The 144,179-nt window shown below is 42.2% G+C and overlaps 1 protein-coding gene and 1 pseudogene across 2 annotated transcripts; one reads left to right on the top strand and one right to left on the bottom strand.

Moving 5' to 3' along the window:
• Positions 1-44,346: 44,346 nt before the first annotated feature.
• On the bottom strand, positions 44,347-65,307 carry ETAA1 (ETAA1 activator of ATR kinase). Of its 2 annotated transcripts, XM_074989436.1 has the most exons (7): positions 64,913-65,048; positions 62,477-62,628; positions 60,710-60,847; positions 60,337-60,413; positions 55,822-55,940; positions 53,281-55,475; positions 44,347-45,284 (listed from the first exon to the last, which is right to left on the bottom strand). In XM_074989436.1, the coding sequence occupies exons 2-7, from the start codon at positions 62,481-62,483 to the stop codon at positions 45,169-45,171; spliced, it is 2,652 nt and encodes an 883-aa protein (XP_074845537.1). In that variant the 5' UTR covers positions 62,484-62,628; positions 64,913-65,048; the 3' UTR covers positions 44,347-45,168. The 2 variants fall into 2 exon arrangements, with proteins under 2 accessions (XP_074845537.1, XP_074845536.1); XM_074989435.1 differs by lacking the exon at positions 62,477-62,628 and having other exon boundaries at positions 64,913-65,307.
• On the top strand, positions 65,098-121,646 carry LOC142010130 (protein FAM200C-like; annotated as a pseudogene).
• The last annotated feature ends 22,533 nt before the right edge of the window (positions 121,647-144,179 follow it).

Raw genomic sequence — 144,179 nt, 5'->3', positions numbered from 1 at the left:
CTTCACTATGATCATGAATACACCAACTTAACTCATGGGTTTAAAAAGCTTTAAACTCATGAGCTTTAAAAAGTCATGAATTATGCCTCCAAGCCAGCAGTAATTTCAAACTTTTCAAAACATGGGAACCAATGCAGCTGCTGAAACACAAATTTGATCACATTGAGCTCAGTGGATCAAGGTTTCATTTTCAGTGCACTTTAACTTCTGGTGTTTGCACAGTGAGTCAAGTTCTTGATTGGTGAACTGATATAAAACCACAAAAGCACCATGACAGAAAGTGTGAACTAGTGGAATCTGACTCTCCACTTCATTGCCCTTTGTACAATCATTGTAAAATGGATGTATAATGCTACCACTAGTGTAAGAAGAATTCTAATTTGATCACACAGTGTACCCATTCTGCACAGGTATAACTGACTACACATAGAGCCAAGCAATGGAAGATCAGGCTCAAGAAAGTGAACAAATATAGGGTCCAGCACCTCAACTAGTATAAGTCAATGCAGCCTAATTAAAATCAATGGTGTGGCCTATAGCGATTTATACCAATTAGATGGGTTCTGGGATATCTCCCATATCTGCTGTTGATTTGCTTTTTGGCCTTGAGTGAGTTTCTTCTCTGTCTCTGGACTTGATTTTCATTTACACTAAAGCCACTTTACACAATTCTGAGACTGAAAAGAGAGCTTAAAGCGCGAATTGAGTATATTCATAACCATTTCAAGGGCTCTTTATTTTCTAGAGTTGGTGTAAAGTGACCTTAATATGAATGAATCCCTCTATGGAATACTATAATAGGCCTTTTCTGCCTCACAGGGTTTTGTGAGGAATGATTAGCTAATGTTTTCATGGTGATTTGAAAATAAAGGCCATGTACAATTATCTATCACACAGGACAATGGAGAAAAATGCCTTCTTAAGCCATCCTCCAACATATCAGAGACTGAGGAAGAAGTTCCATGTTCACGGAGCCCCTAAACACCATGTCCAATACCCCCCACAGTAATATCAGGGAGCATAATAGTTTCTTCATTTGTTTAAAGATGTAGTGTAAATCCGCGTGCTACAGGAAATAAGCCAACCACCCAATGACATAGGAAAAAATATATCTTGGCAGGACATTCCAAAATTTCCTGCTATGGAATGTTTTTCCAAGTCTCTGAAGCCTCAGGTACTGACCTCCATCAGATGCAAGATACTGGTTTCATCTGGTTTCTATAGCATTTCCCGTGCTCCCTGATGATGGGGAAAACTTTTTAATCCCCCACAATTATTTGGATTTTCTATCAGCTGGGAATTCCCAGTTGGAAGTCAAATACCAAGTTTCTCAGTGGCCCACCTGAGGCAGATCTTGGAAAGCTCAAAAGAAAGCATATGGTTTCTTGTGTCTTTGCAAAATGCTTGAAGAACTATCTCGTACTTTGTTCCTAGAGATACATATTGTTATTCTGAAGTTTGACTTCAGTGAGAAAGGATGGAAGACTTCATCTGGCTACAATAATTAATATGGATAATAATACATTTGTACCAGAGTTGTAATGGCATTTATACCAACCAAGCGTAGGTTTAATCAAACCCCAAGATTCAGAGTTTAACCTGAGTCCAACTGCAGGACTCAGGAAGAAATTCCTTCCCCATCATAACTACACTTGAGCTGAGTTGCACAACTGGCTAAATCAGAGGCACTCAAACTGTTCATAATGTGGACCACAATTTAATAGAGGGGTCTACAATATATGGACATCTTCTGTTCAGAATTACACAGATCACTTCTGACGATGTGCCGACCTACTCCGGGTCCTGTGGGTGCGCGTGGGGTTTGATACCACGGGGGGAGTAGGGTGGCCCGAGACCGACCACCCCACCTTTATAGCAGCCTTATATAGTGTAGCAGAAATATGTGATTCAGTGTATCTACTTTAAAACCTAGGCTTCCACAGTATTATGAGCACCAGGAACAATAACCCTCCGATTGTGAACACCACAATGCCCTGTGGCTGTTCTAAGTCCCAATAATTCTCTATACAGCCCCAGCTAGTCCAGCTAGTGGTATTTACCGATAGTGATTGATTCATTTATTCGTAACTACAATTACTTAACACCTGTCTTACATATATATATTTGGCATAGGCTAAACACTAGGTTACATATAGCTGTATATAATTACATGTGACTTACCAATAACATCCAATACTCCCACATCTTGCCAACAACTACATTACAGCGGCCCTTCAAGTCAGAGATATGGCTTGGTTGGGACCTTTTGTGGTGGTGACGTCCAGGTGATCAGGCCAGCGTCTGCTGTCTGGACTGGAAGTTGCTAGCCTCCGCCTTGTGTCCAGGAGCCCACACCCTTATTCCTGCTTTATCACCTTTTATACTGTTTCTTACTTGGGGGTTCAATACCTGGCCAATTAAAGTGTTTGTTACCTAATTTAGGCTTTCTATCCTCCCGGCCTTTCAGAACATGTTACAAGATTTCCTCTGTCCTTGGTCATTTTCTGAACCTTCCCCCTGGGACCCTCTGATGTTGCACAACCAAGATGTTTTCTTTGGGGGGCTTCCAGCTACTTGCCCCAACTGTTCTCTTTGGGGACTTACTATCTGCTTGTCAGGATGTTCTCTTTGGGGTCTCTCCAACTACTTGTCAACTTTCTGATTTCTTTCTCCTGGCCTGGCTTCAGACCTTCCCGCCATTGTAGGACAGCGTTCCAAGATGGAGTGTATGGTCATTCTGCCTTGCGAGTGAGGCCCAGCCACCAGGTGCTCGTGCTCCCACAACTTCATGTCCCATTTGTGAGTTGTGACAACTCTAGCAACTATTTATATGAAAAAGTAACCTAAGGATACCGATGAATTGTTTTTAACTGTGTATTATGTATTTTAGGAGATGAAAACAAAATTAGCATGATGGCATAGCTGGTGTCTACAGACCACCAGGGACTACTGTGTAGTTTACAATGGCCTATAGATGAGATACTGGGAACCACTAGCCCTGTTACATTAGCATCAGAAGGTTCTTTCAATTTCATCTGAAGTATCAGCATATTTGGGTCTATGGACCAGGAGATTACTATAGCTATGTCTACACTACAGAGATCTTTTCAAAGAAGCCTTTCTGGACGATCTCTTCTGAAGGAACTTCTTTCAAAAGAGCATATCCACCACAAAAAAGCAGATCAAAAGTGCGATCTGCTTTTTCAAAAGAGAGCATCCGCACAGCCCCCATTCTTTTCAAAGAATGGGCCAAGGATTGAAAAATCAGGCTCCATGAGGACTTTCCAAAAAAAGGGTCTGTGGAGCATCTACCCACATTTTCTTTCAAAAGAAGATTTTGAATGGGGTGCACTTCCTGAAATGGGAAAGGAAGAGCAATTTTGAAAGGAGCACTGTATTCTTTCAATTTACTTTTGAAATAACACGTTTTGGCTATGTCTACACTGCCCTCCCTTTTGAAAGGGAGATGGTAATGAGACACTTTGGGATATGCTAATGAGATGCTGCAATGAATATGCAGCACCTCATTAGCATAATGGCAGCCACGGCACTTCGAAAGTGCTGCTTTCAATCACCATGGCTTGTCTACACGGGATCCTTTTTGAAAGGACCCTGCACACTTTGAAATCCCCTTATTCCTATTTGGTTATAGGAATAAGGGGATTTCAAAGTGTGTGGGATCCTTTTGAAAAGGACCCTAGGTAGACGAGCCATGCACGATCAAAAGCAGCACTTTTGAAGTGCTGTGGCCACCATTATGCTAATGAGGTGCTGCATATTCATTGCAGTGTCTCATTAGCATACCCTGGAGAGTCTCATTAGCATCCCCTTTTCAAAAGGCAGGGGCTAGTGTAGACATAGCCTGTGTGTGTAGATGCTCTGCTGGATCTTTAGAAAGAGCCCCTTTCTTTTGAAAACACGTTTGAAAGAACTTGCTATTGTAGATGCAGCCAGTGGGCTCAATCCAGCTCTCAGTTATTAGAATGCAGTCCCAGTAGAGTTTGCCCTAAGTAACTGATGATAGAACATTTCTAGAAAAGTCATGAAATGTCCTTGTTATCTAGTGACATCAAAGACAAGAACATGGTGTTTTTTCTCTTATTTCCGAATCACAATGAAGTACCAAGCAAGAAGAATGGTAAAGACAAATTTAATTGCCATTTGGACCTACCATCTACTCTCAGTGCAATAGGAAGCACTGTATTCCAGATGACAAGCAATACTTTAGCCAATTCTATTACCATATTTCTGCAATGATTACAGTGCCATTTATTTTACATACACTATGCTTTTTCAGTCACTGGTGATAAAGTTCTGAAAAAATTAAAATGAAAACATGAAGAAGGAAATATTGGATGGAATTTTAAAAGGTTGTGTGCACTTAAAGCTCAGAGTGACTTCTGTGGATATTGTGCATGCTTTTCTCTCAAAATAAGGTATGTATATTCTGTTATGTAATATTAAAATGCATTGTATAAAATACCAATACCCCCACCAGGTGAAAATACTATTCTGGTTGCAAATGGAACAACCAACATATAACAGAGTTAAGGTTGCCTACATGCCCTTAACTCTAGCCCTGTGCATGTATGTTTTACAATCCAGTCTTTTATTATATGATCACTTACTTTTTTTGCACGGACCCCTCTGCACAATCCAAGGGGACTGAGACATTTAACCAAATACTTAAGCATTTCTTGTATTAGTTCCTTAGCATGTTTAATGGAATGAATGTGTCAGATGGAAGGTGCTCAATGAACAAAGCAACTATTTCAAGGTTCTCTACATGCTCTTCATCCAGCATATACCCTTATACCTCACTTGTTACCGATCATCCAAACCTACTGTAAATAAGGAATTCATTTTTTCCTTATAGATGTTTCCATGATGTCCTTCTGTGTAATATCTACATATCCAACAAATATTAATGCATTTATCCTGCCTTTCATAGATGTGAAACTAAGACTCCATGGGGCACATTTTCAAAAGCTTCCTAATGACTTACGCACCAAAGTCCCATTGAGTGACAGGATTCCTGGACATCAGTTCCAGAGCCTCAACAATAAGAGAACTTCTCTTCTTCCAGCAGCCACCTTCTATCATTACATCCCACTGAAAACCATCCTTATTCTCGACATACCCTATAACAACTGCTGCAAATGAACAGAAGTATGCTGGACCCTAGTCACTTAGCAAGCAACTTTTCTTCTCTGACCACCTTGCAAAAGAAAAAGCAGTCTAGTAGCATTTTAAAGACTAACAAAATAATTTATTAGGTGATGAGCTTTCATGGGACAGACCCACTTCTTCAGGTCATAGACATACCAGAACAGACTCAATATTTAAAGCACAGAGAACCAAAAATAGCAATCAAGGTTGACAAATCAGAAAAATATTATCAAGGAGAGCAAATCAGAGAGATTCTGCCCCTCTGCTCTCTGATTTGCTCTCCTTGATAATATTTTTCTGATTATCTCTGTGCCTTAAATATTGAGTCTATTCTGGTATGGCTATGGTCTGAAGAAGTGGGTCTGTTCCACGAAAGCTCATCACCAAATAAATGATTTTGTTAGTCTTTAAAGTGTTACTGGACTGCTTTTTTGTTTTGATATATATGTATAGACTAGCACGGCTATCTGTGTTCCTGTTCACCTTGCAAAAGTGAGTCATGGTCTGGCGGAAAAAAGGAACCTTGTCATATCACATATATACACAAGAGGCACAGTTAAGATTGCCCAAACAGCCTTTATTTTGTCATTTCCAGACTGTGGAGGGCAACCTAAACTTATTTTGGCCCAGAGTCAACAAAGTACTTTGGCACATGCTAAGTTGAATGCAAATGCTTAAATACTTTGCTGAATTGAGATGGACTTAAACACATGCTTCAATTCAACAGAGCCAAAACAGAATTTCCCTTTTCTCACGAGCCCTCTGTTGAATCGTATGTTTCTGACTGTTTGATATACCATCTTGGATATAGTCTGCTGTCATCTCATATTCAATGCTTAAAGTCAACCATGTGCTTTGTGGTATTAGACCCTTATAAGCAGATGGAAATGTTTCTTCGGAATGCAATCACTCCGCAAGTCACCTTAAATCATTTTTTTTCTTAACAAAACAGAGACCTGCTGGATTCTTACAATAAAAAAAAAACCCTCATGGGATGTTGAACAGATATGGAAAGTTATATGTAATGGGTTAAATAAGTCAGTGATGAATTTGGCACAGGGCATTTGAGATAGGATAGGGCTGTTTTTGTAACACTTATGAGTGTCTGTTGGGGAATCAGTTATCTCTGCACCTGCTAAGCAACTGCACTGGTGCTAGTTTCCACTACATGTACCTGGACTATAATTTGCAGAGTACTCTTTATGCAGACCCTTAAAGAAACAAAATCAAAACAACCCACATATGCAGTTCCTAATATAAATTAGCATAACTACATTGACTTCAAGAAAGTTATGCTCAGTGATATTATTCAAGATGAGAATCTGGCCCAATATCTGTTCACAGCACAGTAAATTCTTGTGGCAGAATACAAAATGGCACAAAAGTCCAGGCACTGCCAGATCAGATCAGATTTAAACCACCTGCCCCTGAGATTAACTGTGTCTCTTCCTCCAGCTTTGCTTTGGTCCAGCATCTGTCCAAAAGTAGGCCATTCAGAGAATATAATAAAGTGCCACAGTCAGAATATGAAAAACAAAACCAGGTGTTTCTTGTGAAATCTTCTAGCAGTAACAAAATAGAGGAACGTGCTGCACTTTTATTTTTCAGATGAGCTATGTGAATCAGCTGTGTATGGTCAAGAAGGGTCAAGAAAAATGGCCTGAATCACTTCAGTGAAGTATCATGCTCATCTATTATTTTGCTACATTGTTTCTATCTTTCTCTAGGGCCAGATGCTGTTACCTTTCTTATATTGAGTAGTATTTTATGTCACAAGCAGCCCCACTGATTTCATTTGGACTTCTCAGTGAAGTAGTGCTCAGCATGAGTGTGTCAGAATCTGTCTTATGAGGAGTGTATTTTGCTGCTCCAATACTTTAGTCCTTACACACACACACAAATGGTACATGCTGAACCCCAGATCAGAACAGCTCAAAGGGGGAATATATATATGAAGCTACCTACCTCAGTAGTAGCATGAATTATAATCCTGGATCTGAGCATCCCCAAGTGCTGAGGTATTTAAAATCTGAATACTGCATGTTCAGCCTAGGCCCGTTCCTACAAACTCTTTGTGAGGAACACTCTGCACTGAAATCAAAGAACTACTTTATAAGTATAAGAGGTTGCAAGAAAACATTTTATAAATATATTAGAACCAAGAGGAAGACCACGGTCAGGGTAGGACTCAATCTAGAGGGAAAAAATAACAGAACATGTGGAAACAGTAGAGTGCTGAAAGACTTTGTTTTAGTTTTTGCCAAGAAGCAGTTACCGGACACCAAGTACAGTGAATGCTGTGGAAAATGAGGTAGGTTCAGAAGTTAAAATAGGAAAAGAACAAGTTAAAATGTACTTAGAAAGGGTAGGTGTCCTTAAGTCACCAGGACGTGGTGAAATGCATCCTTGAATACTCAAGGAGGTGATTGAGGAGCTATCATCTAGGAAAAGTCGTGGAAGACAGGAAAGATTCTAGAAGACTGGGAAAGGGCAAGTTTCATTCCCATCTATAAAGAGTGAAATAAGGACAACCCAGGAAAGTACAGATGAATCAGTTTAGCTTCTGTGCTAGGAAAGATAATGGAACAAATAATTAAGGAACCCCTTTACAACATCTGGAAGACAATAAGGTGATAAATAACAGTCAACATGTATTTATAAAGAATGAAGTATATCAAGCCTACATGATGGCTTTCTTCGGGAGGATTACAGGCCTTGCAGGTAAAGGGGAAGTGGTACATCTGGTGTAGTTTAGTAAAGCATTTGATATAGTCACATGTGACCATATTATAAATAAATTATCGAAATGCGACTTAGACAGGGCTGCTAGAAGGTGGCTGAATTACTATTTGGATAACCATTCCCAGAAAGTAGTTATCAATGGTTCACAGTCATGCTGGAAGGACATAACAAGTGGGGTTTCACAGAGAACAGTTTTAGGACAGGTTCCATTAAATATCTTAATCAACGATTTAGATAATGGTATAGAGATATGCTTCTAAAGTCTGTAGATGATATGAAAGTGGGAGGGGCTGCTAGTGCTTTGGAGGATAGGCTTATAATTCAAAATTATCTGGAAAAATGGTCTGTGGTAAATAGGATGAAATTTAATATGGAGAAATGAAAAGTGCTCCAGGTGGGAAGGAACAATCTATTCCATGCATACAAAATGGAAAATGACTGCGTAAGAAAAGGAACATAGGGATCATCGTGGAGCAAAATATGAGTCAAAAGTATGACACCATTGCAAAAAAAGCAAACATCATTCTGGGATGCATTAACAGGATTGTTGTTTGCAAGACACAAGAAGTAATTCTTCCTCTCTACTATGTGCTGATTAGGCCTCAGCTGAAATATTGTGTCCTGTTCTGGGCACCACATTTCAGGAAAGATGTAGATAAACTGGAGGAGGTCCAGAGAAGATCAACAAAAGTAATTAAAGGCTTAGAAGACATGACCCATGAGGGATGATTGAAAGAACTGGGTTTGTTTAGTCTGGAAAAGAGAAGGCTAAGTGGGGACATGGCAACAGTTTTGAAGTACATAAAGGGCTGTAAATGGAAAAAGGTTTAAACTGGACATTAGGAAAAACTTCCTAACTGTCAAAGTGGTTAAGCCCTGGAATAAATTACTTAGGGAGGTTGTAGACTCCCCATCACTGAAGATTTTTAAGAGCAGGCTGCCCAAACATCTGTCAGGTATGGTATAGATGGACCTTGGTCCTACCATGAGTTCAGGGGACTGGTCCCTTCCAGTTCTGGTATTTGATGACTCTATGACTGGGTCCTCCATCTTATAGAGATCACTGGGAATAATGTGAGAACACAAAATGTATGATTGGACCGTTATAGCAGAATCTCCTTTGCTTGTTCGCCTATATGACCACTGTGGATTGATGATAATGGATGTGCAACTGAGTTGCCGGGATTCAGACATTTGTTGTTGTCAGCCAAGGATATTTGTGAAATCATACATTCATTTACACCTTTTTTCCTTATGTAAAAAGGGGACTGTTTGGGGTGCCAAAATCTTGTCTTGATAGTTTGTGGACATAATGGTTTTATAAACATGCAACAAAAATAGCAGCATAAATGCTACTGGAAACTTTATATCTGGTTTCAGAATGTATAGGATAAATTGAACTGTAACAAATAACTGTCGTACACAAAGATGGTCCGCAAAATGCATCATATGAAACAGATTGTTCCCTATAGTAATCTGTTCTCCATATTTAATACACAGTCAGCTTTCCCTGAACTCAACTGAGTTGACACCCATAGCAGTCTTGTTCCCTTATGTCATGCTGTGTGGTAATGAAATCTGGAAGTAAGGTTGTCAGTGGACTCGGTGAATGGTAGACATCAGCCATTGCGTGATGGGCAATCATCAGTCATCCACTGTCAGTTATTTCTGTCTCCGTGAGTAAGCCTTTATTTAGAGCATACATGAAGAATGTTGCCAGACCACAGGAGCAAGCCCTGAGCTGTTTGCAGGTGCTGCTATTCACAGCTGCCTGTTAAACCCCTGACATTTCCATAATGGCCAAGAGGCAAAGTGTATGCACTTGATAGAAACATTTTTTTCTAAAATTAATCTCAGCTTATCAATACACTTTTTTTCCTGAACTACCTACAATGTCCTGCTTAGCCTATTGTTTGTTAGCTGTAGAAAGAGAAATATGAGGTAGAAAGAAGCTAGTGCATTCACTTGCCCAGGACATACATAGAGTAGATGCCAATGGCATATTTTGGCTCTGAACTGGGGAGGGATGGCATCTGTGCAAGAAATAACACCTTCAGAAGAAAACTGTGCACTCAGTCATGCACACACTCATTGACACTGCTTAAAACTTGAAATTGGCCTAAATCAAAATACAAAACAAAAGCTAGATCCTGCAAAAGATTTTTCTCACTCAGCACTTCTCTGGAGATGTCCCAGTAGATTCATTTGCACAATTTCACCCAGAACCGTGGTGCTAAACTTTGAAAATGTGTAGATCCACATATGAGCTCTGAGCATGGGGCCCATCACTGCCAAAAATATATCTTAGCTTTATCCAACCCATACAGAATATAAAAATAATAAAAATCCAGTACCTTTTAATACATGCATTATTTTCTTTTGACTGGGAATGAAAACATTGTGTCAGTTCAACTTATTAAAGACATTTATCAGTACTTGCTGCAAATATATCTTATAAATGTAATTTTTATGTGTACTCCACAAAAATTGCCAGCTACCAGCAAACCATTTTTTTCAGAAAAATATTTTTATGGAAAAAATTATACATTTCTACAGGAAAAGTAAACCACCTCCTATTGCTATCTGACATTTACAGTTTGGAGGACATAAAACTTGTCTGAGGCCCCTTTATTTTTTAGTCTCAGCTGTTTATAGTTATTCAGGAGTGTGTTGATCTGTAAGTAAATACAGAAAAAGAAAGAGCCGCATTCACATTTCCAAGGAGATTTCATCACATTCTGACTCCTTTACTCCATTTTGCTGCAAAGTCTAAGTGAGTCCAAAACAAAATGAGAAATTAGACTCAGACATTTTAATACTGTCCTCTCTGCTCCTCGTGGTACTTCTGGAAGGAAGCTTCATTCAGACTTGGTGACTTTTGGTTTATTACTTCTAACTTGTAATTAAGCCAGTTTAAAGCATTTCATGCCATATTGAATTAAATTAATTTCTGATGCCAGCATACTTCTATTATAAGTACATGTTTTGACCTATTACTGAGGTCTATGTTGATTAAGTTTGTGATTTTTTGCCAATAGTTTTATGCACAAAAGCCCTAACGTAAGTTCTCTTTGATGAACAGAAAAACCAATACTTGCATAAATAATCTTATCAGCAAAAGATCTAGACTAAAGGACTTTGCCGTTTTAATTGGCCAACATAGCTAAAGCAGAAAGAAATTTAAGTGCAGACAAAGCCTCAGACTCCATTACCAAATTTCCCCTTTCTTTGTGCTCGGAGCTTCTGTTATTATATCCTTTGAAATCCCCTATTCTTACAGATTTCAGGGACATCTGTTGTAGAGGGCACCTGGGAGTTCCTACTGAACTCAGCTGATGACTACAGCAGGTGATTCTGTTTTTTCATGACAATAATTTCCTCCTTTTGCTCAGTCTCTAGAGGAAAAAATCGGCATGATTGTGAACCAAAAAGTGAGTCTTCAAACATCAAAAAAAGATAATTGCAATCCAGGTAATAACTCTCCAGATTCACTGTGTTGGCGTGTGAAGTGTCAAACTACCATGACATGTAAATTCTTTCTTCGTAACTTGCCTGTTTTCTTCTAAAACAATTATAAGTATTGTAAAAGACTAGATTAATAAAATAAAGTGAATGAGAATAAAAGACAGAAATCTTTGATGGGCAGATTCTTCTCTATGGCTGTTTCTACACATGTCACTTTCTCCCACAGTAGCATGCTAATAAACAACCTGAAATATGCTAATGAGGCACATATGTAAATTCCCAGTGCCTCATTAGCATAAGTCCACATGATTTGGAGTCCAGAAGATGCTCTTCTGGACTCCAAAATGGCATGTAGAAGCATGGCCCCTGGGGGCCTTCCGGAAGGAAGTCCTTCTTCCACAGCCTCCTTCGCTGTGCTTCTACACGCCCTTGTGGAGTCCGGAAGAACATCTTCCGGACTCCAACTCACATGACCTTATGCGAATGACTCACTGTGAATTTACATATACGCCCCATTAGCATATTTCAGGCTGTTTATTAGCATGCTACTTTGGGAGAAAGTGACAAGTAGAAACAGCCTATGTGTAAGCCTGGGACTAATTCCATTGAAGAGACTTATTTTTATGATTTCACAGTGATGAAAGTAGAAGTAACTTCACTGAAGTCAATGGAGCTTTTAATAAAATGAGGCTCAATGACATCAAAATTAAGACCCTCCAACTATGGCTACACTGCAATTATCTGTCAAGAGATGTTTTAGTCAGAAGAGATTTTTTGACAAAATGTCTGTCCACAGAGTATGCCAAACACCAAAACAGATCAAAAGAGTGATCCACTCTGTTGAAGGAGCAGCCAAACTGCCCACACTCTCTTGACAAAACAGCCAACTGGAACACAACAGACAGGGCTGCCCATTTTTCTGGATGAAGGCCCCGCCGAGTGTCCACACAGCTTTTTTTGTTGACAGAATCTGTTAACGAAGGTGCTCTTCCTCATCTGGGAGAAGTGGAAGGTTGTTGGCGGAAGTGCCGAGTTTTGTCGACAGACTAATGGCAGTGCGCATTTTGCGTGTGGATGTGTGGTGAGTTTTGTTGACAGAATTCTGGTTTTGTCGAAAAAATGCTAGTGTAGCCCTAGCCTCTGTGTTTGATTAAAAGGTACTGTTAAAATGTAATTTACACCCATAATGCTGAGTTTCTTTGTTTCTTTACAATGCAATAGTAAAATAATAAGAGGAATATTCTGTCATGGAAACAATATGTAACTGTAGTAAATAAAAACACTACGGTGGATGGGATTTACATTGGAATGGGATCTGGGTGTGTAACTCCCATAAATTCCTTTGAAAAATCCCAGCTGGAATATTAATCTTTACAAAACAATGTGGTTCTAAATATAAAGAAAATTGGCCAAATTATGCTTTCTCAGTCAAAATCCTAATTATGGTCTTGAACTAGGAAAACACTTATGCATGTGCTTAGTTTTAAGATCAGGAGTAGTTCCCCTGAAATCATTGGTATTACGGTATTACTCATGGGCTTAAAATTAAGCATGTATTGAAGTGGTCTCCTGGATCAAGCTCTATGAATTGCCATGGGACTGGGGTTAACTTTTTGTTCTGTGTGATCACCATGTCAGGCATAATGGGGTCCTGGTCTAGGACTTCGGCTCATCAGCTTTATGCAAATACTAAAATACGCAAATAAAGGAATAATGGTCAATGGAGTCAATCCACATTTACGTTTGTGCAATAGAGAGTAGCACTGGGCAAGGAATGTGGCAGTCAAGGAGAAAAGTCTTTATCAAAAAGCGACTGGTGTTGCTTCCTCCAGTACTGGCACATTTGGTGAGTACCACTATTCTCTCTTGCGTTCCTATTTCTTGGAATGCCCAGTTATGATATAGTGTGCTGGCAAGAAAAAAAAGTAACAACTTTTACACTGCCGAGTCTCATCAGCAACTCCATGTCTCTTGCGGTTGTCTTCATCCGTGGCTAACTTGTATTATTATTGGCACTCTTAGCATTGGGATGGTATGTTTCAGACGTTTTTTAAAGCTGAAACACACAAGCTCTTTTATTTCACTTCTGCCCAGGAAGATTATTTCAGCTCCACACATGCAAAGCCTCATATTATGTAAGATATTAATCATATCAGCGTAAAGTAGCTACTGAAAAATTGCCAAACATCATAAACATTGGTCAAAATGCAGGCCAGCCATTCGCACACAGAGTAGTTGAAGCTGTGGATTCGCTGGAGCAACACGCAGCTTCTCAGGATGAATTATAAAGCTTTTCAAACACAAAATGATAGCTGAGAGGATTGCATTATCTAAAAGGTTTCGATAAGCACAGAAAAAAATGTTAAAATATGCAGAGAGATTAATCACTCTCTCTGGTTACTTATACCATGTGGTGTCACACATATTCCCTGATATATGTCTCCCAGCCTTGCCTAATCCCATTATTTCCCTCAACAGCATAATATGAAGGACCTGATCCTCAGCAGCTGTGAATCAGCATAATTCCAGTGAAGTCAACTGACCTTCAGTGATTTACACCAGTTGAAGATCTGGCCCAAGAAGTGACAAAAATGTAATGCTGTATCTTATTTACAGGTCTAAACCAATAATCCTAGTGGAAGCAGATGTTCTACGACAACATAGGAGGCTTATGAATTGCAATTCTGGAGACAAAATCTACTCACAGTGGTCAAGTAAGTCATGAAGCCTGTTGTGAACTTTAGCTGAAATCTTGCCCTTTCCATCATAGCCTTCATTTGGAGCTGACTAACATTGCTTAAACTGCTTTGCAGCTGTCATTGACCTTAAAGAAAGAATAAACTGACATCTTAGATACTGGAAGAATGGAGACAGCCCTCCATTGGCCTCCCAGTACCTACCAAAATTGTTCTTCACAGAAGGGGTTTTTTCACTAAGGAAATTTCCATCTGTAACACATCAAGCTGTGCAGAGAAAGGCAATTATGGAAGATTTTGCCTTTTCAAAAGTTGGTTTCATTTGGATTTGGAACAAAAATTAGAAATATCGAAAGTCTCAGTGCGAGGCAATGAAAGCCTTTGTTCTGCAGCAGTTGATGTGGTAGGGTACCCCAGACCTATGGACCCTGCAGTCTATGACTTCGAGATAGTCTGGTGGGCTATGCCAGAGACACGTATTCTGAAGGCCTTTGCGACTCCACTCCTATGCAGGCTGCCTGGCAGGCTGCCCTGGAGCAGTGGACTCTGGAAGCATGGACTGCAGAGAAGCCAGATGGGTTGAACTGGCAGGAAACCAACAAGACCCCTGCCTGGTTTCTGGAGAAACTTCACTGAGATTGCACCATCTCTTCAAAACATTTTGCTTTTGCCAAATCGGCAAACTTAGGCCAGAAGGAAAAAAAAAGGTTAATAAAGTTTGCTTGGAATTTTCCTGACTAATTCTAGTTACAAAGCTATCTCGCTAGCTAGGGATTGAAATTCACCCTGTGGGATCTTCACAGACACAAAAAACCAAATCTTACTTGTGTAGTCAATAGAGCTGTACTGTTTTACACCCAGCCCAGAAAGGTAAAGGGCAAAATCCTCCCCACTCCCCCAGCCCATGTGCTCCAAACCCATGTATTCAGGCTGGGCAGACAGAGATGGAGATTAGTCTGAAGAGACTACTAATACAATCTCAAGGATTCTACCATGTCAAGCCTCTGCTTCTACTGTTCTCCTATTTTGCATGGAGCAATGGCCAGTGGATATGGGTTGCGGGTATTATATTGGTACTCCAATGCTGCTCTGATCCTGCTCTTATCTCACCTATAAGCCATCTTCAGCCATTGCCATGCATGGATGTGGAGAAACCCTGTAGAAGATTGTGCAGCATACCAAGATACTGAACCCCCTACCCCAAGCCGTAAATAATCCTGCCCCCTGCATCTAAGAGGGAGGTGATGGAGTTCTCCACAGCCGTAGAGAAGAGAGGAAAAATTTTCCCTAGCCCAGCAGTAAGAGGATATCACCATTGCCCAGCATGAGTAAGAGAATGGAACAGGAACTGTAGAGGGAATGGTTGTATGTCATTGACTATTTTATCCTGGAATGGCTAACATCAGTTGTGATGCAGCATACTTCTCCAAGTATAATTTGCCAGAGTTAAAAAAAAAAAGGTGACGACAAAAAGGAGGGAATTCACAGAAGAGCAGCAAAATGTACCAGGGACTGGAAGTTTTCGGTTGAGAGTAGAAATGAAAAGAACTAAATATGTACAACTGGGTCAGAAATAAAGTACGGGAGAATACGTCAGCTGCATAATATCCCCTAGAGGGTAGAACCACACCCCGTGGGGTGTAATAGGTTAAGGTGTTCCAGTGAAATAGAGCTCAAAGTGTGGTGATGAAATGAAAGGAAAATGTAGGCTGAATATCAGGGGGAAAGAACTCTCTTATCATGAGATCTGTTTAAACTGGGGAATAGTTCCCAAGAGAAATACCTAGCCTTGTTATCTGAGTTATGTCATACCAGAGCCTCAAAACACACAGCAGAGAAAAAAGGTTTTCCTTGGAAGTGTGTGGGAGCGTAGGGACTATGTTCCCACTAATCACAAAGGGTAAATTTCCACTGACTTTTATAGGAGTTAGATCAGGTCATGTATGACCTAACAGGTCTTTTCTCTCTTTAATGTCAATAATTGTATGAAATGACACCACCTAACACATACTAACTGGCCTTCTTTTTGGCTGCTGTCAGAAAAAATTAATATATGCTGTCAAAATGAACATGGAAATATTGACATAAAAACTGACTATAATTGATTATAGAGCTGATCCTCCTTTATTGATGTAAACAGTGTTAAGACCCAAAATACTGGTAAAATTGTTTTTAAAGTTTTGTATTGTTAAATCCCTTAGAACTGCAAGGAAATGATGCCAAATTGCTGTTTTATCTCTAGTACCTATAGAACCAGTCAACAAAAATTATTAGGGCTTCGGAATGGGTGCCATAGGAAGAGAGATAAAAGGGCTTGGACTTTTCAGCTTATAGAAGAGGACACTAAGGTGGATATGATAGACGTCTATAAAATCATGATAGTCATGGTGAAAGTGAATAAGGAAAAGTTATTTACTTGTTCCGTAACATAAGAACTAGAGGTCACCAAATGAAATTAGTAGATCGAAGAATAGAATTGATAAACAACACAAAGTATTTCTTCACTCAAGGCACAGTCAGTCTGTGGAACTCCTTCGAGAGGATGTTGTGAAGACTAGGATTTTATCAGGGTTCAAAAAAAGAATTAGATAAACTCATGGAAGTTAGGTCCATCAATACTTATTAGCCAGGATAGGTAGGAATGGTGTCCCTAGCCACTGTTTGTTTGAAGCTGGAAATGGGCGACAGGGGAGGGATCATACGATGTTTACCTGTTTTGCTCATTTCTTCTGAGGCATCTGGCATTGGTCACTGTTGGAAGACAGTATACCGGGCTAAATAGATCTTTGGTCTGACCTGGTTTGGCCAACCTAATATTCTAGTGTCACTGCTTGATAAACTTTTGCTGTTGTCATGACAGGGGGCTGATTCTGTGTATTTGATTTGCTTTATTTATCTAACACTGGAGAATTCTTTGGCTTGTGATTACTAACAAAGCAGCTAAATTTTATAACTGTTTTTTTTAAAAGTTTAAGAGAAGTGGGGTAACATTTTTGTGTACGCCTGGGTGACTTTCTTCACAAGTTTGCAACTACCTAACAGCAGACTTCACTTCATTCTACACTGGTCTAATTCATCTGACAGGACTAGAAACTTGCTTTTCCTGTTCATGCTTATTATTCATCTCTTCATAATGCCCTGTAGGGAGTATGACGCACAATCAAGCAGTATTTACCAAATCCCTGAATGCTAAATCCACCTTTTAGGCTGACTCTGCACAATGCCAGCACTGAAAAGATCTGATGAAAGGGCAGCCAGAGAAAAGTGGCATTTGCCAGAGCATTGTCTATTTAAACAACACCAGCAAGTCTTGAGCAAGGAAACTGTCTTTTCCTCCACTCCACCCCCTTCAAATTCTACAGTGGGCTCTGGAGATTCCAATTTATTCTTACTCCGTCTGAAACCTTTGCTGTAGCCAAAGCAAATGACAGAGCGATCATAGGCAGTAAGATATTACGTTAGCTCACATAAGCCACTGGGGTAATTTCATACTGGCATATCTTTTAACCTTTCATCACCTGCATTAGGAACATCGTAACACAACATAAAACACATCTGAGAAATCCATTGGTGACAGGAACTCAGAAACATATCGGGTAGAACTAAGAGCAGTAAAAGACATTTTGAGAAAATATTGAAATTGAATGATAAGTTTACAAGTACCTAAAATAGTGTTACAAGGAGGAGGGAGAAAAATTGTTCTGCTTCACCTCTGAGGATAGGACAAGAAGCTTAAGCTGCAGAAAGGGAGGTTTAGGCTGGACATTGGGAAAAAACTTCCCCATTATGAGGGTGGTTAAACACTGGAATAAATTGCTTAGGGAGATTGTGGAACCTCCATCACTGGAGATATTTAAGAGCAGATTAGATAGACATCTATCAGGGATAGTCTTAATGGTGGTTGATCATGCTGTGCAGGCAGGGGTCTGGACTCAATGACCTCTTGAGGTCCCTTCCAGTTCTTGTGTTCTATGATTCATTTTAAAGATAATTCCCATTACAAAAGAGGACTTCTTACAAAGAAACATGCTTCTTTGTACAGTTTAGTGTACGGCTTTGGTCATTTCATATTTGAAAATATAAGGAGTTATGGGGAGAAATTTCCAAAGGTATTATTAGCACTTGGGCCATACCTTCACTGCCAACACCCACACGCTGTTATGTGGAATATTATCCCCGACTACAGCTCACCCACTTGGCATCCAGGCCAACCAAAATCCAACGCTGGGGTGTAGTACTGTCACTTGGGCACCTAAAATCGTGGGCAGACCTATGTACGAGCTCTTCAGAAAGCTATACTCCAGGAGCTCTGACTTGCCATTTTCTGAGCTATCCCCTGCATGTGCCCAGCTTGGCCTATTATATGAAAAAAAGAGAGCAAGGTATGGCCTTTGATGTATTACATAAGAAAAACGGCTCCTGAAACTAATTAATCCTAGAACAGATCGTTTGATCTATCTCGTTGTTAGCAATTCATTTTTAATTGTTCATTTTAGTCAAGCATCATTTGAACACAAGTCAATTTGCAATTTCATTAGCGTACAGAAACGGCCTCGGGTATATTCCTGGTAAAAAGCAAGAAAAATCTCTGGCAAAATTTCATAAAGGATGTTAATCCTCTAATTAATTTTATGTATCAAGAAAGAATTAATGTGTCCTGCTAGTTAAGCAGAAGTCATTTTGCCAAGAAGTGCATTTTGTCATACCTACCCCTCCAGGAAAACCTTTTCATAAGCTTTGTGGCAAAATGTGCTGGCAACTAATGACTAGCTTTGAAGCAACATTCACAGACCATTTGCTTTGATGACATTTGGAGCTTTTTCCCCTACTCATTCCAAAGTCTGTTGTGTGCATAGTACTCTCACTGCACAGCCTTTGAAAACTAATCAATACTGTAAGATTTGTCATGTTGCAGCTGAGGAACATCACAGCTTTGAACTCCTTTCCTGGTTGCCTTACTGTACACATTTTTAAGTTAAACCTTATGAAGAAGGTTGTATAAATTATACTTACCATATTCATAGGCACACAAGTGTGACCCAGCTTTTCTTCCATGTTTTAACTTCAAAAGCTCATAATCTTTCAGTTAACCTTCCATAAAACTTAAATTATATGGTCATCAGACAATAATCTGGTGATTAATTGTATCTGACATAAATAGTGAATAGTTTGTCACACTTGTGAAAATTAGGACACTGTAGAAGAAAACAAAAAGAACATGTTCAGGCAAGCAATTTGTGAAACAACCAATATGATTCTGAGCCCACACTTCTCGATGTGCATTCAGGGTGACTGCAGTGACCCCAGTCAAGCCAATCTAAATTTACAGCAGCATAATGGAGATTAGACTATGGCCCTTGGAGTTTTATTTTTATTGTAACTTTTAACTCGCCTTTAATCAATGCTAAAATCTTTAGGTCTGAGCTCTCATTTCAATGGCTTGTGTAATGTGTCTCAACTATGCCTCCTCTAATCTAATAATATGCAAGCTAAGGAAGTACTTAAGTTACTTATCAAAGGTTTCAGATGACACATTATTATTATACTCAGAAGTCAATATTTGCTAATCATGTTAGTATAGGAACTGTTCCAGGTCTGCAATTCTTAGACTGTGAAGACTTTTAAGATGACTTGAACCTGCCTCACCCGCCCCCAACTAGCAGTGAACTCCATTTGCCTGTCTCTTAGAATGGCCCGATCAACACCACCCTAGAAAAAAAACCTGTCTTGTCCACAGAGTCACTCTGAAAAGCTGTTAATATTCTTAACACTTTTTAAGGTCATTTGTGTGGACTTGATCCATTGACTGTAATGGGAGCTCTGCACCTTTCAGGATCATGGCCTCCTGTCTCTCACTTTAGTATGATCTCAGACCAATAAATCATACCTTTGCACAAAACACCAGTTGAAATCATGGGAGTTTTACACATGGAACAATAGCAGACTGCAACTGTAAAGGGATGTGTCCGTCCCTCTCTGTGGCTACGTCTACACGTGCACCCAACTTCGAAATAGCTTATTTCGATGTTGCAACATCGAAATAGGCTATTTCGATGAATAACGTCTACACGTCCTCCAGGGCTGGCAACGTCGATGTTCAACTTCGACGTTGCTCAGCCCAACATCGAAATAGGCACAGCGAGGGAACGTCTACACGCCAAAGTAGCACACATCGAAATAAGGGAGCCAGGCACAGCTGCAGACAGGGTCACGGGGCGGACTCAACAGCAAGTCGCTCCCTTAAAGGGCCCCTCCCAGACACACTTTCATTAAACAGTGCAAGATACACAGAGCCAACAACTAGTTGCAGACCCTGTATATGCAGCACGGACCCCCAGCTGCAGCAGCAGCAGCCAGAAGCCCTGGGCTAAGGGCTGCTGCCCACAGTGACCACAGAGCCCCGCAAGGGCTGGAGAGAGAGTATCTTTCAACCCCCCAGCTGATGGCTGCCATGGAGGACCCCGCTATTTCGATGTTGCGGGACGCGGATCGTCTACACGTCCCTACTTCGATGTTGAACGTCGAAGTAGGGCGCTATTCCCATCCCCTCATGGGGTTAGCGACTTCGACGTCTCGCCGCCTAACGTCGATTTCAACTTCGAAATAGCGCCCGACGCGTGTAGACGTGACGGGCGCTATTTCGAAGTTAGTGCCGCTACTTCGAAGTAGCGTGCACGTGTAGACGCAGCTTGTCAGTCCCAGAGAGAGAGCATTCACCCTTGCAGTTGCATCTCCAGAAAGACTTTCATAAAGGTTAATTAGCATCCTTGGAGGCTCTGATCCTTTAGGCAGAGCCAAACATTAAACAATCTAGGGGTTCAGGCCTTCAGGTGACAGATCATGCTGACACATAGTCTCACCATACTACCAGCCTATTCTGTAGTTTTCCTGGGCTACTTCTTATGATTCCCCTCACCGGGTACCTTCACTTCATGAGCCACCACCATCACCTTGGAGTACACAGCTAGTTCCAGCAGCTCTTCAGTGTCATTGTTGACTGGCAGCCTCTTTGAGTTCTTGGTGTCTTGAATTCTGCCTCAAGCACATGGCCAGAAATGGATAAGAGGCATCTGTTTCCTTCACCAACTCCGGCCCAATAGAGCTATAGGGTCTTTTCTGTCCTGGGGCTTGTCTACATTACCTCCCTACTTCAAAGGGAGGATGGTAAGTAGGGTGTTGGAAGATTATTAATGTAGCGCTGCGCTTCATATGCAGCACTTCATTAAGCTAATTCTCCCCCACAGCAACTTCGAAGTGTTAAACTTCAAAGTGCCAGCTCGCGTGTAGCCGCAGCTCACCTGCTGGTACTTCGAAATGCCTGGACAACTTTGAAGTCCTTTTGATCCTCAAAATTTTGAGGAGTAAAGGGACTTCGAAGCTGCCCAGGCACTTTGAAGTACCGGTGGGTTAGCCATGGCTACACGCAAGCTGGCACTTCGAAGTTGCTTCGGGGGAGAATTAGCTTAATGAAGTGCTGCACATGCAGTGCAGCACTTCATTAATAATCTTCCAACTCCCTACTTACCATCCTCCCCTCGAAGTAGAGAGGTAATGTAGACACAGCCCTGATCTTCCATTTCCAGAAGGGTGGGAGTGGCTTTCTGGGCTCCAACTTCAGTGGGTTTCTCCCTGTCAAACCTCCAGGGAGTCCATGCCTCTTCACTACAGTGACTCGATGCTGTGAAAGTGTAACTGCCCACAGGGGCTGGGTCTACACGTGCCCCTTCCTTTCGAAGGGGGCATGTTAATGAGCGGGTTCAAAAGATGCTAATGAGGCGCTGCAATGAATATGCAGTGCCTCATTAGCATAATGGCAGCCACAGCGATTTGAAAGTGCGGCTTTTTGAATCACATGATGCTCGTGGCGACGGGACCTTCCCAAAGGACCCCCCCAGTTTTTGAAAGCCCTTCTTCCGATCTAGTGATCGGAAGAAGGGCTTTCAAAAACTGGGGGGGTCCTTTGGGAAGGTCCCGTCTCCATGGGCGGCGCGCAATTCAAAAAGCTGCGCTTTCGAATTGTCATGGCTGCCATTATGCTAATGAGGCACTGCATATTCATTGCAGCACCTCATTAGCATCTTTTGAACCTCTCATTAACATGCCCCTTTTGAAAGGAAGGGGCATGTGTAGACACTGGGAGGGGGTGCATGTACACTTGCATTCCTTTTTTGAAAGAGGTATTCAAATGAGGTAAATAAAAATGCAAACAAGTATAAATTTGCATATCTGAAACCTTATTTGCATACTCTAACTTTGAAAGAGCTTTCGAAGGAAGAAAGCCAGTGTAGATGCTGCTTTTTCGAAAGTACGCCCATCTTCAAAAGAATCCTTATTCCCTTTATTTAAAGGGAAGATGGATTCTTTCAAAGATAGGGTTTACTTTCACAAGAGCAGGGTCTACACTGGCTTTCTTCTTTCGAAAGAAGCTCTCTTGAAACTAGAATATGCAACTGAGATCCCACACATGCAAATTATACCTCATTTGCATTTTCAATTTACCTCATTTGCATAGCTCTTTCAAAAGAGGGATGCAAGTGTAGACGCACCCAGGCAGACTAAAACCTGGGACCCCTGGAGCTTAGTGCAACCACTTCTACAGCTTGTGCTAAAGGCCAGCTGGCTCTCAGCTTAGGCTGTGAAGGGCAGTTACTGTTTCTCTGTGATGTGGTCTAGGTACCACTACATGGGACAGTTAACCACACTTTCAAAACTGGAGTAACAAAGTAAGTGATAAAACTGGAGAAATGCAGAGGTAAATCAGGCCAATGATATCTGGACTATGACCTTATACAGATTGCTCAATCTGACTATGAGTGCCTTGGTTTTCTTCCAGAGGTATAGAGTGCACCATCAAAATTAAAATCTCCTTTAGTTCGAGCATTGTCCTGTCCAGACTATTAAAATACTCTGATGCTTATTTGACCAAACCAAAATGACACATTCTGTTTAATACTGCAGTTACTGGTGAACTGTTAATCTGAATATGTTCGTGGTGACTGTCTCATAAGCCTAGCATCTTAAAGCCTCTAAGCAGTAATTCATTATCCTGAGGTCATATTTTTGTATTCATTCAATTTAAAATATGAGGCACTTTTCACGTTAAAGTTTTTTTAATTAAACATTATTTTATGTGCCATTTTAAACATACTAATTGATTCATTTAGCTCTGCCCTTTACAGAGCAAGTTGCTAATTCCTTTTATTATAGGTCAATGGTTAATAATGATGCCACTTTTAATACATTGTGGAAACACTTTTGAAATACAATTGCATGCATGTATTTACTTGCTTCTGTCAGTTTTGAATCCAGGAAATTATGTACTAACTTTTAAACAGTCTGATGTGTCCTTATCAGAATATACAAAGGTCTGGATTTCCATATCACAAGTGTCACCTTTGAAATTAGAACTAATTGGCATTTGGGTTGGTAGTTTCAATGGAGAAGCTGTGCAATTAATGGACATACCAGATAAAAACCTGGCTCTGTTAGAGGCAACAGGGTTTTAGTCATCGGTTCAGTGGAGCCAGGATTTCACCCAGGGGATGTCTGCACTGCAATTAACAACACACAGCTGGCCTGTGCTGACTTACTCGAGCTTGCTGGGCTTGGGCTGTTTTAATGCAATGTAGACTTCCAGCCTTGGGTTTCAGCCTAAGCAGTCGGACCCTCCCACCTCATAGGGCCTTGAGCTTAGAAGTGGCACTGGACATCCTAGAAGTGGATTATCCTTTTATGAATCTTCCTGGAATGTTGCCTTCAAAACCCATATATGTAGCAGTATGTGACAATATACTTGGCTGTGCGTGTTGATACGGGCTCCTGATTCCACTCAGGTAGACCCCTCTACCTGTAGACCACTCATCCGTCTTTACAGGATAAACTCAGAGACACAATGTGAGACGAAATATGCATGTTGAGATGCAGTTGGGTCTTTTCACTTAACTATGAGTTGTGAACTGAGACAGAACATGGACTTCCTTCTCAAATAAATACAGGGCACTTTTTGGGGGGGAAAAAAAAGGAGCCTCCTTTCCTATGCCTACAACTCTTGTGCATCTGCCTAACTGTAAGTACAAAACCCCAGAGTGATACAAGCGAAAATGGCAAAATGTGGCCTAACAGCTGGCTGGGCACAGCCATGGCACACTTCATTGGATTATGGAGGAAACTAATCCTCCATCTCCAAAACCACTGAATAACGCCCTTGAAGGGCCAGGCCCCAGGCCAACTGCTCCCTTGTCCCTCCCCAGCCCTAGTCAGCAAGGCCCATCCCAACCCTTACCTTCAACCTAGCAAACCCACCTCTTCCTCCTGTTGGAATAAAGTCTGGACACTATGTGAAGCAACAAAGGTTTATTACAACCAGCTTGTGGACTGATTCTGAACTTGGTTGAGTTTCAGATGCACTGACAAGCATCAAGTTATGAGTGATTATATAGAGAGCTGATAGGCAGAGAAAAGAAAGAATAGGAGCAGGCAGTAAGGAAATGAGCATGATCAACGAGCAATCCAGATGAATTAAACGATTTGGAAGTTTCCGTGGGCAGTTTACAGAGCATTTTATCTATAAACAACAAGTCCTTTGAAGAGTGCAGTCATCAACACTGATGTGTAAAGCAGTGATATCTCCTCTGTAATACACTGATGTCTCGTCTGGCATCTTCACACGGACATGACCATTCGCGTTATCTCTACAGAATCAAAACAAGTGGGCAATGCAGGTTCTAAGCAGAGGTAAGTGAAAGAATCATGTCAGTCCCCCTTAACTATAGTCCAGTTCCCCTCCCCACAGGGTCCCTTCCTGGAATGTGGCTGCCTAGGGACCTACTTACACCAGCTGGGATGCCGTCCCCAGATGGCTGGGGTGTGGGGGCTTACCAGACTCCATTTTAGAACAGTGGTTCTGGCCTCCTTCAGAATTTTATCCTATACTCCCAACCCCTTACCATGTCACAGGATGTTGGAAACACTCCTCCACCCTTCAGTGCAGCCAGACTCAGTGCTGCACAAGAGGTATCTACCCATTGTTCAGCTTCTCCACATCCCAACACTATTTGTTCTATGGAAACACATTTAAAGGAAGCAAGATCTTAGTCCAAAAATTCCTGTCAACACACACAAATGGAAGGCTGCACAAAGACTGTGGGCAAAATGCATAATATCCTTTAGAAAAAAGGATCTCTTCACATTCGTGTGCTTTCCTGATGTGAGTCAGAGCAATAAAGCGCAGCAAGTGCTTAACAAGGTGACTGGATGCATGCTTGTGACTTTTTCTGCAAGAAGGTGACAAATCTTGCTAGATAGCCCTCTTTTATCAGAAGATGCATTTTTAAAGATGACCAACATGAGTTCATGGAACAGATATGAACCATTACAGTACCTTTCCTCCTCTGTCACTGCCCACTGACAGGATCTAGCAGCTTCTTCCAGAGCAAGACCTCTGTTTCCCTATCCCATTCCTTTTCTTCCAATAATTCCACCCTCTTTTCCTTCATTCTTGTATCTGATTCCAATTTTTCTCATCTACTATATGCTCTTAACCCCACCCTTTGGCCTGTTTCCTTGAACTTCACTTTATTTCCTATCGTCCCTCTAATGACTCCCTTACCCTTAATTGCTCTCCCCCAGCTAATATTTCTCTCCCTTCAAACTTAGTGTTTTCTCTGTCTTGAAAGAGCCTTTCCTCAGTTTCAGTCTGCCTCTCAGCTAGCTCCTTATTTCCTCCTCTCAAGATTATTAGAGCATGCTATTTCCTTCCATGGTCTTGACTGCCACTAATTTTGCTCTTTCCTTTATCCCTATCCAACTCTTCACTTTCCACAAAACACAACATCAGCGAAGTCCTAAATCAAAAGGCCATTCCTCCATCTTGTTTTTTAATCTCTTTGCTGCCTCTGAAACTAAAATCCACTTTCTCTTCCTCTTTGGCTTCTGTAATTCTGTGGTTTCCTAGTCCCAACCCTCAATGTGGTGACAGCATCCTCAATGCCTCCATTAATGGCTTTTGCTCTTCTCTGCCTGTGCCCATCTTGCATTTGGACTCTGTCCTCAGTCCACTCCTTTTCTCTCTCAACTTTACCTGCGTGGATTTCAGTTACCATCTGTTTCAGATTTGCCTCTACTCAGGCTGTTCCCTCTTCGTCCAGTCTCTCATCTGCCGCTACCTGTCTTACGTCTCCTCCTGGATATCCAGCTACCATCCCAAAACTGAGCATCTCCAGTGCTCAGCTTCTTTTCTCTTCAACCTTTTCTACTTTCCTTTTTTATTTCTTTGTTAACTCTGTTATATTTACTGTCTCCTAGGCTTGTATTCTCTGACTACTTCCCCCTCATATTGGTCTCCTACTAAGTCCTTTCCTGGCTTGCTCTTTAATATCACAAACATCGCTGTTTCCTCACTGTCCTTACTGTTGAAAACCCCTATTCGCCTTGGGTCACCTGTCTTCCTCATTGCTAATGGTAGCAAATATGTCCTTCATCTCTCCAGGCTCTCCATCATGTTGCTTGCTAAAATAATCTTCTTCTCTCTTTCAACAAAACTTCTGTTGACAGATCATTGCCAGATCACCACACAGATTGAAAAAGTGATCTGCTCTGTTGACAGAGAGCAGCCAGACCTCCATCAGCAAAATGGCCAACCGGAAGCACAGCAGACAGGGGGCCCCCTGGAATGTCCAGACTAGCATTATTCCTCATGGTGAGCGGCGTACAGCTGTCGACAAGAGTGCTGCATTGATAGAAAGCCCTTGGGAAGCTGGACGCTCCGCCAACAAAATCTTCTAGACATAGCCTCTCTGGTTCTGATCATGTCATTCACCTGCTTCATTGATTGTCTCCTGCCACATCAAAGTCAAGCATCTTCAAAGCCTTACTTAATCTCCACTGGCTTGAATTGCTATCCTCTTTTCTCCCTACTCCCTCCCTTGCACCTTACTTTAACTCCCCTTTTCTTTTTCCTTCTTCACTTTCATGCATGCTTCTCCCTGTAAATGGAATAGTTGTCTGAAACTTATCCACCTAAGTCCCCCACCTCTTCATGAAATCTCTCCTTAAAACTCATCCCAATTTCAAACATGCCAGCAGCCTTTCACATTTATGAGTCTTATGCCCCATGCCTCCTGATCAGTTGTCCAATAACATCCTGTGCCTTTTGTGTCCTGAGTCTGAAAACACTCTGAAGCAAGAAAACCATTATTAGTCAAAGCCCTGATCACATTATTTGCTCTAAGTTTATGAACACTTGTGTCCAAATAATGTCCCACTGGAGCTAATGTGGCTGTATAAAGATACACAAATGGTTTGTTGATTACAAGTAGTATTAATAAAAAAGCTGGCTAGAGTGTTGTAAGAAAATTGAAAACCTTATAATCGGAAGCAGAGCTTGAAGCAGAAGTTTCTAGCCAACTTCTAGCTTTAGTGACAAAACTCCTGTTTGCATTCTGAAAAAACTTCAGGGGAAGAGTTAGCTGAGAGGAAATGGGATACACACAGCAACTTATTTGGATTTCAGAAAGCTGTTGAGACATAAGACTTTTAGTGTTACTGAGTGAAGTTTTATGGGCTCTGTTATTTGGGAGGTCAGACTACATAGTGGTCCTTTCTGGCCTTGAAATCTATCAGGCTTGCCTAAAAGTTTCTAGTCTAGTCTGTAAAATTTTCCATAGGGTGAGGCAAAAGGATGGAGGGGACACTGAAAGCAAGGTATACACAGATGTAGCAACAGACGGGATGCAGAGAAATGGCAGATAGAAAGTCACATGGATTAGCATTATGACTCATTGTAGGCCCCAGTCCTGCAACTGGATCCTGATAGCAAGGGGGAGATTCTCTGACTTAGAATCAGAGAGCTAGAAGGAGGAATGTTCAGGAAAATATCAGTTAAAAATGACCCATATGAGGAGGAAAGCAACCAAGTCAGAATTACCTGACTGGAGTTAGAGTAAGGGAACACAAGGAGCTTAAGTAATTTAGTGTAGAGAAATATAATGAGGCTATCAATATTATTCAGAGATTTTTACCTTAAAAGGAAATTCCACACACTGTAATAATAGTTCAAGAGAAGTCTAAAAAGATCAGGACAATCCTTAGAAGCAGTTTGGTAAATTACTACTGTGCACACATCTGAGGAACTCATTATAGCACTCAGAAGAGGACTAGTTCCAAATGGTGGCTCATGCTCTTCTAGGCACAATCCTGTTTCTCTGGTTTGACTGGTGCCACCACATGCTGCCCGATACCAAGGCCCTACCAAATTCATGATCCCTTCTGGCCAATTTCATGGCCATGGGATTTGAAAACTGGTAAACTTCACATTTTCAGCTGTTTAAATGTGAAATTTCATAGTGTTGCAACAGTGGCGGTTTGACCCAAAAGGAGTTGAGGGGAGGCACAAACCTGTTGTAGTGTGGTCATAGGATTGCCACCCTCACTTCTGAGCTGCTTCCGATCTGGACTCTGAAGGTGGCAGCAGCCACAGAGCTTCCTGCAACTGCAGGAGGTACAAGAGGTAGAAATGGGTCTGATCTCAGTGCTTCTGGGAGCATCCCAGCCAGGGGATCCTGAGTGCTAGTCCTGGTTGGTATGGGAGGTTCAATATCTGCTCTATTCTGCACAGCTGCAGAAAGCGCTGCACGCTCTGTCTCACTCTCAGCTGCAGAAACCTCAGGCTGCTGGCCACTCACAGAGAGTGCCCTGCAGCAGGGAGAGGCACCCAAAGGCAGATCTCTCTCATCTCTCCTCATCCCAGGCAGCTAGGCAGGAGATGGACAAATCCTGTCTCTCCACCGCCCAGTTGGAGCTAGGAAGCCCCCTTTGATGGGGGAGCTTCCACCAGCACAAGGAAGATACAATCCAACTCAATTAATCTTCTCAAGCTGCAGGAAACTCAGGCTGCAGCCTATTCCTGGAAAGCATTCAGCAGCAGGGAAAGCACCCAGAAGTGAGTCATGTGTGGTACCCACCTTCTCAACAGAGCTGTTTGTAGGGGAGGAACAAGTCCTGTCCTTCCCCTACCCACCTGGAGGTAGGAATCCTCCTTTGACAGGGTGCTTCGAGGAACAAGGGAAGGGTTTATTTCACAGTTTGTGACACATTTTTCATGTCCACCAAATTGATAGGGCCCTACTCATAGTCAATGCTTAGGACAAAGCAACAAACTAAACCTTAATGCAAGAAGAGAGGTCTACATGGATAAACAAAACTTCCAACTCATACAGAGTTTAAGCAGGCTTTGGATCAGGCAAATACTTCCTGTGTTATTATAGTGATAGTGGATTTGGATCATTGTATTGTTTAGGCTAGATTCAGAGCTGAGGGAATTCCTATGGAAAATCTGCATAAAAATCAATGGAAGGAGATGGACCTTTGTGCTTAACCCATCCTTTTACATCTGGGCTGTGTCTACACGTGCCCCAAACTTCGAAATGGCCATTTGCATGGCCATTTCGAAGTTTGGGGCACGTGTAGACGTTTCCAGCCCTCCCGGTGTGCTAATATCCAAACTGTTCCATAGCTTCCTGCTACAGGAGGGTGGCTTAAATGACATTAGTGGTGGGTTCTCCATTTAATTACAGTGACTCCATACTGCCTGCTATACACGATTGAGAATTCATATTTTCTAATGCAAATGGCATCCTTCCGGGCTTTCCATTTTTCTGCTTCAAACCCTCCACTAAAGTCCCTGCATCATGGCAACCCAGCCTTCCCTCAAATGAGATGGAAATCACTTTTTGGGAGCCTGATATGCCAACCCTGGGTCATAAAGATCCTGCCAATGATGTAATGCCTCACTCCCCTCTGAAACAGGGCCCCCAGTTTTCATTGTCTCACATACAGAAGGGACAAGCTCAGTGCCCCAGCATTACCTCTTATGTGGCAATCATGACACTGGACAATTTCTCTAATCTGAGTCTCACCATCATACCTGTATTTTATGTGTGCGCATTTACATTATTGTTTTCTAAACTTGAAACAACCTAGAAATCATGGTTTTAAAACTGCCTGAAGAAAACATCCACCCATTTGGTGCCTTTACCAATCAGGTCCTATAAGCACTGCAGCCCTACTGTGTATGCCTGTGCAATGTGTATGTATTTATGAAACTTTGAAAATCTGTCATACTCACAGGGGCAGATTAAGAACAGGTGGGGACCTGGGACAACACAGGCACAAAGGGCCCCCCCCCACTATATTGAAATATTAATATAACATCATTATTTATGCTTTAAAATCTATTCATGCTTATTATTACTCGTGATGCATAATGAAATTACACTTAATTTTTAAAAATAGGAATGTGATACATTTGTTCCATTAAAGAAAATTGTTAAAACCAAATGGAGTTATGGCACCTCAGGGCCCCTCATGCCTGAGGGCCCTGGGGCAACTGCCCTTATATTAATCCATCACTGCTTACTCACCCAATACTGCACCAGTCAGTAACTATAGGCACACTTAAAAGATGCTGGAGGAGGGATTTAAACAATGCATTTCTTTTACCCAGTCTACCACTGTAAATACCCATCTTGACTAATAAAGAGTGAAGCACACCTGTGGGGCCAGAGTGAGAAATCCCAATGAATGGAAAGGAAAATTCACAAGTTTCCATGGGGCATGCGCACTTCGCATTTCAGCATTATATCTTCAATGGGATGGATCCTCCACAGGTGTAAAATGTCAAAGTTCTACAACAGTGCTATGATAAATTACACCAGCTGAGGATCAGGCTCAGAGAGCTTTGCTATGGGTGTTCTTGACTCAGCCTCTAGCAATAGTTGCTCTGGAGTGCTTATGGCACAGTATGCTGTGTCTCTTCTTAGCTGATGTTGAGTAGATAGTAAATACTGCGTCAGTCATAATATAGAGACTTTCTAAAATGTATGCAAGGAATACTGTTACAAAAGGTCTGTGTCATGCTCATCCCTATTATAAGTATGCCACCATTTTGACTCAAAGATGTGCAACTACAAGTAAATTGCAAGAAAAAAGGGGTGTATGGGGTGTCCAGGGAAGGGTAGCACCTCTGGTGTGGGGATCTGTCATGTCTCTTCAGGGCAGTTTGTGCACCTTCGGTCTCCATCTGGCACCCAGCTCTCACCTGTGGCTCCAAGAAGCTGTAGCATGCAGCAGCCACACCCCAATAAACTGCTTTGACAGGTGGGCTAAACTAGGTGAGGGTAGCCAGCAGGTCTGAAACCTGCAGTGAGATAGGGAATTGCCTGTCCCAGCATGCAAAGTCAGTCCCGGCAGACTGGGCAGATGAGATCAACAGCAAGATTGAATGACCAGGAAGGCAGTTCTGCAATGCTCTGTGGAGAGCGAAAGGCATGACAAGGCACCAAAGATGACATGGCCATCCACTGCAGCCTAGGAAGTCCCAGCTGTGACGATTTTTTGTACCACTGGAACCAGGCTTCTGAGGTCGAGAGAGTGGAACTGCCCCTGTGCAACAGCTTTTCCACTTTAAACATTCTCCTGCACAGGTTCTTTGCACATTCTCATCACTTCTGTCTACCTCAAAGTCCTACAGCAATGGTGGAGGAGCGAAGCGACAGGTGGAGGTGACCACTGGGAGTCGCAGCTCCAAAGGTGCATGTAGGCAGCCTGTGGACTTTGGTCATTCGACTCTGACCCCAGGATGACAGAGGAGTTCAGCAGCATCTCAGGTGACTGAGCAGTGAGATGATCTTGGCTTGAGTTATCCACAACCATCTGATCACCAGCATCTCAGAGGAGAACCTACTAGAGGCACAGTGTGGTTTTTGCCCAGGCCGCAACACCATTGACACGATCTTTGCTGTTTGTCAGGTCAAGGAAAAGTGCATAGAGTAGAACTTGGATCTGTATGCTATCTTTATAGACCTGACCAATGTGTTTGACACCGTCAACAGAGAAGCCCTGTGGATTATCTTGTCAAAACTTGGCAGCCTGAGAAGATTTGTTAACCTCATACACCTGTTCCATGATGACATGACTGGCTGTGTTCTTTCAAATAGTGAGTCCTCAGATACATTTGAGATATCCAATGGTGTGAAGCAAGGGTGCGTGCAGGCCCCAGTGTTATTCAACCTCTTTTTCAAGTGCATCCTCAGCCATGCAGTTAGGGACCTGGACCCTGGTGTCTACATAAAATAGAGACTTGACGTGTCACTTTTCAACCTTCGTCGTCTGAATGCTAAAACCAAAATGCTTGAGAGGCTCATCCTTGGAGCCCTTTTTGCTGACGACTGTGCACTTATGGCACACAAGGAATCTGAGCTCCACCTCATCGTCAACAAGTTTGCTGATGCCACTCGCCTCTTTGGTTTGACTATCAGCCCAGGAAAGACCGAGGTGCTGTTTCAACCTGCTCCAGGATCTGCTGCTCTCCCTGCTTCAATCTTTATTGAAGGAACAGAGTTAAAAAGAGTAGAGGAGTTCAAGTACCTTGGCAGTGTGATGCCCCCACTGTCAACGCCCATGCCATTCAAAGCTTGGACTCCTCAGCCATAGGTGAGTCCACAACCGATGAGCTTGTTCAAGCTCAAGACGTCATTGTTGGACACAACGGACTACCTATATACATAGCAAGAAAAAAAGTTGCTGCCAATGGTAATTAGACAATTAAAATAATTTTTATTTAATTTGTTGAGACTTGATTTTGCCATCCTTACTGACTCTGGACAATAGCCTATAAATAGTACCACTGATGTCACTGAGACTAACTGCAGAATCAGGTCTTGGGCCAGATCGACAAAGGGATTTAGACACCTAAAGATACAGATGAGTATCTAGTGTCATTTTCAAAATCAGGTCCTAGGCTGGTGCTTTAAGAGTTTGCTAGATATACAGTTGAGCACTGGGCCCCTTGGTAAACCTGGCCCTCATGTCTACATGAATGAACTGTACTGATTTTACTAGACTGTTTCAGAAAGGACTTTTGTCAGGTAAGTAATTGACATAGGTTGAAGCTGCTCTTAAAAGTGTTGTTTCAGTTTAGCTGTGTCTATACTTGTATTCCTCTTTTGATAGAGGCATGCAAATGAAGAAAATTGAAAATGCAAATGAGGCACCAGATATGTAAATCAGTGCCTTATTTGCATGTTCTCCTTGCAAAAGAGCTTCTTTTGAAAGAAAAAAAGTGTAGATGGGGTTCTTTCGAAAATAAACCTCATCTTTGAAACAATCTTTGTTCCTGAAATAAAATAGGAAGAAGTGTTCTTCCAAAGATAGGGTTTATTTTTGAAAGAGCCCCATCTACGCTTTGAAAAAAGATCTTTTGAAAGGAAAATATGCAAATGAGGTGCCAGATATGTACATCAGGACCACCTTTGCATTTTTGATTTCCTTCATTTGCATGCCTCTTTCAAAAGAGGAATGCAAGTGTAGACACAGCTAAACTGAAATAATTTCACACAATTTAGATAAGTCAGCTTGTAAACTGATTGAGCTCAAATTTCTCACATAGAGATGCTGTCACAGATTAACACTGATTTATCAACTCTTATTTAATATAGGCTGGAATAAAAGTCAATTACTTTTTTCAAAGAGAAAGATTCAGAATTGTTGTGATCCTCCAGGGCTACCATCCACACTAGCCCAAATCTTCTAAATGGCCATAAGATTACTAAGGAGGCACTGAAATGCATATTCAGTGCCTCATCAGCATGCTGGCAGCTGCAGCTCTTCAAAACTGCTGCTTTTTGCTGCCGCATGGCTCGTCCAGATGGGGCTCCTTTTTCAAAAGACATTGTCGACCTCAAAATCCCCTTATTCCTATCTGCTGATTTGTATGGCCATTTCAAAGATTTGGGCTAGTGTAGATATGGCCCAAGTATCCAGGAAACACCTAGTCACTCCAGATAAGAACTGAGTTTGGGGACGTAAAATTTCAAATGAATGACACAGGCATAAAATGCAATAAGGCTGCAGGATCAAGCTGATTTGGAGTAACGGCCCAATCCTGCTATATATTTGCTACCAAATGTAAATTATATCTGGTTTTTATACAGTGCTTCATCTATGGATCCCAAAGCAGCTTTGAAAGGTGGTAGATAGCTCTATTTTACAGATGGGGGAACATGAATGTTAAAAATCACCAATGTTCCTTCTAATCTCTTCCATCCATGTGTGGATTTTTCCATCTATGTGTAGAATAATTTTATGTGCACTGAGGCATGTCAAGTGTGCTCCACCAAGTCAAACACAAAACCTAGCTGTAGGTGATTTGCTGATCAGCTAGGTGCATTTGAATTTCTCCTGAATGGCTACACGAGCGCAGAGCTTACAGGGAACCCTGAATATCCTCCTGACAGCCACTGATAGAGCAAGGCCTGGGGAGCAGGTGTTCAGGATCTCAGTCTAGCCTCATACTCACTGAGCCATTATATTTTAAGTCAGATTTTTTTTTTGGGGTGGGGGGGGAATTAAATGGAAAAAGAAGGAGACACCAAAACAAGGAAAACAAAAAACCCCTGGCAATGTTTAGCTTTTTGTTTGCAATGCATTCCAGAACAGCTTCCCTGGAGTATTACTGTTGTTCATTTACACTAATACACATGCAGTTACAGGAAGCCTACATTAGCACTGTAGGTACAGTTGGATTCAATTTTGAAGAATGTGCTCCATTCATAGACATATGACCAATGTTGGTGATGAATCCTGGTCACACGCAACCTGAGGCACATTGTACACATGCTGAGAAGGAGACAATGACCTTTTAATTTAAGGCCAGATAAAGAAGCAGAATAAAAGTTATATTCTAGACTACATTTAAAAAAAAAACCACTGTGCATCCATATAATCTATATGGATATGTTGACACTAATTTCTTGTTGAAAGCTGTCATTAAATTGCACTAAATATTGAAGCTGGAATTATTTTTAAGTTAGATTCACTTTTTGACTGTTAAAAATTCTTCTGGTGGTTTTTTTTGGGTTTGTTTTGTTTTTAATTTATTTCTAACACTGGGATTTCAGTGCTCACAGATACCCAGACTGACAGACTATCTACAGACTACAGCACACCAATGATTAGTGAATAAATAGCAATTATTTTCAAGTAACTTTCATAGCTGTGTGAAAATAGCAAAATTAACCAATATTTAATTAAAAAAATACTTTGGCTTCATTTGCACCCTATTTTTAATAACTCATGTCCCATGAACATGAACTTCAGTTTTAGTACCACAAATGGTGGCAGAAATCAAGTTTTATGTTCACACAAGTGAATACTAGAGAAAATATAGAAACATCTGGGGTGCCTTTACACTAGGAAGTAACTTTGAAGTTAGGCACTACATCAAAGTAGCGGGCAGAGAGTCTACACACATTTTCCATTACTTCGAAGTTAAAGGAGCCCAACTTCAAAGTCCTTACTCCATTCCTGGGAGTAAATTTAACTTCGAAGTAGGGTGTGTGTAGACGCTCTACTTCGAAGTTGCTGACTTCAAAATAAGCAATTTCAAAGTTGTTTTTGTAGTGTAGACACAGCCCTGGTGAAACAAGGTTCCTATTCAATGCCAAGCACTGTAGTTCTTACTTTAAATAGAAAAAAATTAAATTAGAAAATTTCAGTGGATAACTTTGAGAGAGAAAAAAGAGAGGGGGCAATCTGTTCATGACCAGTCTCTGAGAAGAAAAGAAGAGGTGAAAAACAACCACTGAATTATTGATTGAACTCTTTTTACTATCAAGCTAAGGGAAGATTTTCAAATAAAGGACCTCAAAGTTCATTTCCTCAAGTCATATGTAGGCACTTGCCTGATTTCCAAAAGTGCTGAACACTCAGCAAATTGCATTGGTGTTTTAAGAAACTAGCTTTAGGTTTCAGGTTCTGAAAATCTAAGCCGAAGGACAGAAGTGAACTAGAAACCTTGAAGTGAAATGCTTCTTATCCCATTGGCCATACCTAATCCATTCAAATATACATTGCTGCATAATGAGGAATCACAGAGAACCTGCTTGGATTTCCTTAAAGAGCTGTCAAGGCTGAGGAGAAAGGTTCAACTGAAAGATTGATATCTCCAGATACTGAGCTTGGTGGCTCCAGAATTTTGCTAGGATTGACCTAGAATCAGGCTCAATCTCTCAGGAGGTTCCCTCCCTGCCTGAGCCACAGGCTGCTCCTGGAAGTGGCCAGTACTTCCCTGCATCCCCTGGAAGAAGGAAAAGGGGCTCCATGCATAGTCTCTGCCCCAGTGCTGAATCTGCTTTTCCTCTTGGCTAGGAACTGTGGACAACGAGAGATGCAGGGGTGGAGGGTACCTGCAGGCAGGGCCAGTGCATGGAGACCCACTTCCAGGAGCAGCACAGGATGCCCATTGCACTGCTGACTGGGAGCTGCCAGAGGGAAGCACTGTCAGACCACAGCCTGCTTCCTTCACCCCTCTCATGCATCCCAATCTCCTGTCCGGTTCTAAGCCCTCTTCTGCACCCAACCCCTCTTCCAGAGCTTGTCCAGCACAGGGCTCACTCCTGCACCCAAACTCCTTCCCAGATCCTGCATGCCACACCCTCTTCTAAACCCCAACCCTCTGCCCCAATCAGGTGAAAGTGATTGAGTAGATGGAGACAGCAATCAAAGGGTGGGGCGGGTCTGGAGTGAGTGAGATGGGGCCTAAGGACAAGGATGCTTGGGTTTGTTGGAAGAGAGTTGAGAAGCCTAAACACACACTTAACAGTAAACATACAAATATCCCATTGGCATCAATGGGACTCCTGCTTTGGTTAAAGCATATATTTCAGTGCTTTATGAGATCAGGGCTTAGATTTCAGAAGATAAAAAGAGTTCCTTTTACTGAAAATTTGAAGAAGCGGGGAGACAAGGAGGGCTTTACATAAATCAGCAGCACCTTCTAAAATGCAACGTTGAGCAGAGCATGAAAAACAGCAATTGTTTCCTACTACCTTCTTACCACTATAGCCTTTTAAACAAAACACTATTTGCTTATACTTGTTAAATGGCACAACCCACAATGCAAGAGGTGAGCCAGAATGGTTTCTACTTGGAAGGCAAACAGGTTTTCACTTAAAGCATGTATTTAGCTGAGACTAACACATGGTGTGACATAATCATTAGGTCATCTCAATGCATGGAACCTAACTTTTCTTCAGGCCTTTTGAGAGCTTTTCCCCTTATTTTATGTGTTATCTTTTCTCAGGTCAATGAGGGTTCAAGGAGACCAATTATTAATGGTAGGCAGAATCTTTTTGCTCCAATGGTGCATAAGACAATTTCTGGCTGTGGAGAATGTTGCACCCATGAATCTTATTTTGCATTTGTCTAGAACAAGTGCAGACAAATTGCTGAGATAACAAATTTACGGTTGTAAAACATTCTTTACCTAGAATACTTCTTCCAACACACTCCCTCCTTGGAATTTTTCAGTGGCTGCATGTCAAAGTACACACTCCAAGGGCCTAGTTTCACATTTTGTATATAGTGTCATCATAATGGACAAGCATTTACGAAGTTGTGTCCCACACTTACCCAATAAAATGAAAAAACTAGTTTGTTTTCACTGGTATTTTTTCAAACAGTTTTCAAACCTCTTTTCATTCATCATCTCAGTGCTGTCTCTGTAAATTGTCTTCCCGTTTGTTAGAAAACTATGTAATTTAATTGTCAGTTTTTTAACTGGTTCCCAAGCCAGTATTAAACATGTCAGTGAACTGAACTCTGGCCCTTAAAACTTCTGGAGTTAGTGGGTTAGATAAGTATTTAAGATATATGTAGAAATGAGTATAAACTTCAGGAACATAAAAGATAACACCTGTCCTTTAAAAAGTTTGAGTGCCATATAAAGTCCAAGAGGGCATGCTTAAGAGCTTCTTTCTCTCGTAATAAGGGCACACCCAAGACTTTGAGAGCTTACAATTCAGAAAGGTGAACCACCCTGAGGAGTTTTGAAAAGCTTAAATGTCATTTGGATTGCAGCATCTTCTATACAAATTCCATTAACGCATTTGTTAGTCCAGTGGTTCCCAAACTTTTTGGCATCACGCCCCCTTTTGATTCCTGAGAAACCCTCATCCCCGCTCCTTTTACCATCATCCAACCCCCTTTTTAACAAAAAATTCAATTCTTAATTTAAAATAAACACAAAAAATTAATATAAAATGTTATTTAAAATTAAAAATAAGCACAAATAGTTTTTCTTGGCCCCTCGTGGGCACCCGGTGCAGCTCCAGCAGCCTGAGCCCCATGACCGCCTGAGACCTGAAGTTCCAGAGCCACCTGTCTGAGCCACCCAAGCCCCGCACTGCTGGGGCCAGCTGCCCACCTATCCGCCCGCCAACAAGGCCAGACTCCTGCTCGCCCACCAGGGCCAGCTGCCTGAGCCCCATGCTGCTGGGGCTAGCTGCCCTCCCGTCAGCCACCCGAGCCCCACACCGCAGGGGCCAGCTGCCTGCCTGAGCCCACTGAGTCCTGCAAGCTGGACAGCTGAGCCCTGCAAGCCCAAGCCGGACACCGGAGCCCCTCCCCTCCCACAAAGCCAGGCACCACCAGCCTGCCCCACTCTTACCCCATCCCCAACCACCTCACCCAAGCTAGGCACCTGCAGCCCCCCATCTAACCCCATCCTCCTCCTTCCCCCCATCCCACACTCATTCACCTTTCCAGGAGGCAGCTAGTTCCATGCGAGTCTTCGCTGGCTGTCCGCTTTTCATAGCGGCTGCACTGAGTCACCCACACAAAAAGACAGGGGCTGAGAGCTGGAAGCAAAAGCTGGGTCTTTCTTTGGATGGGGGGATGATGGGTGGGGTTTGGTCACCTCACACCTGCTCCCCCGAACTTCCCACCTCCCCAAGGGGGCACGCTCCCCAGTTTGGGAAACTGTCTGTTAGCCTATAGAAAATGTCTATAGAAAATGTTGATCCATGAAGACATGGAAAATTAGGATTGTAGTCCAAGTACTCTTCCATCAATGGCAGTACTCAATCAGGACGAGATGAGTAGCCAGTGTTAATGGGAGGTGCAACCCCAGCTCACCATCCTGCACACAAGATGCTGTGATAAGTAGATCATGCAGATTAGCTCGATGGAAGGGATTAGTCCAGACAAGACCTCAGTTTAAATATGGGAGTAATCCCTTTTCTATTCACCTAAAGTGTTTAAGTGCTATGCTGAAATGGAGTCTAAAATTTCACTTGTATTCATCCGTACATGGGGATAACTGAAAACTCCATACAACATAAAATTTGACTGCAATCCTAAATTTCTACGTCTACGTGGATCAACATTTTTCAGAGACGTCTGAATCAAGATTTTCCTGTATGGAGGGTAACCTCAAGAGCCCCGTGTTGGTATCTGCAATGAAATCAGATCCAAAGAAAAAACAATGACAACCAATTAAATTTATGGGACTGATTCTTCACTCACAGGAAGTAAATAGTCACTTCATTTAAGTCAGTGCTGTAAAATTGCTGTAAAAGGCCCTTAATGTTTTGTTTGCTACCATAATGAGGTTGTATGCAGACAGTAGTCAAAGAAATGTATGTTTAGTTCCACAAAAACAGTACATTAAACATTATTAAATGTTTTTTGAGGCAGGGTTTCTCTGACTAGTCTGGCAAAAATACCAATGTAAAGTACATAGTAACCAGAGCTTTGGACAAATATTAGTTAAGATGATTTACAGCACAATTGCCAGTGCATTCCTAGCTTCATCTTTGATGGACACTTACTCAAGCTGTCATCTGTAGCTGCACAGATTATATCTGCATTGCTCTCTTCTACAAACACTGGAGTCACTGGAGTGTGTTACAGACAATTCAGCTCTCAAACAATGAAGCATTTGTGTTCATTTTCTTTCATTTTATCTTTGGAATTTTACTATTTAGGTCACTATCTGTTGCTCCCAGCTATTCTTTCCAGACAAATCACAGCTCTTTTTAGACCTACAAGATATAATCCAAGAATTCATTTTACATTATTCTTTGGGTATAAAGCTCAGATTTAATGACTAGTACACATACTGTAAGATTACACTGCCATTCCTGGACTGCAGCCCCAAGATTAATTACAGGCTATATTTGAGAACAGCTGGGGGCCAAGCCCTGGGCCAATCAGTACAACAACAAAAATTGTAAATTACTCAAATGTGTTAAATTAAACATGATTAAGATACTGCAGCAGCAGGAACATAGGGTAAAAGAAGTGGAACAATACCAACTGAATTCTTCAACTGCTTGTGATCCTGACTTTAAAAAAAAAAAAAAAGCTGCTTTAGTGACAAAATAAAATCCAGCAGTGAAAGACAATGGACTCCAGATGAGTTAGTCCACAGAATAAAAAAAAAAAAAAAAAAAAAAAGAGAGAATCCCATATACATCTGCATATGTACATTAAACAAATTGGGTATTCTGTTCACTTTCAAAATTATTATGCTCAGAATGAAACAAAAATGAGGGCTTAAGCAAAGACAGACTGATCTAAGGATATGTGACAGTCATAATTTAATTTAGAACATGCTTAAAATTGTTATTTTTGGATAGGTCTTTTTTGCCCCGAGCACAATGTAGCTGCACAGTGAAGTCATCAGCTAGTGAAATACCAAATTTTTGTACATGCGCATTCATTAATGAAAATGATGTAGCTACTTTACTAATCAAGATTTATCTATTACAAACATTAGTAAATGAAAGCTTGCTGACTAGAAATTGACACATGGAGATTATATCGAAGGTATGCAAGGAAAAGTTTATCAATGAGTGATGCAGCTCAGAAGGTAATAGGCTAGGTTTAACAGTGCAACATGGCTGCTATGCAACATCCTTATACAATAGGGCTGGGGATGGGATGGAACCAGGGAAAAAGCACAGCCAGTGCCTCCCTGGGTCCCAAGTGCTGTATCCAACTCGAGGCTGCAGGCAGCTTGCACAAAGTTACAGCAAGTATCTGGCTGCTCTTCCACTGGTGTCTACTCTACTGCACAGGTGGTCAGTGTACAATGGTAGCTTCACTCTAAACCAACACCACCCTCTGGAGCTGAGTTGTACTGCATAATTCTTGACCACAGAAAACGATTGAGGCTTAGATTGTAACATTTGTATGCAACACTTTTTTTTTCCTGTATAGTTTTCAGATTCTCTGCTTCCTGCTAACTTCTCACAAGCAGTTGGACAGGCAGAAGAAAATATGTGGCTGATGAACTATTGCTAAGCAAAACGAAAAAAAAAGTCATGTAGCACTTTAAGACTAACATTTATTAGGTGATAAGCTTTCATGGGATAGACACTTCTTCAGATACGGACATAGCTTGACTTTTTAAACATACCATCCAAAATGGTAGCGACATGCCAGCAAGGCTCTCTGAGTCACAGGGATTACTAAGAAACAGAATGTTGAAAAATGTTTTAAATTAAAAGCAAGCAGCAGATCCACAAACATTTGGATATGAAACAGAAGCAACATAGGTGTGTAAAACATAGAAATTGTCATAATTGCATACGCTAGCATTCTACAAAGTATATGGTAGAAAACTGTACATATCCAGGCTTGCTGACAGAGACAGGCAAAGGGGGACAGTTTCCCCAAGGCCTGGCAATGCAAAAGGGCCCAGCAATTGACAGAGCTCTGGGCCCTTTAAATCAGCATTGTGCACCCCACAAGGTTAAGGGCCATTGGATGGAGGCAAGCCTCTTACCCCACCTTGCTCAGGGGCCCAGCAATTTTTTCAGCCCCCGAGAAATATCTAAAGCTTTAGAAGATGATGTCCAAGTCCCAAACGAAATACCTATTCATTTTTTTTTAATACCAGGGTGAGACTTTTAAAAGTACAGGTTGAATCTCTGTAGTCCATCACCCTGACTGATGCTGAAGAAGAGAATTTGCCAAACCACAGAAGATCATTACTGTCTAGCAGCATTTCCACCAACACTTCCACTACTTACTGGGCTCTTAGAAGACATTTAGGGGTAAATTACAGCTAAACAACAGCACAGAACACTGAGAGCCAGGACTGGTGGCTGGAAACAAACTTGATGGGACCACAGGAAACCTAGCCACATCTATGATACGTGGCTAACTAAAATCATGCCGGATTATAGATGCTGCTGGACAAATGTGTGCAGAACTAGAGAGGTTCTACCTGTATCAAATGAATTTAGAAGCACAAGTCACACAACACTTTTAACAAGAAATCCTGTGGCCCTTACAGACAGATTATTTGGAGCATAAGCTTTCATGGACAAAGTCCTGCTTCATCAGATGCATCACGGGTCTGCCCACGAAAGTTTATGCTCCAAAATATCTGTAGTCTATAAGGTGCCACAGGACTTCTTGCTGTTTTTGAAGATACAGACTAACTTGGCTACCTCTCTAATATTTTAATGGGATTTATGTTCCTATCCCTAAGAGTTAAGATTTAGGGCATAATCCCTAGTGACCATGGTGAATCATTAACACCATGGAATGGCTGCACCTAACCCAGCAGGTATCTGAATTCACTCAGCACCTAAATTTCCATTGTAAAAGTTCTCTGGGAGCATTGCTGCCTCTGGTTAGACACACAGCTACCTTTCTCCATTTTCCTGCACAAGACATGGCAGCATTCATTAACCAGAGGAGAGATATTTCTCCATCTATCTTGTCAAGGGGCCTGATCCAGTAAGCAGGATCTCTTAATTTCACACAAACCCTGGGACTGAGTTCAGGTAAGAGGCCCAAGGCCCAGTGATGCAGCAATTTATTTAGCACATTAGCTAGAGCCTCACAAGCATCGTTACCTTCCTGGGCTGTAAGGACTGCTCTCAGCTGCAGCAGACATACCCTTAGATGCCTAATCCCCTGACCCAGAATCAAACACTATACCAAATGAAGCCTATTTTGCACCCTTCCCAACAACAAGAATACTTATTTTGCTTTTGTTATGCCTGTATCGATACCAGATGAACACAGCTAAAAGCATTAAGTCCTCAATATTCCTAGGACTTCAAATTTGGTAGTGTGCTACTACAGTTTATGTTCTTTCATATTAAGTGCATTTAAGATTAACCACCACCAAGATCATACCAGTCTATTAAATGCCTTCCAGCTGCATAAAAGTCCATTTACTAGTACAAGCAACCACTTTTATTACTAGTCTTACAGCAGTATCTAGAGACCCCAACTGAGACTGTGTACATACAATGGATACCCTAAGGTAGAAGCCAGTTCTCATCCCAGATTGGCATAATATTTCTTTTGACTGGCCTACATAGTCTGTAGCTTATGTTTATGGTTGGGAATGACAGAACAAAGTACTTAGATGTAAAAATAGCAAGTTTAATAATGGTTCACAAATATACAATATTTACATTTGTAAGTTTTACAAAACCAAAAGCAAAGTCTAAACGGAGATGAAGACTTTGTGACCCTCTGACTGCCCTCAGCAAGTTATTTACAAAATCGAATAACCAAATAATTTTTATCATGTCATGATACCAAAACATTTTAAACTAAAAGCAATTATCTGCTATGAAATGCCTTCCAGAGCTTAACAAGTAATTTTACAACTTGAACTAATTCTCCAGGTATCAGTCTTAAAACAGAGCTTCAAAACTTCAAATTCCAGTTCACAAAGTCAAATTAGGAAGAATATAGCAGTTGATCCATCATGCCTAAGTGCTTTACAGACCAAGGGTTACACCAAAAACTACGTCAGTCTGAAAACTGATTAAAACTGAACCGATTAAAGCACCTGCAGTACAATCTTCTGAAGTATATATTTAGTTTCAATCACATTTGACCAAATAAAATTATACCTATAAAAGGGACATCAGGCCAGATCTTTAACAAACCAACCTCCAGTTCCACTGAGATCAACACAGCTATTCCCATTTACACCATTTGAGGATCTGGCTCAGATTTTGCCTGCACAGTTCAGTGATGGTTCAGTAAAGTGGCATTAGCAGCATTTTAAGTAATCCCATAACACTTGTTTTTGGAAGACAGGTGGCACAGCCAAAAACTCAAAATGGTAACCAGGAAAAAAAACCAAACCAACCAACCTCCAACCCTTAGGCTATGTCTACACTAGCACAAATTTTCGAAATGGCCATGCAAATGCCTATTTTGAAGATTATTAATGAGGTGCTGAAATGCATATTCAGCCCCTCATTATCATGCCATCAGCCATGGCTCTTCAAAATTGCCATGTTTCGCTCCTGCACAGATCGTCCAGACGAGGGTTCTTTTCGAAAGGACCCTGGGAACTTCAGAATCCTCTTATTCCTATCAGCAGATAGGAATAAGGGGATTTTGAAGTTCCCGGGGTCCTTCTGAAAAGGACCCCCATCTGGATGGGCCAGGCGGGAGTGAAACATGGCAATTTTGAAGAGCTGTGGCTGGTGGCATGCTAATGAGGTGCTGAATATGCATAATCGTCAAAATGGCCATTTGCATGGCCATTTCAAAGATCTGTGCTCGTGTAGACAAGGCCTTAATGGAAGGAACAAAAAGTGCTCTTTCAGTACAACGTTGTGATTTTACAGATTACCTGTATGCTATATTAGGTTCTCTCTTTACTATGTATATATTATTCCATCATTTAAAAGAAGCAGACTGACAATGGATTCTCCAGATTGTGTATTTCCACGAATTTTCTAGTGGCTGGACTTGTTTTTAATGAACAAGCACCAACTTCAGATTTTGAAAGCTTAATTTTTAGGTTCTCATCTCCATGAGTGAGTTTCAAGCTTATGAAAACCAGTTTGAGAACCACACAGATTTAATAAATGTACACACTGTTTGAACCTGTTCATTTAAAAAAAAAAATTACTGATAATTGCCAAAAAATTAAGCCACAGAAGACTGAATGAACTTTATGCTATACTCCTTTTTTGCAATACTTTAAATACTGTTCACATGAATATTAAACCTCACAATTGCAATGCTTGATAGTACTAATGTGTATACAATATTGAACTTGACTGCAACAGGTGTTAAGGTATTTGGAAAAAGCTGTTCACAACTGTGAACTGTTTTCATAATTTACATACAGTGCAGCATCAATTGCTCAGACAGAAGGCAAGTAAAGAGCAAGATGAGGCAACTGGGCAGAATTTTAAAAATGATCACTTTTATTACAATATTTTTCCTATCAGCTAATTAGCACACCAAAAACTTCAAATTAAATTTAAGTATCTTTGAGAAACTCCTGCATTCTGGATTTTCTTCGAGCCAAAGCTTCTTGTTTTTTCTTTTCAATTTCTTCTTGAGAACATTTTCTATTTTTCTGTTCCATCACAAAGGCTGCAAATATAAAATATACATTAGAGGCCTTCAAACTTATTCAGTGTGTATTTTTAGTTTTATGTCTTAAGTTTCTGAAGATAAACGATAGCACAATGTACAGACAAATGAAGAAACCGTGTTAACACAGTCCATCCTCAAAGCAGAAGCTGGAAAGATGATTTTTGTATTGCTGTTGAAGGTTCTTTACTACCAAGAATATTGGAAAGCAGACATTTGCTTAAAGGAAATACTACTGTTCCCTTTCAAATGAACCTTATGACATGAGGGATCAATTGAGATTACAATGTGTTAAAGAACTTATGAGTAGCGGAGTGGAAAGAGCTCTAAATCAGAGTAAGTTGGGTGGAGATACTACAATTAGATTCTACAAACAGCAGTCAGGTATAGTACAAGCATCAAGCAGGACCAAATGCGTAGAAAATATCAAAACCAACAAAAAACAGGAGACAGGGAAATGATAGCTAAGCATAACATTTTGTGTGTTTTCCTACAGAGCAGTAAATTAGTATGCACTAAAATCCTGGCCCCCACTGAAATCAAATGAAAACTTCTACTAATGTCAGTGGTTACATCTACACTACAGAGTTCTGCAGACAAAACTGGGATTTTATCAACAAAACTCACAGAGGGTCTCCATATAAAATGTGCTTTGTCAACAGAAACTGCCGACGAAAAAAAGCTGTGTAGATGCTCTGGGGGGACCTTTTGTCAACAGAGCAGATCAAACGGTCGATCCACTTTTAGGTGTGGATGCCATCTGTTGACAGAATTTCTGCCAAAACAGCTCTTCTGAGTAATTTATGTAGACAGATGATTCTAGTGTAGTCGTAGCCAGTGTAATCAGGATTAACACTTAGAATGTTTTCAAGTCAGTTAAAGCAACTATATATTCAGATAAAAATATAAGTTTCCAGAGCGATTACTTACTAACCTCTATCCAAATTTGTGGTTAATGTCTCAGCAACAATGAGAGAGACAGTTATCTTTTCAGTGAGGTTAGGAAACTTAGATTGACATACAGAACTAACAGCCAAAGAGTCAAGAGCCTTGCCAAAGAGTACAAGATATTGTTGTCCAATTTTCTCTATTTAATGACCAATTTATTTATTGGTAATAAGTCCACACATTACAGTAAGAACATAAGAATGGCCATACTGGGTCAGACCAAACATCCATCTAGCCCAGTATCCTGTCTTCTGATAGAGGCCAATACCTGACGTCCCAGAGGGAGTGAACAGAACAGGTAATCATGAAAGCCATCCCTCTTCTGACATCCATTTTCAACCTCAGACAAACAGAGGCTAGGGACACCATTCCTACTTATCTTGGCTAATATCCACTGGTTGATCTAACCTCCACGAATTTACCTAGATCTTTTTTGAATCCTATTAAAGATTTGGTCTTCACAACCTCCTTTAGCAAAGGGGGTTCCACAGGCCTACTACGTGCTGTCTGAAGAAACACATGCTTTTGCTGGTTTTAAACCTGCAACTCATTAATTTCATTTGGTCACCCCTAGTCCTTTTGTTATGGGAACAAGTAAATGACTTAGTTATTCACCGTTCCTACACCAGTCATGATTTTATATACCTCTATCATATCCCCACTAATCTCTTTGTTTCTAAGCTGACAAGACACAGTCATTCTAAGCATCAGAGAGGTGGCCACGTTAGTTTATCCCTACCTCCCCACCCTTGCTCTGGACTTATTTATACTTGGCCCTGCAGATTTCCAAGACCAGCATCTGATGAAGTGAGTCTGTACTCACGAAAGCTCATGCTCAAAACTTTTCTGTTAGTCTATAAGGTGCCACAGGACCCTTCGTTGCATGTTAGTTTATATCCGCAAAAACAACAAGAAGTCCTGTGGCACCTTACAAACTAATAGATGTTTTGGAGTGTAAAATTTTGTGGGCAAAGACCCACTTTGTACACGCATCTGATGAAGTGGGTCTTCGCCCACGAACACTTGACAGTGAAAAATCCATTACAATCAACGTAGTACAGCGACTACAGTGAGCATCTATGCCACGCACTAAGAAACTGAGGAACCACTTGATCAAAATACTTTACAATAAACAAAAGATGATTAAAAATGAACTCTCTGAACTTGAAATTCTCAGCAACAATCCGGCCTCCACGCCAGACCCCACAGAATGAGGCTTTACTTATACTAGACAAGACATTTATAAAACACGCTTCCACTTCCTACAAAAAAAAAAAAAAAAAAAAACCCTAAAAGAAAAGAAATTTTCTAAATTACTTCACACCTCAGGATACTACAACTTCAACAACGACAACTCAACTAACAATATTGTTAACCTTTACAGCTACCAACTCAGGCCAGCAGAACAGTCTCTCTTATCCCAGGGTCCTTCCTTCTGCCCCTCTTCCGCCATGAACTTAATACAATTCGGAGGGGACCTTGAAGCCTTCTTTTGCCACCTCCATCTAAAGGAATTCTTTGTACACACCTATAAACAACAGTCTGACACTCTCGACCTTCCCGCATTCCAACACCAAAAGAACAACTCTGTGTGGACTTCCTCTGACGGTTGTAGTGAAAGCCTGGATTTTTAGGTACAATGGTTCTGCAACCATGCTCAGACTGACATTACATGCAAACAATACCAAATGAGACACAATCTCAACTGTGCTAAACGCTATGCTGTCCAGAGTCTCAAAAATAACCCAGACAGTTTAATCAAGCCCGCTGACAAAAGGGGTGCTGTTGTCATCATGAATAAGTCAGACTAAGAACAGGGGGCAGCCAGACAACTCTCCAACACCAAATTTTACAGACCTCTCTCCGCTGATCCCACTTTGGAATTCCAAAACAAATTACAACTACTTAAGGAACTCCCTGCTGCTGCTCAGGACCTTATTCACTCAGACACACCATTTGAGCCCCATCCTGGACTATTCTATTTACTTCCTAAAATCCACAAACCTGGAAACCCCAGACGCCCTATCATTTCGGTTATTGGCACTGTTACCACTGGACTATCCAGTTATGTTGACTCCCTCCTCAAACCTTATGCCACCAACACTCCCAGGTATCTCCGAGATACCACTGACTTCCTGAGGAAATTACAAAACATCAAAAAAGTTCCTGACAACACCATCCTTGCCACCATGGATGTAGGGGCTCTGTACACTAATATTCCACACAAAGATGGATTACAAGCAATCAGGAATACCATCCCTGATGTCACCACAGCCAATCTGGTGTCTGACCTCTGTAACTTTGTTCTAACCCACAATTATTTCCGACTTGGGGACAATTTATACCTCCAAATGAGTGGAACTGCTATGGGCACCCACATGGCCCCACAATATGCTAATATATTTGTGGGTGACCTGGAACAACGATTCCTCAGCTCTCATCCCCTATTACCCCTCCTCCTCAACTTACGATACATCTTTATGATTTGGACCCATGGTATAGAGACTCTAGAAGAATTCCACAGAGACTAACAATCTGCACCCCACCATCAACTTATGCCTTGACTACTTCAAGCGAGAGATACACTTCCTGGACACTACAGTACAAATCAAGTACAGCCTGATCTGTACCACACTCAACTGGAAATCCAGTGATCACTATACTTACCTACCTGCTTCTAGCTTCCATCCTGCACACACAACTAGATCCACTGTTTACAGTCAAGCCCTTAGGTACAATCGCATTTGCTTGGATCCTACTAACAGAGACCGAAAACTACAAGATCTCCACCAAATATTCCTAAACCTGAATTACCCACCAGGAGAAATGAAAAAACAAATCGACAGGGCCAGATGAATACCCACAGACCAGCTACTCCAAGATAGGCCCCAAAAAACCTAAAAACAGAACACCACGGGTCATTACCTACAACCCCCAACCCAAACCACAGCAACGCATTACTAAAGACTTACACCATATCCTTAATCAGGATGCCACACTCCAGAAGGCTCTAGGTGACAGGCCTGTTCTCTCGTGCAGACAACCTCCCAACCTTATGAAGATTCTCACCAACAGCCACAGTCTATACCGCAGGAACACCAATCCTGGAACTTTTTCTTGCAACAAGGCCCATTGCCAAATTTGTCCACATCTCTCTTTTGGAGATGCCATCACTTCACCTAACCAGGTTATTCAGAGAATCACGGGGACTTCTCTTACATTCCTCAACTAACATTATATATGCCATCATGCGCCAACTATGCCCAGATGCTCTGTATATTGGACAGACTTCAAACTGTCTTAGACAAAAGAATTAATGGGCATAAAACAGACATAAAAACACTCCTAATTCACAAACCTGTCAGTCAGCACTTTAATGGAGTGGGCCACTCTCTTAATGACCTGAAAGTATGCGTTTTACTGAAGAGGAATTTTCACAACAGCTTGGAAAGAAAGGCTGCCAAACTCTCTTTTGTATTCAAAATCAACACATTAACACGTTGGTTGAACTGGGATGGAAATTTTCTAGTTCGTTATAGGGGCTCTTTTGCATACTTGGCTTTACCTAATTCTTGACTCTCCCCCGCTCCACCCCACCCCTCTGCTCTCTGATTTGCTCACCTTGATATTATTTTTCTGATTTGTCAACCTTGATTACTATTTTTGGTTCTCTGTGCCTTAAATATTGGGTCTGTTCTGGTATGGTTATGACCAGAAGAAGTAGGTCTGTCCCACGAAGGTCATCACCTAATAAATTATTTTTTTAGCCTTTAAAGTGCTACTGGACTGCTTTTTTGTTTCCAAAAAATCTGTTAGTTTAAGGTGCCACAGGACTTCCCAGTCTTTTTAATCTTTCTTCACATGACACCCATTTCAAACCCCTTATTTTTGTTATTCTTTTCAGAACCTTTTCCAATGCAAATATATCTTTTTTCAGATGAGGCAACCACATTTGTATGCAATATTCAAGATGTAGGTGTAACATGGATTAATGTAAAGGCAATAAGATACTCTCTATCCTTTTTTAATGATTCCCAGAATTCTGTTTGCCTTTTTGACTGCTGTAGCATATTAAGTGGAAGTTTTCAGAGAACAATCCATGATTCCAAGGTGTTTCGAGTGGTTATAGCTAATTTAGTCACATCATTCTATATGTGTAGATGGGATTTTTTTCCTATGCGCATTACTTTACATTTATCAACACTGAAATTCTTTTGCCATTTTGTTGCCCAATCACTTAGTTTTGTGAGATCTGTTTGAAGCTCTTCACAGTTGTAGGACTGAAATTTCTGAGGCAGGTTATGGTGGTCTGCTAAAGACCCCCTATACGAATCCTAAAGTCTGCAGTAGGCCTATAACCCTATTGTTCAGAAACCCAGTTAGCATGAGTGGAGCGATCCCATGCTGCCCCGCCTCCCCTCACTCACCAGACCCGGGGAAGGTTGTCCTAGCTCAGTCAGGACCTTGGAGTCTGAAGGGAGGGATAGCTGCCTCAGCTACCACATTCCAAAGAGAAGCCCCTGCATATTAGCACCTAATTATGGTGTTTTCGCCTCTGCTATCCCAGACCAGTACTCAAAACAAATATATTATTGCTTTATGCTATTAACGTCTTTTGCTTCAACCCTCTAGATAAGCACCCCGGAACGTGCCAGTATGGACGTGGCATCATTACTCTTGCAGACATATCATCTATCCTATCTGACATAAATGTTATTGTCTGTTTTGTTCTGATAACTTGTTAGGAAAAACACCTGTATTAGAGATAAGATGTTCTATAAGCTATGCACGGGGATACTCTGCAACCTTTTTCAGATCATTGGCGTATTGTGCTCATTTCATCTTGCTGCCAGGACCTATCCAGGCTTGGGTGACACCCATACTATAGCCTTCCCCCTGCTCATCAATAATCTATATAATCAATTGTAACTTATTGTCTGGCAGTGCTCCATTGAGTCCTGATGCACAAAATGGCACTCCACCAGCGCTGTGTGTAATAAACCCTCCTGCTTGCTTCATATACTGTGTCCAGACTTTGTTTCTAACAACAGTTTACTTAGTTCTTAACTATTTTCAACAGTTTAGTATCATCAGCAAGTTTTGCCACCCAACTGTTAACCCCCTTTTTCCAGATAAATAGGTTGAATAGGATTGGTCCCAGTACAGACACGTGGGGGACACCCCTAGTGACTTCTCTCCATTCTGTAAACTAAACATTTATTCCTACCATTGTTTCCGGTCTTAACTGGTTTTCAATACATGAGAGGACCTTCCCTGTTACCCCATGACAATTTAAGCGGGCTGCTTAACACCAGATTATATCTGAATTAGAGTTCATTCTCAAGTTTGGTACTTTTCATTTCAGACTCAAAGCTATCAATTACCTTACACATTACAAGGACAGTTTCCCCACCTTTGATATTCGTAGTGATCCCAGGCAGCCCACTTAACTTAAAAGACACTTGGAGAAACTAATTTCCCCCTGTCCTATCTAGCTGATTCATCAGCTTTTATTTAATTTTCTTCTATATTTCTGTTAAACTCTCTTCATCTCAGTTATCATTTATTAGGATTTTCCAGATCTGAACAGGTGGGTCCGCCCCTCAAAGCTCACCACCTAATAAATTATATGGTTAGTCTCTAAAGTGCTACAGGGTTGATTTTTTGTTTTGTGTAGATTCAGACAAAGATGGCTACCTCTCTAGATTAGTAAGGCATGATTTCCCTTTACAGAAACAATGTTGACTTTTCCCAACAATACGTTCATCTACGTATCCTGACAATTTTATTCTTTATTATAGTTTCAACTAATTCACCCAAGACTTATATTAGACTTACTGGTCTTTAACTGCCAGGGTCACCTTGAGAGCCCTTTTTTAAATGTTGGAGTCATATTAGCTATCTTCCAGTCAAAAGGTACAGAAGCTGATTTAAGGATAAATTAAACACCACAGTTAATTGTTCTGCAATTTCACATTTGAGTTATTTCAGAACTCTTGGGTGAATGCCATCCGATCCCAGTGACTTCTTATTATTAAGCTTACCAATTTGCTCCAAAACCCCCTCTAATGACACCTCAGTCTTGGACAATTCCTGAGATGTGTCACCTAAAAAGAATGGCTGAGGTTTGGTAATCTCCCTAACATTCCCAGCAGTGACGACCGAAGCAAAGAATTCATTTAGTTTCTCAGCAATGGCCTTGAGTGATCCCTTAGCATCTCGATCATCCATTGGCTCCACTTGGGCTGTGTCTACATTTGCATTCCTCTTCTGAAAGAGCTATACAAATGAGGGAAGTTGAAAATGTAAATGAGGCACATATTTGCATATCTGGACCCTTATTTGCATATTATTTCAAAATAGCTTATTTTGAATTATGCAATTGAGGTGCCAGATATGCAAATGCACACCTCATTTGCATACCTCTTTCAAAAGAGGAATGCAAGTGCAGACACAGCCTTGTTGTTTAGCAGGCTTCCTGCACCTGATGTACTTAAATATTTTGGCCACATCTATACAGCCCCCTCCCTTCAAAAAGGGGCATGGTAATGAGGCAAAGGGGAATATTCAAATGAGGCACAGATTTAAATATCTCCTCTTATTTGCATATTCCTGCAAGATTTCACTTCCGGAAGAGCCCCTTCCGGAAGCTACAGAGCCATGTAAATTAAGGGTGCTTTCAGAAGGGGGACATTTAAATCCATGCCTCATTTGAATACTCCCCTTTGCTCATTACGATGTCCCTTTGGGAAGAGAGGGGGCTGTGTAGACATGCCCTTTTGAGGTTTTAGCTAGCCATTCTTCAAACTCCGTTTTACCTCTTATTGGCTGTGTCTACACGTGCCCCAAACTTCGAAATGGCCATGAGTGAAGTCAGAATTCCTATTTTTAAATTATCTCATCAAGCCTAGTTTGAGAAGACCAAACACTCAAGTTTATAAACAACATCTCAATACCATAGAGAGCGCATAATAATCAGTTTGCTTTGGAGAGACTTATCACTTTCCCCACAACTCCCCCAGGTTAGTAGTGTGAAAAAGAAACATACCTGTTGCAGACTCCGCCAGAGATTCTGAAAGGTGCCTCTTAAAAGGTGGCTTTTGATTAACTTCAATCTTCCCATGGAAAGGGACGTTTAATTGACTCTTGTTTTCTTCCAGACTCTGCTGAGTAACTTTGATTCCAGAAGTGCCTCCTACACTTATACTTTTAGGATCTGCATGAACAGTAATCTGGGAATTGTTAATCTTTTTAAATGTAAATTTTGAAGGCACAACTAACATTTTGTTCATACAACTGTTATTTTGTATCTTTCCTGTGTTGCATGAAAGATCTTGGTTGCCTAATACTTGACTGTTAAATGCATTCATACAACAATCCGTCGTGTTAGCAGGACCAGTTTCAGACCTGAGGCTTCCTACAGGCACAGAATTAGACCGATACCATTTTCCTGAAATGCTATTTGATGCATTTACAGAACCAGTTTTATCATGGTTTTGGGAATGGGTATACCGATGCTGTGTAGGGACATTTGCCATTACAGCTATAGGATTTTCAGAATTTATACAGTTTGCTACATTTCCAAATGTAGTTAATCTGCCTATAACCTTTGAGACATTTGTACAAGGAGTACCCATCAAAATGGTATTCTGGTTTGCATTGAGTTTTTGTGCCAATGGGTAATTGGACAGTTCTTGTTTAGATGCAGTGAAGCTACTATCAGTATCAGATTTGGAAGTAATATTGGCTCCTTGTATCACCGCGCTCTTGTTTCCTTGTTTAATATCTTGGTTTTGAGTCTGTTTTTCTACATCATCACACAGCTGATATAACAAATCATCATCTTCACCATTCGTGTCCCAAAGACTATCAGATTCACAAAACATATCTAAAACTTCATCAGGAAACTTAGGCTCATTCCAATCATTAAATGACACAGAACATTTCTTTGGCATTTCAGCTTGCTTTAGGTTAGCCACACCAATACAGTTCACCTTTAATCGATCATTAGACTTGGCATTAGTAGAAATGGATGGCTGATGGAAAATACCAGACTTGTTATTTCTATATTTTCCAGTCTGTGTTCTATGAGGATTACATTGTACCAAGATGGAAGAGGATTCTTTTACAGGAAAACTAATAGGGCCACTTTTCGGCTGATTCTGTTCATTTCCATTCTTAGCGTCAGATTGCACTGAAATAAGAGGAGTATAAACTTTGTTTTGGGCTATTTTCCCTGTGGAATTTTTCTCATCAGTTCTAACATCATGCTCCACATGTAAAAAAACACTCTGTATCTTGGAATTTTCCATCTTCTTATTTGGTTTCTGTAGAGAGAGAGATTCTTCAGCATCTTGTATGGTTTTACTATTTTGTTTCAGACATGCATATGGTATAGTGTTGGATTTGGATGAAAAACTTACACTAATTACAGAATTAGAAGCATGTGTTTTTTCCTTAGTTTCACTAATGCCTGTGACAGTGCTTGTGCTTGGCTTTTTAGAGGCTGGTAGGGCTTCTTCAGGAGTACTAATTAGTTCAGGGTTTTGGGTAACTTGCATTACAAAGGAATCATCTGCTAATATGTCAATATCCCAATCATCAAAATCATCATGAGCCACTTCACCAGGCTTTTTGGAGATCAGCAATTCTGTCTTGGAGGATGCCAAACTTTGTTTTGGAAGGACAAGAACATTCTTAGTTTCTGGAGCTGAAATCTGTTTCATATGTTCTAATGTGCATGTTGAACTTGGCTTCTGGCATATCTCTTTAGTAACATGCTGCTTGGTTATTGTACTTTCCTTAGAAGCATGTTTCTCTTCCACCAAGGGACTTCTACTTTCATGTAAACTATTGTTTAAGGAAATATCAGATAGGTCTTGGCTCAACTGTCCACTACATTTCTGGGTAGAGCAATCAAAAAGGGCATTAAGGGCCATTTCTGCTTCAAGGTCTACCGACTTCTGGCTGCTAGTTTGACAACACTCTGTAGAAGGGAAGTCGGTATGCTCTTTAACTGGCTCTGAGGACAGAACTGTCTCTCTTTTAGAATCTTCATCAAGGAATGACTGCAGATTTTTTATCTGTGCACTACTATTTACAGTCTCTCCCTCTGAAGTAGTCTGCATAAAACCATCACATTCATCATTTTGTTCCTGGACTTCATCTAGCTCCTCCAGGTTTTTATCAAATTGTTTAGCCAACTTCATCAGTTCCTCCTCAGTATTTTTTATTTTACCATCTCTAAATGCAAAAACAGAAGACAAAAATCAGGAACATTTAAGAATACTTTAGTAAAGTGTAACTAGTTTATTTTCAGGTTTAAAAGAAAAAGAATCATATAATACATGATTAAAAACCTCTAAACAAGCATTCATAACGTAACTGTCAAGGTATATTCCTTTACTGTAACCAATGAGCATCCCATTTAAAAGATTACAAAATCAAGGAAAATGTATCAAAATGTATTAACTCTGCAAAGGTACACACTGTGTTCATGAATCTCAAATTCATGGATTCAGTGAAATGCTGCTTCCTTTACAGGAAAATGAGACTTTTTGAACGAAAGCAAAAGTTAATTTGAATTTACCTTGCACTATTAAATTTTGTCCTAGTTCGCACTTTTACTAATCCAGGTGTACAGGGAATAGCATCTTCACCAATCCACATCCCAAGAAGAGACCCCTCACAACAGCTTGGTTTTTCATCCTGAACAGTTGAGATTATATTAGTGATACTCTGAAACTTGATTAAAATTAAAATTTCCCAGCACACAACACAAGTTGCAGTGGTTTAACTTAAGAGATATAAATTAGTACAAACTTGTATATAAATTAAAGGCCCAAGCTAAATCAATACAAAGCAAGTTTAAGCCAATGTAAGACTGCATACATAAAAGTTTAACTATACCAGCTTGAAAATAACTAGGATATTACAATATTTGCAACCAAAACACTCAAGAGAATGATTACAATAAAGTGTTCTGCAACATTGACTTTGCAAACTTTAATCTACTACATACAACTTACCGAATTGTCACCTGAGATGTGCCCTTTGTTAACCTACTACAACTCTGCTGGCAAATTAGAGAAATGCAAAGAAATGCCCAGTAGTCCCTCGAGTTATGAGAAGGTTGCATTCTCACGCCCCCTCACAGAACTCAAATTTCGCGTAAGTCCGGGGGGGACGGGAAGCCTGCTTCTTTCCCCGGTGGAATGCACGTTCTGCAGTCATGGAAGCAGCAAGAGCACCTGGAGCTCCTTTCGAAAGGTAAAGTCCTGGGGTTGGGATGGGGGCAGAAGTTGGGGAGGGTTAAGCCTGGCAGCAGGTTGGGACCCATGGAAGTGGACCGGGGCGGGAGGATATCAGCCTGGGTTGGGTTAGGGCTGGAGGGAGGGTGGGGAGACGTGGAGTTGAGCCAGAGCTCTGCGTGTGTACGCGCGTTTGATCCGGGACTGGGCGAGCAGGATTTTGAGCTGTGCTTAACTCACATTAATGTGAGTTACGCACACCGCGAAACTGCGCATTTTGAGGGACTGCTGTATTGATGACATCTCCTGAATGCAAACAAGCTTTGAATACTTCCACTACAACATTACACGATCCTTTAGAAAAGCAGAAATTGATGGCATTTGGACCTTAAATAAAGATGGTCCACATTTGCATCTGAACTCCCTGCAAAATAATTAGGTATAGAAATCTGTGAACATGATTCATATATAAACATAATTATTGTATATAAGCCAAAGGAAGGAATTGAGCTTTACTGACCAGTACTGGAGAAGTGCTTTTATTTTAGGTGGAAAGGGGGGGAAGAATGTCAGGAGATACCAGAAAAAGGTAATGCATAACTCTGTCAAAAAGTGTAAATAAGCAGCCATAATCCAAGACAGGGCCATAAATGGCACAAGAGACAGAATTAACCTATGGACAAAAGGGAAGGTGCAGCCAATGGAGTCTTTACTAATGACTTTCAAACCACAGACTGGAAGATCTTTATTTTCAAATATTCAGCTATAATTTTGAAATACATAAACCATTTTAAACAGGTACTGTCAAAAAAGCAGGCATAGTTTGTCTGCTGAAGATTACATAACTGTGTTGGAAAAAGATTTTCTTACAGATCTTCTGCCTCTATAAAAGATGGCCCTGCCGTTAGAATAGAATGGCGCTTACATAGTAAAATTCCAGGGTCTCAATGCCAATTACACAGGTCCACATACATCAATCCTGAAAACTGACTAGTATTACAAACAAACAGATATTACTACCTTTGTCCGCTAGAATAATCAAGCGATTATATCAACACTAACGCACTGTCTTTCCTCACCTTAATCTTGTACGGTTCCTGCACTTTGGTATTGTTTATTGCAAGATCATTCCTATTTTGAGGGCAAAATAAGATTGCCTTCTTTTCAAGACTAGGTTCCCCCCCCCACCATCAATAATAAAAAAAACCTAAAATTGGAATAGCAAATTAATAAGATATATTGAATACCAGTAGTGACTGTACTTCCATGATTTTGGAAATAAAAAATTAAATATAAAAAAAATTGACAAGATTTACAGTTGCTGAACTGTTCCTATTTATGATCAGCTTGCACCAGTAAACTGTATTAAAATTCTGGTTGTTAGATATGAACAAAATACACCTAAAAGCCCATTCATGCTTAGAAGAGTATTAATGACTTATCTACAGAGTACTTTTTTTTTTTGTGAAGTAATGTATCTTTAAGAGATCAAAAGCAAAAGATATTTAGAAGTTCTAGAAGTGAGGGAAAACGTGTGCACATCACATTAGCGAGTTTAAACCATCCTTTCATTTAATCTGATCTACATACTTAAGGCGTACTTTCAGAAAGGTGTTGGGAATACCAAAAGGGATAGCCTTTATAAAACGCCTAAAGGTATATGGCAAAAATTAAAACAATTCTGACATACACATTTAATAGCGTTTTCAAAATCTCCAACTGCAAGCTCCTGCTTGCCCTTAATTGCCTCTATTATATCAGTAATTCCTTTTAGTCAATTTATAAGATGAAACATAAAGGGCCACGTCCTCACCTTGTATAAACTGTTTTAATGGACCTATGGTAACATACAACAGAGCTGAGATTTCAACTCAGAAAGTGCAATGTGCTGGCTATTTTACAACAACCAATTATGTGATATGCACAAATTAAAATTCCAATTTCAAAGTATAAAAGAGTAAGAATGTTGGTACAGATGGCTTAAAAGAATTATTTATGAAATAAGCTGATAAGTTAAATACCAACTGCATCATTTGTATCTTACTATCGTTTTGCCCATGCAAATTTATTTAAGATGTAAGCTATGAGTAAGGAGGAGAGAGAAAACTTGTTCTTTTTGGCCTCTGAGGATAGAACAAGAGGCAATGGACTTAAACTGCAGCAAGGGAAGTTTAGGTTGGACGTTAGAAAAAAGTTCCTAACTGTCAGGGTGGTCAAACAGCGGAATAAAGATTGCCAAGGGAGGTTGTGGAATCTCCATTGCTGGAAATATTTAAGAACAGGTTAGATAAATGTCTATCAGGGATGGTTTAGACAGTACTTGGTCCTGCCATTGGGGAAGGGGGCTGCACTTGATGGCCTCTCGAGGTCCCTTCCAGTCCTAGTATTCTATGGATTTGATTCTATAATTTTTATTTAACTTTTCCATATGGTACTTCTTGCAACTTTGCATTGAAGGGGAAATTCAAACTTGATGGTGCCATTCATCAGTCTGTTTCCAGCAGAAACTTGCAAGTCGTAAGATTTTTTTAGCCGCTCCACTGTTTTAATTTTAACTGAAAAATTATTATTTAATGAATTGAGGTACATGAAGATCTCAAAGACTATCCCAAAGGCAGGCCTCTGAACAACAAAATGGGCTTCAAGGGGCAAAGTAGTCCGAAACAGAACCTTATGCACACCTAAAGAACAAGCAAGGGGCAGAAAGAAAAAAAATAAAAATGGAGAGGTGTCAGAAGACAGCAAGGATAGGAAATAAATTGAGAACTTTTTAAAAGAAGAGAAAAAATATATGAAAGGAGGAGGACTGAACAAAAGTTATACAAAAGAAGGCAAAAGTAACTCCAAGTAACTTCTGAACTTGGAATCAAGGAGCAGGACTAGTTTCTAAGGCTATGTCTACACTAGAGAGTTTTGTCAACAAAACCTGAGAAACATCCACATACTCAAGGCGTTCTGTTGACAGTAAAATTACAAACGCAGCACTTTTGCCAACAGCATTCTGCTGCTCTCCCCCATGAGGCTGAGGCAGAATGCCTCTGTCAGAGATCTGTCAACAGAAAGCCAGTCTGGATGTTCCAGGGGGCGTTCTGCTGACAGACAGGGCTTCTGGGACACCAGTCTGGCTGCTCTTTGTTGACAGAGCAGATCACTTTTTCGATCTACTTTGCAATCGGGCCATGGCCTGTTGACAGTATCTTCCGACAATAACTTCTGTTGACAGATGGCTCTAGTGTAGACATAGCCTAAAGCCAGAAGCACACTAAAATAATTTGGAGAACAAGGTTATTTTACAAGTACAGCACGGATGCATAGGGGGAAAATGAGAACGAACATCATTTAACAAAAATCAGGGTACAAGAAACCTGAAAGCTAGCTACTTGCATTGTGGTAGCAGGGTAAATACAAAGAACCACCTAGTAAATATGATATGCGTAAAACTACACATTTGAAGTAAGTGGTTGAAGTCGAACATCCCACTGCATTTTCCACAAGAAAGTGATCATTATCCCCGCCGTTTGTGGTTAAATTCTAAAAACAGGGGTTGGTGCCTGTTTCATGTTTCTGTACTGAGTGTCACATGGGTAATTTTCAAACACCCCCACAACTTTTGTGTTATAATTGGAAGTCAAAGAGTCCCCCCAAAAGAATCAGAACATGTTTGTGATTTTAAATTCAACACCATAAATATACTAATACAAATATTAGAAAAAAACCTAAGAATCTCACTATTATGCAAAACATTATGGAGAGTAACAAACTGTTTCATCCCCTGAATAGCACCATTTTTAAGCTTTTTTTTATTTTTTCCCTTTTATAAACTGCAAAGTGTTGCTTTAGGAAATTATAATTACCTGTGGAGCAATACGATTAACAATATCTGAAATGTCAACTGTACAGCTACTCATGGCTTTTTTCTTTCTTTCATTACCTATCAAAGAAAAACTCTGTATAAAGGGTCAAATAGTCAAATGCAAGTTTCCTGAGCACAAACATTTCACATACAACTATTAAATTCAAAACAGTATTAAGTGCTGTATCATTATAAAAATTTTCAAAAAGCCATCTTCTTAAGCGGCATTAAAAATGGATTTTTCTAATCAGAGTTTTTTATAGTTTAAAAAAAAAGATGCAGACATCTATAGCATACTTTTAATTGTATATTTCACATGACCATTTACTTACTATAAAGCACATTTGAAATAACAACTCTTTGATAATAGTTACCTAATTTATGTGTAATTGGTGAATGAGGATCCCAAAAAATTTCTTGCTGTATGTCTGTATCATTGGCTGGAGAACTGAAGGTTGGTAACTTTATTCTGCTATTTAATGACCTCTTTGGTGTCTTATATAAACAGGATTCTGTATAAATAAAGTCAGTTTGCCCCATAAATAACTTGCAAAAAAATTACTGAATTCAAAATACACAAAAAGATGGACTACGCATACATATTATAAACTTGCAAAATGAAGAAAATTAAATACAATCATCCCTTATATTTTTCAGTTTAGAACAGACAAACCAATATTTTGGTTTTTTGGGTTTTTTTTTTCCCCCTCCAGTTTAAATACATACTATGATGCAGAAAGGTTCAGGAGTTAAAATAGAAAAAAGAACAAATTAAAAATTATTGAGAAAAGTTAGATGTCTTCAAGTTACCTAATGGAATGCATCCTAGAATACTCAAGAAGCTGACAGTGATATGTTAGCCATCAACTATTATCTTTGAAACAGTCATGAAAGACAGGAGAATTCCAGAAGACTGGAAAAGAGCAAATATGAAAGGAAAACAGAGAGCAACCAGCTTAACCTCTGTGCCAGGAAAGATAATGGAGCAAATAATTAAGGAATCTATTTGCAAGCATCTCGTAGATAAGGTGAAAAAACAAGAGTTACTGCAAATAATGTCATACCAACCTGATAGCTTTTTAAGAGGGGATACCAAGCTTTATGGATAAGGGGGAAGTGGTAGATGTGGTATACCTAAAAATAAGTATCAATTGTTTTACTTGTCTGACATAGCCTTCCTATAAATAAAATAGAGAAACAACCTAGACGGGACTACTACAAGGTGGATGCAGAACTGGTCGACCAACTGTTCCGAGAGTAGTTTTCAATGGTTCACTATCATGCAAGAAAAGCATAACAAGTGGGGTCCCACAAGGATTAGTTTAGGGACTGGTTTTGTTCAATATCTTCACCAAGATTTAGGTAATGACACAGAAACTACAATTATAAAGTTTGCAGATGATACCAAACTGAGAGGGGTTGCAAGTTTTGGAGGGTGGGATTATAATTCAAAATGATCTAGACAAACTGAAGAAATGGTCTGAGATATACAGTATGAATTCAATAAGGACAAATGCAAAGTATTCCAATTCGCACAAACATAATGGGAGATGACTGTCTAGGAAATAGTACTACGAAAAGGAATCCAGGGGTCACAGTGGACAACATGTTAAACGAGCCAACAGTGTGACATTGTTGCAAAAAAAACAAACAAAAAAAACCCCACAAGCCTCATGTAGGGAATCTATTAATAGGAGTGTTATGAGAAAGACATAAGTAATTCTTCTGCTCTATTTTGCACTGATTAGATCTCAGCTGGAGCATAGTGTCCAGTTCTGAGAACCACATTTCAGGAAAGATGTGAACAGTTGGAGAAGGTCTAAAAAAAAAGCAACAAAAATGATTACAGGTCTAGAAAACATGACCTACAAGGGAAAATTGAAAGAACTGGATTTATCTCATCAAGAAAAGAGAAGATGCAGAGGTGACATGATAGCAGCTTTCAAGTACCTAAACGGTTTTTACAAGGAGGAAGGAGAAAAGCTATTTTCCTTAACCTCTCATGATTGGACAAGAAGCTATGGTTTAGGTTACACATTAAGAAAAGCTTCCAGTCATCATGGTTAAAAACTGGAATAAACTGCTGAGGGAGGCTGTGGACTTTCCATCATTTGAAATTTTTAGTGCAATTAGACAAACACCTGTCATGGATGGTGATTTGTCCTGCCATCAGTGCAGGGGACTGGACTTGATGACCTCTCAAGGTTCCTTCGAGCTCTAGTATTCTAGAATTCCATGCAATTTTTTCCATGATTACTCATTAAGTTGAATATATGACTTCTCAACTGCATTACTGTAGATAAAATAGTAAATCCAATTTCATAATGCACTGCATGACACAAAAACAAGATATTCAGCCCCTAGCAGTAAGAAGGAAAACTAACAAAGAAAAGGTCAATAAAGTGCTTTACATCACAAATGCAATCTAAATTGCAGGGAGCTCCTTTGGTAGGAAAGAGGCTCTTCTGTCTCTTTTTTCCTCCCTGGTATAGTTTTGAGACCTTTCACTGTGATCTCTGGTTACAATTTGATCCCTTCAAATCTACTAGCAGCCAGCATGAAGTAAAACATACAACATACAGTATCAACAAAAAGCAGTCAGTCAATTAGCACTTTAAAGACTAGCAAAATGGTTTATTAGGTGAGCTTTCGTGGGACAGATCCACTTCTTATGGTCTGAAGAAGTGGGTCTGTCCCACGAAAGCTCACCTAATAAACCATTTTGCTAGTCTTTAAAGTGCTACTTGACTGTTTTTTGTTTTGATAGTGTATAGACTAGCACGGCTTCCTCTCTGTTACTATACAACATACAGCTGTGGAGACTGACTATGCTCAGATGTCCCAAGACAGAGAAAATGTTTTCCATACCATGCCATGTTCAACACACCAAAACTCTGAAATCCTACACAATATTTGTAACATTAAGATAATTCTAGAGCCCTTTTGTTCTTATCCTGTAGGACAGCTCTTTACTATCCCCAATCACTGTGCATTTTCACATATAATGGATAAAAACAAGTCATTGGTATATAAAAACAGTTTGACTCGATTAAATATGACTGTAGTACAATAAACTGAAGAGTACATGAAGTGCAACTGGTTGCACCAACTTTCTTAAATGGAACTTGGCATGCAACCTACAGATAAATGAATCTGAAGACAGCATCACTATATTTAATAAATATGGTTTCTGAAACAGTGTTTTCTAATTAGAATCCAAGCAATCTTCAGCACTTGTCACCACTTACAAAAATGAATACTCCTCATACATTCAAGTTTCAAATTCAGATTATTACCAGAGAAAGGATTGCCAGTCCCTGCTGAAAACATTCCTTTCCATTTGATCTGGGTCAGGGTTAACAAAACTGGATGAAACTAAATATGTTTAAGAAGCAGGACTGGAAGGTGTGGAACGTATGGACAGGTTTCACTATCCGCTACTCCCCTCTGCTTTAAAAAAAGGAAGAGGCCTGACATCTACAAATTACTCCATATAAGAATTCCGTAATTGTCTGAACCTCTACTGAAGTTGACTGGACTTGGTGTGAGGATGGATTAAATTACAGGATTGTGACCAAAATGATTTAAATGTTTTCTTGCTCAGTATCATTATACAACATTGAAATTGCGCAACTGGAAAGCACCTTGACAAAGACAAAAACGGAACTGTGGCAGAAAATTCTATAGCTGCATAAAACAATGCACTAAAGAAAATAAGTCGCTTACAATCATGTTCCCCCTATGTACAGATAGGAATGCTCTGAGCAAAAGCCAATCACATGACCTGCCACCAATCAATGAGCAGATGCTGCTTAAGTGTGCATATATGATGTTTGCTGGATCCATCCATTCCTACAGTTAAGAAAGATTCAGGAGACAACTGAAACTTTTGGAAAAAGGGTTTTATGAAACCAGCGAGTGTATTCTGTGACTGAATTTGTTACCCAGTTTAGACAAAGCTGCAAATTAGGACATTAGGTCTACACTGTAAATTTATAAAAAAAATTCCAATCCTCTAACAAATTTGGTGCACATTCCAACACCAACATTTAGCTTTGTTTTTTGTTTACAGCCAATCCTCCTAATCTTCCAGAGAGCTTCACATTCAGAATAAAATTCACCTAAGCACAAGACTAAACGGCTCCTCCTCCCTTCAATCAAGAGGCTCCATCAGAATCTTGTAAGAGGAACCAAAGGGATGGGCAAGCAATAGAAAACCCCACCCCCCGGCCAGCCAACCTGTATGATGCCTTATGCCCATGCCCCAAGCTTGGGAGTTACTGATCTGCTTAAAGTGAACAGCACCTGTTAGGGGCCTGCTCTCGGCAGGACAAGCGTTTGCACAGCTGACAGCGCTTAAGACGTGGGAAAGGGGTAGGAGAATGTGAGGGAGACCCTCTGTGCGGCCGCGGCCGCGGCCCCGGCCGCCTCAGGGAGCGGTTATCGCTTGCGGACACTACTGGGCACCCGGGGACACTCTCCCACAGGGGTCTGGGGTTTCTCAAGCTGCCAGAGCCGGTCGGGCAGTTCTACGGTCATTCCCGGCAGAAGAGCCGGCCTAGCTCCTCAGGCCTCACCCTCTGCCTTGCTGCTGGGATCGTAGACTGCCACCCCTCCATCTTGCGGGGCCCTCACGCCGCTTTCCCCGGCGGCAGCCGCCGCCCTCTGCCTCTGCCTGCTACGCCTCGCGCCGCCGCTCCCCGTCTCCTGCGCCGGGGACCTGAGGCGGAGCTTATCACCCCCTTTCCGCCGTCTGCTAGCCATGGCGCGAGGCCCAGCGGCTCTGCATGGCGGCCCCGGACCCGCCGCTCACGCCGCCGGCGCCGCCATCTTGCCCAGCGTCTCAAGCTCGCCCCGGATTGGGCGAAATCAACTCGGAGGCGAGCAGGATTGGTTTCGAGCGTAGGGGAGTGCGGACGCGGCAGGGAACTACCACAGCCCGCAAGCGCTTAGCTCAGGCGGTTGGTGCTTAGACGCGTCCAGGGCCCGCCCCTGGTCGCCCTGAGCACAGACCCCGCCCCCCTCCTCAGACCACTCTCATGCCCTCTCCAGAGCCCGCCCCTTGTCCATTTGCGTACACAGACCCGTCCCGCTCTAGAGACCCCTCCCATTGGTCTGAGCACAAACCCCGCCCCTCTCGACCGACCCCTCCCATTGCCCTCAGTACAGACCCCGCCCCTCTCTCTATTGACCCCTCCCATTGCCTTTCCCAGAGCTCGCCCGTCTCCCACTGAGCATAGACCCCGCCCCTTTCTACAGACCCCTGCCATTGCCCTGAGCACAGACCCCTCCGCTACCTACAGGCCCCACCCATTGCCCTGAGTACAGACTGCAACTTGCCTCTGAGCACAGACCCGTGACTCTCTACAGACCCCTCCCATTGTCCTGCCTAAATCCCAGACTCCTCCTAATACCCTGCCCAGACCTCACCCTTGCACGTGCCAAGAGCTCCGTCTTTACAGACCGTTCCCATTTCCCAGCCTGAGGGGTACACACTTCTCCCCTTCCTGCAGACCCTACTGAGTGCCCTGCCATGTCCAGACCAGTCTCCACACTAGACTCCTCCTGTTGCCCACCCTGAGCACAGACCACTCCTTACAGACCAGAACTTACCCCCTTGTCTCACCTCCCTACAACCAGTCCTTCCATGAAACCTCACCCCTTTTCAGAGGCCTGTCCCCACCCTTCCTCCAGCACTGCCCCATCACTAACTCTTCTCACCCTCAGTCTTTCCCTGGGCTGGGCAGGAGGTTGAGGTGCAGGCGCTGGGTCGGGGCTACAGAGGAAGGGTTTGGCATGCAGGAGGCTGTGCAGGATCTGGAGAGGGGTTTGGTGCAGAAAGGGGTTCTCACCAGGGAAAGGGAGTTTGGGGTGCAGGTTCCAGCTAGGCATCACTTACCTCAGGTGGCTCCTGCTCGGCAGCACAGTGGGGCTAAAGCAGGTTCCCTACCTGCCATGGTTCTATGTGGCTCTCAGAAGAGCCAGCATGTCAGACTCCTAGGTGGAGGTGCAACCATGTGTCTCTGTGTGCTACCTGCACCCTCAGGTGCTACACCTGCAGCTCCCACTGGTTGTTTCTGGCCAATAAGAACTGTGGGGGCAGTGCTGGGGGTGGGAGAAGAGCTTTTGCAAGGCACATAGAACCAAGGCAGTAAGGGGGTCAACAGCCCTTCTGCAAGTTGTGGGGTAAGGGAGAGCTTGGCTTTGTGATCTCAGAGGGGCAGGGGCAAGGCAAAGAACCACCAGCCCTCAGCACCACTTGGACTACACTGTGCTGCCCCTCCCCCCAACATCCTTCCCAGCCCTTAGCACTGCCAAGAGTACATGGTGCAGCGCTGCACTGCAATTTAAAGGGTCTGGTTCCTGACCACTGCCTCTGCTGCTGCAGTGGTGGTGGCTGGAGCCCTGGGGCAAGTCAGAAAAAGCAAACAGAAAACTGTCTTTGCCCCACTGCACTGCCAACCAGGCTTTTAATGGCTTGGTCAGCAGTACTGATGGGATCTACCAGGGCCCTTTTTTGACTGGCTGTTCCAGTAAAAAACTGGACACCCGGCAATCCTATACTTATTACAGGCCCCTCCCACTGCCCCCCATTATGCACACCCCTCACTACAGAGCCTTCCCACTCCCTTGCTACTGTAGACTCCTCCCCCTAGTACAGTGTCTTTTGCTCACTACAGATCCCTTCCACTGTCTCTTCATGGCATACCTCTCTTAATGATCTTGGGGTTCATTCCATATCACACTAGTGAATAAAACTTCAACAAAATAAACTAGAGAGCATCTCTGATGAACTCCTGTACACAGCTATATAGTGATCCCAATCCCTGTCTCTAATGCACATCTCCAAATGTCTGGGGTCAATGTGTGGTCTCTTAGGAGGAAAGCTGCCCCATCCATAGGGCATTTGGGAGGAAGGTCACAATGACCATATTGATGTTAGTCTGTGAGACCCAGTGCAGCTTGAGGGATTATCTAAGGGGGCTGGCACAGTCCAGCAGCAGGAGTCAGGCCCCACTTCAGCCCTCTATGCTCCCCTGAGGGGAGCAGAATTTATACCTATCTGTCTAATAGAACTGGAAGAGACCTTCAGAGGTCATCAGGTCCAGTCCTCTGCACTCACAGCAGGATCTATTACCACCCCGACAGATTTTTTTAAAACACATTTGTCCCAGATCCATAAATGACCCCCTTAAGGACTGAGCTCACAACCCTCAGTTTAGCACACCAATGCTCAAACCACTGAAGAAGGGAGGGAGCTTCTCTGGAGAAGTAGAGAGGGGAGCAGGCCGAGTTGTCACATGCTTCCCACTGCCACGGTGAATGGAGCAACCCGGCTGGGAGCTGGGCAGCGAAACGGAGTAGGCTGTTGGGTTGCTCCACACTTCTTGTGACTCCACTGGGTCACTCTGCTTCCTGCGAATGCAATGGATCAAACTCTGCTGCTATATTGCACCACACACCTCTGGTAATTTCTCTGGTTGTATAGCTAGACCAGGGGCTTTTGGAGAACTGGTCCAATGCCCTGGGCTCTGAAGCTTCCCAGGGATAGCCCTGCTTATGAGGGAGCATCTCTAAATTGCAATCTACAAGCATATCTCTATACCTGGTTTTACAACAAACCTCTCCCACTAGCCTGTCCCTCAGTAGAGACCCTTTCCAGTGCCCTTACATTACACACCCCTCCCTTCAATTTGTTTGAAATAATATTTTGTGTAGCGATTTGGGTGGATCTGTCTGTTATAGGGATTTTTAAAGTACCTGTTATCTTCTATCTAAATGCTCCAGAAGTAGAGGGGATGTAGTGGCTGGATGAGCTACCTTGACCAGTGTGAGCTCACATTTTAGATTGCCAGCTGTGCTTCTTGTAACTATGGTCCTTCAGTGACTAACAACACCAGCATGTGACTGTTATTACCAAGAAAACAAATTTCTTGTAATGTCTTATGTATTGTACAATACAAATTGGTTATTTTTGGGTGAGTGATAACTTTTCCCTCCATTTGCCTCCCTGACAAAAATTAAACCTGGAGTATCCACATTTCTACCAAGCATATAGTTCAAAGAATAGCATTGTTTGTATCTTGGTAGATTGTCCAGCCAGGCTTTCATTTAATCAGTTTCGAATAATCTTTTTAAAAGGATCACATTTCCTTACACGGCAAGAGTATCAGTTTAGGGTCTGGAATAGGAAAAGTTTAAAACCTTCAAAGACAGTGATTCCCCAGCAGTGGCTGGATACATTGTGAAAACTTCCATTCCCTCCCTCGGCCCTGAGCAAGCAGCATGGCTTCTTTTTTTTTTTTTTTTTTCCTTTCAGTTGTCCAGTCTCATGAGCGCAATTAAAATTAATGGAAAACTTTTAGGTGGAGGAAAAATAAGTATTATATGTTAAAAGAAAAATATGTATTACGTGTATGGTTGAGGTGCATACTTAATTTTTAAAAAATGGGATATTTAAAATGTAAAGCTCTCAGGACAACTCAGGTACATTGCACGTACTGAATATCCAGCCAGCCAGCCAGCCAACTGTTAAAAAAGTGGTGCCTAAAGTTACACTCTACAATATATATATTTTGGCATATAAGATAAGGCCCCAGTCTTGCAATCAGAACTATGTAGCAGACGCAGAGAAAAACTATTTTAAAATATGTATATGGAGATACACATCTTATAAAACTGGAAAGGGCCTTGGGAGGTCATTGAGTCTAATTCCCTACCTTTTTTGGTGTGACCAAGCACCTACCACTGTGATGGAGGGGGTTAATTTAGTTACCCTGATCCCTAAATGGCCCCCTGAAAGATTGAGCTTATAACCCTGAGTTTAGTAGGGCAATGCTCAAACCATTAAACTAGCCATTTTGCCTCATGAGAGTGTAGGAATTGCCTGAGTGGATCCATTAACATGTAAATTAAATATATGTTGTATGCTTTTTGGTTATGAAAATAAAGGGGAATGCAGAGATGCTCTGTATATTTTAATATGTATTTGAATGGCTCAAGAATGCGGGGGAGGGTTGTAGTTTGCAGCTGTAGCAAACTAACACAATCAAAAGTTATTTACTAGACAGTGTAATGAGTTGAAGTATACTGTTTTGCTGTATATCTATAATAGCATGTTGCAGAATTTCAAAACTTGTATACTGAGGCTTTGTTAATCCACAAACTTGAGGAGTCTCCACAAAGTCCTGCTATCTCACACCTCTTTTCTTACTGACCACTTAGTGACCACTGCAGAGTGCTGTAATGAAGTTACATTACTTCATACCATAGTTCATTTACTGGTATGCTCTTGTAGTATTGTCATAATTAAAACTCAACTACTCCTGTCAAATTAAATGAGCACTGTGAATTTTCTGATGCAGCTTCCCTGATTGTTTTTCCCCAGAGTGTTTGTTCACTTACTAGCTAATTCAGAAAATGTAATTATTCACATTGGTTTTTATAAGACAATGAGGTTTTACTCCTATAGTGAAATCACTTTGCAAAGAAAATGTCATAAAGCACATCTAGTTCTGCTTGAGCAATCTTGTTACATCAATCTCGCCGTATGCAAAGTTGAGTTTCCAAGAACTGTGGCAGGAGCATGGAGAGAAACTCCTTATGCTGGTAAAGTTGAACAAATGTGTGAAGGAAAAACACCTTCATAATGAATTAAACTAACAAGCATCTCTTTGCTCTTTGAGCAATCAGCTCTGAGTAGTCAGTTAAGAAATTAGGAGGAGAAGTCTATGATGTTGAAAGGTTTCTCTGTGGAATGATTGCCTCAAGGAGGAGGGAGTTAGAGTTCCCTTGTCATGATACTAGAAGCTGGATCAATGGCTAATTGTGGTAAGGCTCAGTTTCGGGGAATAACAACAAAATCTTAGTGCTGTGCTGTTAAATTCTGAGTCCTAATTCCAAATCAAGAGGGATAAATAATGGAGAAGACTGAATGAATAATAAAGTTAGTTAAGTTTTAATAGTGTGCTGTCTGAGAACTTTTAGAACATTTTTTACATTTTTAAGGATCTAAAATAAAAATAAAAAACTTATGAGCATTGAAAGTATGAGTGGAAAACACCTTATTTAATATGCTTATAGAAAAGATCATGGAATCTTAACTGGAAATGTTTGCCGTTAAGGTTTACATGGAACTCTGTACACACGACAAGTGCAGTATTTCCAAATCTTCTAACCAGTTAAATTTGTCCAGTTAAGAAAGGCGTGACAGTGACTTCAGATTATATCTCAGTTTCCATTGTAAGCCTGATTTTGACCTTTCCAGGCTGCGTCAATCCACTGTGGAGTGGAGAGAATGCAAACCGGAGATGGCCAAGCTGTGCATTGTTTTAAGAAACACAAAACTCCTAGTGGGTGTCAGGTAGAGTAGGGGAGAGGCTCAATAACTGAGCAAAAAGGGTGATACTATAGCTCTATCACTTCTCATATACTTCTAGGCTTGTGAATATTCTAGAGTTCACATACCAATTTGCATTCTCAAAACATCTATTCCTTAAACTTGGAGATACCTAGGTCACCGAACGCTAGAGAAGTTTGAATCCAAACTTTGCTCCTGAGGAACTTCTCTTCTATAATTTAAACAAAAGTTTTGTTTTTTTTCCTGTGGAAGATCAAGTTAAAAAGGAATATGTGTAGCTAAACAGTAGCCCTTGTGATTTTTTTAAAATAGGGATAGAAAAAACTGGCACAACAATTTATCTTCCTCCCTTTCAGCTTCTTTCTTTAGAAAACTTGACCTATGAGGAAAGGTTAATAAAATGAGATGTGTTTTCTCCTGAGACAAGAAGACTGAGAAGAGACATAACACTTTTTCGGATATGAGCTGCTTAAATGAACACCCTTGTTAATTGTTCATCGAGTCCTCTGACAGAACGACAAGCAATAATGGGTAATGAGTAATCTGCATCAAGGGAAATTTAACTTAGATATTGGGGAAAACTTTCTAGTTATTCGGGTAGATAAGCTCTAGAATAGGCTTCTAAGGTAGATTTTTAAAAACAAGATGACAATATCTGTTGGGGTATTTGGTTTACATGGTCCTGCCACAGGAAAGGGCACTGGACTTAATGACTTCTTGAGATTTCTAAGACCCCAATGTTTCAATGTCATTATTCAGAATTTTTAGTAGAATTTTATAAAATGTCACAGAAAATTATACAGATATAGTCTAATGTTAATCAACAAATTAATCAATGTTCTGGAGAAAGGGGTAATCAGTGAGGGGGGGCAGAGCTTGCAGGTGATACAAAATTATTTTTGCACCCTGTGTCTCTCTCCATATTTATCCTACACTCACTCTCATACATTTTTAACAGCTTTATGAAAAGATGACAAGGGCTAGAGACCTGCGCTGTGGGTGTGGATCTTCTTTTTTTTTTTTCAAAGTTTGTACAGAAGAAGACTGGGAGCAGGAGCCGGTTGTAAATCATATGCTCTCTATAATGAAGATTTTCCACAGCTCTTGGTAAACTGCAGATACTAGTTCCACTTAAAGAGTGTTAACTCCTGTTGTGTGTTCTTCGATATCCTTCTTCTGTCCTAACTCTCCAGTGCATCAGCATGCACTGATAGACTGGCAAAGAGCTCTGCCATGCTGCAATGGCTGCTTATGGTGGAAGGGAGCTTTTGTCTATTGTTGTCTGGGTTGAAGCTGCAGGATTAGGTCTTCAGCCTCATGGGTTCCTCAGTCTTTGTTTCCTGTTTCAGCCTTAGCACCTTACTGGTGTGCAACCTTTTTGACTTTCATCCTGCAAGCTATTATGTATGTGATTAACTTACACATGTGAATAGTCCTCTTGATTCAGACTGGGACTGACTAGAAGACTGGGACAAGGAGCCAGAGGGGTGTAGGAGGTATGGGGGAAGCTACTAAATGTGTTGACAAAGTGCAGGGGTACACAGGGGACAACTGGGACAAATAGGCAAAGAGCATATTGGCTTTTTGTGCTGGTCTGCACAGAGGGTGACAACCCATTACTGCTAGCCATGGCTCAAGGGGTAGGGAACTTTTCAATGGCTCTAAAGCTCACAGGCTGGATAAGCTCTGCCAGCATTAGTACCTGGCAGGCCCTCACCTCCATATTTACTTGTGCCTCCACAGGTATGGGGTGATTGTAGCTCTCATGGGTTGTGGATCACCACTCATGGCCAAAGGGAGTGGCAGGAATTGGTGTCACCATCTGCATTGTTTCTTGCCACTCCCATTGGCCATGAACATTGATCTGTAGCTAACAAGAGCTGTGATCGCTCAACACCTGTGAAGGTGTTGGTAAGTATGGTAGTAGTGGCCTAACAAGAACTAGTCCTGGTCATTGCTTTTCTAATGCCCACTGCCGATCTAAAGGTTCCAGTCCTGCTGTTGTCCTTTGGGTGTCAATATGTAGTTACCTTATGTAATTTCACAGTACAGATCCTTGGACATGCTCTTCGAAGATTTTTATGATTTTTTATTAATGTCCATATTATAATTGTAATATAACACTTCAGGTGATGTGGAAGTGCTGATTAATTCACACCTTTGATGTACTGGAGTATCTTGCTGTGCACCTCAGGCATACATCCACCAGCACCTGCACACAGGTTGTCATGTCTTATTGTTTAATAAATGAAAACAGGCTATAAACAATAAAGGGATAAAATGTTCTTAAAAATTACAGCAACCAAGGTTTTGATTTTTTTTTTGGTTGGTTGGTTGGTTTTGACCCGACTGTATTTTGACCTGACTGTATTACAGCTCTAGGCTATTTCAGAGTGAGAAATAGGTTTTGATCTCATATTGTGTGCATGTGTGTGGTTTTGTTTTTTGTATTGTTTTTAGCCCTTATAAGAAAATCAGTTACAAACTTCTTTGGCATAACGGAGCTAAAAATAGGTTGTCTGCTTGCTTGGGAAGTCTGGCAAACAGTAATCTACTGTACATCTTGAAGATGATTTCTTTCATCAGTGACAAAAGCTGACTTGGATTTGAAGATCCAGAATCACTAAAACTCTCACAGACTGCCTAGTAAACTAGTATGGTAGTTTATTAGTTACATAAATAAATCAAATAACATAAAAAAGAGTCAGTGTTCAGAGAAAACATTTTTGATGAGACATCCATGAGAAAGATAATAGGCACTGTTTATTTATTTAAGTAAGCTTAGGTTTTGATTGACAGGTACACCTTAGGAAAGCTTTTAGCCTGCAGTATTAAGTAGCTTGTTGAAGACTAATATTCAGATGATAAGCCAGCCCTTAAATTCATCCATTCTTTGTTTTTGTTCAAAATATTCAGTTTTACCTTGGGAAAAAAAAGTTTCATGTCAAATGTCCATGGCTTAGCATTCAATAAACAGTTCATGATAACAAAACTCATTTTAAGGGCTTATGCTGTATAAGCTGTATACATTATTTGTTGAGTCTGCATCACATTAAGATTAAGCCACATTTACATGACAATGTATAACGGTAAAGTGTCTCTGTTCCATATGTGTATGTAACTCCTATTAATAGGGTATATTCACTGCTGATTCAAATGTCAGTGGAGATTGAAAGTTATTAGCATCTGACAGCTGTTCAGTAGTCTGTATGAAATGAGCTAGTGATCTAGGCCTACTACTGATGTCCACATTAAAGAAACCATCACCACATCTGGCACTGATTGGCAACACTGCTGGCAGTCCTTTTGGAAATGCCAAAGTATGAGTAGGCATAGTGGCTGTTGCCCCAGATATGATCCCCTAGAGGTGACAACTGGAAAATATTGTCAGACTCACACAGGGCAGCAAGTACCTCCCGTGTTGCACTTATTTCATGGATAAAGAATGTATCCAGGACTGTCAGATATGACGCCCTTCATCAAGCAGTATTGAATTCACTGAGCAACACACACACAAGGGAAAAAGGGTTCAGCAAAGAACTAGATAAATTCATGGAGGCTAGGTCCATCTATACTTATTTGTTCCGATGGGTAGGAATGGTGTCCCTAGCCTTTGTTTGTCAGAGGCTGGAAATGGGTGAAAGGAGAGGGATCACTCACTGATTGCCTGTTCTGTTCACTCCCTCTAGGGCATCTGACACTGGCCACTGCTGGAAGTGAAGATACCGGGCTAGGTGGACCTTTGGTGTGATCCAGTATAGCCTTTCTTTTGGTCTTTCTTTTGTTCCAATGTTTTATTAATCTCCCTGTTAAAAATTTGTATCTAATACCTATTCTGAATTGTCTGGCTTCAACTTACAGCCACTGGATCTTATTAGACCTTTATCTGCTTAGCTAAAGAGCCGTCTGTTATCCAATTTCTAGTCCCCCAGTAGGCACATTCTGACTATGACCAAATCACTCATTAAATTTCTCTTTGATAAGATAACTAGATTGAGTGACTTGAGTCTTTGAATAAGAAGCGGGATTTGCAATAATTTAATTGTCCTTGTGGTTAATCTGTGAACCCACCTCCAATTTTAAACAACATTTTGGGAATGTGGACACCAAAACTGAGCACAGTATTCAATAGCTGTCACACCAATGCCATATACAAGGGTAATATCTCCTCTCTACTCCCTGTTTATGCTTCCGAAGATTGCATTATTTCTCTTAGCCACAGAGTGTTGCATTGGAGCCTTGTGTTCATCTGAGTATCCCCTGCAGATGCCAATATTTTTACAGCCACTGCTTCCAAGCACACAGTTCCCCGTCCTGTAAGAGTGGCCTGCTTTCTTTATTTCTAGATATATAGCCTTGCGTTTGCAATACTGAAATGCACAATGTAAGATCAAGCAATACAGATTGCTCTGTGTCAGTGATCTGTCTTTTGTGTTATTTCAACATTTTTAATCTGTGTCATCTACAAATTTATCAATAATGTTTTTTGTGTTTTCTTTCAGATGTTCGAAAAAATATCAAATAGCAGAAGGCCAAGATTTTATCCTTGTGGGACCCCACTAAAACACACCCACTCGATAATGGTTCCCTTTTTACAATTCTATGTTGAGAGCTATCCACCAATTTTAATCCATTTGAACATGTGCCATGGTGATGTTGTATCTTTGTAGTTTCTTCATCAAAATGCCATATGATACTAAGTCAAATGCCATCAGCCGTGTCTACGCTAGCCTCCTTCTTCAAAGGGGGCACAGAAGTGACACGGACCAGGCAATATCAATGAAGTGCTGACAGGCAGTCTAGCCATGGGTACCATTATCCTGAAGAGCTGCTGCATATGCATGGCAGAGCCTCATTGATATTCCCTGGTCCATGTATTTTCCATACCCCCTTCAAAGAAGGGGACTAGTGTAGACATGGCCATCCAATAGTTTAGATATATCACATAAAAAGATTGCCTTTATCAGCCACGCATGTAATCTCATAAAAAAATAAAATTAGTTTAACAGGATATTCTTTCCATAAACATTCTGGTTGATTTGCGTTAATTATTTTACTTTATCCCATTAATTGAGAACTAAAAGAATGTCTTGTAAGCATTTCAAAATGGACCTGTTAGGCTTTTTATAAGTTTCCTCTGTCAAAGAAATTCCTGATTTTTGAGACTTGAAAATTGACTGTTGAATGTTTATTAACATGTTATTTTTTTCTCTGTACCTTGTCTTTCATTTCAGTCCTTTCAGCAGGGATTCCCTTTCTCCATAGCGATTTGAGGCAGACCACGTCTTTGGCTTTGATAGAGGGTTTGTAATAGGCATAGACAATAGCTGGCCCTGGTGAGCCAACCAATGCTTTATTTATTTTCTATACTGTGAGTTGCAGGTACGGCCACTCGCAGTCCCCATTGGCAGCAATACACTGTCTGAACATATCCTCCTGCCACATGACATACCACTGAATTCTTTTCCTCAGTTTATCTCCAAATTTCAGGAATAATTTACGCTCACCCAGAGTCTTTAAAACAGGGCAGACACCTCAAACAGGTGGTGTGTTCTGTCATTAGATTCCATCAAGTCAGTACTAAATGGGTACTCTTGGATCACTATACCAGTTTTTCCATGGAGTCATAGATGGTCCACGTAGATTTTCAGAACTCATTTACACCAAATACCACATCATGTTCCAGTTGCTTACAGTCCTAGGAGACCAGCTACTTATTCCAGATTAATTGTTCTTCCAGATTTTACACCAAAAATAAGATTGTTCCCTCACTTTTAATAGAATTGGCTATTGAGAGGTTAAAGCAGGTAAAATTATATGTACAGGTGAGTCAGTCCATAATTCCAAATGGTGGCAGAGATGTAACAATCTGACAGTTTCCCAAGTCTCTCAGGAATACCCAGAATACCTCCAAGGGCCTCTGTCATCTCATTAGTTATTAATGCCTTTTAGAGTCCAAACATTTCAGAGATGAAGGATCTTCCCTTGAATCCAGCCTTATAGTTTCTTCTCGCTGAAAACAAGCTTTCATTTTCACTACCCATGTGAGCCTTTCCTTGATGAAGATTGAGGAATGCATTCAGAGTCTTTGACCACCGAAAGAAATTATAACTTTTCTGTTAAACTTCGTCATTTGTATTACACAAGGCTTTTTTTCTTGTTTGTTGGCTTATTTAGTCAAAGGGGCATACACAATGCAAACATTTGCTATACAGTCTTCCCCCATCTTACGAGGATAATTCACTCCTGAAAAACCTCTCTTAGGGCGAATTCTCGTAAGTCAAAAATGTAATTACCATTAATTTCAATGGGAAAAAAATTTATGCGTTCCTGAGCCCCAAAATGTACACCCATTTATGCTAAAAAACACCAAATCCCATGAAATCCAGCGCAAGGGGGTGGGCAGGGCAGAGCAGAGCACGGGGAGGCAGCCCAGCCTGAGCGCAGCTGAGGTTAAGTGGGGAGGGGGCGCTGCCAGGGGCTGGACGCATGGGGAGCTAGGCGGGCACAGGGGGCCCCCGGCTGGCGAGGTGCGATGCCTCTCTCATGCGGGGCTGCACAGTGGAGAGGCCCCGCTGGCAGCAGCCAAGGTGGCAGCAGCAGGCGAGCCAGGCACTAAATGGGAGGGAGCACCACAGACGGCGAGCAGCACCCGAGGCACAGCTGCTCAGGGTGGGCGGCGGCGGCTGCCTAGCTGCCCAGGGTGTGAGTGGCAATAGCAGGGCTGGGATGGGCTGCGCGCCCACCATCCACGTCTCACAGAGTGGCGTGATCTACTGCCGGGACTTGGACGAGTCTACCTCCCTGCACCAGACTGCCGCCCTCTCGCAGGGTGCCGCCACCCCCTGCACGGCCTCTTCGTCAAGACCAAAGCAGCCAACTCCATTCCCTCCGTGCTTACCTACCAGAGCCGCCAGCCTCCAAATTGGTCCTCGTAAATGCAAAGAAATGCCTCATAAGCTGAAGTAGGGGTATTAAATGAAACTCCTCATAAAGTCGAATTCTTGTAACTCAAATGGGTGTATCTCAGGGTATGACTGTAACAGGATCCAGATAAGTGAAGACAATGCATGTAATATCCCGTTATTTGCATGAAGTTTAAAGACACTTACACTCTTATACATTTAACAATTGCTGTATTTCGATCTATACTCAAAGACAACTGAATTAATCTGGGGCTTTGGCATGAGCTGGCACCTGGTCTGCTAATGTCACTATTAATTGTTCTGTTAATGCCATAACACTTATGGCTATATGCAGGGAAAATGCATTTTCTAGAGCTGTTGATCCTTTTTGACCCAATTGGCTAATCACACTCATTTACTCTGAGGATGTTGCCATTGGAAGTTGAAACTGATGAGCTTGGTATTTTCTTTGGTGCATTCTTGTTTATTTACAGGAAAATCCTTTTTATCCTTATGTACAAGAAACAAAGAACAAAAGGAGCTGTGTCTTAGTTCACAGTTCCAGGCCTCTTTAGCCAACAGAGACAAAAGCACTCTTTCTAGCTTTTTCCAGAGTCATGCTGTGTTCACAGGCTACTGCTTAGTTTTCTTGCTTTTCACCTCTTCCTCTGGCTCTCTGTTCTTGTTTTTTGTCTTTTGTCTCTTGTGCATTCACATGCACACACTCATACTTTAACCAAATCAATACTCATCCAAAAGCTCTGAGGCAGGTTCACACAGTCCTTTTGCTGAAGACAGAGGATTATATTTACAGTTAAGTTAGGTGCAAACATACTTTTCAGTTATCCATCTCAGTGGGCTTTAAACTCAACCCACAAGGTTTCGTCCCACTCATAATGGAGGGAAGACATGCTAGCAGAAAATCATGGGTTATCTCATCTGTTTAGAGACCACAGTGGATGCTCAAGAGCACTAGTCTAATAATAATAAAAAAGTCAGATTGTATAGGAGCCATATCTCAGAAATTAGAAAGTGTTCTGCATACGCTAAAAACTCGTACATTTGCAGGCATGCAAGGTTTTCACTCTTTCCTTTATTTTACCTTACCACCTTGTATATTTTCACTGTTCTCCACTACTTCCACAGTTACATTAGAAGCTATGATAATAGAATTGCAATGGTCAGTCTACCAGATAGACAAGTTAGAGAGTTTAAGTTCATTAAGGGACTGGAGCTGCATGTTTTAGGACCTTACTTTGACAAGCTAATGTCATGTGGGATATTTTGGGAGAATGTTTTCCAAAATGCAACTTTATAGTCCAGAACTAATATCCTGTAACACTGTGAGGGCTTTGTGCACATAATATGACTGCACTACAATAGCTCTTACATGAGCTTAACTGACATTTCAGATCTTTGGGACAGCTCACACTTAGGCTCATTATAGGAGCTACTCAACCAGCAGTGAGTTATGCCAAGACCTGTAGATATTTAAGTGATTACTTCTTGGGAGGTATTCATCCAAGTGTAAATTACTCTGTCTCAGAACAGATTTTAGCTGGTGCCTGGCAGCATGAATGACTGGCACATTGTCATTTTCATAACACACCTAAAGAAGAAAGTGCCAAAAAAACATATGTAGCAATGGTGCAGTTAAAAAACTCCATTCTTGTTCTCTTTTATTAAGGCCTGGCAGCAGAGGTATCTAGTTCATGTCTGGAGTAAAATGTGCATTGAGACATTCCATAAACTCTTTCTTGCTTTAATTACTTCTTGAGTTGCATTTGTTTTTGAGGGAATTTCTGTGCATGTGAAATTGAGAGTGATGGTACTGCCAGTAATGCTAAGTTGTGGGTGATTCTGTGATGCTTCAAACACACATCTCCTCCCCAGTCTTCATCCTTTGATCACCTCTCATCTATCCCCTCCCCAGCTATGAATCATAGACTCAGACTTTCCAACACGAGGCAAAAGAGCACAGTATAAACATTAAGATGAACAGGAAAGCCCTTTGCTTCAGGTTTGCTATTGGGGACAGTGTCACAGAGACAATTCACCTTCTTCTGTAGCCATACAAGCTGGGGGAGATTACATAGAAGGGAGCCTCTATGGACCTTAAGTATCAGAGCTGTAGCTGTGTTAGTCTGGATATGCAAAAGCAATGAGGGGTCCTGCGGCACCTTATAGACTAACAGAAATATATGAGCATAAGCTTTCATGGGCAAAGACCCACTTCATCAGATGCAGGTGCCCATGAAAGCTTATGCTCATACATTTCTGTTAATCTATAAGGTGCCACAGGACCCCTTGTTGCTTTTGTCTATGGACCTTCTGATATATTTTTTAAGAATGCCTTTGATGCAGACACAGTAGTGAAATGAGAACAGACACCTGGATGGATTTTAAGCAGCAGATCCTAACTTTTATTAAACTTTAACACAGAATTGGCCACCTTTTTGCACTCTCTGTCCCCATTCCTGGTAGCATGAGCAGGACAGGGTGCATCAGAATGGTGACCTCAGTATGCAGTGCCCATAAAGTCTGATCACAGCCTTTGAAGGCCACGGTGTCTCACCCTGTCCTGTAAGCCCAAGGCACCTCACCAGGTCTTTTACGTCTGGGAACTATTCATTTTATCCTTTTAATAGTGTGGAAAATGGCCACAAGATGTGATGAGTTAACCAATCAGCTACCTTGGTTGGGTGCTAAGCACCTTCCTGCTTAATTCACTGTGGCTTGAAGGTGTTTTGAGGAAGGCAAAAAGCTCTCTGGCCCTCTGCCAATTGGTACATGGAATCAAAAAATCCTTCCTGACCCTAAGAGGGCAATTGACCAGACCCACAGCATTTGTTACTCCAGATTTCTAGAGCTGGATGGGCAGGGTAGGGCTGCTGGAACAGAAAAAGGAGAAGCTTCATTGGCCTTGTTTCAAGATAAATCCTGAGATGTGGGGAATGCTGACCAGTCAGTTTCCCTAGTTCTCCCTATGCAGCTGGCCAGTGCATGCCAGAGACTCCAAGGAGGGAAGAGCTACTAGCATCCTTTACTGAGTGTTTCCCACTCTGGCTGCTGGAACAGTGCACTTCTACCTACAGTGCTGTAAGTGGTGACATGATATGTGGGAGAAAAGTTTTCAATGTTGCCAGAAAAAAAAACATCCTGTGAACGCCTGAGCAAACCCCCATGTTTTGTAATTAGGTCCATTCAAATAAACTAACAGTTACTTGCAGCACTTTAGATTCTGTTTTCTGGCAAGTCATTTGAAGACTTTGCAATTTTTACAAATTATTAAGTGTTCACAGAGAAGTGTTCCCATAAAAGAGAAGGCAAGCACATTAGTACTTTTGTTTGTTTCATTTGTTTTGCACTGCCTGACAAGATGGCCTTGGAACAGGCTTGTATGGTCATCATCTTAAATCATGAGACAAAAAGAAGATGATAATGCAGTAGTGAGAGATTGTTGCCAGACACTTTACAAACAAAGCTGCTAAAAGGAGAGCAGTTGCAAAACCTTTAGGGTTGTTAGGTAATTTGCAAGCATATAGACATTAAAATAAGGGATATATAGTATAACATAGTGATTATGTGCATATAAAGCAATGTTTTGAATGCCGTCTTCTGCTAGCTCTAAATGCCTGTTCAGCTACTTATCCACAGTCCTTAACAAGCTGTTGGATATGTCTGTCTGATGTTGTGACAGTGCAAATAAAGCATGGACCTTTTTTGATGGTTGTTGCAAATCTCTGATAGTACTGTTTCCTGATAAAAGTCATATTTGTACAATACATCACAGAAGAAAGTAATATCGACAATATTGTAGATGTGAAATTTGTTTAGTATAATTATAGTGAATTGAAGTTCTGTGCTGATACACCGTTTCTTTAAATGATCATCTTGGATTGACATTAGAATTTGAACAAGTCACTTGCTTAGCTCAAAGCACAAATGCCTAATTCGTGAATTAAAGGACAAAACCAATTAGCTGCAATCACTTACACGTGCTTAAATGTCTTATGTGGACCAGCCTCTAGAGAGGAAAAGAGATGAATACACTCTCAGGGTATGGGTTTCATAATGGAGATGGCTATTTCATTTTACAGCATAATTCACACCTCAGTAATCCTAACAGGTAGTGGGGCACCATGAGTTCAGGGATGCAGGATATGCCAATACTGCTTCAATAGGCAGGCTCCATCCTGAGAAGAGGCAGAGACGAGGAGTGTTGATGGTGAGAGGTTAAACTAATCAACCAAAGATTGGCCTGTGGAGGTGAACATGTAAGCTGTAGAAAGAGACAATTTAGAATGGGCATTTTGGATTGTGGAAAAGGAGCTAGAGAAGGAAAGTGATCTTCAAAGATGTAGTCCTCCCTGTTCACTTTGAATTTCGGATTAGGGGGTTGGAGCACATGACATGAAGAAAAGATCAGCAATTTGAACTTATTTAGTTTGCAGAAGAGAAGGATGATAGACAATCTGACAGCAGCCTTTAACTTTCTGAAGTGGGGTTCTAAAGAGGATGAAGAGAGGCTGTTCTCAGTAGTGACGGATGGAAGAATAAGGAGCAGTAGTCTAAGTTACAGTGGGGGAGGTCTAGGTTGGATATTAGGAAAAAATATTTTGCTGGGAGGGTGGTAAATAACTGGAATGCTTTACCTGGAGAAGTGGTGGACTGTCCATCCCTAGAGGTTTTTAAGTCCTGGTTCAACAAAATTCTGGAAAGGATGACTTAGTTAGGGTTGATCCTGTTTTGGCCAGGAGCTGGACTCAATGACCTTCTGATGTCTCTTCCAGCCCTATGGTTCTTCATCCAGTTGGTATTTTTCTTTTTGCGAGTAACAAAAGTTCATCTGTGAAACTGTGATGACCTGTAACAATATAGACCTAGAAAAAATGCTGCATTATGTAGACAAAAGGACTTTCTAATCTCAGAACTACAAAAGTGTGAGGATTTACTCCATGCTTCATCACATCTAAGAAGATCTATTAATGGATGTGTGGCAGCAGATTATCTGGGATAGATGAGGCTGTACATATCGTGTATCTGAGAGTAGGCTCTGGCATGATATCTTAAGTCTGAACAGGTGGAATTGCAAAACAATTCAATCATTTTCAGTTTTCCAAACCACAGGTTTAAAAACCTAGAATGAGTGTTTTGTGTTGTACAGATGGGAATGAAGCTTCATTGCAGCTATATCGGAGCATATCAATTCAATGTTCTGTGTGTAAACTAGCTTTTTTCAGTTCTGATTTTAAATTTAATTTTAAAAAGCAAATGAGGTCACCTACAATATCCAGTTGTTGGAGAGAATTTGGAAGCAATAGTTGGCTTTCCCATGTTTTAAGGTGCCATCCCAGAGTCAGTACAATGTCATGCACAAAACCACTTAAAAAGCACAGTAAGGTTTCAAACATAAGCGCTCCAAAGTTGGCAAATATCAAAGTTAAAGATGTCTGCGGAAACTCAATTTGCCCACCTTTGTGCATATAACTATGAAAGTATTAATGTAATGGGTAGAGCAGGAGACTAAGAGCTAGAACTTTTGTTCTTATGTGCCTACTAATGATGCTTTGCATTTACATAGTTTTCTTTCATACTGCTCAGGGGTCTAAGCGGTTTGTGAATGTGGGTGTGCAAGAAAATCCCCATTTTGCATGTAGCACAGTATTTTGACAAGCAGCATAGCTAAGTAAAGTAAACATGGGTCTGCCCAGTTTGAGACATGAGTTCTAGTCCTTGCTCTGGCAGAAGTGACTGCGTAATTGTAACTGTAAAAGTAAGGGAGTGGGAGTCACACATACCTGTTCAAAGGCTACATCTACACTGGGATGCTACATCAAAATAGCTTATTTTGACATAGCGAAATTGAAATAAGCTATTTCAATGTGTAGTGTCCACACATACTCCAGGGCTGGCGCTGTCAACGTTGACGTAGGAAAGCACTAAATCTAAAGGGGCCCTGCAGGGGAGTGTCTACACACAAAAGCAGCCCCAGTTGGAATAAGGGGGCTAGGAAAACCTGTGGACAGGGCCACAGGGCGGACTAGCCCTTCTGGGGCAATAGCAAGCTGCTCCCTTAAAGGGCCCCTCCCAGGTGCACTTGGCCTGCACAGCACAGGTCTGCAGAGCCAACAACTGCTTGCAGACCCCGTGCGTACAGCATGGACTCCCAGCAGCAGCAGCAGCAGTAGCCAGAAGCCCACATGGCCACCTCCAAGGCAGTGGCTGCCCTGCTTGGTGCCGTGCAGGAGGCAGCCCAGCACCTCCTGGAAGATGAGCTGTCCTCCTCGGGGAATGAAAGAGCCACCCCAGACCACCATGTGGCCCTCCCGCCCTCCCTGCCGCCGAGGGCACCGCTGGCTTTGGAGATACCCCACCAGCACAGAGTGGTGGGAGCGACTGATGCTCGAGGAGTGGGATGACGACCGCTGGCTCCAGAATTTCTAGATGAGCCAGCAGACTTTCCTCAAGCTCTGCCAGTGGCTCACCCCTGCCCTGCCGCACCAGGACACCCCTATGTGGCTTGCCCTCACTGTCGAGAAATGGGTTGGCATCACTGTCTTGAAGCTGGCCACTCCAGACAGCTACTGATCCATAGGCCAGCAGTTCGGTGTGGGCAAAGCCACCATTGGGACTGTTGTCATGGAGGTAAGGGGACCCCGGGAGGAGCCCGGGGGAGCAGCTCGGAGGAGGGCCAGGCACACCCTGCACATCCCTCATGGATGCTCATGTCTTCCCCCTGCAGGTGGTCCACATGCTGAATGCTCTGCTGCTCCACTGGCTCGTGCGGCTTGGGGACCTGGATGTGGCTATTGTGGGGTTTGCTGACATGGGGTTCCCTAACTGCTTTGGGGCACTGGATGGGACCCACATCCCCATCTGCACCCCGGAGCACAGCGGAGGATGCTTCCTGAACAGGAAGGGCTACCACTCGGTGGTCCTCCAGTCCATGGTTGACAGCCAGGGCTGCTTCCTGGACATATATTTTGGCTGGCCTGGCAGCACCCACAACACCTGGATTTTTAGGAACTTGGGCGTGTGCTGCCAGCTGGAGTCGGGGACCTACATCCCTCAGAGGGAGATTCCTGTGGGGGACACCACCGTGCCCCTCTGCCTTGTGGCGGATGCGGCCTACCCCCTCCAGCCCTGGTTCATGCTCCCCTACATAGGCCACCTCAGCGCCAGCCAGGAGAGGTTCAACACTCTCCTGAACCATGCATGCCAGGTGGTCGAGCAGCCTTTCAACCACCTCAAAAGCCATTGGAGGTGCCTCCTCACCCGTCTGGATGTGGGGCTCCCCAACATCCCCCAGGTTGTGGGCGCATGCTGTGCACTCCACAACCTGGTGGAGGGCAAGGAGGAGGCATTCATGCAGGGCAGGGCTGTGGAGGCTGGCATGGCCTACCCCTAGCCAGCCACCACCCCAAGCCGCCAGGCCAACCAACTATGAGGGGATCCGGGTCTGGGAGGTCCTGCAGGCCCATTTCGACCAGGGTGGGGGGTGAGTGCCGGCTGGGCCAGCCTGGTGGTCCACCCACCCCCCCACCCTCAACACACTACACTGCCCCCACGCCCACACTACCATGCCCTGAGAGCACACAACACGTTTGTTTTGTTTTAAATAAACAGAACATTCTTGAAACCCAACAAAAATGATGAACTTTCTAAACATGAATGGGGAGCTATGTACATGGGGGGGACAGCTACTAAAGAGGGGTGGGACAAGGCAACTATTTACAATAATGGGGGAGACTATGTACAAAGGGGGGTGGCCTGGGTGGCTCAGTCCTTGGCCCCCTTCCCCCTACTGTCCAGCACCTGGTGTGGGAGGGCATGACCCAGGGCTGGAGGCCCCATTGAGGCTGGGTGGGGGCCGGGAGGATTGGCCAGGTTGACTCCTGAGCCCCGTGGTCCTCCTCCTCGGCAGGCTCCAGGGCAGGTGGAGGGCAGCTGGGAGGGACGGCGACCAGAGCGGCAGGGGGTGCCATCTGCTCAGCGATCTGCTCAAAGGACCCCCAAGCCTCCTGGCACCAGGCCAGAGCTCTCTCTTGCAAGTGGAATCAGTACTCCTCCACTTGCAGGCAGTGCTTTGACACTTCCACGTGGTGCCGAAGGGTGGTGAGGAGCTGGGGGTTAGCGACTGCCCGTGGCTGGCTCCTGCAGTGGTGGGCTCATCCTGGGGCCAGTCCCTGCTCCGCTGCTTGGCTGCCACAGTGCGATGCCCCGGTGGGCTGTCTGGCATGACGGATGCGGGGCCTATGCTGTCGTGGAACTCAGATGGTGCATCTGTGGAATAGAGCAGCGAAGACAGCCGTTACTCTGGGCCCTGACCCATGGCCCATGCCCCCCACCCCTCCACTGCTGGGTTCCCATCCCCTCTCTCCCAGGGATGATGATGGGTGTGGTGTTCCCCCCCATGGGTGACCCCTTTGGGGGGTTCTGCTCTCCCCTACCCCTAGGGATGGGGTTTGGCACTGTCCTGGGGGGCAGGTGCTGACGGGCCCTGAGGGACATGTCACTGCTGTCCTGGGGCTGTGATCTGGCTGGGTCATGGTGGGCCAGGGTTGGCTGGGTGTGTGGAGGGCCCTGGTTGTGTCCCTTGCCCCCGCCCCTTAACCTGGGGGTGTGCACCTGGGGTGCATACTTGACGGTCTACTCCCAGAGTCAGGGGACACCCAGTGGGCAGACACTCTGCTGGAGCTGCAGGAGGGGAGGTCAATCAGGAGGCCCCTGTCACTACAGCCCTCCTCCTCCTCCTCCGCTGTGCCAGGGGTGGGCTCCTCTGGGGGCTGTGGGGTGCAGGGCTGGCATCCGGGCAGGACTCTGGCTCCAGGGCCTGCTGGGACTCCTCGGTCGAGGTGTCAAGAGTGGCTGGGGGGAGGAGGTGTACTGGGGGCCCAGGATTTCTCTGAGCTCCCTGTAAAAGGGACAAGCGGCGGGGGTGGCCCCAGACTGGCTGGCCACATCCCGGGCTCACGTGTAACCCTGCCACAGCTCCTTGACTTTACTCCTGACGTGGTCAGGAGTGCAGACAGGGTGACCCTGGGTAGCCAGGCCCTTGGCCAGCTGGGGGAACGCATCTGCATTCTGCCGCTTGCTCCCCATTACCTGGAGCACCTCCTCCTCACCCCAAAACCCTAGCAGGTCCCAGATCTTGGCATCTGACCAGGAGGCGCCCCGCCGTCTCTTCCTCCCCTGGCTGGATGGCTGGGAGCCCTGGGTTCCCCAGGGGGTGTACCCTGGGGGTGTTCGGGGGGCTGGCTGTTTGCCATGGGCATTGGGTGGGGGATTGAGGCATCTGGTGGGCGTGCAGGCTATGTACATGTCTGTGCTGCTGCCTGCATGGTCTCAGTTTCCTGCCACAGGAAATCAGGGACCGTGGAGCTTTAAGGGGCTGCTGCACGCAGCGACCATAGAGCCCAGGGGCTAGCCAGAGTTTCTCTCGACCCCTCAGCTGATGGCCACCGTGGAGGACCCTGCTATTTCAACATAGTGGGATGTGGATCATCTACACATGCCCTACTTCGACGTTGGATGTCGAAGTAGGGCACTATTACCATCTTCTAATGGGGATAGCGATTTCAACGTCTCATCGCCTTACGTCGATTTCAACCTTGAAATAGCACCCAGCACGTGTAGACACGCGCTGGGTGCTATTTCGAAGCTGGCCCAGCTATTTCAAAATAGCCGGCTAGTGTAGACACAGCTATAAAGTAATGTTATGAGGCCTTGCTGTATGATAAGTGAAATGTACAATGTTATAAATATGTAGCTATTGGAAGAGGTGAAATATAACGTGATGTTCTCCTGTCTCCCAACCTACCACAGTTTTGTATAGGTTAAATAGTATTTTGATTAGGAAAGACAAGCTACATGACTGGCAGGAATAAACACCTCAGGGTGGTTTGCAAGCATGCAGCTGAATCATCCAGAAAGCTAAGGATCAAATGCTGAATCGTGTTTTTCAGAAGATTATAATTCGATCAGATTAGGTAGATTTTTACGGTGATAACAAATGGCGCCTCTGTACCCTGGGATCATCTCCCTGCCAAATGTCTAGTTCCTGGGAGCATGAGATCTGTCTGGGTCTGATTTTGTTTTATATTAGCAAAATTTCTACTTTTCCAAACAAAACAAATCTAGCCTGAGGCAGAAACCAAGCCAGGATGATTTCAGCATCAGTATGTTTGGCAAACATACAAACAAATAAAACCAGGTGACTATAAAGGGAAGTGTTTAGGTAAAAGGAAAGCTGGTGTTGCTCTGGATTTCATGGCAACAGATCTTCTGGGTTGCTTTACTCCTCTGTTCTCTTTCTCTACTGTGCTGGGATTCTCATTCTCTCCTATTGCCCATTCTTTGCAGCTTTGGCAGCATGTTCCCAGTAACGCAAGCAATTGTTCTAATCATATACTCCCTAGTCCACTCTGTTCTAACTGATGGCATTCTTCAGTCCATGCTTGATTCTCCCTTTTAAGAACTCAAAATATCACTATGTATTTCCAACTCCCAGAGATAGCACTTTCCCCCCTTTTTAAATAAGAGATCCTGAGCTGTCCTAACACTGTGCTTATCACAGATCAGACCTTTCTTTTATGAAACTCTACCTCAGTTCTATCCTCTTCTCCTACCGAGGTCACCTTTTCCCTCATAAGGGACAACCTGATTCCACAGACACTCATTTCTCCCTTTTACTTACATTACATCAGAGGGCCAGGATTCCTCTTGGGCCAGGATTCAGTCTTTTCCCCATAAAGAACAGGCCTCTTCTTTCTACAAAGCCCTGAGCTCCATGATGAATAGGACTCATGGAAATTAAAAAAAAAAAATTGAAAACAAACAATAGTATCTGGCAGCTCTGACCAATGACCCAGGACTTTACAGTGGTATCAGAAGGCAGTTGTTTTAAGCTGACCTGTTCCTCTCCAAGCAGCAATGCTTCCCACCTTCTTCTTCTCAGTAGTAGCACTTGGCCCCAGGCTCTGTCTGACCCCTGATTCACAGCATTGGCACAGAGCTGAAGCTGAAGCCACCATGGAGAGGACAGCTTTGCTGCCAGGAGAGGAACCTGCTTGTGACACAGAGGCTACGTCTACACGTGAAGCCAACATCGAAATATATTATTACATCGAAATAGGCTATTTCGATGAGTAACGTCTACACGTCCTCCAGGGCTGGCAACGTCGATGTTCAACTTCGACATTGCGCGGCACCACATCGAAATAGGCGCTGCGAGGGAACGTCTACACGCCAAAGTAGCACACATCGAAATAAGGGTGCCAGGCACAGCTGCAGACAGGGTCACAGGGCGGACTCAACAGCAAGCCGCTCCCTTAAAGGGCCCCTCCCAGACACAGTTGCACTAAACAACACAAGATCCACAGAGCCAACAACTGGTTGCAGACCCTGTGCCTGCAGCATGGATCCCCAGCTGCCGCAGCAGCAGCCAGAAGCCCTGGGCTAAGGGCTGCTGCCCACGATGACCATAGAGCCCCACAGGGGCTGGAGAGAGAGCATCTCTCAACCCCTCAGCTGATGGCCGCCATGGCGGACCCCGCTATTTCGAAGTTGCGGGACGCGCAACGACTACACGGTCCCTACTTTGACGTTGAACGTCGAAGTAGGGCGCTATTCCTATCCCCTCATGGGGTTAGCGACTTCGACGTCTCGCCGCCTAACGTCGAAGTTAACTTCGAAATAGCGCCCGGCACGTGTAGCCGTGACGGGCGCTATTTCGAAGTTAGTGCCGCTACTTCGAAGTAGCGTGCACGTGTAGACATGGCTAGAGGGTGGAAAAAGGCATGGAGGACAAAAGTAGCTATGGGGGAGCAGAAGAAGGGAAATGCCCTACAAAGTGGAGATGGCATGAGTGGGAAGAAGGTAGGGGACATACTGCTTTGTGGAGGGAGAGAAGGAAGAAAGCATAGTAGGCAGCAGAGTGGTTGGAGTAGAAGGTATAAAGGGAGGGGCAAGCATGAAATGGGCAGCAGTTGGGACATATGGGGAGAGAAGAGAGGAGTACTCGGGCCCACTCCATAAATTTACTTGACTATTTACTCATTCGCATCCTCTGAAGATTAGAGGGTCTGTACGTGGGGTCGGCCCTTGTACTGGCAATGAATCTTTCCCTTCCTCCCTGCTACCTCTCCACGCAAGGCTCAGTTGCAATCTAGCCTTTAGTACAGAAATTAGAGGTTAACAATTTTCTAGATCAGTGTTTCTTAACACGAGCCACAGGCTCATTTTCAGAAAACCTCTAGCGGTTCTGCACCACTTTGTTTATCTATGGGGCCCATAGCTACAGAGCCTTGTGGCTCCCATTGACTGGTTCACTGTCCCGAGCCAAGGGGAGACAGGGAAAGTCACAGCCAGGGCCACATCACATCCCACATCTCCCTTTGTCTGAAAATGGTGAGCCACAAATCTCCACAGCTATGGACCCTCTTGGTAAACAAAGCAATCCACAGCAGGTCCACAGCCCAATTTGAGGAGCGCTGTTCTAGATACAGAGTGAGGTTTTGAAAGGCACTCATCATTAGTTCACTTCTGCTTCCATTACATCAATAAACTGACTTCAGTGGCAGCAAAGCTGGGCCAATGCTGAACTCTTTTGAAAACCCAACTCACAGACTAGCACAGTTGTAGACATTGTCTGTACTACACAATTTTGTTGTCAAAAGTCAGTTTTCATGAAAAAAAAACCAAAAAAAAAACAAGGGACTATGTTCCTCCAACTGATGTAACTTTCCTGCAATGCAGACAAATTAAAACCACCTCAACAAGAAGAACAGAGCTTTTTGTGCCACTGTCAGATCAGCATAGACACTGGTGCTTGCCTATGTCACCATAAATGTCTTCGAGGAGATGTCTCCACTCTGATCAGCAGTTCAAACTCTACTGCCTTGCAGCCAGGTACACAGGCATCTGTCTCTTTACCTTCTAAAGGCCAGAAATTTTTGAATGGCTGTTTCCTGTTTGCTAGGTGTGGAAAGCTCATGTTTCCTATTTCCAGTTGGTTCCTGAAGATGTGTGTCATGGACCTTACATGAGCAACTTGCATTGATATCACTGAAACGATGCTGGTGATCCACAAGTGCTTGGAATACCATAGAGAAGTGCACCTTTCTGTTGATGTACTCCGCTGCAAAATGGTGTGGGGTCAAAATTAATGTTTTTGATGATTATTAGTACATAGAAGGGAGTGGGCAACCCTATGTTGGGAGTGAGATAGCTTGGTTCTCTAAAAGATCCCTTACATCCATAACATCTTCAAGCTGGACTTCTGTCCCCAGTGAAGTCTATGACAAAGCTCCCATTGACTTCAGTGAATCCAGGATTTTTGTTTTTATTTTTTCTTCTGCAGTGGACTGGGAGGATCTCTGTCATAAATGAAGGAATTGGGAAGGAAAGCCCACAGTGTATTAGTGGTTTTTCTTCCTTTTCCTCTCCACCTGAAGCCTTCCTTCCCAATTCCTTCATTAAGGAAAGAGATACTCCCACCCCCATTCCATACTCTCTGTTTCTGTTACACCAGCAGCGTGAGGCAGTCTTTGTTTATAATTTAAGCATTGAGGCTGGTGCTTCCAACTGAACACTTCAGATGCCAGCTATCACTTTGGATGCCAGATATGGCATAATTTACTGTGGAAAACATCAGGAGAATACTCTTTTTACTCTCAAAGGTTGATGTAGAATAATCAGCAGGTATTCACTCAGGGAACACGCATCATCAGTTGGCCCATCATTTTTTATCCCTTATTAACAGAGAAAAATATATTATTTTATCTTTTACATTCCCTGTCTAGTAGTCATTTTAACTTCTATGCATTATACAGTTTTCAAACATTTCATGAAGTGAAGGTGGAGAACTGGGGTGAAGGGAGAAACTAAGGGGTAGTGGGGAATTTATTGCTTTAACGGTATGAAACTGATCAAAATAGGAGATTTTTTTTATTTTAACTAAAACATCTGTTTCTGTGCCAGAACTGAATGAAACTGCTGAGTTAGGCAAGGCTGTAAATTGAGCTGGTGCTTTTACCTCTAGAAAATATTAAAGCATCCTCTGCCACTGAGCTGGCACACGTTTTTGGATCAAGTGCTACTATTAACGGGAAATCGGGAAAGTACATTATCACTCTAGTGCTGTCATTACCAGAGGGTTTCACAGTGAACTATAGCATTCGGGAAAGCTAGGCCGCAAAAATGAGAGAAAAATGAAACACTTAGGGTGGGGAAAAAAAAACCTGCAGGCAAGAATGTGGAGACCTGTTACAAGTTAGTGAAGGTACCAGGCAAGTGAGGCATGCGAGTGTGTATTTCAAAATATACAAATAGGCATGATTCTTCACTTGTAGGTTTAGAAGAAACCAGTGAAGTCTTTCTAATGGGCTTGTCTAATCAATTCTAGATGATCTGAAGCCTGTCAAGACAAGATTGTATCTGTCTTAAATTTCACACAGTACGTTCTGTCCTGAAGAAAGACCTGAAGAGAGAATTTCGTTGTGAACTTTTTTTCCCCAGCTTTTAAAGGAAGCTATCTTTCAAAAGTTCCTTTGTTACACAGCATTTAAAATAACTAAGTATATCCAAGACTGCATTATTAGCGTGGTTGAGATTATAATAGAAATTACAAAACACAGATTGTGGCTACTTTGGTGATGGTATTAACTTAGGCTTTAATATTGCATTGATGCAAAAAAAGCAGACAATTTTACTGTGAAATACATGTAGGCTCTATTAACTTCAGAATCAGAGCCCTAAGAAAGCTTTTGCTTAAGTTTAAGTATTTTGTTGTATTTCACAGCCTAGGCTGTATTTGATGTCCATTGTCCAAGTTATGGGATAAGAAGATACCAACTAATACCTAGTGCTTGGTTCAGGTTTTCACTTCCAAAATTCTTCACAGTCACTAACTAATCCACCTGGCACCTGTTTGAGCTAAACATTACTACCCATTTAAGAGGATCAGGAACTGAGACACAGAGATGCTAAAGACAACATTTGAAAATGTGAGCACCCACAATTTGGCACCATTGCCATTTAGCTGATTTATCAGTGGTGTGAATGCCTATTGATTTCAGTATTTATTTATTTATTTATTTTAGTGAATTGTGGCCATGCAGCATCTCTGAATATCAAGCCACTTGTTTAGATGCCTAATTTTAGAGACTCGGGTTTGAAGATTCTGACCTTAAGTAACTTGGCAAAGGCCATAGAGCGAGTATCCATCTGGGATGGGGTAAGAATTATAGAGTCTGGCTTGCAGCCTGTGGTTGGACCACTAGATTGTAACACAGGAATGCTTTTAAGGTCTTGCATTGAGTTTATAGGTGCACAGTAGACCTTCCCTAATAGAGGTAGACAGGATGGTGAAAATAGGGAACTGTAAGGGCAAGTGATTCAGAAATCATATTCCTGACCCTTCATTATCTGTGTGATCTGGGCAAGTAATTTAACCTCAGTGTATATTCCCCAATTTGTAAAATAGGATCTCTAATATCTACCTCCTAGGTATAATCAATATATGTTCATAAAATGTTTTGAAATCCTCACAAGAAAAAATGATAGCAATGTAAAATTTTATTGTGTTTTTGCCAGATAGTTATCCTTCATGGAATCATTGGTCTGGCTTTCAACTTCCATTGCTAAGTGCCTTCTAGGAGAAATGAAGGATTTTTTGTTTTGCTTTTGGGCCTAGTTCTATATTCCTTCTGCACCCAACACTCACTTCAGAGACAGCTTTGCATGTGCAAGGAATCTAAGGCTAACACAGAAGTGTTATTTCAAAATAAGCCATTCTGGAAGAGCTTATTTTGAAATAATACTGCTACACACAAAATGCAGTTTGAGATACCCCTCAGCTATTTCGAAATAGAGCTCCTACACACAATAGAAACTATTTCAGAATAGAGCCATTTGGCACACTATGGCTTATTTCAGAATAGGCTCTATACTAGGTCTACACAGCCCATATTTTGAAATCGGTATTTCAAAATAGGTGCTATTTCTTGTGGAATGAGGTTTACCTATTTCAAAATAAGCCAACTGTTATTCTGAAAAGTAACAGAGAGAAAGTTGTGCTAGTCTATATACTATCAAAACAAAAAAACAGCCCAGTAGCACTTTAAAGACTAACAAAATAATTTATTGGGTGATGAGCTTTTGTGGGACAGACCCACTTCTTCAGATCATAGCCATACCAGAACAGACTCAATATTTAAGGCATAGAGAACCAAAAATAGTAATCGAGGTTGACAAATCAAAAAAATATTATCAAGGTGAGCAAATCAGAGAGTAGGGGGCAGGAGTGGGGGTGGGAGTCAAGAATTAGATTAAGCCAAGTATGCAAAAGAGCCCCTGTAATGAACTAGAAAATTCCCATCCTGGTTCAAACCACGTGCTAATGTGTCAAATTTAAATATAAAAGGGAGTTCAGCAGCCTCTCTTTCCAATCTGCTGTTCCAACACTGCTGTTGTTCCAACAGATTGGAAAGAGAGGCTTCTGAACTCTTTTATATTCAAATTTGACACATTAACACATGGTTTGAACTGGGATGGGAATTTTCTAGTTCATTATAGTGGCTCTTTTGCATACTTGGCTTAATCTAATTCTTGACTCCTGCCCCCACTCCTGCCCCTTACTCTTTGATTTGCTCACCTTGATATATTTTTCTGATTTGTCAACCTTGATTACTATTTTTTGTTATTCTGAAATTATTGTTATTTTGAAATAACTTTGCTGTGCAGACATGCCCTAAGATCACAATGTGAGTCTAAAGTGTTCAAAAAGGGCCAGTGATTTCGGGTGTTTATTTTTATGTGCACAACATGAGATACCCAAGCATGTGTAACCCCAGCAGGCCAGCCAATGGGGGGTGGGACATGGGGCAGCAGGGCAGTTGCCCTTGGGGCCCAGTGATTCAAAAGGACACTTTAAGTTGCTACTGGAGAACTGTGTCATGTGCTTTGTGTGGCTCTGGGGGTTGGGGGGTGGAGTACATGTGCATGGTGCAGCGGTCTAGACACTACAGCTCCGCGCCTTTGACATAAGCTCCCGCCCCTTCCTGGAGTCCATAGCCAGCCCCCCCCACTTTGCCCATGGACTCATGAAGGCCGTGAGATTCCTTGAATGCCAGCTTACTTTATTTACATTTACAGGTGCTCAACGCGTCGGAAAATTCAAGCTGAAAGTGTTTCAACTCAACCACAAAGTCAGAGGCAGCCAGGTTCAGTAGTTCTCTTGAAAATGTGGCTGATACAACTGAATACTGGTAGCCGACCAGTACAACTTTTAGCAAGTCATGGTATCCAGGAGTCAAACAATACTGAACTGCTGGCCCAGTGTTTTTAGAAAAGCATCAGTTTGCTAAAAACAAAAATAGTGCTGTCCCCCCAGTTGTTTTGAAACGGGTTTCAGCAATCATTCAGATAATAAGCTCGCAGTGGTGTAAAATTTTAATAGAATGCATTAACTCTGTGCACTCCCGTCTGAGTCTGTTTTACCAATCAGATATAACATCTCTTTTTTTTTTCTTCCCCTGGTGGCATGAGTGATTAACTTGAACTTATTGGAACAAAATGGATTTTGTGCTACAAAATATTTTTTTATAGAATCTCCTTGTTGTGTTAAGTGAACACTGGACAAGTTGTATGTAAGATCATTTTAAGAGAGATTAACACCATGATATAGTCTCAGGTGAAATAAAACTATAATAATGTGAAAAAAGTACTTGTATAAATTACTGGAAGACTAAATGTACAGTAGAAAAGGAGGATAAGGAATAGTAAATATAACACATCATTTATAATAGCATAATAGTCATACAAATACATGATTTTAAAGTTTGTGTATGTTTTAACATGATAATAGGTGTTGAAATGCTTTTGTTTTGTAATTAGTGAAAGCTAATGCTTTTTAATTATAGTATAAAAGCTGTATGTTAGTGTTTCTAAATGGAACATGAAAGAGACCTACAGATTTTCTTTGTCCTCTGAAGAAAAAAAATGGAATGTCATTTCTTCCCACAACTCCCTACACCTATGCCAGTATTAAAGGCTTTTCCTACAGAAAAGCACTAGATGGTGCCCCTTTTCTTTGTGTGCGACAGAGCTGGATTTCCCAAGAGAGGTGCTACTGCCGTGAAGATCATCATGCACCAGACTTGTATGTTCTTCTTTAATATTATTGCTGAGAGCACAATGTAATATTCTTTTACTTCTTTCAAGCGTTCAGAAACCAGGCCATCTGAACAATGATATTTATCTCTTAGGAGACAATTGTGTTAAAGATTAAGAGTGAGTCATAGCCTCAAAGGTTCATGAAAGCTAAAATTAAAATGTGATTTTAAACAGAAAAAAGAGATCAGGCGTTCTTTCTCTCTCTCACTTTCTCTAGCCCCACCATCATTCTATCTAAGAGCATTTTCTGTGTGGCAAAGGAAACTTGTAATGTCACGGATTTGTAATTAGACTCTTGCTGTGAAATCTGGTTGATATAGTTAACTTGTTAATTTTATTATGACCCTTGGATGATAACTGACCATGCTGTATTATGCAATCAGAGCTGACGTCGTATTTCAATTTTCATCTTTTGAAATAAAGTGCTAAATAGTGGATTGTGTCTGGTCTGAAATTAATATTCTGTGAGTCCTGTCAACCTGCAGCTTCTCTCTCTTTCAAAATCTTGTTAGGCACGGTTAACAGATTGCTAGCCTGTGTTTGGAATGAGAACAAATAATTGGTTTAAGGGATCTTTTTGGACTCTCTCTTTACCTGCCTTATGCCTATCATTTTAGGTTTAGGAAGTAGATCTGTTCAGAAGAGTTCTAGTTCAGTGACAGCCAAAAGAGATAAGCATGACATTGAAAGAAATGTTAAACAAATAAACAAAATTCCTTGCCCTCCCCAAAACCAACAACCACAAATAAAATCATACATATCTGTTCAGAGTGAAAGCTTAAGTGACATCATGCCACTCATTATAAAGTCCTTGGAATGTAAACGGAAAAGAAGCAACTTCATTAATTTTGTTGTTTACACTATTTTATATCATTTTAAAATATCAATCTTAGATATGTCTTGGGATTGTAGCTTCATACAAGTTTAAATGGTGTTAAGAAAATTAGGCCTCTTAGTATCCGGGAACAAATATTCAACTGGGGAAAGAAGCCTTAATATGAAACAGAAAGAATTATTCCCGTGCTCTCACTGCCCCATCATATGTCATGACATGTGGCAGGTTGACTGCTCATTAATTCTATTTATATCAGTATGATAATACACCCCACTGAGTACACATGTGTTAAAATATTCATAAATTATGTTTGGTGGAAGCAGATATACATTAAATGCCAAAAGAAGGCTATTATTTAAAGACAAAACTGGTAAACAATGAAACAAGCCAAAGTCTTTTTGATGTAGGTCCAGTACATTATGTATAATCAAATTCACATTAATTGCCCTTACTTTAAAAGTCTATCTCCAGCAACAAAATATATGGCACATCTTTAATTTTTATATAACTTTCCAAAGGAAACAGCTTTCACTACAAATAATTGGAATTTTACAATTACTCTGTGTTATTAGTGCAAACCAATAAAGATAGCAGTTTGAAATATTTAAAATGAGGGTCTGCTTTGACCTACACATATTTTAAAGTAATCCTTAAATGGCTAAAAGCTAGAATTCAAATTAAAGTAAATCAAATTTGAAGTGTTGTCAATGAAAAGTATAGGCTACATAAATTGTTAATAAATCAAACAGTTTGTGGATATTCTATACTAAATATTAAATTTCTTAAGCTTGTTAAATACATTTTAAAACAATTCTATTTAAAAGAAATTAAAGTAATGGTTTGAATTTGTATTGAGTGTGAAGTTGATCTCCGACTATTTAACATGTCAATATCATCTGTATTAGAATCTAATAATTATAAATTGAAATATACTCAAGTGTGGTATGTTTTAAGCATGTTTATTTAACTCAGTATGTTAAAATTACCTAACATTATAGAGACACTGTTTTAAACTTGAGCAACTGAGCAGGAATAAATTATGCCTTGTATTCAATTCCATATTTAAATATTATAATTTTTTAAAAATTTAAAATATATTTCAGGACTTCCACAAATCAGAGAATCATCTTTCAGGAGTCAAAATCATTAGGAGTTTCAGAACTATTAACAGTGTGTGTTTTATTTCATAATTACGTATAGTTACCATACTATCAGTTATCCTCCAAATTATAAACATGCTATGTTAGATACCCTGTTTGTAGTTCACACTCAAAAAACAGTTTAAAAACTTCTTAAAATGTATTGTTTTGATTTGGTTTTGTTCATGGTGAAATTTTCGAAAGATATATGATGAGAACTAGAATCTATGTACTTCATAAAAGGCACATACTGTATATAAAGGATGGGATGAGAGTAACTGATTAAACAGAATATGTACTCTTTCTAATCACAATACCACGCTCATTTCTATAGCAGCCATGACTCACAGCCTACGGTCAGCATATTAACACCTAGTGAAGTACCAAGAAACAACAAGAAACACAAGGCCATACTTAATATCTCAGAGGCACTTTTCATGAGAAAGTTGTTTGCCCGGGTTCTTGGGCAAAACCTTTGTCTCCTGCCACATGTGCCATCTGAGTTTGCTATTATTCTTCCCATAGAAAATAGCTGCATTAAGTGCTTGAAGAAATAAGTTAAGTTAATGGGAGCAAGCTGAGGCTCATGTAATATAGTCTGAAAATATTTAGGGATCTTAATGCATCTTTTTCATAAAATACTTTGGGAAATTTAAGAATCTTTTGTAATTCTGGTAACGTTAACAAGACTTTATATGCACAGCATAATATTATCAGACAAAAATTCTTTTTTCTGTCTTTCAGAAAACAGGTTGTGATATTGCTTGAGGGGAGTAACTGTGCTATAAGCTACATTAATTTAGTAGTATCTTATTTCTCTAGAGAAGATTTTGTTAAGCTCTTTCAGTCCTCTTCTTGACCCCCAAAATGGAGTAATTTCACACAACAGCTATTTTAAAAAGACAAAACCTTTTAGAAACCTCTCATTATAAGCTTTCTGAAAGTTTGCTTTGTACTTTCAAGTAGAACTTGGCCTCATTACAGAACTGCTGTACAATCATTTTCATCTGAGATTTGAACATATTGGAAGAACTAAAGCAGTTCTTTCTTCTATCCTGTCATTTTTTTCCCCATAGAAATGATGAGCATATGGCAACCACCCTCACTGGATTCTCAAACAACAGGAGGGACCTTATTTCGATTCCTACATCCTGTCATCAGTGAATCCCATGATATTTTGCTCTTGCAAGGGTAAAGATGTGATTCGCATTCGCCATAAGGACAGAGCTTAATGTGATGCCATTTTACCACAGGAGCCCTCAATCAGTTAATTAAACATGATATAAATCACTGCATGTATTTGTAAAGTAAGATTAATATGGTAAAGTCAGAGTAATGAGCAATCTTCACCATTGTCTGAGTGTGAATCACTGATACGTAAGATTACTCTTTTTGAAATGGGATATCTTTGAGTAGGTTTTGTTGGCTTAATCCCCCAGACAGCTTTGTGCAACTTGAAACCCAGAGCTGTCATCTTTAGCCAAAATATCAGCCAGAACTTCTTCAGCTTTCACGTAATCATTTAAATCAGCATTCACAATGCTTAGAAAGATCAAGCTTTTCAACATACCACAAGGCTTCTTCATGCCACCTGGGATACTGGCAAAATGTTTAATAAATATTTCATTTCATCATGAATTCTCTCTCTTTAATTTTTTTTCCAGAGGATTTAGGGAGACACCCACAGAGGCACATTCCATCATTGTGGTCAGTTAGGTTTATAGCCTTAATCATTTTTTTTGTTGAAGTGTTATGAAGCCTTGTTAAACTACAGCAATTACAGAAACACAAGATAGGCACTCTGGAAAGATCAAAGTGCTCCTAAAGACAACTCAGTAGGATTCCAGGGTTCTCACTGAAAAATGATAAGTTTATAGATGTATTCAACTACACTTCAAAAACCCTGCATTCAAACAGTGCTAATGGCTTGCCAGTAGTTAATACAGAATTCACTTTATCTACACTCAATTCATATCATACCTAGAATAATTTCAAGAAACCAGTATGGTATGTGGACATTGTGTGACAACACACATATATAAGGACATAATATTTTTCATGGAATGATATGCTGTTATAATGCATTGAGATACTAACATACTATATTATAGAATAATATATTACAAAACTGTTGTACATGAAACAGGTTCTTTTTATCCTCAGAATAGGTTGAACCTCTCTAATCCAGCACACTCCGGCATAATTTTAGTCATCCAGGTGTCCACTTATCACAGACGTGGCCAAGTTTCTCATGGTCCCATAAAGTTTGTTTATAGGACAGTTCTCATAGGAGAGGCAGACCCCATAAAGAATGAGTAGATGATACAGTAGGTTGGTGCAGAGATAGTCTACAGAAACTAAGCCAGTGGACATAATATACCTAGATTTCCAGAAAGCCTTTGACACGGTCCCACACCAAAGGCTTTTATGTAAATTAGGCGGTCATGGGATAGGAGGAAATATCCTTTCATGGATCGGGAATTGGTTAAAAGACAGAAAACAAAGGGTTGGAATAAATGGTAAATTTTCACAATGGAGGGGGGTAACTAGTGGTGTTCCCCAGGGGTTGGTCCTGGGACAGATCCTGTTCAACTTGCTCATCAATGATCTAGAAAATGAGGTAAGCAGTGAGGTGGCAAAGTTTGCAGATGACACCAAGTTGTTCAGGACAGTCAAAACCAAAAGGGATTGTGAAGAACTACAAAAAGATCTCAGCAAACTGAGTGATTGGGCAGCAAAATGGCAAATGAAATTTAATGTGGGTAAGTGTAAGGTAATGCACATTGGAAAAAATAACCCAAATTACACGTACAACATGATGGGGTCAAATTTAGCTACGACAGATCAGGAAAGGGATCTTGGAGTTTTAGTGGATAGTTCTCTGAAGACATCCACGCAGTGTGCAGCGGCAGTTAGTAAAGCAAATAGGATGTTAGGAATTATTAAAAAAGGGATAGATAATAAGACAAAAGATATCATACTTCCCCTATGTAAAACTATGGTACGCCCACATCTTGCGTACTGTGCGCAGATGTGGTCTCCTCACCTCAAAAAAGATATACTGGCATTAGAAAAGGTTCAGAAAAGGGCGACTAAGATGATTAGGGTTTTGGAACGGGTCCCATATGGGGAGAGGCTAGAGAGACTGGGACTTTTCAGTCTGGAAAAGAGGCGATTGAGGGACGATATGATAGAGGTATATAAAATCATGAATGGTATGGAGAAAGTGAATATAGAAAAATTATTTATCTTTTCCCATAATACAAGAACTAGGGGACACCAAATGAAATTGATGGGTAGTAGGTTCAAAACTAATAAAAGGAAATTTTTCTTCACACAGCGCACAGTCAACCTGTGGAACTCCTTGCCGGAGGAGGCTGTGAAGGCCAGGACTCTATTAGGGTTTAAAAAAGAGCTCGATAAATTTTTGCAGGTTAGGTCCATAAATGGCTATTAGCCAGGGGTAATGTATGGTGCCCTAGCCTTCAGTACAAGGGCAGGAGATGGATGGCAGGAGATAAATCACTTGATCATTGTCTTCTGTTCTCCTTCTCTGGGGCACCTGGCATTGGCCACTGTCGGCAGATGGGATACTGGGCTGGATGGACCTTTGGTCTGACCCAGTATGGCCATTCTTATGTTCTTATGTTCTTATGTTAAGCTACTCTGCACTGGACAGGGAAAGATGGAAGGAAATAGTGAGAGAGGCATCAGACGCTAATGGGCGATGAGCCCATGGTTGTTGATGATGATGGTGGTGATGATGATGAGTCCTAGCTCTCAGTTTTCTGTGCTGTTATTTAGCTGTAATTTGCCCCTAAATGTCTTCTAAGATCCCAGTAAGCAGTGCAAGTGTTGGTAATGCTGCTAGACAGGACTGACCACCCACGGTCTGGCAAATTCTCATATTCAGCACCAGTCAGGTCCTGAGGGTGCTGGACTAGAAAGGTTCAACCTGTATTTTAGCTAGGAGTTGAAGTGGGGAGGAAGTAAAAGGGAAAATAAAAATTGTTGCTGCTTTGGGTTCTGAGTCCAATACTGTGCCCTCCAGAACAGCAGATCTTAAGAGTACTTCTGAGACAGTTTACTGAAAGCCTAAACCTGCACTGCTGAAGTAAGTAGGAGTTTGGTCATTGATTTCAGCAGATGTAGAATCATGCAGTGGGGAAGGGCAGGCACATGCATCTTTCTTGAGCAAACCTCTCTTGTCAACATGCCAACCAGCCCTGATAGGCTTCAGAGAGACACTGGTTCCCTTGCAGCTGGAAAAAAAGAGGCCTTAGGAGGAGGGCCGTTGAGGAGATGTGTCTGTTAATATAGGGGAAGGGAAAGGTAGAGAGGGAGATGGGAAAAATTCTATAGAATCGTTACTACTTTCAACATAACGACCAAAGCCCTTTTTAAATTACAGCTGCAAATAATTGACATCTACTGATTTATTTTCTGTGAATTGCAATCATTTTAACATTTACAACTAAAACTGAAATAAAATGTCCTGTTGCTGCTTGTGATAATGTTTTACCTTTGATGTGAATATTTTATTTAAATTCATTAAGCTGCTAAATTAAAAGGATCTGTTTTTGATGTGCCTCTTAATGAGCATCATTGTGATCCTGATTTTGAGATAATTATTAGAGTTTTAGTGTATAAACTGTTTATACTATTTTTACAGTTCCTTGCAATGATGCACCAAATTTTTATGTGACTATGATAAACAAAATTTTAATGAAAATCTTTCTCATTACACAGTAATTATGAAGTACTGTAAGATCATCAGATAAGGGATTTGTTTTTCTTTGAAGTCTAACAAGTATTTTTAAACCTATTATTATGTAAGTTTCTTTTCTAGCTTAACTGCAATGGAACACATAAAATAGAAGTAAATATTATGCACCAAATTCAGAAAATAAGCTGTACTGCATAAAGTAAATTTGTAGGTATATATTACACCTGCAAAGTAGATGTTGGATTCAAAGTGTGAATTTCTGGACCTATTGAAATTAATCAGAGTTTTGCCAGTGACTTCAGTGTATTCAGGATTTTTCCCTAAGTGCTTTACATCATGTGGCAGTGGAATACGGCCGCGTATTACCTAATTTCTTTAGCAGGAGTTGCTTGAAGGCAGATTTATTTTAGTCCAGCAATTATAAATAGTTCTACTATCTTCCATTAGGACTGAACTGTTGTGGGTGTTATAAGGATGGGATATATATATATATTTTTTTTATTTAGGGAACTCCCCTTTTTTTTTCCTCTTCAGCTCAGCCAGCACACCATCACTTTCATTAAACACCATATAGGTTGCTTTTATAGATCTACCACACCTATCTTACCTTTTACACCATCTGGAGCTTGTCTACACTTCCCCCCCAACTTTGAAGAGAGCATGGCAATCAGAGCCCTGGGAGATTACTAATGAAGTTCTGAGGTGATATGCAATATGCAAGTGCTTCATTAGGCTACTTTTCCCCCAAGGCAATTTTGAAGCTTCAAACTTTGAAGTGCTGGCATGCATGTAGCTGACATACATACTTCGCAGTGCCCATGCTATTTTAAAGTCATTTTGAGGAGTAAAGGGACTTTGAAATAGCATGGCCACTTTGAAGTGCCCGAGGCTACACGCATGCTGGCACTTCGAAGTTTGAAGCTTCAAAGTTGCTGCGGGGGAAAATTAGCCTAGTGAAGTGCTGTGTATTCACCGCAGCACTTCATTAGTAACCTCCTGGAGCCCTGATTACCATACCCCCTTCGAAGCTGGGAGCCAGTGTAGACACAGCCCTGGTGATATATCACCTGCTTCTATGCTAGTTCTTGTTTTTGTCTTATACGTGACACAGCTCACTTAAGTAGTACTGTCAGTGTATGATGTATTTTCTTTTTTATTTATGTTATGGTATAGTAATACATATCTCTAATCTGGAATTCCTTGCACTGTAATTTATAATGAAATTTTGCAAAATGCAAACAGTTTACATAGAGAATTGGGGTTAAGAGGATTAACACATGGCTATGAAATATTTCCTTGCTCAAAGGCAGCCTGCAAAGTTGTCACAGGAATAGGATAAACTCATTAAAATGAATTTTGACTAACTCTTCATATTTTCAAAAGAATTTGCTTCTCTCATGTTTGCACCCTTGCATTCTTTTCTGCTTCCTGGAAATATTTATGGAATCAAGTTGTTCTGGCATTAATGTTTGCAGAAAGCAAATTTCAAATTTGCATGACTGAATAAATATTCATGGAAAATGATTTTTTAAGCAATACGATTTTGCACTGGAACTATTTGCATGCACACAAAATCAGGGAACAGAAACAGCACCATGTGATTTATATGAATACATATAAGCAATAAATAAAGTTCAATTAGTAAATTTTCAAGTGCCAACAGATCATTCAGCATATAGCACTGGGTTAAAAGAATTTGCCCTCCAATTTGTTGAGCATTTTTGGAAAAAACATCATTTGAGGTCATCCTAATTTGCTTGTGGATGTTCCATAAGCAGAAAGAAAGTCCTGAATTATTTGTCAGATTTATTTGTAAGGGTGAGATTCTTGCCCCTTACCCTGGGCCCTTTAAGTTCAGTACAAGTTTTGTGGAATGTGTACTGGGGCTTTAAAAAAACACTTGGATGTGACTGAGTGAAAATCCCCCAGCCCAACTTCTCATCAGCTCGTCACAAGCCCCACTTCTGGGGCCTAGTTGGAAGTGGGGCTGGAGTGTGCCAGGGGTGGAATCTCCTTAATGCTACAGTGGGTTATAGAATCTCATCCTAAAAGTCAACACAATCTCATACCGGAAATGATGGTCTCAATGATAAGTATTCACATCGCAGAACTGCTATCACATTGAGTGCTAATTAGCAAACTTCTCAGTGGCTTCAGAAGACAGACAGAGGGATAAACTATGTTTTTTCCAAAGATGGTCCCTGGATCAGGCATCTTTTTGGGCCAGTGTGGGATAGTTTGCCCTGCTATTGCCCTTATCTATGTGGATTCATAAATTCCTTTACATTCTCGTATTGTCATAGATACTAAAGTCACTATTTTTTTAAAAAAAAGTATTTCCCTTTCTAATGAGAAACAAGATTATTTATACTCCAGGAATTCTACTAACATTGAGCCAAAGCCTGTAACTCTCATTCAATTCTTAGACAAGCAAACTCCTACTGATATAGTTTAATAGTGAAAATGAGATATAAAATTGTTCCTATATTTTACATTAAAAATGTTGAGGCATTTGGTGTCAAGTTGCATTTTTAACATGTTTTATTTAATTATTTTGAGATTACAGGAGGCTAACTGGGCCTGATCTTTTCCTTCGCCAGTATTTGCCCTCAGTGGAGTAATTTCTCATTCATACCCATAACAGCACAAGGAGAATCAAGCCCAACTTGTTTTGGTATTTGCTTGGTACTGGTTAGGTGGCTTTAGTGGTTTTTACTTTGCCTTGTAATTTCTTTGCTGCATAATAAAAGCCATCTTTAGAAGATTGCTACATCGATAATATAGAAAATGCTTGTGATACTTTAATGCACAGAGTGTTTAATACTTGTATGCAAAAGTAAATTGATTGCAGGCAATTCTGTGCTTGAATACCCATGAGTTAAAGGGATGACAATAACCCCTGGGATTTCCTCTTAGAAGTGGTGTCTATAAACACACATTCATAAAGTATCAGGCACAATAAAGTATTACTCAGTTCTGATGTGGAATTATAGAAACATATTTTAGTTTGAGAGGGAAAAGGAAACTCAAGAGGCACTCATGTTTTGTGTTTTACATTTTGTAAAATGAACAACAAAAATGGATGGCTATGTGAATGCTTCTGAAGTTGTTTGAAATTCAGGCAACATGTCATATGTGATACTTAAAGGGAATTAAAAGAGGTTTGGGGGATTGGTGGATAAAACATGGACTTTTTATTTTTGACTCTATGGTCTGAGCACAGCTTGAGAGAATAGCAAAATGAATTTGCTGTAATGTCACAGTCTTCTATGAAACTGACACAGGTCAGTATGAATGACAGGTGAAGTGTGTCAGAGACCCTAGATTATAGCAAGAAAACTATATTTCCCCTTCTTAAAGAAAAAGACCTACTTCTTGTGGGAGAAATTTGTGATTAGGATTACAGTCATTCACATGCCAGTCCTGAGGTCTCATTCCCAGGCTTTTCAGGCATATTTTAGCTTGAGTTGTTGGAAAAAAATACTAAATAAGCAAAGTATCGCTTCTCTTTCAGATAGGAGACAAGGGCATTTAATTACAAACTACATTTCATCATAGATTTTGTTGTTTCTGGTTGTGAATCCTCTTCACACTTTAGCTGAGGTCAAAGAGACAGTCCTATGGCTAAATCCAATAACCAATAATGACAATATGAAGTATTGATGGTAATGGCCAGGCTATTGCTGATGAATTAACAGAGCCAGTGTCATCCTTGTGTTGGTGTAAGCTCTAGTTGTGAAAAAAGAGAGCAGGAAGTTTGTACCTGCCTTATTCAGTGGCTGCTGAGGGATTGTGACCCCTGCCATGAAGCTGGGAATCCCTAACTTGTGCTCTTAACGTGACGGCCTCATTCAAGAATATAGAATACCAGCAGAGCAAGAACATATTGGCTATGCCACTGGCTGCCCGCTGTCGTTCCCAATACCTCTTCTGCCTCACCTGTGCCATGATCTCAGCCACCGCTTGTCCTTGGAGCTCTTGTTTGGGCAGTGTAATGATCACAAGAGACTATGTCTCTGAAACCCTGACAGCCAATTAGCAGCTCATTCTAGTTGGTGCAAATGAGTGTCAAGGAAATGATGAAAAGCACTCCGCTTTTACATTGCACTCAGTGAACCTCATTTTGCTTAATAGAGTTAATCAGAAACTGGAGTTTCAGGTCTGCAAGAAATTCTACAATTCAGAAACAAGGAAAAAATTCAGAAAGCTGAAATTTCACAATTTTCCACAGAACAAAATTCAAAAAAATGTGATTCAGAACCATCAGAATATTTTGTTTCAACAGTCATTTTTCTTCAAACTTTTATTATATTAAATATATAATGTATTGATATATTAAATATATAATATATATCACAAGTCATATTTTAGTATAACATAAAATCCTAAGTGAAATGAATCCAACTGATAGAATTGAGACAAAATATTTTTACCTTGTAAATATGAAATGTTCTGAAATTATTGAAACCAAACAGAAACCTAAAGATTCATTTCAACTTCTTCCCTTCAAAAATGTAGCCCAGATCAACAGGTTCTTATGAAATGTCCTGTTTCACTTCCAATGCAACTGCAGTTTTTGATGGAAAACCGCTCAATCGGTTTTTCAACCAGCTCTGAGGCAGAATGAATGCTTAATTTCTCTGTGGTTTGGTCTACAAACTCTAAAATGATGATGTACCTTCAATATATAACTCTTTACATCCAGTGAATTAGCTTAGTTTTGCATCTCTTTGGGGCTTTTTGAAAACTAATACAAAAGAGCTTCTGCGTGATTTGGCCAGTGATGAAAGAATATTAATGGAGCAGAAATTACCTACATTTAACCAAACTGTCATCCTTGTATGTAAAGGAAACCACTTCAAGACAGGGGGTGCTGAAGCACTGATGGCAAATGGTGATCTACTTGTGTAGAGGCTAATGTGAAATGAGCAGCTGGGCAATACTGACTTTAATTAAGTGTATGCAGGTTTTTATTATGCTTACTACTTGGCATCCCATCTAGGATCTTCTCTATTGTTTGTATCATGGTAGCATCTCAAGACACCAGCCAAAATTAGTGACCCTTTCATTTCATTAAAAACTTCAGCTGGCCCAGTTCTTCCCTCAGAGGAGATCTTCCATGTGGGGATTTCATTTGCTCATACAGGGAAGAATCAAGTAGCTTCACAGAGTGCTTTCTGGGGATTAGGGTCTGTAGTGCGGGGAAATAGCAAAACTGAAGGATAAGCATTACTTCAGCCAATCTTCCCTTTCAACCCAAAGCCCATGGCAGGAATCTGTAAAAGTTATACTATCCTCATACTGCACTAACTTTTCCATGACTCTCCCCTCTTGTTGTGGAACCTAGTTAATTGTCCAGGGATAACTGCCCTGCTGTGTCTCCACTACAAAAACTTTGCAGTTGTTCGAAACTGAGCATCTACACACACCCTACTTCAAACTTAGCTTCAAACGAAAGGAAAATGTGTGCAGACTCTCTGCAGGCTTCAAGTAGTGCCTAACTTCTAAGTTAACTTTGCAGTTTGTTCTTTGTGTACACCTACCCTGGAGAGCTAGAGGCAATGGGCAGAAGAGATTCATAAAGACTTTCATGTCATTAGCCTGGCTCCTGCAAATCCTTCAGGGTTTAAAGGTTCAGAGGGGTAAAACGTACCATTTTGGGGTGTGGGCAAAGTGAAGAGGACAAGAAAAGGAACCCTGTTTTCCTCCTAGCATGATCTGGGGGAAACTCAGTGAGGGGAATTTCTGTATCACATAATCCCAGGACACCTCAGCAAATTTTTCTGTGTGTGAGTGGGGAGCCACCAGGCTCAATATGTGAGTCAACTCAGTGGCTGAACCAAAAAAAGCAATGGCCTCAACTATCACAGAAGCCCCATGATGTGTAGACAAAGTAATAATAATATATGGAGATACACATCTCAAAGAGCTGGAAGGGACCTGAGGAGGTCATTAGGTCCAGTCCCCTGCCCTCTTGGCAGGACCAAGCACCATCCCTTCCCACCCCACATTTGTCCGAGACCCCTAAATGTCCCCCTTAAGGACTGGGCTCACAACCTTGGGTTTAACGGGCCAATACTCAAACCACTGAGCTATCCCTGCCCTGCCAATTAAATTAAGGAATGGCCAGAATACAATGTAAATTAAAGACTGGCCCATTTTGTAACACAGGTTCTGCAGCAATGAAGATTTGATTCTATTGTACTGAGTTATTGATGCAGATGCTTTGAATTTTTTAGACAAAATGACCATATCTCATTGCAGGATTTTTGAATATCCACTGTACATTAGTATTATCATAATGAGTGCGTGGGTGTATTTTGTTCTCTTATGGCTAGTTTTTAAAAAAAATATACTGGGTTGTGGTTATGAATCAGCTTGATTCAAAACAGTTTAATTATAAAAAGCTTCTTCATCAACTTCAATATATGGAAAAGATTCCATTTGATATCACTTGTGATATAGCTTTTAGAAGCTGCAAAAGGTTGAAATAGATGTGAATTTCCCCAAAGTTTGGGTGTGCTTGGCTTACAGAATACTAGAAGGATGGGTTCATTATGAGAAACTAAAGAGAATAGAAATCTGAAGCTGGGTTTTGAGTCAAGACTATCTCAAGTATCTTTCAAATTATATTAAAGCAAAACAAGAATGGGATCAAAGGAAACTCACTGTCAGCAATCATTAGGCCTAAAATTAAACCTGCCAAATTGTATGGTTTACAGGCACGCACAAGCATGTTGGACTATTGCTCCACATTGCCGCACCATTCTTATGAGCAGGCAATGTATTAAAATAAGACTTTTGTACTTCTATAGCAACTTTTCACATGAAGCTCTGCAAATGTTTTACAATAATTAACTAATAAAGCCTTACCACACTACTGCAAAGTGAACTCCAGATGCAAAATATCACTTAGATGCAACCACCTTTCCAACAAAACACAACAGCTGTTTACAGCCCATGAGAAGCTATACTTAAGAGAGATGTGCTTACCAAGAGAAATCTTGTTTATTTGAGAGCTCCAGTGCTGCTTACAAGAAAGAAACTGACAGTCATGTGGCCAGAAACACGAGAGAAGAACTGGTAAAAATTAGTGCAAACAATCCAGTATCCTGGGTGTAGTGTGGGTAGATTGGCAAACTGGGACATCAGTGAGGGAGCAGACATACCAGTAAGGGGCAGATATTCTTTGAGTCAAAAAATCACTAGCAAAGCCCTCTGATTTTTTCGCAGTGCATTTTGAGGTTTCAGTACCTTGACAGTACCCATTTAAAGATATGTTTTCACATGACTTTGCCTTTTTCAGTGAAAATACATCGAAATGAAATTCTTTCAGGGCTTCAGATGATGCTATCCACCTTTTTAGTCCACCTGCCATGGGTGATCTTTCACACACTAGCCTATAAAATATTCAGACTAAATATTTAATAATAAAGTTGGTTCAGGTCGAAATATTTTCCATTGAATAAACCAGGCTTTCCACTGAGTGATTTTTGTCTATTTATCCTGTTTCAATTAATTCATATTGCCAAGAACTCTTATATTGTGGCCACCTAAACATCCTACACTTTTCACTGAAGCTCTCTGGTGTTTACTGTTTAATTTTTAAGTGACCTTGAGAGTGTATGGAGAAAAATGGTGCTGCTGATGGTTAGGTTGTGCCTAGCAATTTCTTTTATGATATATATGTATTTAGCATCCCAAAGATTAATCCTAGGAATCAAGCTCTTTAATTTTGATAAGCATATTAAATAGGTAAGAGAAACTGCTGTCCTTTTAGGAATATTACAAAAGCAAGACCTTTGCTCTCCATGGCTGGTACTGAATATGCTTGTACATGTATTCACACCATCTGCGCTATGTACTAACGCAACTCCTTGTTGTCCCATCTTCCTACAAATGCATTATAAAGATTGCAGTTGGTTCACAAAGAGTCTGCCAGGGTCATGACTCACACTAAGATTAATCATTACGCCTCAGTCAGCTTCATTACTTTGGCTACCCATTACATTTAGCAAAGATTATGAGATGTTGCTTTTAACTTACAAGGCTTGGGCTAACACCCACTCACCTCTGTGACATGCTCTCATGATATGTTTCTTTTGGAAATATTAAGTCTCCTAGAGTGGTAGAGATTCTCTAGAGACTATGGTTCTGGCAAATGTGAAAGGAGCAAGCCTTCCACCATTATGTAGGATGGTGTATAGAACAGTATTTGGGATTCTTTCATTTTTGAACTTGCTTATTCTGAGGTGCAGTGACTTCTTCTGAACACATATTGTCAAGGCATATTTTTTAAAATGAATCTGTGCATGGCAGGCTTGCCAGAGCAAAGCAGAGAGAGGAGCAATTTTCAAACCCAGCACAGTGTGGGTTTGGGGGCACCATGAGGGATCCTCGCCACAGGGGCAAGTGGCTGGACCCAGGATTGGGGATGGAAAATTCCAGGGTTGGCTATCTGTTTCTTCTACCGGATTTTCTTTGTGTGAGGGGCGATGTGGATCTCAGGGAAGCAAATACCCCATGTGGTCAATGGGCTGCCTCTGTGGGTAGAACAGCCAACAGAGAATTGATACAAGTGGTAGAGGGAGCTGCTTCCAAACCTGCAATGTGCCTGGGTTGCCCAAACCTGAGATGGTAGCTTGAACTGATTGCAAGAGAGAAGACCAACTTGGGTGTTAGAGATGAATTTGATCAGTACCAGATGATGGTTTCAAGTGTGAAGGTGAGCCCCTTCCATACATTACAGAAATGGGTGTCTGTAGGGGCACCACAGTGGGGTTCAGAGATTTGGCTTCTTTTCTTCTTGTGGGACTTAAATGGGTGGAGGATGGAAGATCTAGCAGGGAAACAAATAAGCAGTGGGAAGAATCCAGTGTCTAAGGGGATATATCAGAGATGTCAAGGATATATACAGTTTTTATGGGCATTAAAGACATTACACAGCTGTTACAAGCTAGCAATTGTTGCAGCAACTGGGAGCACCTATGGGTGTGAGGTCAAGAATGGGCAGTAATGCAAGCCCAGCAGATCCTCAAGTTTGGGATATGGATGATACTCGGGTGGGACAGACCCCTCACCAGTTGGTAAGAGCTGTTAGGGTGTGAGGGAGGATTTATGGGCCCCTTTCAACTCATCCATTGCCAGGGACTGTACCTTTGTGGCATAGAATTGCTCTTCTGGGGGCAGCTGAGGGGTAACAGGGCAACCTCAGGCATGACTACGCTGGGCTGGCTGACCCCATGGGAATTCAACTTGTTGTATTAACAGGGATAAAATTTAGAGAGGTGAATAAGTGGGCATATTATCATTGTTGCGCAGGGAGATACTGACAGACAATAAGGTAAGTCAGAGCAAGCTGGGCAATGAAATGCCCAAGTAGTAACTAGAACATGGGGAATTTGGGAAGCTAATTTCTTGATCTATGGGAGATTTATTGCAGATGCCTACTTGGACATAAGACCAGTATAGTATTGGAGACAGTGCAGCTAATTGCTGGTGCTTCCTTGTGATGGATATCCAGTGTGGGGAAGGGATACTGTGATCGGCTACACAGATTGGTAAAGAATTTAAAGGAGGTATTTTTTAAAGGAATAACAACATGGATGAGGGGTAGAGTTAGGGCTCCTGTTACTGGCAAGGCAGGGAGCCACCCCCCCTTACTTTATAGTCCAACTTACCCTCATTTAAAGGGGCAGAGGATGGTGACGCCCCAGCAGTGTGTGGGCTGGAGACCGAATTGGGAAGGGTGGGGTGCGGTGGACACAAGCACAATACACTTTTATCTGCTGGGTACTTCCACACAGTTAATAATAAAATTGTGTCACAATTAAACCACATCCAGTATTTCCTGTCACTCTTCTAGCACAGACAGAGAGGGAAGGATAGTGTAAAAACCTCTGAAGAATCATATTTATTATTTAATACCAAGAGCCACCCAACTCCTTGAATTATCATCATTTATTCAACTCCTAGTCAGGTAAAGAAAAGCAATTTTCTAGAAAGAGTATCTAGTACTATTTGCTATGTTGAGCATAAACAGAGAACATTAACCAAAACGACATTTCCCAACAGAATAAGCCTGCAACACAAATTCAGCTAACAGAAATGAACGAAAAAAAGAAAAGTCTTTACTTTCCCTAAAGCTGAGCCTATGAGGTCTTGTGAAGCATAAATGGGAAAAAAGCCTCATGCACCAAAGACCTTTGAAGGACAATTTTACTAAGTGTCCTCATGGTATTCCACATCAGAGCTATAGAAAGAAAAGTTAAGGTTACATTTACGTATAACTGCTGTGATCCTGGCAAAATTCATATTATATGAGACAATTGTTGCAAAGCACAACTGCCCAAATATAGGGTAAAAAGCCTGAAAAAATTGTTTCTACTATTTTTGGTTATGTCCATCTGAAAATCAATCTGCCATTTTATAGGCAGATAATGTACTAAACACAAGGCATTCATAATATGGTACCAGCTGTTTGACCTTGTGAATAGGCATGCTGTGCAGTCTAGACTATGGAAATGACAGAGAAGACCTGCCAGAAGCGCTACTAAAAGGGCATGGATGTTGTAAAGCCTTGAAGCAAAAGGGGCATATATAACTTTATGAAATCATGCGGTAGAAAGTATGCAAGCTGGTACATAGATACAAACCCTTCCACACACAGCTTCACGTCACATCAGATGCATAGGTTGCCCTTAAAAGGGCATGGGAGAAAATGACATTTACTTTTTTATCTGTGTATTTCTGAAGGTCTGCTGGTGTGAAGGGAGACATGAAGGAAGATAGCATCTCTGCATATTGATGATCTACAGCCCCTGTATTTAAACAACCTATTTTTGCTTCATAGTCACAGAGAGGTAGCCATGTTAGTCTATATCATCACAAAACAAAAAAGCAGTCCTGTAGCACTTTAAAGACTACCAAAATAATTTCTTCGGTGATGGCAGCGGGGGCATGATGCGACACGTTCAGAGGCTGTGGGTGAGAGACATGTCCTTTCCTATAGACAACCACCTAATCTCAGGAAAATTCTCACTAGCAACCACACACCACGCCACAGAAATATTAATCCTGGAAATTTTCCCTGGAACAAATCCCATTGCTGACTCTTTCCACCTATTTACACTAGGGACACCATCACTAGACCTAACCACATCAATCACAGGTTCAGAGGTTCATATTTCTTTACGTCCACCAATGTGATATATGCCATCATGTGCCAGAAATGCCCATCTGTTATGTGTATTGGACAAACTGGACAATCACTTCGCCAAAGAATTAATGGACACAGATCAGACATTAAGACTCTGAATGTACATAAACCTGTCAGAGAGTATTTCAATGGAGCAGGCCATAGCATTCAAGACCTGAAAGCCTGCATTCTAAAACAATGAGACTTTAACACCAGATTACAAAGGGAGACATCTGAATTGGAGTTCATTCTCAAATTCAATACTTCAGACCTTGGGCTCAACAAAGATATCAATTACCTTATGCATTACAAGGACAGTTTTCCCATCTTTGATATTCATAGTGATCTCAGACAGACCATCTAATAGACACTTACAGTAAGTAATTTTCTTCCTGCTCTCCCCCATACCTTCATCTCTGCTCCTTCTGTCCTATACAGCTGATTCATCAGTTTTCATTTCTTTTTTTTCTTTCTCTTAAATTCTCATCGTGTCAGTTTACTTTTACCAGAATTATCCAGATCTGAAAAAGTGGATCTGTCTCATGAAAGCTCATCACCTAATAAATTGTTTTGTTAGTCTTTAAAGTGCTACAGGACTGCTTTTTTATCTTTGCTTCAGTACATCTTGCCTGAGGAGAAAACACATCATCCTGATTACAGCATCTCACCATCTTTGAAGAAACTTACTCATAGTGTGAGGAGTTACCTAATGTTGAAAGAGTAGGTGAGAACAGATTGGCTGCAGAATGGGGCTGTATAAGATATTGCCTGGTGGATGATAACAGAAAAGGACTCCATGCTTGTAAAACTGGTTCTCTGTTAAGAGACATGTTTACAGAGATGTTGCAATGGAGATCACATTCTAACCATATGTCTCTTCTTGCTGTGGGCAGGGTGTGTGCTCTGTTCCTACCCCCAACCCTCCTCTTTCTGCCTTGTGATTCAGCACTGCCCCACCTTGCCTCTTCCCGTTTTCCTCTTTTGAGTGTGCCTCAGTCCCACTCCTCTGTCTCTTTCCTGGAGCCTGAAACAGTAAATTAATTCTTCATGTCACTCAGGAAGTGCTGGGAGGTGGAGGAAGAGTTGATAAGCATGGGCTGGTGATCAAGAGCTATAGGGGAGGAGGGCAGGGGAGAGCTTGGTGCTGAGGGGTGCTCTGAACCTACTACCTTTTTCCCATGGATGCTACAGCCCTGGAAGACCTCCGGAGTCAGTGCCTATGTAACCATACTCCTAAAGATTACTTCTGGCTGCCTCCTTCAAATCCTTCCCCCACAAACCTGTGCATCTCCTTCCAAGTTCCATGAAGGTTGCAAAAGAGTCATTTCACCCTTTGGCTACGTCTACACGTGCACCCAACTTCGAAATAGCTTATTTCGATGTTGCAACATCGAAATAGGCTATTTCGATGAATAACGTCTACACGTCCTCCAGGGCTCGCAACGTCGATGTTCAACTTCGACGTTGCTCAGCCCAACATCGAAATAGGCACAGCGAGGGAACGTCTACACGCCAAAGTAGCACACATCGAAATAAGGGAGCCAGGCACAGCTGCAGACAGGGTCACGGGGCGGACTCAACAGCAAGTCGCTCCCTTAAAGGGCCCCTCCCAGACACACTTTCATTAAACAGTGCAAGATACACAGAGCCAACAACTAGTTGCAGACCCTGTATATGCAGCACGGACCCCCAGCTGCAGCAGCAGCAGCCAGAAGCCCTGGGCTAAGGGCTGCTGCCCACGGTGACCACAGAGCCCCGCAAGGGCTGGAGAGAGAGTATCTCTCAACCCCCCAGCTGATGGCCGCCATGGAGGACCCCGCTATTTCGATGTTGCGGGACGCGGATCGTCTACACGTCCCTACTTCGATGTTGAACGTCGAAGTAGGGCACTATTCCCATCCCCTTATGGGGTTAGCGACTTCGACGTCTCGCTGCCTAACGTCGATTTCAACTTCGAAATAGCGCCCAACACGTGTAGACGTGACGGGTGCTATTTCGAAGTTACTGCCGCTACTTCGAAGTAGCGTGCACGTGTAGACGCAGCTTTTGTGTATTGAAGAAGAGCCATACTGGCCATTTGCAAGCTAGCACATACATGGCAAGTTTGGGTGTGGGTTTTTAGAGGGGCATTAGTCTCTGAAAAAGAATACATTCCGTTGTTGACCTAAAACATAGAAAGTAAGGAGCTGTGGCCACTAATCTTGTGAATGATATGTGTTATATCTCCTTGGACGTCTCAAGTTCCATTGAGCATTCTCCACAAATTCCAGTTTCATGGGTTTTATGTGGTAGAGGTAAATTTCAATAATAATAAATAGGGAAATTTAGGAATGGTAACACAGGTTGGTGGAAGGGAATAACAAGGGAGGCACTGGACACCAACAAGCACTGAGCCCATGGTTGTTGGTGATGATGGTGAATACAGGTTATGTTTGCATCTTTGACCTCTGCCCTCTTTTTCATTTCATTTCACAAAGACATGACTTTTTTCTCTGTATTTTAACACTGTTTTTAGTTCAAGTTATTTACTATCATTTTTTGTGAAATCTTAAGTTAATAAAACAATGGCATAGAATACATTTAATGGGCTATGCATTTTGGTTTGTTTAATATGAGCATTTTGATTTAAAGAAAATAGGATTATATATATTAGAATGTTTCTTTAAATACATTAAAGATACATTTTAAATCCAGTCCTAACCAGATCTCTCTTAGGACACGTACATATGAGACCCAAATTGTGCCCATGATTTAGGGATGTATGCTTTAAAAAAAACCTAGTTCTACCTGAGAAGAAGGAGGCCAATGTCTGAAAATGCAGCCCTAAAATGTACAGCCAGTGAAAAGAGTTCTATTTCCCATAAAAGTTAATGGATTCGAAAGATATATTTAATACTGGAGCGGAAAGAAGAATTGATTTTTCACTATTTCACTAGGAGGGTGGTGAAGCACTGGAATGTGTTACTTAGAAAGGTGGTGGAATCTCCATCCCTAGAGGTTTTAGGTCCCGGCTTGACAAAGTCCTGGCTGGGATGATTTAGTTAGGGTTGATCCTGCTTTGGGCAGGGAGCTGGACTCAATGATCTGCTGAGGTCTCTTCCAGCCCTAAGATTCTATGAGTTCTATGCCATAAAATCTTCTTGAATGTCATTCCACAGGTTTGTGTGGAAACAGAGTCGTAATAGGCTAAGAGCATGTAGGAGGCAGGACAAGAGAGCTGCATCTACACGTGCACGCTACTTCGAAGTAGCGGCACCAACTTCGAAATAGTGCCCGTCGCGTCTACACGCGTCGGGCGCTATTTCGAAGTTAACTTCGACGTTAGGCGGCGAGACGTCGAAGTCGATAACCTCAGGAGGAGATAGGAATAGCGCCCTACTTCGACGTTCAACGTCGAAGTAGGGACCGTGTAGACGATCCGCGTCCCGCAACGTCGAAATTGCTGGGTCCTCCATGGCGGCCATCAGCTGGGGGGTTGAGAGATGCTCTCTCTCCAGCCCCTGCGGGGCTCTATGGTCACCGTGTGCAGCAGCCCTTAGCCCAGGGCTTCTGGCTGCTTCTGCGGCAGCTGTGGATCTATGCTGCAGGCACAGGGTCTGCAACCAGTTGTCAGCTCTGTGTATCTTGTGTTGTTTAGTGCAACTGTGTGTGGGAGGGGCCCTTTAAGGGAGCGGCTTGCTGTTGAGTCCGCCCTGTGACCCTGTCTGCAGCTGTGCCTGGCATCCCTATTTCGATGTGTGCTACTTTGACGTGTAGACGTTCCCTCGCTGCGCCTATTTCGATGTTGGGCTGAGCAACGTCGAAGTTGAACATCGACGTTGCCGGCCCTGGAGGACGTGTAGACGTTATTCATCGAAATAGCCTATTTCGATGTTGGCTGCACATGTAGACGTAGCCGAGGTGCGGTACTATGGTGATGACCTGTTCTATCCTTCCCAGCCCTACTGTAGAGAGACTGTATTAAGATTGCAGCTACTCCTCCTCCTTGTAGCTCTCCTGGTACATAACTAGTGCATAATCTAATACTATATTTGAGCATTAGCTGAAAGCATGGCTTAAGATCCTAAAGTGTCACTTCAATTGCTCAGATTTTAATTTTAAGAGAAAGCTGTCATTTTGTTTACTGATAGAATATATTACTTTATCCTTACTTTGTGGTTGTACTCATTTCTATATGGTAAATCCACTACTGCGCATATGGCAAATAACACTATCAACTTCAAAAACTGTCTCTCACAAACTACAAGTTTGTTACAGATGGAAAAATCGCATTTGGCAATACTAATGTGTTTCCTAAGATTAACATCAGTGATTCTTGTCTCTTGGCATTCTTTGGCTTGATTTTGTAGGTCATGAAATGCTGCCCTTTAGCCGTACAGCCCTAAGCGTACATTTCAGATGTCAAATTCTGATAAATGTTCTGTTGAGCCTAATGCACAGCATACATGCATTTAATAATCCAAGGAGCAAACAAAACATTGTGGTGGGTATCCCTAACCTATCTGCCTGACTTTTTTGGTAAATAATACTAATGTTAAGACCCAATACAATATCTGTAGGTGTCCATATGATATTAAATAAAAACAAAAGGTTGATTTCTAGTGACTAGTATAGTCATCCTTTTTCAGAAGTTAGGAATTTCCTTGAAAAAAAGTTGGAGATGAAACATCAATTCAATTCAGCCATTTCTGAGCTATAGAAGAATGGAAGGGAAAGACCCTAATTTCCCTCCAGAAGGTCAGATTGGAATGTGTCAGTGCTATATAACTAAAAACGGCTTCAGTTAGGAGGTTGAATTTGGGTGTCTGATTTACAATTCTGTGAAGTCAATGTGAATGCCATAGTATGTGTCATTTGTGTTTGTAGAATTGAAGCCTTGTTCTTTAGTCCTAACTGAAAAAATAAAAATTATTCAAGTGTGTAAGAAACTGGTTCAGTATTTTTAAAGCTATGTACATCTAAAATTCATAGATATGTTGAAACACTTTGTATTTTGGATGTGTTTAAACAATGTTCATCTAGAATAGTTTGGGGGCAAGAGTGAATTCTGGGGGGACATGAGGCAAAGAGGGGAAAAATCAATTTTTAATCTCAAATTCAACAGAAATGCTCAATTTTTTTAGCCGGATTTAATCATCTCTTCCATAAGCACCTGTCAAAATTGTTAATCCGTTTTGAAATATTAAAAAACAAAATTAAATCAGTTGGATTTTAACATGTGTTGGCACTATTCACTGCCAAATAAAGGCCATATAGCATAGTATGTCCTTAAAAGAAGAAAGAATTATTTTTAACAAAAGGGCATCTCAAGTGCATAAAGCTAACTTCTTTGTATCATATGTATTTCTATGAATGCCAACTTTCTTTGCTTTTCAGTTGCTTTCTTGGAAAATCATTCACATCATCTTCAACCCAGGTGTTCTGCGCAGTTTGCCGATATTCATTGTCAGGATAGTGTCTGTTATTTGTTATTTCTTCCAGCAGAAGGTAAATTCTATTCTTTTAAAATTTTAAACAGCAAGTAGAAGCCCATAATAGATCACCAGGTCTCTTGTTGTGTGTATATTGCTTTTTAATAGTTTTTAACTGTTTTAGTTAAACATGGATATTCATTAAATTCAGCACCAAAGTTTCTGTCATCAAAATTACTGTTAATTCTTTCTGTAATTGTTGGTCTTGTTAATTACAGAATTTTAAAGCAATTTTAATGGCATTTTATTCAATTTCTGTGAGTTGAGCAGCTGAAATTTTTCTGATATGTTGAAGGCCCACAGAAATTTTTTCATTTTTTGAAGAAGTGTCTGTGACAAAGAAAAGGAACCATGATGAAGAATATATCAAGTATGGCTTTACTGTACTGAAAAAAAAATGGGATTGACTTCCCTCAGTGAGTTGTATGACATGACATTCTTAGCAATGATGCCATGAGCTCTGGTTGTCTGGAGTGATATAAGCAGAAGGCATGGAAAGACAAGCCAAAAGAGGGTTATTTTTTCTGCCAAACTTCAATTCTCAAAAAAAGATATATTGGCATTAGAAGAGGTTCAGAAAAGGACAACCACAATGATTAGGGATTTGGAATGGGTCCCATATGAAGAGAGATTAAAGAGACTGGGACTTTTCAGCTTAGAAAAGACGAGAATAAAGGGGAATATGGTGGAGTTATATAAAATGATGAGTGGTGTGGAGAAAGTGAACAAGAAAAACATATTTACTTATTCCCATAATATAAGAACAAGGGGACACCAAGGCTGTGTCTGCACTGCAAAATAACTTTGGAGTTGCTTACTTCAAAGTAAACTTCAAAGTAACAGACTTCGAATCTGAGTATCTACACATGCCTTACTTTGAAGTTAAACTTTGAAGTAGGATGCTACTCCATTCCTGGGAATGGAGTAAGGACTTTGAAGTTGGGCTTCCTTACTTCAAAATTAACTTTGAAGTAAGGGAAAATGTGTGTAGACACTCCTCAGGCTACACCGAAGTAGCCCCTCACTTCAAAGTTAACTTTGAAGTAGGATCCTAGTGTAGACATACCCCAAATGAAATTAATTAGCAACAGGTTTAAAGCAAATAAAAGGAAATTCATCTTCACACAGTGCACAACCAGAGGAGGCTGTGAAGTTTAGGGCTATAACAGGGTTTTAAAAAAGAGCTAGATAAATTCATGTAGGTTAGGTCTATTAATGGCTATTAGCCAGGATGGATAAGGAATAGTATTTCTAACCTCTGTTTGTCAGAAGCTGGAGACGAATGGTAGGAAAGAGATCATTACCTGTTTGGTTCACTCCGTCTGGGGCACCTGGTATCAGCAGACAGGATAGTGGGCTAGATGGACCTTTGGTCTGAGCCAGGATGGCTGTTCTTTTGTTCTTGCTACCAGAGGTTTTCATCAGGAGACAGCCAAATGGTGAAAGCTTCTTAGAAGCTGTCACTACTGATTGCCAAAGCAAAGAAAGCTCATACAATTGGAGAGACACTTGTGAAAACATGCTTGTTGTGTGCTGCAAATATTGTGGTTGGTGCTGAAAGTTGGAGGAAGATATCAAAAATTTCACTCTCTGTTAACACAGTGAAGTGTTGCACTAATGAACTTGCAGAGGACATTAAAAGGCAAATTTTGGAAAAAAAACAAATGCAGCAGGGCTTTTTCTTTTTCTTTCTTTTCTTTTTTTTTTCTTTTTTACAATTCAGTGAAAAGATACCACTGATGGAGCTCAATGTTGTCGATTGCTCATCAATTCTCTATTTGTGAATGATGGAACTGTGAAAGAAGAAATGCTTTTCTCAAAAGCCCTAGAGGTGCATCAAAGGCTTCCAACACTTTGGCAACAGTTTCTGACTCTTTTTAAAATCATCTTTCATGGGAAAAGCTAGTCAGTATTTGCACAAACAGATGTTTGGCTCTCACTCTGGATTTGTGACATTGGCCAAAGAAAAGAATCCATCCATAACTGGGACTAATTGTGTCATCCACAGATGAGCCTTGGCTGCTAAGACCCTTTCAGGTGACCTGTGTAATTCACTGAGTTTTGTAGTCAAAATTGTCAATTTTGTGCAGAGGAGCACTTTATAGGCAAGGCGTTTTGAAGCAATTTGTGCAGATTTGGTAACTGATCATTAGCTCTCTTGTTTCTGCTGGCTATAGAAAAGAAATATGCTGAGCGGATTCTACAAACTCAAGCATGAAGTGGAAATTTGTCTCCGAGGTCAGAAAGATGAAGAATTGTATGGTGCTTTCACTGATGAGACATTTGAACTTTCACTAGCATACCTTGTGGATGCTTTTGAGGCTATCAAAAACCTCAATTTGAAGCTGCAAGGAAGAAATGCAAGCATCATTGCCCACTACGATGGAATCAGAATTTTTGTGGACAAAATTCAGCTGTGGAAGTGCCAACTTCAAGCTGGAAACTTTTCGTTGTTCCCTCATCTCAACAAATGTCTAGCTGAAAAGGAAGATCTTGGTTAGCATTACCTGGATCAAAAGAACAAAATTATATCACATATGAGCCGTGTCTACACGTGCACGCTACTTCGAAGTAATGGCACTAACTTCGAAATAGCGCCCGTCATGGCTACACGTGTTGGGCGCTATTTCGATGTTAACATTGACGTTAGGTGGCGAGACGTCAAAGCCGCTAACCCCATGAGGGGATGGGAATAGCGCCCTACTTCGAAGTTGAACGTCGAAGTAGGGACCGTGTAGTCGTTGCGCGTCCCGCAACATCGAAATAGTGGGGTCCGCCATGGCAGCCATCAGCTGAGGGGTTGAGAGACGCTCTCTCTCCAGCCCCTGCAGGGCTCTATGGTCACCGTGGGCAGCAGCCCTTAGCCCAGGGCTTTTGGCTGCTGCTGCGGCAGCTGGGGATCCATGCTGCATGCACAGGGTCTGCAACCAGTTGTCGGCTCTGTGGATCTTGTGTTGTTTAGTGCAACTGTGTCTGGGAGGGACCCTTTAAGGGAGTGGCTTGCTGTTGAGTCCGCCCTGTGACCCTGTCTGCAGCTGTGCCTGGCACCCTTATTTCGATGTGTGCTACTTTGGCGTGTAGACGTTCCCTCGCAGCGCCTATTTCGATGTGGTGATGCACAACGTCGATGTTGAACATTGACGTTGCCAGCCCTGGAGGACGTGTAGACGTTATTCATCGAAATAGCCTATTTCAATGTCACCACATCGAAATAGGCTACTTCGATGTAGGCTTCACGTGTAGACATAGCCATGAACTACGTCTACACTGGGATGCTACATCGAAACAGCTTATTTCGATGTAGAGAAATAGAAATAACCTATTTTGATGAATAGCATCTACAGATTCTCCAGGGCTGGTGCCGTCGACGTTCAGCGTCGACGTTGGGCAGCACTACATCGAAGTAGGCGCTGCAGGGGAGTGTCTACACACCAAAGCGGCCCAAATCGAAATAAGGGTGCCAGGAACAGCTGCAGACAGGGTCACAGGGCGGACTAGCACTTCCGGGGCAACAGCTAGCTGCTCCCTTAAAGGGCCCCTCCCAGATACACTCAGCCTGCACAGCACGCGGTCTGCAGAGCCACAAGCCCGCACACCCCACGGAAGCAGCATGGAACCCCAGCAGCAGCAGCAGCAGCAGCAGCAGCCAGAGGCCCCCACCCCTGCCCCTGCGGGACCAGTGGCTTCCCTGCTCAGTGCTATGCAGGAGGCAGCTGACCATCTTTTATTTCAGGAAGATGAGCTGTCCTCAGGGGATGAGGAAGCAGCCCCAGACGTTGCTGCCCTCCCAGCCCCCCCGACCGCACATGCCGCCGGCTGTGGAGATACCCCACGAGCACGGACTGGTGGGAGCGGGTGGTGCTCGGCAAGTGGGACAATGACCGCTGGCTCCGGAACTTCCGGATGAGCCGACAGACATTCCTGCAGCTCTGCCAGTGGCTCACCCCTTCCTTACGGCACCAGGACACCCCCATGCGACGTGCCCTGACAGTAGAGAAACGGGTCAGCATTACTGTCTGGAAGCTGGCCACTCCAGACAGCTACCGATCCATAGGGCAGCAGTTCGGCATGGGCAAGGCCACCGTCGGGGCTGTCCTCATAGAGGTAAGAGGACCCAGGGGGATGGGGAGAGCCCTGTGGGGATGGGCTGTGGGGAGGGAGGGAGCCCTGTGGGGATGGGGGGAGCCCTGTGGGGAGGGAGGGAGCCCTGTTGTGGGGGGGAGCCCTGTGGGGACGGGGGGAGCCCTGAGGGGAGGGCCGGACACACCCTGCACACCCCTCACTGGTGCTCTCTCATGTCCTTCCCCTGCAGGACGTCCGCACAATCAATGCCCTGCTCCTCCACAGGCTTATGTGGCTTGGAGACCCGGATGCCACCATCACAGGGTTTGCCAGCCTGGGCTTCCCAAATTGCTTTGGAGCTGTGGATGGGACCCATATCCCCATCCATGCCCCGGAGCACAGCGGAAGACGCTTCCTCAATAGGAAGGGGTACCATTCCGTGTTCCTGCAGGCCTTGGTGGACAGCTGGGGCCACCTCTTGGACATTTATGTCGGCTGGCCTGGCAGCACCCATGATGTCCGGGTGTTCAGAAATTCGGGCCTGTGCCACCGGCTGGAGGCAGGGACCTACATCCCCCAGTGGGAGATCCCTGTGGGGGACACCACCATGCCCCTCTCCGTCGTCGCAAACGCGGCATACCCCCTCCGGCCCTGGCTCATGCACCCCTACAAGGACCATGTCACAGCCAGCCAGGAGCGGTTCAACACGTGCTTGAACCATGCACGCCAGCTGGTCGAGCGGACTTTTGGCTGCTTCAAAGGGCGCTGGAGGTGTCTCCTCACCCGCCTGGATGCAGGCCTCACCAACATCCCCCAGGTTGTGGGCGCGTGCAGCGCACTCCATAACCTGGTGGAGAGCAAGGGAGAGGCCTTCTTCCAGGGCTGGGCTGTGGAGGCTGGCAGGGCCGACATCCAGCCACCCACTGTCCCCAGTCACCAGGTCGACCCTGAGGGGATGTGGGTCTGGGAGGCCCTGCGGGCCCATTTTGACCAGGCTGCGGGGTGAACGCTGGCAGGGCCAGCTGCTGATGAGCCACCCACTGCACCCTCCCATCCTCCACAACACTCCCTGCCCCCACGCCCACACCACAGAGCACCCGAGAGCATACACACACCCTCACTTTTCTTTGAAATAAATGGAAATGTTGTTTGAAACAAAACAGTGCAACATTATTATTAACAGAAGGAAGGGGGGAACGATGTACTTGGGGGGCAGAACAAAAACTATTCGCAAACATGGGGGGAATATATACAAAGTGTGGGGCAACGTCCTCGGCCCTTCACCCTATTGTCCAGAGCCTGGTGTTGGGGGGCGCAACCCACATCTCGGCCGGAGCCCTGGTCGAGGCTGGGTGGCGGCCAGGAGAACCGGCAAATAGGGCTGGCCGGTGTCCTCAGGCCCATGGTCCCCCTCGGCAGCAGGCCCCAGGGTGGCAGACGGTGGAGGGACGGCAGGTGGCGCGGCAGGCAGAGCGGCGGGCGGAGAGGCGGGGGGGGGGCAGGTGCTGTGCAATCTGGTGGAATGTGCGCATGAAGGCCCCCCAAGCCTCCTGGTGCCAGGCCAGCTCTCGCTCCTGGAGCTCTAGCCACCACTCCTCCACCCGCAGGCGCTGCTCCAACACCTCCAGCTGATGGCGCAGGGTCGTGAGCAGCTGGGGGTCCGTGGCCATCCGCGGGTGGCTCCTCCTCTGTCGGCCTCGTCCTGTGGCTGGTCTGTGCTCTGCTGAGGGGCTGGCCTGCTGGGATGGCCCCGGTGGGCTCTCCGGGACCACGGACACCTCGCCGGCACTCTCCGGGCCCTCTGATGATACAGCTGCGGAACACAGGGGGGAACAAGAGTGGAGACAGCCGTTAGTGTGGGCCCTGACCTGTGGCCCTTGTCCTCCCACCCCTCTGCTGCTGGTTCCCCATCCCCATCCCCCGGAGATGCTGATGATGATGATGGGTGCCCCCCCCATGGGGGACCCTAGGTTCTGCTCCCCCCATCCCCAGGGATGGGGCATGACGCTGTCCTGCTGGGGGGGCAGGGGCTGATGCACTCTTCTGAGGGACATGCCACTGCTGTCCTTGGGGCCACGGTCATCGGGGCGTGTGGAAGGCCCTGGTCATGTCTGTTGTCCCCACCCCTTAACCCCGGGGGTGTGCACCGGGGGGGTACATACCTGACGGTCTGCTCCCATGTTCGGAGGACACCCATTGGGTGGACACCCTGCTGGAGCTGCAGGACGGGAGGGCAATGTGGAGCCCCCCGTCGCTGGAGGACTTCCCCTCCTCCTCCTCCGGCATCCCAGGGGTGGGCTCCGGGGGTGGGGCCTGGGGTGCAGGGCTTGCCTCCGGGGGGGACTCCATCTCCGGGGCCTGCTGGGGCTCGTCAGCCAATGTGTCAAGATTGGTCGGGGGGGAGGAAATGTGCCAGGGTCCCAGGATGGACCTGAGCTCCCTGTAAAAGGGGCAAGTGGCGGGGATGGCCCCAGATCGGCTGGCTGCATCCCGGGCCTGGGAGTAACCCTGCCACAGCTCCTTCACCTTACTCCTGACATGGTCAGGAGTGCGGGCAGGGTGACCCCGGGCAGCCAGGCCCTCGGCCAGCCGAGCAAACGCATCCACGTTCTGCCTCTTGCTCCCCATTACCTGGAGCACCTCCTCCTCGCCCCAGAGCCCCAGCACGTCCCGGATCTCAGCCTCCATCCAGGAGGGGCCCCACTGCCTCTTCCCCCTCTGGCTGGCAGGCTGGGAGCCCTGGGTCCCCTTGGGGGGGTGCCCTGTGGGCACTTGGGGGGCTGGCTGGCTGCCATGAGGTACAGGGTGCAGGCTGGGGCTGCTGAGGTCCGGGCAGGCTGTGCACGTGGCAGTGCTGCTGCCTGCACGAGCTCTCAGCTTCCTGCACAGGAAATAAGGGGGTGGGGAGCTTTAAGGGGCTGCTGCACGCGGCAACCATAGAGCTCAGGGGCTGGAGAGAGCTTCTCTCAACCCCTCAGCTGATGGCCGCCATGGAGGACCCCGCTATTTCGATGTTGTGGGACGCGGATCATCTACATGTGCCCTACTTCGACGTTCAACGTCAAAGTAGGGCGCTATTCCCATCTCCTTTTGGGGATAGCGACTTCGACGTCTCGCCACCTTACATCGATTTCAACTTCGAAATAGCGCTCGGCACGTGTAGACGCGGCGGGCACTATTTCGAAGTTGGCACAGCTACTTTGAAATAGCTGGCTAGTGTAGACGCGGCTATGGATTGCTTTGCCGAGGAGTTCATGCGCTATTTTCTAGATGCCACCTTGGATAATCTTGTTTGAAAATTGGTGTGAAATCCTTTCAACATTGATATGAATGCATTGCTGGACCCTTTGCAAGAACAAACCATTGAATTGAATAGTGCCAGGGAGATAGCTGTGTTAGTCTGTATTCTGTCAAAACAAAAAAGCAGTCAAGTAGCACTTTAAAGACTAACAAAATAATTTATTAGGTGATGAGCTTTCGTGGGACAGACCCACTTCTTCAGATCATAGCCATACCAGAACAGAGTCAATATATCTGTCTGTGCTTTCTACATTGAGTCTGTTCTGGTATGGCTATGATCTGAAGAAGTGGATCTGTCCCACGAAAGCTCATCACCTAATAAATTATTTTGTTAGTCTTTAAAGTGCTACTTGACTGCTTTTTTGTTTTCATTGAAATGAAGTGTGATTCAAGTGCAAAATATAATTTTGAAACCTTGAGTCTGAAAGAGTTTTGGCTAAAATACCTGCCCATTTACCACAAAGCTGAAGAAGAAGCACTGTGTTTGATTGTTCACTTTTCTTATATTTAGCTTTGCAAAGTTGGTGTTTCAATTCTCATTGCATTAAAACAAAACAACACAATCAGCTAGAATTAGAAAACGATTTATGTTGTGATCTTTCATCCTTCAAACCTAGAATTTTTGCGTTTGTGAAGGCAAACCACTATCATCCATCTCATTAAATTAATTCAGTTCAAACTGCTTTTATTTTCTTAAATTTCCATTTCTAAAATTTCTGTTTCATCTTCAAAAGTAAATGACTGGAAAAAAGTCATTCAGTTAACCATTAGCTACAGGTATGTTGTTATCTCACTCTGTTTACTGCAGTGTGGTCAAGCTTTAGTTAGTTTTGAAGTAATCTGAATTTGGAATCTTTTTGTGATATACTGCATCATAAGTGTTGATTAAAATATGTACGCTGACATTATTTTTTGTTCATTTGGAAATTTTCAGTGAAATAAAATAATATTTAATATTAATATTTAATGTTTTATTTGCATTTTTCAGTCTTTCCCATATGCATCAGATAAATAAGTAATATAATTGAGTTAGTTGGTCATGAACAATTACATAAATATGAGTGCAAAGAGTTAAATTTATTGCAATCAAAATGGAGAGGGACATGAAGGTTAAGTGAAAACCAAAAGTATGGGGCATCATGTCAAAAAGTGATCTAGAACAATGTTTCCCAACATAAAACGTTTGTATATCCATCAGCTGAGAAATTAGCTCAGCAGGTGGAGAGATAGCTCAGTGGTTTGAGCATTGTGCTACTCAACCCAGCATTGTGAGCTCAGTCCTTGAGGAGACTATTGGGACAAATAGATGTCATGGATGGTTCTTGGTCCTGCCAACAGGGTGGGGATCTAGACTAGATGATCTCTAGAGGTCCCTTCCAGTTCTAGGACTGTGTGCGCATAAAACAGGAAAAGTCCCATAGCAGCTAGAACTAGGAGAGAAGGAAAATTCCTCTTTCTCTTTCTTGCTGTTGATTCACCCATTCACTACAACCCTACCCCAGAGCAATGCAACCCAGCCTGAACTGCTCTGTTCCCAAACAATGCATGTCTTCACAACACAGTAGCAAAAAGCACTCTTGTATCATGAGCACTTACTTTTGGAACAGTGAGTAGTCATGAAATGGAGCTATTCACATGGCTATTCAGGTATGTTTCTGCAGGATCGGCTCTCACACTATTACACGTACACCATAATAATATAGAGTGTGTGCAGCATGACCTTGTCTGAGAACACTCCCTCCCCTTTTTAATTTCCTGCCTTGTGTGCTCTTCTTTTTCTCCTGTTAATTGATGCAGATGAAACATATTTTTACAAAATGTGATTTCAGCTTCATTCTGGTTGTGCAAAATTCGAAACAGCAGATAGGTGTGCCTGATACAGAAAAATAGTTAGGAATGCTTACAAAGTTAACTCATTTCATTTCCACAAGGTGGCCTTTTATGAGACTGAGGTTAGATCTACACTAGGGTAGAAAGTCAATTTCCAATACACAATTCTAGCTATGCCATTAGAGTAGCTATAATTGACGTATCAGAATTGACTTTCTTACCCAGTGTAGTCCAGGGCTCTTCAGCCTCGTGCCAACATCCCTTACTCCACACAATAGCATGGAGGATTGGGGTTGATGGCTGAGCCCAAAGAGATTGATTTTGCTACATCTTAACACACAGCAAAATCAAACTCTGGAAGATCAATCTTCCCACTGTCGATATCTGGTAAGTACAGATTAGTGCTGATACGTGGGCATATATATGTGCATGTGTGAACATCTGAGAGACAAAATAAAAGCAAAGAAAGAGAAGAAGTTTATATTTTTATTATTTGTGGCTTCATGCTGGATGGGTTATAACTATCAAATATTCATAAATGTTGGTAATACTCTATTAGAAGACAGCTCTACATTACGTGTGTTAAGAGACTTTATTACTACTGAAATACAGGACCTTTTTCTGTGATGGTATGTGCCAGTACTCCCACAGTCCCAGACACAGTGATCCCCGTGGCTGAAAGAGTCTCAGACCCGGCCAAGCTAGGTGAACAGCTCCAGCTCTGGGGACTTGGCCAGGGCCAGGGCCAAGGCAGCCCAGCAGCCCCAAGGGCTGGCGCTGTCCTTCTGGTAGCCCCAGCTGCAGGAATCCAGTGGGGAGGAAGGAACTGTACCGGGTCCTCTTTCTTATTTTTTCTTTCTTTTTTTTTTTTTTTTTTACAAAGAAAGCTCTACTGAACTACATTAAATTTTAATACTAACCACTGAAAATAATTAACTGTATTTGATCTAGTTTTTTTTTTTAATATTGCCCATACACAGTACCTGGCTTGGTCCTGCAAAGCTTTACTCATGAGAGTTAACAATCTTCAGCAATTTGCAAGAATCACCCATAAACAATACAACCTCAATTATTTCAGCATCGTGGCAGACATGAAATATGTTCATGTTTGGAAGGTTTAGAAAAACAAGGACATTTACAATGCAACTACTAGATATGTAAGGACTTGACCCTCTTTCTGATGGCAAGAAGTTTCAGAAAATTTAGATTTGAAAAATTTGTTTGTATTGCATACCACATAATAGTGGCAGACTGAAATCAGGTGAACTCTGAAATACATTTAACTATTTATTATTAGTCTTTCTGATGAAGATTTGGATGCAGTCCTAGCTCTTTTGTTTTTTTCTCTTTTGAAAATTGTACAGTCAGAGTTTTACAAGCACTCTGCTAATTATCTCAGCAGCGCACCATCTCTGCTACCAGGAGTTTCTTTACTGACATCAGTGAGAGCAGAGTGAGTTTCAACTCTGAGCACTTTTCAAAACTCCACTCGTAATAATTAGAATTCGACCATGAACTAAATAATAATTGAAAATTTAGAACCCAAAACTAAAATCAATTCATGAATAATTTATATGTAAATTCTCAGGTGTACTGAAAAAGTTAAAAGAAAACAAATCCAAGTCCTTTTTAGAAGAGTGGATTCAGAAATACCCCAGGAAGTCTCAGGTTAATCCAATTTCAAGTAACAGTATAACCTTACTCTGAAGGCACTTGAAGATTTTCCTTCCAACCAGTACAGGAGAAAGGCTCCCTTGGGAAAGACTATATTCTTAAAACAGAAGGAACAAAGAATAAATGGAAAGTTGCTTTTCAGGTAACAAGCTATGCTTGCAAAAATACAGGAAAATGGGAGAAATAATTCAAGAAAATAGAGAGGACCTCCATTTTGGCTTTCCCATCTAGGAATTTTGAGTTTATGTCGTTTTAATCATTATTTGCAACTGCTCTTCTCACAATACGTAGGTCCATCTCTGCCATGGTTATGTGTAAATTATCAGCTTTCTGAGCAGCTTTCAAAAATATACCATTGTTTTTGAAAAAACAGTGAATATGAGAATTCATTTAAAATTATTACGTTACTTGCAGATGGCATAACCACTCCTGAGTAACGTACTCATTCCATACTCATGCCAATAAAACGTTTCTAACCATACCCTCAGTATTCTAATTCTATAAATGTCAATGAGTGATGGGGACTAGACATGATGACCTCGTAAGGTACCTTCCAGTCCTATGATTCTATGAATATTTAGTCCACTATATATTTTAGAGGGGCTTTCTGATCCTCCTAAATGGTAATGGCTAGGACCACCAAATTTGGTATGTAGCTTCCTCTTATCATAACTTAAAGGAATGTAAGGGGTTGGCTGTGCCAGAGAAATAGGATGTGCCTGGAACAGAATTGCTTCTCATAAAACCAAACAGAAAAGAGTCAGAATCCCCAGCTTAAGTATAGGCCTCAAAACTGGCATAACTAAATGAATGTTGAAAGAGCCTGAATCAAGATAAGCCTGAAAAATTGAATGAACCTGGACTAGGATTTCTTCTCAATAAACTTTACAGAAAAGAGACAAAATGAAGAAATGTGGTGTAATGCTGCGTTTTGGCATAGCTAAATTAATGCTTTAGGTTTGAAAGCTCGAAGAAAATATTATTGGAAACCAAATTGATTATAGTCTTTTTTGTTAAAACATAGTGGTTGTGGCCACACTTGGGCCAAATTTCGAAATGGCCATGCTAATGGCCAAATCGGAGGATGCTAATGAGGCACTGAAATGAAAATTCAGTGCCTCATTAGCATGCTGCCGGCCGCAGCACTTTGAATGTGCCGGTTTCGATCATGCACGGCTTGGCTACATGGTGGTCCTTTTCAAAAGGACCCCACAGACTTCAAAATCCCCTTATTCCTATCAGTTGATTCAAGTCTTGTGGCAAAGGAGGCATGGGGATGGAGATAAGCACAGGATGCTGCTCAGTCACAGTCCTGCACACAAGTGACATGTGAGTAATGATTGTTTGTTACAGACTGGAGCAGTTGCCAAATTCATATCCTTCCTAAACGTCTGAGCAGCCCTGCCAAGAAACAGCGCTGCTTTCCTTGAATGGTGAACGGGATGGGAAAATCCCCCCAAAATGTTTACCCCTTTCAAACCTGTCCAAGTGCTGCACCAGTCCACTTTTTCCTGGTCTAAATATAAAGAAAACCCAAACATATTTTGCAGTGTGTAATGTTCACACACTTCTTTGACAGAGGCAATGGATCTCAGCACAGAACCATTATACCTGGTAGACTATTGCTGCTACACACTATAGATACTGCTGCACTGTGCAAGACAGGTGTTGCTGGTCAGTTGCAGTGAGAAGTCAGTGCTGGTTACCACTTTTACTATGTAGGGATATGCTGTCATTTTTTAGTGATTTCAGTGTCTGGGTTGGTTGTGAGTATGCATAAGGCAATGTGATAAGTCATCATGGAGATGGTAATGTGCACTTGCATAGCTTGCTACTACTTTTCAAATAACAAGTACAATCTAGTTATCAATGACAAAGTTTTTCAACAAGCCAATAAATATAAGATGACTTGGATGCACCCTAGTTTAAATCACTTGCACATGATCAGTTATATTTTTGTATTTCAATGAGCTCTTCGCAGTGTCAGGCTCATTCACGTAATGAGGCTGATCAGACCCTACACTTGAGAGAAATCAAATATCCATCCATACAGGGTGCTCAAGGAACTTAGTAGCTCCAGCAGGTGCTGCAAATCAAAATTTCAAGCCTGAAAAACTGTTACAAACAGTTTGAATTGCAGCAGAAATATATTAAAGCATCTTCGTCTATTACAGAAATCCCAGTAAATGTTTAGACAGCCTGGAAACATTTTAGGACATGTAATATGGCTGCTGTAGATCTTGACTTTGTAAAGAGGAAAAATCAGCATTGGTTTGAAGAGGATAACTCCAATATATGCTGACTCTTGAAGTCATCCCATGCTTCTCAATGAGCCTACACAGTCGCAACGATTCAGCAGCTAGGAAGGTAGTGAATCAGGAAGCAAAACATAGTTCAGACCAGACTTCTGCAAAAGAAATAACAGTGGCAGGAGAAGACTGTGCATGGGTTGCTCACTCAACTCATGACATTCTGTTTATGATTGATCAGTTCACTAGTGCAGTCCATCATTTTTCGATTTATTAGTCAGGCTAAAGAAAATTAAAGTATTAACCTGTGTTGTGTGACCCACACACCTAGGTGTTGTCAACTTTCCTGTGTAGTGGTACCTAGACCACTTCACAGACAAAGAAAAAGTGTCCTCTACAGCCTAAGCTAAGAAGCAGCTGGGCTTAAGCAGTAGTAGTACCTGCACTCAACTCAAGAGGCTCCCAGTTTGAGCCTGCCAGGAGATAGTTACATTAGGGGTGCTAAGGTCTACCCAATTGATAAGATCTTTTCAAGTTCATAGAGAAGTTTTGTTATTTCGGAAGTACTGTCACGGAATGCCACAATACATTATGAGATTATCCATTGCTTAGCCAAAGCCAATTCTGTATTTGGAATGCTCTTGATCTGCCTCGGAAATGATAGGGAATTTCTAAATAAGCACAATGGTTAGTGTCTATGGATCTGACCTCAAATACATGTTTGCCCATAGTGTTTGCTGCATCCTTGTATGCTGACATCAGCACCAGACTCCATCATTATAATCTTTACATATCAGAAGTGGAAGTAACAGCTGAGATTTTCCTCTGGGACGATCCTCTACATCCTTTAATTGTTTTAAAATGAAGCTCTCTAGTATGTTGTTTTCATATCACATACTTTAAATGAATCTTAACAATAGTGTGAGGCGCACACATGAAAGACCTGTTTTCCTTGTGGTCTGCCCAGCCAGGACCCATATCTCCAGTTGGGATGAAAAGTGCCAACTATTATTATTGCTATGATTCCATCCCTATTCAGTGCACTTTGAAAGTCAGTCCATAGCTGTCACGCTTCTGGACATTCAGAACCCTAAAAGGACTTAGAAGCAGTTCTGATCATCCCACAAAGCTTGTCTCTTAGTTCAACAGTCTCAGGGCACGTGAATGTAATTTTCAGACTTTTTAGCGATGAGGGAGGGATTCTGAGTGGGAAAATGAACCAAAAAGCTTAATCACTTTTCTCTAAGAGGAGGCGATATCCTGGAAGCATCATGTTCATGCTGGTGGGGGGAGGGGCTTTCTATACTGCCAGTAATATAAGATATAATGGAGACCAGCTGCTTTTAATGAATAACCTCTTGAGCATGCTGCACAAGGTTATAACACACACACACACACACAAAATCATCCCATCTACTTTTGTAAAAATTGAGGTTTTGATGAAAAATTTCATTGGTAAATTGAAATTTGGAAAATTAAGACCAGCTCTGTAACGCGCATGTATCGTGAGTCTAGAAAGGCTCTGACAAGAATCTAAACAGCTTAGTACATTTTTTTTCAGGATGATAACTGATTAAGTGATTTTTATGGTTATTTGTAATAAATAAACTGGAGAAACAAATTAGCTGTGTCTACACGTGCACGCTACTTCGAAGTAGCGGCACTAACTTCGAAATAGCGCCCGTCGCGGCTACACGCGTCGGGCGCTATTTCGAAGTTAACTTCGACGTTAGGCGGCGAGACGTCGAAGCCGCTAACCTCATGAGGGGATCAGAATAGCGCCCTACTTCGACGTTCAACGTCGAAGTAGGGACCGTGTAGACGATCCGCGTCCTGCAACGTCGAAATTGCTGGGTCCTCCATGGCGGCCATCAGCTGGGGGGTTGAGAGATGCTCTCTCTCCAGCCCCTGCGGGGCTCTATGGTTACCGTGGGCAGCAGCCCTTAGCCCAGGGCTTCTGGCTGCTTCTGCGGCAGCTGGGGATCCATGCTGCAGGCACAGGGTCTGCAACCAGTTGTCAGCTCTGTGTATCTTGTGTTGTTTAGTGCAACTGTGTCTGGGAGGGGCCCTTTAAGGGAGCGGCTTGCTGTTGAGTCCTCCCTGTGACCCTGTCTGCAGCTGTGCCTGGCACCCTTATTTCGATGTGTGCTACTTTGGCGTGTAGACGTACCCTCGCAGCGCCTATTTCGATGTGGTGCCACGCAACGTCGAAGTTGAACATCGATGTTGCCAGCCCTGGAGGACGTGTAGACGTTATTCATCGAAATAAGCTATTTCGATGTTGGCTTCACGTGTAGACGTAGCCATTAAGTAACATAGGTGAAGTAAATGAATTTTAGATAATGACTTTCACTGTGATGCCTGAAATAGGAATACCTATATTGGATCCAAAAAGGACGAGTTTTAACACATAAAATTAGTGCTTTATATTTTATTTAGAGTCAATTATTTTGAAAGTTAACTTTCTAGGTGCATCTACACTAGCTGGCTACTTCGAAGTAGCCGGCACAATGTTGAAATAGCACGAGTCGCATCTACATGCGCCGTACGCTATTTCAACGTTAAAATAGACGTTAGGCGGTGAGACGTTGAAATCGCTATTCTTATCCAAAGATGGGAATAGTGCCCTACTTCAACATTCAACGTCGTATGTAGATGATCCGCATCCTGCTACTTCAATATAACGGGGTCCTCCATGGCGTCAATTAGCTGAGGGGTTGAGACGGTCTGTCCAGCCCCTGCGGGGCTCTATGATCACTGCGCACAGCAGGCCTTAAAGCACCACATACCCAGATTTCATATGTCAGGAAGCTGAGAGCATGCAGGCAGCAGCACATGCACGTGCTAGCCCTGCAAGCCCTCTACGGACCCCAACCCAACCACCCAGTGTCATGGTATCGAGCCAGTCCCCTGAACACCCCCAGGGCTTGCCCCCGAGGGGACCCAGGGACCCCCAGCAGCCAAACAGGGGGCCAAAAAGCGGTGGGGCACCTCGTGGTCAGAGGCCGAGCTCTGAGACCTGCTGGGGCTCTGGAGTGATGAGGAGGTGCTCCACGTGATGGGGAGCAAGTGGCAGAACGCAGAAATGTTTGCCCGACTGGTCGAGGGCTTAACCACCTGGGGTCACCCCGCCTGTACTCTGGATCACATCCGTAGCAAGGTGAAGGGGTTGCAGCAGGGTTGCGCCCAGGGCCCAGGACTCGGCGAGCCAGTCTGGGACTACCCCCACCACTTGACCCTATTACAGGGAGCTCAGGGCCATGCTGGGCCCTGGGGACACCTCCTCCCCGCAGGCCACATTGGACACTTCAGCCAAGGAGTCCAAGCAGACCTCAGAGCTGGAGTCTGGCCTAGAGGCCAGCCCAGCACCCCGGGGCCAACCCAAGGAGCCACCACTTGGGACAGTGGAGGAGGGGTCCAGCAGCAAGGGGGGGAGCTCCTCGTAGACCTCCCCTTCCAGAGCACCAGCTGACAGGGGACAGAGACCCAGCACCCAAGGGGGGACAGGGGGAATGGGCCACAGGCCAGTGCACAGTACTAACAGCCTTCCCATCCCTCTCTCCCTCTCTGCAGCTGCACCATCCGAGGCCCCAGGCAGCCAGGCACCCTCCATGGTCCCCAACAGCCCTCCAGAAGTAAGGCACCGCCAGTTCCCGGGGACACCACTGAGGTCAGCAGGATGGGCACGCCACTGCTGGACCAAGGTGATGGTCCCCCTGGACCCCAGCTCCTGGTGATTCTCCGGCAACAGGCGGAGGTGGCCAAGGAGCGGCTCCACTTTGACCAGGAGGAGTCCACCTGGTACCAGGTGTTGTGGCAGGAATTCATGGGCATATTCCAGGACATAGCTGGGTCGCTCCGGGAGGCTGTCACCACCCCCTGCTGCCCTCCCTGCCACTCCGCCTGATGCCCCCGCCACCCCACCTGCCTCTTCTGCCTCCCCACCTGCCCTGCCCACCCCATCTGCTGCACCACCTGCTACTCCTCCTGCCAGCCCCCCAGGATCGGAGCCCACTGGGACTGGAGTCTGGCTGGTGGAGGCATCCCAGCTGTACCTGCCGGTCCTCCCGGACCCCAGATGACTGCGCCGAGGACTGTGTATGGGTGGGCATGCAACCCCTACCTGCCGGGGGTCATGCCCCTCTACCCTCACTCCAGATTGATGGGCCGACAGCCGAGCCATCCGCTGGGCCCCCATTTGTATATAGTTGTCCCCCTTGTATATAGTTGTCCCCCTTTGTATATTGGTTCCAGTTTTTGCTGAGCACATAACACAGTTCACCAATTCAACAATCCACAGTTTTATTTTCCACAGAACCTCAGACTTATGCTAGTTGGGAGGATGGCGTGCGGGCAGTGGGGGCGGTGTGCGGGCAGCCCTCCGGGGAAGGCCAGGGAGGTGCTTAGGGGTTCCCTGATCAAAATGAACCCACAGGGACTTGTGGACCCATACACCCTTGTGGTTAGCCTAGCAACTGGGTGCGGTGGTCAGCTGAAGGAAGCTCGTGCTGGCTTCGACTGCCCTCCCCTGGACGAAGGCCTTCTCCTTGCTCTCAAAAATGTTGTGGAGCATGCAGCATGTGCCCACAACCTCAGCGATGTTCTGGAGGCCGACGTCCAGGCGGGCAAGGAGGCACTGCCACTGGCCCTTCAGGTGGCCAAAGGTCTTTTCCACCACCTGGTGGGCATAGTTCAACTGGGCATTGCAGAGCTCCTGGCTGGCAGTGAGGTGGCCATGTATGGGTGCATGAGCCAGGGCTGGAGGGAGTAGGCCATGTCTGCCATGAGGCAGAGGGGCATGGTGGTGTCCCCCAGAGGGATCTCCCTTTGGGGTATGTAGGTCCCTGCCTCCAGCTGGTGGCACAGGCCCGAGTTCCTAAAAATGAGGCCGTCGTGTGTACAGCCAAGCCAGCCGATGTAGACATCCTGGAAGTGGCCCTGGCTGTCCACCATGGCCTGCAGGACTACGGAGTGGTGGCCCCTTCGGTTGATGTATCTTCCCCCACTGTGGTCAGGGGCATGGGGGTGAGCTGCTGGCAGAACTCCAGGAAGGTCTGCCGGCGCATGCGGAAGTTCTGCAGACACATGTCATCGTCCCATTCCCCCATGACCAGCTGGTCCCACCACTCGGAGCTGATGGGGTAGCTCCAGAGACGGTGGAGCACCCAGTGGGGGAGGAGGAGGGGAGCCTGGTGGTCAGGGGCATCCCCGTCTGCCCCCTGGGAGGGCTCCTTTGCCAGGAGCTGCTGGGCAGCCTCCCGTGCAGCACCTGGCAGGGCGCTTGCTCCCTGGGTGACTACCTGGAAGGTTTCTAGATGCTGCTGCTGCTGGGGGTCCATGGCTGCTGTGTGTTGGTCTGCGAGAGTGTGGCTAGCGCTCTGCAGACCTCGTGCTGTGCAGGCTGGGTGTGTCTGGGAGGGGCCCTTTAAAGGAGCAGCTTGCTGCTGCCCCAGAAGGGCTAGTCCAGCCTGTGACCCTATTCGCGGGCTTTCCTGGCCCCTTATTTTGACAAGGTGCACTTGTGCATGTGGACTGTCCGCGTTTCCTTCTGGGGTGGCTCCTTTTGACGTTCCCCGTCACTACTTCAATGTTGAACATCAACGGCACCAGCCCTGGAGGATGTGTGGACAACACACATCAATGTAGCCCATTTCAATATTGCTACTTCAAGATAGGCTACTTCAACATAGCGTCCTAGCATAGACTTAGCCTGTTTCACTAAACTAGTTCTAATGCATATGGTCAGCAGCCACTGAATCATCATGACAAATCAATCCAATTTCATGATGTAGCGTGCCTGGAAAAGAACCAAGTGTTTGCTGCTGGAGATGCAAAGGTGCCATTCTAATGAGTTTATAGTTTGTTTTCAAACAGTGCTGTGTTTACACTACAAAAATAACTTCAAAGTTGCTTACTCCGAAGTACAACTTAAAAGTACTCAACTTCAAAGTAGAGTGTCTACACACACCCTGCTTCGAAATTAAATATCGAAATAAGGCACTATTCCATTCCTGGGAATGGAGTAAGGACTGCAAAGTAAGGAAAAATGTGTGTGGACTCTCTGTCAGTTACTTCGATATAGTGCCTAATTTCGATGTTAACTTTGAAGTTAGTTCCTAGTGTAGATGCATGCAGTGTGTGTTTGTGAGATATTTGATTTTTTTTTAACAAAAGCAGCTTGTGAAGTAAATGGAATTTTTTTCTCGAAAAAATAACATTGGTGTAAAAGATTTGTTTTTTGATGAAAAATTTAAAATGTTTAAACTCCCTCTGCCCCACATAGTAACTCAAAAATGAAAAGATTTTTGTTTTAGAAATATGATAAAATTACTTTTTGTTAAAAATCATGAGGAAATAAATATTTGAACCAGCTGTAAAATATTTTCTTTATGTATGCTTTTGCCCTCTTATACTCTTGGACAGAAATTCTTTTGGGGCAATAGGAAAATTGGATTTGTAAGTTATAGCAGTTGTGGAGTTTCTGTTGAAAACTGTGATAAATCTTCTAATCTTTTCATCATGTCTGACAGGTTTTCCTTGAAACTTTGGATTTTGGACTATGCCCCTCATTTCTTAACAGAGTTTGCTGCAAAGTTAAAGCATTGACAAGGTAGCATTTGTCTATTTTTTATTTTTAGCTACAATAAGTACTTTAATAATTGGGATTAAGCCATAAAATCATGACAGAGTAATATTTATGGTGGGATGTGAGTTGGAAGGGATTATGGATGTGGTTAAGTGAATACTTGGCCATTTTGAGAAGTATTCAAGTGAGCTTACATTTTATTGGTAAGGTAAATGTTTTTGGTGCCATTGTAGACAAGAATTCCAAGTTTTCATTTTAACAAATATATTGCAAAACAAGATTACAGTATTTCCTTCGGGTTCAGGGAATTGCATGCCAGACAAGTGCTAGAATTGTCTCCCAGATGAAAAAAAAAAGTTTTTTATGAAAATAAAAGTGTTTCTAGCACAATGGGAAAAAAACATGCCATTTCATTGTTGTCCCAGAGCTTTGCTGTGGGACAGATCATTTTCCCATTGACATGAGTGGCAAAACTCCTATGTACTTGCAATAGGATGGAGGATTTAAAAATAAATTTTCCTTAGTTATATGCATAGTTAGTCTCAAAAAGATAGAACATTTGTCAAACAAAAATCAGTATATTTAGAAGAAATATTAATACAATAAAACCTTTTTTGTGGCTACGTCTACACTTACTAAAAACTTCAAAATGGCCATGCTAAGGACCAAATCAAAGAATACTAATGAAGCGCTGAAATGCATATTCAGCGCCTCATTAACATGCTTCTGGCCACGGCACTTTGAAAGTGCCGTGGCTTGCTTGCCCGCAGCTTGTCTGCACACGGGTTCTTTTTGAAAGGACCCTGCCAACATCGAAATCCCCTTATTCCTATCAGCTGATATTCATGTCAGCACCTCATTAGTAGCAAGAATATTTCCATTGACCTACCTGCATCTATAGTACAGTTTAGGTCCACATAATTACATTGGACAGCTATGATTTTTTTTCCCACAGCTCTGAGCAATGCAGTTAGTTGTGCTAAGTTTTAGATCTAGACCATCCCTCACTCTTTCAGGACAAATGCTCAGAAAAAATGTTTCCCTTATTAACTACTTCAGGTCAAATTTACAAATCTATTTAGGTACCTTTGTAAATCGTCAGGACTAAGATACACTTTTCCTAAATGCTATATTCAAACAGCATTCAATTACTTTTGGTGGGAGATATTGTACACAAAAAGCCCTCTCAAGCCCTTCCTTAAACAACTGCACTTTCTGCCAATTCAGTTTAGACGAAAAAGGAAAGAAATATAATGCATCATGTTAATATCAATGAAGACATAAAATATCTAAAATACAACACATGGGGTGCGTCTACACTTGCATTCCTCTTTTGAAAGATGTATGCAAATGAGGTAATTCGAAAATGCAAATGAGGTAAATTTGCATATTGTATACCTCATTTGCAGAGTCTAATTTCGAAAGAGCTTCTTTTGAAAAAAAAAAGCTAGTGTAGATGCTGCTCTTTTGAAAGTAAAACCCATCTTTGAAAGGACCCTTCTTCTCATCTTATTTGCATTTTGTTTCCCTCATTTGCAAATTTTTAAGTTTTGAATTATAACGATTCTGTAGTATATATATCTATATAGATATATAGATATAGGCAGTCCGTCATGTCTGACGATGATGTCTTCAGCTTGCTGCTGGTTCAGCTACAGGATAACTTCTACCTACCCTAGTTTAACCATCGAAGAGATGCCCCTCAATGTTGCGAAGATTCCCCAGAGGCTTCCTTAGGACTGCGAGATGTGACAATAGCAAGTGATGTCATGAGATAATTAGGTAGTCTTTGTTTTCTCTTTCTGGTTTTAAATGCCTCCAAAGAAAATATTTAGCCCAAATCAAACAGGCCCCAATGTCAAATTGCCTTTTTTCAGGTGTTATTTTTACTTTGTTGTTATATTTGGTTTGGTTTTGCTCAGTTGTAAAACAACAAGGTCTACCAGCACAGATGGTTTTAATGGCATTGATTGAAAAAACACATCAACGTATGAATATGCATGTCCTCAGTGTGAGTACAAGTATTTTGTTTTTTTCTGTTTCATCTGGATTCTGATCCAAAGCCCACTAAATTTCATGAGAGACTCTTCAACTTCTGTGGGCTTTGGATCAGGCCCATAGTTCTTTCATTTTGTATGGGTGAAAGAGAGAGCGCTTAAGAAGGATGTTTTACAAAACCCTCCTCAAAGTCATGCTGGATTATACAGTTCTCAGGAAGACTTTTCTGACTCTCCTTTCTTTACTAGAAGTTCACATCTTTAAGCATAGTGTCCCCACTGGGATACTGTAAATTAGTGACAGTTCATGAACTGGGGAACAAAGGCTAAGTTTACTTCAGGTGAAACAAACTGCCTCAGTCAGCGGGGGAGCATTTAAGCATCCTGCTGGGCAAGCAGCTGCTCTCCTCCATAGTCTGTGACTTTCATCACTTGTGACACATAATGCTGTCCATCCACAACACAGAGCAGAGAGAGAAGTTTAGATGACCCACATTCTGTCCATCCCAGTGGGAGAGATTCTGAAGTCAAAGCAGCTGAAAAAATCCAAACAACGGAGCATCTCTGAGCTACTTTCTCTTTTGGCAACCTCCCCCTTCTCCCTCCCAGGACGTGTATGTATTCCAGAGTGATAAATGACTGAGGCTGGGAGGAGAGAGAGTCTGCCTGAGGTAAGAATTCCCCTTTGTGTAAGAAGTAGTTTGTGACAAGAAAAAAAAAAAGCAAAACAAAAAAGGCCGCATATATGCAGATTTTTCACTTTTCATCTGTCTGAGTGTCATCTGCTCTTCTGCCCACAAGCCTCTATTAGGCTATTTGCTAGAAGCCTGATATTAAATCTTATCAGCTGTTACCCACAATAAATGGTAAAGAGAAATCAGTTAATCTGTGGTGACTTTAAAGTAAACTTAGACTAAATTTTCTGGTTTAAAAATTGGTATTAAAATAATAAATAAATACATTAGGCTTGTTCTCCTTATGCAAGAGATACAATCATTTATTTTCAGAAAGAGCTAAGCATCAAAATATTGGACCAATTTCTTTTTGCTAAGGTGTTTCACTCGAGGATGCCATTTGCACAATGCAGGTGCCTTAATAGCTCCCAAAAGAAGCCAGGCCACATGAAGCCCATGAATGAGGATCTAATTCAACGTGCATGATTAAATATGTTTATTTTGAATGCTCTGAAGCTTTCACCTGTTGTCAGGTTATGGCAGTGGCCGTGGGCTTTTCTACAACAGTCTTTTATTACATCACCTGTAGCTAACGCAACTTCCACACTTCAGATGATCATGTTGATTTTGTAGCTTTTGTCATACCGAGGTTTACATAGGCTTCCAGGAGTCTGGGCAATAGGCTTTCTATAGGTCAAAGCTGTTGCTGTTTTATGTCTTTTAACAACCATTCCTCCTGTGCCTGTGCTTTCTTCTGAAGTCCCTGTTGGCATAGTCTTCTACACTCTCTGGCTACGTCTACACTAGCCACAAACTTCGCCATTTCGAAGTTTACTAATGAAGCGCTGAAATGCATATTCAGTGCTTCATTAGCATGCGGGCGGCCGCAGCGCTTCGAAATTGACGTGGCTCGCCGCCGTATGGCTCGTCCCAACGGAGCTCCTTTTCGAAAGGACCCCAGCTACTTCGAAGTCCCCTTAGTCCTATGAGCAGATGGGAATAAGGGGACTTCAGTTTCAGGAGTGAACCTGAAGATTCAGGTTCAGGACTGGCACTGAGACTGCTGCTGTGAGCCCCACACACCAGAACACAATCTTGTCATCATTAAAACAGGCCTTTGTGGTTCATTCTGTAGATGGGGAGGAAGGAAGCACCTCCAGTTGGTGCTGATGAATGTTTGTCTCCATTTCTCAGTTACCATTAACAGTTGTGCCCTTCTTCAGGTGGTGTTCATGTGATGGGTTAAAATGAAAGCAGAGGTGGCAGTATGTAAAAGGAAGGCTCAAACAAAACAATACATTCTATTTATTTCAGCAACATTAGCTGAATTTGCACACTAGCCTGCAGAATGGCAATCAAGTACCACATGCTAAACACTGTAGGACCCATTCAGGCTTGCACAGGAGGCCTCCAGTGAGCACTTAGGTGAGGAAGAAAGTGTCATTCTTGTGTAAGTAGGTGGCATTCTTACAGCTCTGAATTAATAGTGACACAGTATATTTTGTCTGTACCGGGGTCCCTATACTTCTGAAGGTACTATTTACTAAATGCAGTATAGATGAGATAAGCTCTTTGTCACTTTTGTTCATTAAAAGTCTGAAGACACTTTCCTGAAGAATAAGATACTACAGTAAACCCTCGAGTTATGGTTACATTTCTGCAACCCCCCTACCCCCATAACTCAAATTTTTGTGCAAGTCCTGGACTTGCAGGAGCCAGAAACTGACCAGTCCAGCAGGGCTGGTCAGTTTCCTGGCTCCCAGAGAGGCAGGGAACCAGGAACCAGGAGGAGCAGGAAACCACTCCTGTCGGGCAGCAAGAGTCAGGCTGCCGGTGGACACATTAACTCAAGACACACACAACTTTATTGCGCATATCTCAAGGGTTTATTGTATATCTAAATTATCTCTATGGTTCAGTTGGAATTGCCTGCAAGTTATACTGTGTTGTGAGCCATTAAATAGATGTATTCCAGCCCAGAGATGGCTGGATTTTTCCTTTAGTTTAGTTTAGTTTAGTTTTTAGTAATTTGTGACCCACTTTGAAAGGTTTAAAATAAATTGTGCTATTGAAGTGGAAAAATATTATCATGTTACACCATTTTATATAATAAACAAAAGATTTTTTTCTCTTTTCTCTCTTTTTCTCATTGATGGACCTTTCATGTTAGGTCTTTGGAACTTTGAAATCTACCACATAACTGACTTTTTTTTTTTGGACTGGCTTTATACTTGCCTGGAGGTTCCTTGTATATTCTTTAACTTCCAACATGTGCTGGCTGAGACAAAAGCAGGAAAGGAACTGGCTTCTATGAATTTGGGAAATGAACATAACTGCAAGAAAGGTATGTTTTTCACATCCTATTTGCTTGGCAACCTCCTTAGTTTTTTGGTTTGGTGTATTCAGAGATATTTGCTGATGCAAAATTGTGTTGTCAACATTGTTTATAGGTAGAGAAAGAACTAGGTCACAAATCTGTGCTTGGTGCTAAAGACAACATAAAGTTTGCCTGTGTTTCAATCTGGGTGTTTTGGTTTGGCCCAGTTTTTACTGTATACGATCTCCAGTTTACTCTTCCTTGAACTGCAGTGCATGTTTAGCATTAAAGACTGTGATTACTCAACCCAAGTCCAGACACCATCATCAGTCTGAAAGAGCGTTG

This window comes from Carettochelys insculpta, chromosome 3, assembly GCF_033958435.1.
Source record: "Carettochelys insculpta isolate YL-2023 chromosome 3, ASM3395843v1, whole genome shotgun sequence".
NCBI classification, from domain to species: Eukaryota; Metazoa; Chordata; order Testudines; family Carettochelyidae; genus Carettochelys; species Carettochelys insculpta.
Note: the sequence above shows the minus strand (reverse complement) of the source record. Positions and strands in the feature narration are given on the sequence as shown.

Coding starts and splice junctions, on each gene's coding strand:
- ETAA1 (XM_074989435.1), bottom strand. CDS start 65,099: ATGGCTAGCAGACGGCGGAAAGGGGGTGATAAGCTCCGCCTCAGGTCC. Junction 60,848..64,912: donor TCCCAGCAGCAAGGCAGAGG/GTGAGGCCTGAG, acceptor TTATTTATACAG/AATCCTGTTTATATAAGACA. Junction 55,941..60,336: donor TTAATCGTATTGCTCCACAG/GTAATTATAATT, acceptor TCAACTGTTCAG/GATGAAAAACCAAGCTGTTG.